This window comes from Nannobrachium achirus, assembly GCF_963921795.1.
Source record: "Nannobrachium achirus genome assembly, chromosome: 4".
Taxonomy (NCBI): domain Eukaryota; kingdom Metazoa; phylum Chordata; class Actinopteri; order Myctophiformes; family Myctophidae; genus Nannobrachium; species Nannobrachium achirus.
Window position 1 is genome coordinate 54,976,454 of NC_137813.1, and position 113,182 is coordinate 55,089,635.

Genomic DNA, 113,182 nt, shown 5'->3' on the forward strand with positions numbered 1-113,182 from the left:
CGCAGCGTGGCACTCTGTGCCGCGCTGTGAGCTTGTATATCTGCTATTTTTCACTGGTTAAAGCATTCAATAATTCTAGGCGTATTAATGCGCTAAATAACATTCTCAACATGTTGTGGTCAAGAAAAAAACAAAGTTTAATCCAGCCTGTCCCCTCCCCTCCCCTCCCTCTGGCCTCCTCCTCCCAGCTCCATGGTGATTAGAGACCTGACTCTACGCAGCGCTGCCAGCTTCGGTTCCTTCCACCTGATCCGCCTGCTGTATGACGAGTACATGTACTACCTGATAGAGCACAGGGTGGCCCAGGCCAAGGGGGAAACCCCTATCGCCGTCATGGGAGAGGTACACACACACATAAGCCATGTTTCCATAAACGTATTCGAATTAGGGAAGCGAATTATCAGAAATGTGCTTTAAAAAGAAATTGCGATTCTTGGGAGATCCTGCCTGGGTCCGTCTAACCGACGTGCTGTAAACACTTCCCGCGGGCTTGCACACAGTGCACACGCATCCCGACCCAGAGCCGGTCGCGACGCACCGCCGCGGAGAAAGTGCAGCCGGCGGGAGCACAGAGCAAGCGTCCCCGAGCCGAGGCGGCCGCCCCGCCGCCCGGTTGAGTCCTCCGGGCACGCGCAACACGGTGTGATGACGAAGGGTAACAACCGTTTTTTTTTTTTGGGCTAACGCTATACAATGGACGTTAATTAAGCGGCGGGGGAAAGTGTTATAGGAGGACGACATGGACCAGAACGTCATATTTTATTCGCATTTATTGTCTGACCCGTTTCCATTCGCAAATGCACATTTAGTTTATTCGATAAAGCCTCAAAATCCACCTCCTCCAAGCGGATAATTGTTTTTGCGGATAATGAAAGTTTATTTGCATTTTGAAGTGTTTCCATAAAAAGATTTTGCGAATAAGCCGTTAATGCGCAAAAAGTGGCTTTATGGAAACGCCACTATAGTGTTGATATTGATTTAGTTTATGTCATAGTCTTTTGAATAACATTTTATTTAGTTCTAGTCATATTTTAGTCATCTGACATGTTTTAGTTTTAGTCTAGTTTTAGTTGACAAAATATCATATGATTTTAGTCGACTAAATCCACAGTTGATTTGATCGACTAAATGTATTTCGGCAGGCCTTGATGGCGTCGTAATGGCAGATTTTAGCTTTTGTTGCATGCTGAAAATAGCCGATCTACAGGTTTATAGCGTGGGCGCTTTTTGTCATTGCCATTAACTAAAATATAATCTTTACATTTGCTTCTATTATGTTTGGTTTATATTAGGACACATTTACACGACTGTAAAGACCAAACGGAAGTGGGGAGGAGGCGTCACATCCACTTTATCCTCTGATCATTTTCAGAGCTTTTGTTGCTCTAGAATAGACTGTATGACAGAAGTTTTGGGTGGCAACTAGTCTGGCTCGTGAGACTACGGTAACTTAAGCCCCACATACTTTGTCGCGTGATGAATCGTTGGTAGATCTGCCATCTTTATATATATAAAAAATGATCTGATGATTTTGGTTTTATATTTTTGCCTGTAAGCCAGGTTGAAATTGGCTAACATATTTCCCTCTCTTGTCTAGTTTGCCAGTTTAGGCCGGAGCTTAAACCCACTTGATCCTGACAAAGGTAACTTGATTATTTTTTACTGTGCCATGGTTATTACTTACCCAAACTTTTCAGGTCGAGACCCAAAAAATACATTTGCCTGGGACCCAAACTAGTGAAAATAGCAGATCTACAAACGCACAACATGTCGCTTCTCGCTGCGTTGTGCGCTTGTAGGCTTTTCACTACGGTACTTCTGAAACATTTGTTTTCTAATTTATGGAATTTCTTAGATTATCCTTTTATTTTGTCATGAACGCTTTGAAAAAAATCATTGAATCTTGGTTTTAATTCATGAAGAATTATTCTTTTTTGGGAATGTTTATTGAAAATGTTTTGAAATCATAATAATTAAAAACAAATTGTAGGAAACAACAACAAAAATAAAGGGACCCATTAAAAAATGTGTCCGCTACCCAAATAGGTCCCGACCCAGTGTTTCGGGAAACAGTGCTGTATACTGTATCGTCGCTATCGGGCGGAAACCTTGCATTTTTTCATGTTGCATGTTTTCTTTTCCAACACACAAGGATGTGTTTTATTGACTGACTGCCACCTGTGCTCTCTCTCGCCTGGGCTTTCCAGAAGAGGAAGAGGAGGAAGAGGACGAGAGCGACGACGAGGGCCAGGAGTTGTCGCTGCCCTCGGACGGGGGGGCGGGGCTGGGGGAGGAGTCTCTGGAGCCGCCCGCCAAGCTGGCCCGAACCGACCAGAGAGTGCTGTTCACCAGCAGCCCGGCGGAGGACTGAACACAACACTCGTTAACCCCATTCAGAACGGGTACACATTATCGTGTATCATTATTTTATGCTTTAACCATTGAAACATAGCAGATATACAAGCTCACAGCGCGGCACTGAGTGCCGCGCTGCGAGCTTGTAGATCTGCTATTTTTGAAAAATCGTGAAAATTTGAATTTTGACACGATTCTGTAAGTGTCTTTTGAATCTTTCTAATGTTTCTATGTCAGCAATCTGGCCAGCCATCGTCAAAGAAAAGGTCCTTTTCACTTAACTGGAGCTCAGTTAAGCCCCGTTTTCACTGAGTCAAACTTCTGGAAGTTTTTTCCAAAATGACGGCAATTTTGAAATTCACGCCATGTGAAAACGGCCACTTATTTTGTCTTCCGTGAGTTTTGGTGTCCCAAACGTGACGGGAAAATACCTAGTAATTTTTGCCTAAAGTCCCGGCAGAATAGAAATATCCCCACAGTGAAAACGGCATACCGTGATTTTTACTTTTTTCGGACAAGCAGGTGCACGCAAGGAGCCAATATTAACAGTTAAAGCATTGTAATTGGGATTGAAAGCTTCAGAATCCATATTGCATTCGAATGTTATGTAAGCCAGCCAAACACAGAAGACAGACTCGAGAAATGCAAGCTTAATGCTAGATCAATGCATGGTTCAAAATTATTCTATAGCCTATTTGTAATTAAGCTGTGTGGGTTTTGATACAAGTCCGCTCTGGAGACAGGAGCGCGATGCGCTCGTAATGTGATAAAAGCTGGAATCTTTACTAACTTTTTTTACGGTGCTATAGCCTATTTTTTGTCTGAGTGAGACACAATGCGCTCATTTGGCCTATGCTGTGATGAAAGTTGGAAGCTACCAACTCAAAGAGCGTAACTTGTTAAATCCATTGGTGAGAGAGAAAAGGAGAGACGAACAGACGTGACTCGCTGCTGCTTTAGCAAGCGATCAAGCGTCCAGACGCAGACGGTGTGGTAAGCACTGGTTGCCATGTTTGCTAATTATAAGCGACTATGGTCTTGATTTCCGTAAAGTTGCTTGTATGTATTGATCGTTTCTGGCTGCTTTTTATTTGTTGTGATCTTTTAGATCGGTAATTGTCAAGTAGCTGATGTGGCGATGCTTATAGTTTTAAATTGCTTTTGTGGCCTAGATAATATCACTTTTTGGGGCTTATTTTCGTACACCTGGTTGCTTATTTCTCTCGCAAAGTCTGGCAACACGGATTTTCATTCCGTGACGGTTTAGTAGTGAAAACGATGTATTTTATGGCGATGCCAGCATTTTTGCTCATGTGAAAACACCCAAAAAACAAAACTCCCGGCAAGTTGAAAATGATTATGCTAATTATTTTGCAGGAAAAATTCCGGAACTGTTGTGAAAACATGCCTTTAGTCTGTTCTTGAGAGACTACTATGTCAGTGGTTCTCAAACCTTTTCATGTGAAGAAAAAAATATATATATTTGGCCACGGACCCCCATCTCAAAATATTTAGTTCCAGGGACCACCCAGAAGCAAAATTTGAGTTACAAACGTTCGCTTTGAAAATACATATATTCAAAGATTTGCACACATTTTCACGACTTTTTCAAAAATAGCAGACCTACAAGCTCGCAGCGCGGCACTCGGTGCCGCGCTGTGAGCTTGTATATCTGCTATTTTTCACTGGTTAAAGCATTCAATAATTCTAGGCCTAAGTGGGTTTTAATATATGTGGTTACAAATGTATAGATAAAATATAAATATAAATATATTATATATATACAGTATATATTATACATATATATACATACACACACTTATGTACAAAAATACACTAATTTATACACTTGATACTACATGTTAGATCTTGCATATTGTCTGTGACGCGTTACTAAGTAAAAAACGACAGGGTCGTCATGTCAACGCATATTGCCACCAAAACACGAACCGTTTCAGCGGCATCACCTCAGAGCCTGGACAGCCTTCACCTGTCCACCATACTGGCTGTGTAAGCACAGATTACTGACCTGGCACAAATATAGGGTTGGGATTCCTGGAACCGGATCCGATTCTGGAACCGGTTCTGTCACACAGAAGCAGGTTATGCTAGACCACAATAGCCACAATACATGTGGTTCTCACACTTTTTTTTAATTTCAATGACCACTGTAACTTTTAAGAGTGTACAAATTGAACTGAAAAATTGAAAAATTGGTCCATTTGCGCGCTCTCAGAGTTACAATTTTGGGATGATGTAATTTCCCGTTGCATTCTGGGATTTGCAGTCCTGATATCACTCACGGATGCGGGGGAGCGCCCGCTGTCATAAACCAATGAACCATACAAAAGAGTAATTGACGAGATTTCTCGTCGTTGAGTTATGGGATCGGAATGGTTAAAATGAAGATCCCAACCCTAGGCACAAACAGACCAGGCACTAGAACACTGAGAGAGATGAACACAAGTAAGTCAGATGTGTGTGTGTAGAAAAAAAAAGAAAAAAAAAAGATTGTGGTCGTGTGTGTTGTCTTTACATGTCTCACTACATCTCTGATGGCGAGATTGCATTTGGTCACAGTGGTCGCTAAAAACTTGTCACTGCCTTGCCGGAGTGGTCCTAAGAACTGGGCTCTTTGTTTGTGAAGTAGAAGACTTTTAAAAGTACATGGCTGCTGAACAGTGTGTGGTTCTGTCTGGCCCATTTTAGCTGACAGTTAATTTGTCAATCAGAGTCTGTGGGTCATTTTTGTAGAGGAAAGTGGGTGACTGGCGTCGGGCTGTTGGGATAAAGTGGTGTGTGCGTGGTACACACAGCCCCCATATAGCCTGATTTTTATACCTACTTGCGTGCCAGTGTGGCATGCCAAGAAATAGCAGATCTACACCCCGCCCACCACTGTACCCATGTGACACTTTGGGAGCTTGTAGATCAGCTATATTCATCATGGTCGACACTAGCACACAACTATATGAATCATGCTTATGCTGTGTTGTTGTCCGTGTGCTTGCGTGTGCACCGAGGTCTCACCGCTGTGCTGTTAAATCTAGGGTCCAAATGAACATGTTTTTTTTTTTTCATGATGATAATGTGTGTGCGCGCGTGTGTCACAATTTAAGTGCACGCGTCCGGTTGTGCGATTTATCACCGCACAACCGGTGCCAAGTGTTGACTGTTTTTTTTTTTGTTTTTTTTTTCAATCATTGAATTTGGGAGAAGTGTGTAGATTTCTCGTTTGATTTTATTTGCCTATAAAGAATAGCTGTCGTGGTCTTGGGGTGCCTGATACAGCTACTAAACACACTGATTACCCCCCTCCACCCAGTGGATGTGGAGTAAATATTCCCATTTATTGCTACAAAGAATTATACGAAAAACTAAAAAGAAAAAAAAACATCCTTTTACTTTTATAACACCCAGTTTTGTGAGAGAGAGTGAGAGATATAGATAGAGAGAGAGTGAGTGTATGTATGAGAGAGAGGTGGATCATATTTTTATGTTTTTAAAGTGCTTTGTTCCTTTCTATTCGATTGGTTTCATCTGTGGCCTCATCATTTTACTTTTTACATACATACTTGTCCTTTATTTAAAAAGATTTTATTTCCCATTTCTTATGCCAATCTTGGCAGATGTTTAACCTGGGAGTGGGAGGACCCCTGTGCTTGGAGCTCATCCCTCTTTGTTGTTTCATTTCACGTGGGGGACTGTGCTGTGCCTGACTGAGATATAGATTAGCTGTAATACATGCATACATTAAATATTTATACACTATTTTGAATTTTCTCATGTGTCACTAAGTGAATCTTTCTGTGCAGTTTATGGTGATGTGTCGTCACACATTGTATGCATTCTGTGTGCGTTTTATAGACCTGTGCACTACGGTTAGCCCCTTCAATCCTCCGGCGAATGGTTCACATATACAGGCTTCTTTGCACAGATTGGCTAAGAACTCCCAACAGAGACATCTGAAATGCAGCGGTTCAACGGTTAATCGAACAAATCAATCTAGTCGATAATAATAAGTGATCCATAATCAATTTGACTATACATTATCGATTTAGGGGGGGAATATACATTTTAATTATTTCATTCGAAAATAGTCGATCTACAAGCTCACATTGCGGTGCGAGACAACGTGGTGTGAGCTTGTAGATCTGTCATTTTCGAAAGATTTCTTCGATAATCGAGTTGCAGCCCCACTGAAATGTTCTGTCTTGTCTGCCCAGAGATGTCATTTCCTGCCGTGTTTCGTAATAGTCAGGTGCAGGTTGCGTAGGCCCCATGGGGGAAGTCCCCCTGAGTTCAGGTGCCATTGTTTGTGCGGTTCAAAGGGCTCGGGTAGACGAATCTGATGACTCTTTTGTGCACAGTCCTCCCTCCGCGCCTTCCGGCGTCGTCATCATGCCCTTCGGTGTGTTTTCATCTCCCCTCATCGATCTCGTTTTGCTTCTACCATCCAAAAGAACATTGTCCATCACCATGGGTTGTTGTAAAGCAGTGTTTCTCAAACTTTCACATTTCAAGGTCTCCCCTTAACTCTGACGGTGTACAAATGGAACCAAATGGACCCGGGAGGGTCCATTTGGTTCCATTTGTACACTGTCAGAGTTACATACTTGTATGGGTCAATTTAGACCCCCATAAAGGAACCCACAGAGTCCCTGGAATCCACTTTGAGAACCACTGTTGTAAAGTACAATATCAATATCACATCTATGGTTTTAGATTTGTAACCACTTGAGACCTATTTTATGCCGTATGTCGTACGGCGGCGTCGTTCAAAAAATAGCTGATCTACAAGCACACAGTGCCTCGCGGTGCGACGTGTCGTGAGCTTGTTGTAGATCTGCCATTTCTGCTGCTTTTGAAAATGTTGACTATAATGATGACATGCACAAAAACAGAGATGCCAGGTTTAAAGTGGTTGAAGTCTGTGACTTGGAAATCTTAAAAAAAGAAAATGTTAATAGCTACAATGCACGTGTCCTGAACATGCATTGTTTGCTTCGAACCAGCATGTTACCCTCGTAAAGCCTACTTTATACTTTTGCAGGTCGGTGTCGCTCGCCAGAACGAGTGAAAGACGTGCAGTGCTTTCGGCGAGCGACACCATCATCCTGTGAAGTATTAATTAGGTTTCAAGGGAATCTGACCAACGCTACCACAGCAGCGAACAATTACTGTTATCACTCACGTCTTTTAACAATCTACACAGCATATAGAATGACCATTCTTTATCCAATACAAGAAAAACAAACAAAAAACTAAAAAATATATATGTTTTGTCAATTTTATAGTGCTTGGTTTCTTATGTATAAAAGCAAAAATAAATAGGGAAAAGAAATGTTCTGTGGCAGTGTTTTATGAATTTGGTCAGCTACAAGTATGACTGTGCCTTTGGAGGTGGTAGAATGCAATTCAGATGTTTTTAATTTTAAAGATAGGGAAGAAAAGATTAAAATAATTTTTAAAATTGTCCCCCCATGTGTCTCAAGTTTCTTCTCTCTCTAGATGTCCCAGCACTGCAGGCATGCATCTTGTCAACAAAACGTGCACAAAACCACATTTGCACGTGTCTCATAATTATGTGGCTGTGGCTGGCAGTGAGGCTGGCTCAGCTATAGCCTATAGGCCTACTGTCGGTATGTCGAAGGCAGCACATGCATCCTGTCGTGGTCAGTGACTAACAGGCATTGATCGTATAGGGCTTGGTTAACTGGAAATTCTGTTAAAATATTACCACTGACTCATTGATTTTACATGTGTGCAACAACACACACGTACAAAACAATAAAGCTTATTGGTAACTTTGCATTTCATGTATAAATCGAAATGTAACCAACTTAGGATAATGTTTGATTTTACAAAAATACCTTTGCTTCCAAACATGTACTGGAGGCTGGAGCCAACAATAAGCTTTGTCCACCCATAGACTGTATGTTTATGTGATTGATTGATTGATTGATTGATTGATTGATGTACAGGTAATACTTTATTAGAAGTTTGCATAGGAAAAGGTACAGGACAGTATAGTATAAACAACACAAGCTCAATGGCTTGTTTAAATTGGGGTCCCTTTGTACTCAATACATACAACTTTAAATGACAGACAAATAAAACACAGTACTACAGTATGGACAGGTCAGGAGTAGGTAAGGATAGGCTTCTTTTTTTTTTTTTACCAGTTTCAAGTTGCAGGCAGCCACCTGTAAGTGACTTTTCAGAGTGGTTTTAGGGTTGGGTAGGGATTTACACTATTGAGGCCATCGGTAGGGCATTCCACATTTGTGCGGCATAGCAGGAGATGGGATTTAACCCTTTGTTTGAGCCAAATCTGGGTTGGACGTGATTTGTGGAGCAACATACGTGTGCACTTGTCTGCCAGTATGTTGTTTTCTTTACGACCATTTCTGGGTGCTTGGGGATGTGGTTTTGTGTAACTCTCTCTCCGCGACCTTTTACTTTGACCCAATTCTCTGATCGCAGGTAGAATGGCATGATTGTTCTGAAATGGGTTGCATTATGGGTACTTTAACTTTTGTTACTTTAAGTATATTTTTATGCCAATACGTTTTTTACTTTTGACTCAAGCTTTTGAATGCAGGACTTTTACTTAGGTATTTTCTACACTGTGGTATTGCTACTTTTACTCCAGTCCATAGTCTGAGCACACCTCTGCCATTATGACTCATGTGCTTACTGCTTTCATTCCATCATGAAGTCATAAAAGATTACATTGATTTTAGACTATTTCCCCCCCCACCATGTGCTGTAGAAAGATAAGATGCGTTATTAAACCTTTATTGATCTCAGAGGCAACTTCAGGGTAAACATGGAACGATTTAATGTCACTTAAATGTTGACTTATTTCAGGGGATATTGTTAATCTAATTAGAGCGAAAAGGTAGGCTATTCTTATGTCCAGTATTAAGTAGCATTACCATTGTTTTACACACAAAAGTAAGGCAAACCTTTTGCAAATAGCCTTTAAAAAGGTACAAAATTGAATGCACATCACATCATCACTACTCAGATGTAGGACCTACTATAGCTCCCATCTCCCAGACTGTACAACAGTCCCCATATACACTGTACAAACGTATGCTAGCACACAAACACCTAAATTAAACTACCCAGACTGTGATGTGCCAAAATGCTGTTAAGAGCCCACTCATGTCTGTGAAAACAAGTCAAACAAATAATTGATATTCATAACTGAAAAGGCAACATATCTGGTGCCAGCTTTACATGTTATAATCTGCACAGTCCACAGTAGCTATTATTTCCCCCAGTAGATGTGAATGTACCTGATGTTTGAAACCAGGCCCAGCCATAGCCTGCTTTGGAAGGCTTATCAGAGTTTAATAGTGACACCTATTGGTAAAGTGGTGAAACTGTGCCAAGTCCTGTTCATGGCACAGTCATTGTAGTGAAAAGGAAGAAAGAACAAGTAAACAGAAACGCAAACACACATTTGAAATTGATGTTTGCCCTTTTAATTCAGAGTATTGCTGCTGGTGGTCAATTATTCACAATTATCTAACTGTGCCGGCCAAAGGCAGGCAAAGCTGCCATTCAAAATACAACAATCCTACCTGATACATTACAGAGTCTATTGCTGAATACAATCTCCAAACTAACACATGGGAAGACTCCAATTTGACTATGGTGATCCACATTATAAGATGTCATGGCACAATTTCTGTTTACTCGCTCTGGATCTCAGAGGTGTGGATTTCAAACATTAAAATGAAAGAAAGAAATGTGTTGATGCTAAATCAATAGTTTCCATTTCAGCATGCTAAATTTCCAGGAAGACTAAAGTTTCCACTAGGAATCCCAAACCGATGATGAACTGTGCCACAAACATGGCACAGTTCATCTGAAGATTTTATCTACACGAGCACAGTGGGTTTAACTGTTAATCCATTCAATCTGTAAAAGCATCTGTGTCATTTTAGATTTTTGCTATATACTGTATATATATGGGGCTTTTAAGCCGTGACATCATTTTGTAGGCAGAGGAGAATCTGCCCCCAGAGCATTTTCTGTCCCTCGCTATTTCAAAAAACAACGACTAAAAAATAACGACTAAAGTATAATTCTAACACTTTCCTTTCAACAATAAAGAGAAGAAAAATGTGTAAATAGTAAAAATAGTAAAAAGATTCACGGAAACTGCGGGCAGAAATTCTCCTCTGCCTACAAAATGATGTCATACTTAACAGCATCATACACACACACAAGTGTGCATGTCACAAACCCCTTGAACCCTTCCCTTTCCTGAGGGGAACATTAACCAAAAATGTGTTTAAGTGGTTAAATGTCATTAAAACAAATAATAATAAATAAATACAGTTATGGTCAACAAAGCTATCTATGAAAAGAAATGTATCTGCAACACAATTTTATACAATATACAGTGGGGGTCCCTGCTTCATCTCTTTCTCAACTAAGGGGTCCTTCCTTGGCCTGCCTGAAAATCATTGAGATCCCTCATTTATTTCTGAGTGTGCAGTATAATCACAATCTTCACAGATCTATGCAACACTAGGATTAGAAATTGTGTTCTTTTCAAACTGTTATCTGTTTTAAGTCATAGACATAGAAAAGTAGACGTCTGCTTCGGCTCGGACGCATATACATCGGGGGACCGAGGGAATCTGCATCGCTTCCGCGTGCCTCGCTTCCGCGTGTGTCACAGAAACGGTAGTTGGTAGGCCAATGAGAGGCAGGTGGGGGCGGGTCTTTACGTACGCAGCCTCTAAGAACAGCTGAGCCGCGCAACATCAGGAACTGGATGGAAACGTGCCAATAAAGCTCTGTTGTACTGAACTGATACGTCCCGGGAAAAGACGCGCTGGGATTGGCCAGTAGTCACTTTGACTGGCAGCCGTTCCCCCTGTTTGTCCGGAGGTCCGGCCTCCAGCTGTTACACGTCGCTCCAATGAACTGCAGCGGCGGATGAGGTATCTTAGCTTTGTACGTATATCTATGTTTTAAGTTACTAGTCGAGTTAACATTAGCATTTCCGAGGCTACTAGGTCCATCGTGGCAACCACACAGGAAAAGAGAAGTTAGAAATGCTGAAAAGCTGCAGTAACGGTTATGACTGCATTAGCCTCGGAAACCCAGGCTTATTTTGGCGATCGGAAAGAAAAATAAGCCTGGCCGATCGCGTTAAAATCACTGTTGGAGGAAGTGTACAATTTCCCTAACCAATCAGAATGCAGAGGGGCGTCGCACCGAATTCGTTGACGTCATGACGCAGCAGCGTTCTCTGCGTTGAGAAGAGGAGCAGAGGGGGGTGGGGGGAGGAGAACACATGCTATTGTCCGGAGACTCCCGGAGAGATTCTCCGGGTCCGCCCATTACATCTGCCAACAGAAACGGTCCGCGTTAGATCAGAGCATGACTGCATGCCAGTCCTCCCAGCAGCGATGCCCCACCACCAATGTCTTTGTTCGGACCACATTTTTGTCCAGGTGATGGATGAAGCCAGGGGAGGCATATAGTCTCACCCCTAGTCACTCCACGTAATGACAAAGAACCCTAAACCTTAAACAAGACAAACAACAAAAAAAATAGACAAAACCCCAATGTCCTGGTATAGTCGGGGATCCACATGCCCAAAAGCTCAAGGAATAGGGTTGAACCTGTGATGTTCTGCCGCACTTTTTATTTCTGTTTTATCTATTAGTTTGGTCATTAAGGTACACAGAATCAGAGGCCTGCTCTGCCGGAAACATCGCGAAAAAAGGTTATGGCCATTTGTATATTCACTGTCCCATTGACTCCACTAGAATATAAAGAAAATGAAAAAAAGTTGATTTAAGTAGCATGTGAGGGGTCAAACTAGGGGTTCTTCATCATTCTGAATCCATTGCAAGCATTTGTTTTGCATGAAAAACATTCCTTGGGCAAAATATTGGCCCCCCAAAACTGTGGAAAGTGATGAGTCATCACTTTTTTTCCACTTTTCACAGTTTTGGGTGGCCAAAATTTTGCCCAAGCAAGGTTTTTCATGCAAAACAAATGCTTGCAATGGATTCAGAATGATGAAGAACCCCTAGTTTGACCCCTCAGATGCTACTTAAAGCAGACTTTTTTTTCTTTTTTCAATATTTCTAGTGGAGTCAATGAGACAGTATATACAAATGGCCATAACTTTTTTTCGCGATGTTTCCGGCAGAGCAGGCCTCTCATTCTGTGGACCTTAATGACCAAACTAATAGATAAAACAGAAATAAAAAGTGCGGCAGAACATCACAGGTCCTCTCCCATTTTGAGGGACTGGATCCCCGGCTAGTAGTTAAATTGTTTTCTCCAGGAGGATTGGAGAAGAGGAACTCTTACTTTTGTCATCTCAACATCCTTTTAAAATCGCTTGACAACAAGGCAGGCATGCTGACAGCACAGGCCGCGTGGCTCCAGAGCGAGCTGCTATAGGTGAGCAAGTGCCCGCGGCGAGCAGCTGACGGCCGCGCGCGATGACGAGCGCGCCGCCTGCACTGGCAAGCTGTTGGGCGGACAGAATTGTTCATCAAACAAAGCAGAGAAAAAGAGTACTCCCCGTCTCCCGTCTCAGCCAATCACGTCTTCTTCTCCAGCCATCCTGGGGAAACGATGTTGCGTTCCGCTAGTGGCGTGTTCGAGGTTCAAGCACGAGGGAATCCCTTCTTCCTGGTTCCCTTTGGAATCCATTCACGGTAGCTTCTCACTGGGTCTGAAAAGCAAGATGGTACAGTTAGAACTTTCTCTTTTCAATTATTATAGGGCGACACTGTCGCTTCAAAGGACGGCTTCACACATTTTCATCTATATATAACAGGTCCTCACTATAATGCTTATTATAATATAATATTTGCGACCTAAGGTCGCATTTACCATGAGAAATTTTGTAGCTTGTCTGACTGTCCGTACGTCCGTACAGGAAGTGATGTCACGTGATGTCAGTGAGTCAGTGATGTGGTACAGAATGACTCATATATGGGCATAATAATGATGTCACGTGACATCACTTCCTGTACTGACAGTCAGACAAGCTACGAGATTTCTCAGGGTATAAAAGTCCATATATGGTCATTCCCAGAAAAAGAAAAAAACCTTTTATGCCCATACATGGAGATTTCTGATGTCATAAATCCCAGGCCGAAAATTAGAATGTTAGGGTACCCCCTTATGTCCATATATCGAGATCCACAGGCATCAAACCAAGGCCCTAACTCACCAAGGCCCTGCTTGGCATTACTAATTAACGTACGTTTTATGCCCATATATGGAGATTCCTATATTGTCAATATTAAGGACATTATTAAGGATATTATGTTATCAATATTAAGGACATATATGGGAATGCTCATATTTGGTAATGTCCATATATGGGCATGTTTTGACATAACATAACTATCATGAAGGGGTCTCCATATATGAGTAACTGGTCCCATATACATCACTGGCCAGATGGCCAAGAATTGGTGCAACCTCGCCCTTTAGGGCGAGGTCACATGTCACCCTGAGGTGTCTTACTAGTACATATAACATGTGTCTATTCACTCCGTCTCAGAGGAGGGCTGTGGACAGAAACCCACCTACCAGTGACATCATCGATGGGGAATCCAAGCTAATAGAAACCACTGGCTTTCGATTCCTGGAAAGCTATAATGGAAGCCATTGTTCTTGCTTAAAAATAAATAAATAAATACAAATCTGCCTAACAATGATGTGACTGGTAGGCGGGTTTCTGAAGTGTCCACAGCCTTCCTATGAGACACAGGCCGAGTAGAATATCATGAACACCAATTATATGAAGATAGGTTGAAAATGGGTGTAGTCTACCCTAGGTGGGTTTGGCAAAAGGGCCCTTTCTGTGTGGAGTTTGCATGTTCTCCCTGTGTCTCCTCACAAAAAACATGCAGTAATCCTGGTCTCTATACTGCCTCCCCCTGGCCAGTCGGGGCGCCTGATGGAGGGGAAAGGAACTGGTTGGAATAACGTGTTCCTTCCACACGCTACGGCCAAATGAGGAAACTCCTCCGTCAGGTGAAAATAAGCGACTTGGACTCCTCATGCATAGAAGGAAGCATGAGGTCAGGTCATGAGGTTGTCTCCCCAGGTTGGCAGAGGGAGGTTTACATTAGATAATTGACACCGGGTGAAAAATGAGTTACAAAGTCGTGGGATAAAAATGTAAAAAAAAAAGAAAGAAAGAAAGAAAGAAAATGGGTTTAGTCGTCCTTTAAGACCGACAGCAAACGGGAACATTTTCACAGCACTTTGTCCAAAACAGCACATAAAACATACAGCATTCAAAATAAATGAAATAATCAACATTATTGCTGGAGATCACAATACAGGAAGAAAAAGCACATGTTAAAGCCAGCCTAGCATTAAGAAGACCAGCTCCAGTAAAACGCAGCAGCCACAGCCAGTACCAACCTGTCCTTGCTGGGTAGCGGCTGGCTGTCCAGGGGCCTGTGCTGTGGGTCCATAGTAGGCAGCCTGCTGCTTGTAGTACTCTGCCCAGGCTGCGCTGTAGTCTGATGAGGCTGCAGCTCCTCCACCGCCTGCTGCTCCGGCCCCGGGGCCTCCAGCTGCTGGCGTGGGGGCCGGGGCCCCTGCCTGAGCTGGAGGAGAGAGCAGTGGCGTCAGTTCAGCAAAAGCTAGGGTATGGCAAAGATGGGAGTCCTCATGGAAAATGGGCATTACATTTTGGATAACACGGTTCTATTGTGAAAATAGCAGATCTACATGCTCACAACGCCTTGTGAGCATGTAGATCGGCTATTCTCACAATGTCTGAAGAAAACCGAGTTTTGTCAGTTTTTTACACAGGTTTCTACGGTTTCTTGGGCTGGATATGGCAGCCTGGAATGGTTTTTCAAGTGCAGCTAAACTTAGCATGTTAGTAAACGTGCCACAATTAACAATAATGCATTGCACCTGTGCAGCTGACCTGGGAATATACCATTTTGTCAAGATGGGGAGAATACAAGTGTAGAGAATAGAATTATAATATCTTGTTAAAGTGACCATTTTGTTAAATTTTGCATTTGTAGTCATTTTACTGTAATTTAACAACATAATAACCAGCGCAGATAGACAAAGAGACATTCATGGATTTATATTTAAAAGTAACTTTTATTTTCCCCCCTGGACCCAGGGTATGGCAGCTGCATACCCCTGCCATACCCAATTGACACCCCTGAGAGAGAGAGACACACACACACAGAGGCTTAGTGGCCTGCACGTCTCCACTACACTACAGCACATGCGCGCAGGAGATAGGGGGGGTCGGGGGGGATTGACACCCCCACTTTTTTTGGGTGGGGGGGATATCCCCCCCAGTCAGGGGCGAAAATGGGAAATTTTGTCCCCTCCATTCACTTCCAGAAGACCCCCCTGTCCCCCCCAGTCAGGGACATAGTGGTCTAAATTCTGAAATCATGCACTAAACACGATCGAAGCGATTTACAGATGCTATTATAATGAGAACACCCCTCTGTTTTCCTGCAAAATGGTTTGGTCTGTGTTGCCAAGTTCTTAGAAACAAGCAGCCAGCTATATGAAAACCACAATATTCCAGGGTGGTTTTCATATAGCTGGCTGCTTGTTTCTCTCGCAAAATCTGGCAACAACAAGAAACGATAGTTAAGGAAGCACAGGAGACCGCTGCTACAGCTGAAACTCGATAGAACACAATATTTATAACTTTGGTTCTGCCATTTCAAATAGTTAATAAGGAATGCCGCCACCCTGGACAAGGAAAGGATTACTTTGTTGTTTTTGTTGCCACCCTGGCCCTGGACAAGGAAGCTAAAGGATTACTTTGTTGTTATTTGGGCTGTGTGTGAGAGGACTGGAGGAGGAGGAGGAGGAGGAGGAATTCTCAAGCCGGTAATGAATGACATTTATACCGTATTGTGTTCTGGACTGGTGGCCTGTTCTAACCTGTGCTGTGCCAACTGCTTGTGGACTGTATCATTGTATTGTGTGTTCAGTGTTCTGACGGCTGAGCGGCTGTCATGCTTCTGAGTTCTGAGTACTGTATTTTATTGTGGCCACTGGCCAGTGTTTTGAGTGATGAACGGTCGCTGTGCCAAATTGCTGCTATAGTCGGTGTTCTTGAGGTAAAAAGTTAACCATAGAAACATGAAAGAAACGTTGGTTATGACGAGAGGACTGTTTAATGTCAGTGTTTGTGTTGAAGTGTGTTTTAAGCTTTGGTTGTGTTGGTTATTGCAGTACTAGTGATAACTTGATAAGTAAATAAATAATACATCATAATTAATGCGACGCGATAGTGACAAGCAGTTAAAAAAAGGTTAAAAGGGTTAAAAAAAAGTGCTGCAGCTGTTGGCCTGTTACTCCTTCAATAAAAAGATCTAATATAGACTTAATGAATTCATGTGTATTTCATTTTAAAAATGCCTTGAAATCTGCGTAAAACAACTGTGTAATTCAGCTCAAGTGGAGGGGATATGTCCCCCCCTCCTCGGGGCAAAAGTGGGGGGGATATCACCAAAAGTGGGGGGGATACCCCAAATTTTTTCGCGCGCGCTATGCGCGCGCACATACCTCCCAGATATGTCCCCTTCACTTTTAAAATGCCTCCTGCGCCCCTGCTACAGCAGCTCTTCACAATCCCTGGTACGATATAAATCGTCCAATCTTGAATATTTAAAAATGCTAAACTATTGCCACTAACTGGTCTCCGTTGAGTATCGTGGCAGCTTATACAGTTGAGAGTAAAACGTATTGAGTTCTTGCCCTGATGAAGACCTCCCGGTCGAAACATGTTGGTTTTATAGAATAACATTTGTTTTAAACTCCACATTTTTTAGTGCTCGGATCTCCTCTTCATTTTTAACAGAATAACAGTATTTAGAGATATATTGATATAGGTGTGCTCCGGTAGCTGACAGGATATTGCGGTGATCACGTAATTGTAATGGGACTGACTGTCCCCGATTCAATAAAAAAAAAATATATATATATATATATTGGCGTCATCACCGTGTGGCGGTGATGCTATGGCGGGGCCATAGCATCGCCCATCAGCACAAACCTATTCCCAGGGGTAAAGCAACGGAAAAAAAGAAGAAAGGCAGTCTCACCCATCTTCTTGTAGTACTCCTCCCAAGCCTTGGTGTAATCCTGCTGCCCCCCCGGGGTCTGGGCGGGTTGGGTGTGGTCACCAGGGACGGGTGCACCCCCGGCCGGGTTTGCAGGGTGCTGGGCGGGCATGGCCCCCGACGGCTGTTGGTAACTCTGGCCGTAGTATGCTGCCCAGGCCGCGTTGGGGTCAGCAGCCGCCGCCTTGCCTAGAAAAGATGCAGGGTGGAGGGGGTGAGGCCCTCATAGGTGAGCTTCTGCTAGTTTCCTGGAGGCCGGGCTTGGAGACCGGAGGGAAACAGAGGCAGGGTTAGTAATGGCCGCTCAATCCCGTCACTCACAACAGTCCCATCAACACTCCACCAGTTTCATATTTAGACAGAATTACCATCATACCTTATCTGTAATGACTGGAAGGAATACACATTTATACCCTAAATACCTTAGGACGAGGTACAGTACTATGCAGTGATGAGGAGAGGTACCACAGTGTGAATACAACCAAGAACAACTACATAAAGCAGTGATGGCAGAATGTTCAGCTTGACAAGCAGCAGGGGCAGGTCAAAGAGGTGACACGGTGACTCACCAGGGTCATGGAGTCCCTGGGACTGCCACTGCTGGTAGCTGTTGTTGCTCCAGCCCTGAGAAGGGTACTGGTGAGGCCCCGGAGGACCTCCACTGGAGACGAGAGAAGACAACATTTTGATTAGAACCGTATCATCATCATCATGTATATTCAGCTTCACAGTCTGTCCCCAGGATACACAAACTAACATATCAGCGAGGCAGAATGGACAACACTCCAACGAATGCTATCTAGAATAGGTATTGACCGCTCCAGGTTCCTCTGCCCTCGTAATTATTGACTTGTGGATCAGTTCATTGTTGTTATACAACTTGCAGTGCCATATGTCCAGTAGCTACTCACTGTGGGGGTCCAGGGGGTCCTGGGTTGTACGGGTTAGGGTTGAAGGGGCCCATTGGACCAGACGGACCTGGGCCACCCAGGCCTGGACCCACAGGACACAGAGGACCCTGGAAAACACAACACAACACAGCCACATAAAACTTGCGATAAGAGTGTCGTCTAGCTCTAGCCAACAACTCGGGACTCGGGTTAGGGTTTATGGATCGCTGCCCTCCACACTCTCCTATCCAACATCAGTGTCGTTAGCTAAGCTTAGCTCGCGCCACAGTGCATCTTTGTAGGTGGTGCGCATCTTGCCTTTCCTGGGTTTGCCCTGGGTTGGCTCCCATAGAGTCTGTTTGTTTGCCTCTAGTTTTGGGTGCCTGACGCAGTGCCCTGTCAGCCTCATCCTTCTCTCTCCGACTTTGTCTGTCATAAAACGTGCATGTACGTGTATACTTACTGTATACCAACAGATGCCATTGAATCGTACTGTATTTGTGTTACATATTTATGGCACACTTTCATAAACAGTGTAGATAAGAGTCAATTTCTGTGAACACACCAAAGAGATCTGTATGTACTGTATACTGGATTTCGGTGTCTTACTGCTTTGATTTAGTTTTTGTGTGAACATGGAGAGCAATGTACAAGACCAATCCAAATATGTGGATGTACAGTACTCATTATAGCCAACAGCTTGAATACATAACATGAGGTTGTCCTCAAGTTATTTAATTCAAAACCACTCGACTCCCATTAGCACGTCTACCCCACGTGTTCAGTAACCATACACAGGGGGTAGTAGGGCGTACTGTACCTCGATCTTCTCCTCGATCAGCTGCTTGGCGTGGTCTATCTGCTGCGGTGCCCCCCGGATGACGAACATCTTGAAGTTGGGGTCTCCGTTGGGCGGAGGCTGCCGGGAGATCTCCACGAACGCCCCCGTCTGCTGGTTGATGGCCTTGACGTTCTCTCCTCCCCGGCCGATCACCAGGCCGCATTTGTGCGCCGGGATGGAGAAGGTCATCTCCCCGCCACCAGGGGGGCCCCAGCCGCCCCCCTGACCCCTGCCTCTGCCCCTCCCGCCCGGGGGCATCCCTGCTGGACCCGGGGGTCCCTATAGGGAAGGAGATTACATGGATCAAAGCAAAATAAAATATCACGGATGAAATATTGTGTCCTAATGGTGTGCGATTTGAGAAACAAGGTGAAAAGGAGACCCCCACACTGGGGCGGTTTCCCTAAACAATTCGGTATGTCTCTAAGTGCATGTGCGGTGCATGCATACCCCTTGTCCCTCCTCCCTGACCCGAATGCTCTGCAGCAGCTCGTTGATGATCTGGGCGGCATGCTCACAGCAGTCAGGGGGTCCACTGACATGGGCCATCTTATCTGCACCTGTGCCATCATCTGAGAGAGAATAAGAGAGAGAGAGAGAGAGAGGGTGAGTGTTAAAGATTCACGGTCTTGCTAACAGCATGCTAGGTCCTATGAATACAACTAGATACGCCATTTTTGGATGTTATTATCATGTGGAGAATAAGTGAGGGCACAGTTAACTATTTTGGGATAACAGAAACCAGGGACGTGCTGGGCCCCTGATTCAGCCCGGGAAAAAGAGTTGGAGAGGCCCACATTGCGCGCTATAGTGAGAGATAGCGCTGCTGCTACTCAAAGATTGGTGACAAAGTGACAAGCCAGTGGGCCAATTACATGAGTTATATTTCGTCGTTGTCGGGTGGAAACCTTTCACTACTTTTGTGCGACGGCCTTGTATGATGAAGCAGGGCTTTGCTTTGCGAAAAAATGTACAAATTTGAAACTTGGAGATACGAGGTTTCTGCCCGACAGTGACGATTTACTTTGTTGTCCGCCCAGCCCCCAAAATGGAACAAAGGCCGACATTTTATTTAATTCTTTTCCCCTAATAGCCGACCTGGACCAGCCCGGGAATGAACCGGCCGTTCGGGGAGTTGTCCCGCTTTTTCCCAATGGCCAGCAAGTCCCTGACAGAAAACCCACCTGGTTTGAACTGTATCCTAACTCCGGCATCGCTTTGGATTTTCTTGATCATCTCCCCGCTGCGGCCAATCACCACGCCCACAGAGTGTCGAGGCACAGGGATCTGAGAACGGACAGGAGGGGGACACGCGTCTAGTTTGGTCTCGGTTCAGTTCACAGACGTCCAAGCCTTAAAGATGCAGTGCCAGATGCAGTGCCAGTGCCCCCTCTAAAACATGATTATCAGGTATTATGATTGTACTAGGAGGAAGATTTTTTCCAAAAAAGTGTACAGAAAGAGTTAAAATTATGTTTTTATGTGGCCACACCCACCAGTTCATTGGTATGCGTGGTTGTCATGGTGGGTGGTGACCCAGCTGAAGTTAGCCACACCCACGTATGTTGGGTGAATGGTAATTAGGGGAGGGGTTGATTCTGTGATGTAATAAGTATCTGTGTTTTTGGACCGGCACGTTTGACCCCACAAGGTGGCAGCCTACAACTAAAACCCAAATAGAAAGGCAATACATAATTGCTCATAACAACCACACCAGGGGGTCTAATGAAGTACTGTCAACCTCCTAGACACATGAAAACCAGAAAAAGTACAAAACTATGGCACCGCCTCTTTAACTGGAATAGCGCCTCTCTCACACTTACATCCATGCCGCCGCCACCGCCGCCTCCTCCTCCACCCATGCGGGAGCCGTATTCGTTCCTGTCACCATAGTTTCCATGTTCCCTCTCCCTCAGAATCTCCTGCACCATCTCCTGGGCTTGCTGATCAGACCACACACAGACTTTAAATTATTTAAAATTTAGGCCTCGAATTATTGAATGCTTTAACCAGTGAAAAATAGCAGATATACAAGCTCACAGCGCGGCACCGAGTGCCGCGCTGCGAGCTTGTAGATCTGCTATTTTTGAAAAGGTCATGAAAATGTGTGCAAATCTTTGAATATTTTGTATTTTCAAAGCGAACGTTTGTAACTCATATTTTGCTTCTGGGTGGTCCCTGGAACTAAATGTTTTGAGATGCGGGTCCGTGGCCAAATAAATATAATTTTGGGGGTCCTTCACATCACATGAAAAGGTTTGAGAACCACTGACATAGTAGTCTCTCAAGAAAGAACAGACTAACTGAGCTCCATTTAAGTGAAAAGGACCTTTTCTTTGACGATGGCTAGCCAGATTGCTGACATAGAAACATAGGCTTTTCAAAAAATCTTAGGATTCTACAAGCTCGCAGCGCGGCACTCGGTGCCGCGCTGTGAGCTTGTACATCTGCTATTTTTCAATAGTTAAAGCATAAAATAATGATACAATAATGTGTACCCGTTCTAAATGGGTTAAAGGACAACTTTGTTTTTTTTACAACAAGGGTTCATATTTTAGATAGTCATTAGAGAAAAGAAAAGAGGAATGTTAAAATGTTTTCATTTACTAGCCTTTTAGTGATTTTAATGATTTTGATTTGCATGCATGCCCCGAGGTTGGCTTCATAATCAGATGCCCCAGGTTGGGGCTGCTGATTATGAAGCCCATTCCCAAGATGTACCGCAATCTTTCTTGGGCAGATGTGACTTATGGGGGCTAGTGTAAATAGTAATAAAGAAATTGTCGGCTTATTGTGTCTAAAAATACATATTTAGCCACTTGTACGCATGCCCCCACCCACTGAAATCAAAATACTAAAAACGCTAAAACAATAGAAAGCAGTAAATGAAAACATTTTAACACTCATATTCGCTTTTCTCTAATTACAATCTAAAATATGAACCCTTGTTGTAAAAAAACTAAAGTTGTCCTTTAAAAGTGAGGTGGATGCATGGATTAAAGTAAAATAAATGGCCATGTCCCATTATGTGATTTGTGAAACAGTGTGAAAGGAACCCCCCCAAACTAGCACCGTTTCCTACACAATTAACACAACATGCCAAATTATGATGTTTTAGTCATATTGTTCCTGCTCCTACATATTGCCAGCCAGGTGAAGAAATCCAACTGAAGGTTGTAACGTTTACTTTTATGAAATATCCGAGACTAATAGGGTTTATGGAAAATGCTTCTAAACAATAAATATATTGCCACAGTAGTTTGACCACTTCAAATGCTCTAATCCTTGTTTTTTTAATGACAGAAAATAGCCTATCTACAAGCGGCGTCGCATTGAGAGCTTATAGACTGGCTATTTTCGCTGCGCAATCCACATAGAAGACATGCTGACTTCTATGGAATCCAAATGACAGAAATAAGTCGTGGCGACTGAGAACTTTAATCCATGTGGATGTTAATTTTGACCTTTAGATTGGCCTCTCATCACTGTACCTGGACTTTATATGGGTCTCCGATGATACGCAGGGGCTTGTCCATGTTGGGCCCCTGAGACGCGTCTTGGATCAAGATCATCTTCACACCGGCGCGCTCCTGCAGCATCATAGCAACCATGCATAGTGTTCAGCACCACTTCTAAATCACTGATGGTGTTCTAGTAGCAACTGGACTTGCATTGTTGTACCTGTACCTCAAGCTTGAATACTTGTATTTCCTATTAACCACTTTCCTCCTGGTGTCCCTATTTTGGGCAAGTAATTGACAAAAATGCTTAATACATGTTTCAAAAATTCAAAAATAGAAAATCTACAATCTCACAACGTGTTGCATTGTGATGCGTTGTGAGCTTCTAGATTGTCTATTCGTAAGACAAAGTATACAGGGCTAACTGGTTAACATTCACAGGGGCACTTTAAGTACATGTACACAACTACACATGTGTGAGTGCACACACACACACACACACACACACACACACACACACACACACACACACACACACACACACACACACACACACACACACACACACACACACACACACACACACACTCTCTACCTGTAGCTGTTTGATGGTCTCGCCTCCCTTGCCAATGACGAGACCGGCCTTGCCTGCGGGAATCATGATCTCCTGAATCGTTCCGTTCTGCCCGTTGGTCGACTCTTGGAAAGAAGAGGCCCCCCGCGACACTATCTCGTCCAATAGCATCTTGGCTTTCCTGGTCACAGAGGAGCAAAGAGACACGTTCGTCATGTTGGAGTGGGACAATGAATTCCACAGCCACACTTATATATAATCTGATGGATAATATTTAAATCGATATTCAATAGGTTCACCATTCTATGGATTTTTTATTGAATTTCAAGAATATGTCCGTAACATTTCTGGGAATTTACCGGAACATTTACAACACTTCCTTTCCCCAAATTACAGGACGAGTTTTGTATACAGTGATCTAAAGTATTTATTGGACTCATGCCATGCCCAGGTTGGTAGCTATGCAACCGTAGGGTTCTAACAAAGTTCAACATTGCTTTAAAAAGTCTCTTTTTAACTCGATCAGCCCATTTGTAATCATACTCACAGTATGCAGTCATGAGACCCTGTGAGAGTAACATTCCTCTCGGGAAGACCTCCGCTGTCTGGAGACATAACACAACACACAGGTGAATATCTAGCTACATTTAATACTCAACTGAGAAAGACCTTAAAGTAAGGAAGGCACTCGCGTGGAGGGCCCTGAACGGCATGAACAGTGTATGGAACTCTAACCTCCCCCGCCAAATCAAACTTAGCTTCTTCTTTGCAACGGTGGAGTCTGTTCTCCTCTATGGCAGTGAATGCTGGACCCTGAAGCCAACCCTGCAGAAGTCTCTAGACGGGTGCTACACTAGAATGTTGCGTGCAGTACTCAACATCAACAGGAGTGCACATGTTACCAACAGGAGCCTGTATGAGGGAATACCAAAGGTAAGCGAGAAAATTGCCACCAGAAGAATGAGACTAGCAGGACACTGCCAAAGACACCAGGAGCTTCCAGCCAGCAAATTGGTACTGTGGGAGCCAACACATGGGCACCGGTCGCGAGGACGTCCCACAAAAACATACGTGGACGTACTCAAGGAAGACGTAGGGACACAGAACACCAATGAGCTGGCCAGATGTATGGAGAACCGAGATGACTGGAAACAACGATGGAGGGCTCGTCTGAGGACGACCTAGATAGATTTAATATCAGATAAAGTGCCACATTATGTTTACCACATTTTTAATTATTAGAGCCTAACTGAGCTAACTGAGTTAATGGAATGATAACAACGCTCTCATCATTAACACAAAAAAGAGATTGTTTTTGGTGCACCACTAGATACACACAGATCTCCCATTACTATTCATGGTGAACAGATCAACCAGGTAGGTTCGTATACATACCTAGGAGTAGCAATAGACAATCTTTTGTCATGGAAAAGATCAGATTGAATCTGTGTGTAAGAAAACAAAGCAAAGAATCTACTTCCTGCGCCGTTTAAGATCTTTTGGTGCTAGTAGACAGATTCTTCTTATGTTTTTCACTTCTGTTATTATGAGCGTTCTTCAGTACTGTAGTACCACCTGGTATGGATGCTTGTCTGCAGCCCTAAAGTCACAACTGCTGCAACAACTGAACATTTGTTCAAAGATAGTTGGACAACCACTTCAGAGGCTATATACGACTATGTATAATAACAGCATTCTAAGGTTGGCAAGAAATATTACCTCTAACAGTAGCCATGTGTTGCATAGAGAATATAGGTTGCTGCCTTCAGGAAGGAGATACAGTGTTCCAGAATACAATAAGGTCAGACTAAAAAGGTCCTTTGTCCATCAGTCGACTTTAAGGCTTAATCAGGAGCTTAGCCATAGGTAGGCTAGGCGGTGGACATTGCTCTTGTCTGTATTATCCTTATATACTGTATGTAACCCTGTTTTTTTCCCTTGTGTCAAATGTTTGTATATATGTTTTCTCAGACATGGCTGACAATAAAGTACTATATCTATATCATATTAACCATTACCTGGATAAATAGATTTAAGGACACACACAGTACCTGAGGATATCTGAACCTTGCAGCCCGAGTCCTGTTGTATTTTATTGATCTGTTCCCCTCCACGGCCGATGACTGGAGGAAAATTAAGAAAAGAGGGATTAACATCAGCAAGTTAAACATTAGGCATTTAGCAGACATTCCTATAGTAATCCAGAGCGATTTACAATAAGCAAGGACAGCACAAGGTAATACAAGCAATAGTAATCTAGGATCGTAGGTAAACCATAACCAAAAAGTCTATAATCTGTACATTGAAACTATACACACTATATACAGTACGGATGCCAGAATGACCTGGCAACAGTCTACATAGTGTAACATGCTATCTAATTATATTTTAGCCTTTGCATAAGCCTGCAAGGTCGTCAAGGCTAGAAAAAGTGCTATTGTAAGTGCTACGGGCTAAGGTGTCTGAAGTCTGAAGAGGTGAGACTTCAGATTACGGCGAAGATTAGGAGTGAGTCTGCAGTTCTAATTGCAATGCGGAGTTCATTCCACAGTTTGGGAGAAGACGTTTTAGCGAAGGTTCTAGTAGCTTCCCTGTGTTAGCTGAACAGAGGTAGGAGTAGGAGAGCTACAGTATACACTCACCGAGTCCCACCATACTGTCTGGAACACTGTAGTCCTCTGTGTTGGAGGTGGGCCTGGCACTGTGAAAACGAGAGAAAGAAAATGAAATATGGGTCGCAGTGACAGATCATATCATCCAGACAGTAGTAAAACATGTTCGTCATTTGCAATTCTATATAATCATGCATGCCAACTTTTATTTGTTAGCAAATCATGTTCTATTAATGTTTTGTGTTATACATAGGTAGAGGCCTCACATAAGCCCTTTGGGCCTCTTGCCTCTTCCTGGCACTTTTCCTTTTTACATTTTGTATACCGGTACTTTGTTTGTTTTTACAGTTTATGCTAAATAAATAAATCAAATCAAAGTAAAACATGTCAAACGATCTAATGGTAAACCTCCTATACGGGTGACTTTTCAATTCAAGTGTCATTTCCACTGTTGATTGAAAAGCATTTAAGCCTCACCTCTGCTGCGCAAGAGCAGCAAGTTGGGCTCCAATGGCTGGGATTGGACAGAAAGACATGCAAGGTGAGAAAGACAATAGAGACAACTAGAGGAGAAGAAAGAGAGAGTTCAGATTATCGATGGAGTGAGAGATGAGAATGTGACATAGTTAGTGTAGGAGAGATGTACATGGTAGGATGAAGGGGACAAAAAAGTGTTGACAAACATACAGTACATGCTGGTCTTGCGCTCAATAATTACTGTGTGAGTTTAGTTATAAACAAACCAAGAAGTAAAAGAATAGCTTAAAAGCAGTGGTGGAACACTTACACAGTGCTGTGGCTGAATCCATGTCATTCTGTGTGGCCATCTTCTTGCTATCTGGTTGATCTGTAACAAGAGCAAAGAAAACATATTGTTGTTGCTGTAGCAGAGGTGTGTGAACACTGCATAAATAAAACTCCCCATATAGCTTTGTTTTTAAATGTGTGTGTGTGTGTGTGTGTGTGTGTGTGTGTGTGTGTGTGTGTGTGTGTGTGTGTGTGTGTGTGTGTGTGTGTGTGTGTGTGTGTGTGTGTGTGCGTGCGCGCGCGTGCTCTCACTCAAAAGCAAGGTATCATTAAATTCAACTTGAAGTGCTACCTGGATCCTCCAGTTGTCGCTTCTGTGCAGGAAATGGAAAGGCATCCGATGCGTTGCTGTTGTTCATGGGAGGACCCGCATCGCCCCCAATCTTCGCTGCTATCTGGGGCACAACGTGATCAGGTGCATGTAAGGTGCATGACAGCCAGGTACAGTACCAAACGACTAACTTAACCACATGAACCCTAGTGTCCGGGCATTACAAAATAGAAAAGCAGTGGGCGAAAATAGCTGACCCCCCCCCCCCCCGCATCAAATCTGTGCTTCTGGGGGTCCCTGGAACAAAAACGTTTGCAATAGGGGTCCATCCGTGGAACAAAATATTTTGAGATGGGGGTCCACGGCCAAAAACACATTTTGGGGGTCCTTAACCACTGATAGGCACATTCTACAAATGTCTTCTAAATCATAACAATTTTCTGAAAAAAACTTATGTTGCCATCAGTGTTTCTCAAACTTTGTCATGTGAAGGACCCCCAGAATGATATGTATTTGGCTACGGACCCCCATCACAAAATATTTTGTTCGAGGGACCCCCAGAAGCAAATATTTGATTTTAGTCTATTCTGCATCTAGCTTAAGGCCACAGACCCTTTGGGAAACGAGTTTGGGGGCGACTTTGAAAGAGGGCTTATCTGGCTACCCTCTAGTCATCATGTTATAACCAAAATCCCGTAGCCTAATCCTGAGGCCTCTTTTGTGAATTGTGCGCAAGTTCAACATTGAACTTGGATGTGGCATCACAGGCAACTACTGTAGGCCTACATGAGTGACACTTACTTTCACTGCGCTTCATGACACTATGCTATGACAGCATGAAAACAACTCCACTTCATGTGAGCTGGTGGTGTTACGACAGAAGTAGGAGTTGATATTTTGTCAATTATAATAAAATAAAAACTATACCCTATTATGTTGATATTTTTGTCATTTATGTATTTACAGTTAATAAATACATTTTTACATTCCTCAACGGGCTGACTTGGCGACATATTCCGACACGTGGCGTTATGTTGTTATAACACATCTTTTCTTGGCCTGTGTAAGCTAACCCGGTTAGCTGGGGGGTGACTTTCCCCTTCCCCTTCTCCCTCCCTCCCTCCCACCTCACCTGCCGGGCCCGCTGGACCGCGTCCGCGAAGGCGTCTTTCTTGATGCCCCCTCCGGCTGCTGCCTGTCCGCCGGGAGGAGCTCCACCAGCACCGGCCCCGGGCGGCGGCGGTGCCGCGCTGAAATCGGACATGATGTTGTTGACAAAAACAGAAGAGAGAGTCGGTGGGTGGGAAAGGGGGAGAGTAAGATTAGACCGGTGGGTCAGAGCTGCTCTAGCGGGAGCAGTGATTCAAGATGCGGGGAGGGAAGGGGAGGAGGGCCGAGGATCCTGGCTGGCCGGTGGAAGGACGGGACGGCGACCGGGAAGGATCAACATTCCCACGACGATTACCGAATCCTCAGTGGCCCCTAAACCCCATGTTTCCCAAACAGGACCCATTTGTGGGTCGCGGACACATTTTTAGGGGTCGCCTAAGTTTTTTGTCTGGCTCCAGCCCATAGACCCGCCCACTCTCATCAAAAACCATTCCCCAAAAACCATTCCCCAAAAAGATGAGATTCTAAGGGACGTATCGTTAATAGTGGGAGGGGCCCACTAGGAGAATTTTAGGGGAGGGTGATGCTATTTTAATTTTAGTGTCAGGGAGGGTCATGCGATTTTGAATTAAAAATAGTCCTGGTTTTTATAGGTTATATGTATTTTACTACAGCGTTCCAATAATACTATTATTTAATTAAGGAACGCTGTAGTAAAATACAATAGTCAATGATACCCCCCTCTGTGTGTTTGTTTGTTTGTTCCTCTCTCTGTGTCGCTCTTGTCTCGCACGCTCGCTTTCTCTCGGTGAAGTGTGTGCCTGTCTGCAGGGACGTGCAGAGAAATTTTAGAGAGGCAGGGGCTGATATTTCTAAAAGGGCCTTTTGGTGGACAATTCTCTTGAATGCAGCCTTCAGTTATGGTATGGAAAGGGCCCGGGGACATTTGCATTTTTTACCATAGTAAAAAAATGCATTCATGGGCACTTTTTACAGACTGATCTGGCAGGGGCTCAAGCCCCCTTTGATGTCAATGTGTGTACGTGCCTACCTGCCTGTCTGTCTGTCTGTCTGTCTGTCTGACTGCATCAGCGCAGCTGAAAAAAGACGAATTGAGATTCTGTGGGCTAAATCAATGAATGCATTTCTGAGAATACCAGAAAACAATAATAATTTGACATTATGTAAGTTGTGGATGAGTATGGATATATAAATTGGATAATATAATTAATGCGGTTGGATAATGGGCAGATAATTAATTTGCTCTCTAACATTTTAATCTTTCTTGGTGTTCAAAAAGCAATTAAATTGATCATTTTCTTCATTAAGGAGTACAGTATGTGGATTATCAAAGCTCATACTATCATAGTGGTATACATAGCCTAATGAAGGTGGGGAAATAGACAATATAGCATATTCGTCAATCGCAGTTATTTTGTATGATGATTAATCGTCTCCAGAAATTCCTAAGCCCTATTATAAGTTAAAGTTTTAGAATTTACTGTGGTAAATGTCATGTTTTTAGGGGAGGGTCAATCATTTTTTGTTTAAAGCCTGGGGAGGGTCATTGATTTTCCCCCAAACTGAGAGGGAGGGTCATGGCATTTTATATCAGGGCTTATATATTTGCTCCTCTAACTACCTTCAATAAAAAACGAGTGCTCCCTAAACGAATAAAAAGAAAATGCAATGAGTTTTCTTAATAATTTCATTAATAAATATAAGAAAACAAATGTTTAAGAAGTAGGCCTAGGCCTAAAAATATATAGGCCTAGCCTACAAATATATTTCTCTTTCATTACATTATGGTTGTAGCCATTACGGTTGTAGGCCTACAGTAAAGTTAATCAAAACTGGTCAAAGATCATGATGGTTATTGGTTTCACAAATATGTAATTATGTAATCGCAGCAACAGTCACTTAATTCAAATATCTTAATGGCTCAGCTGCATGACCAGTACACAAATGGATAGCCAGAAGAAGTAATTTCCCCATCCATCAGTTTCACAGAGACACCATAAAACAATAAAAGTAATTAAATAGGCTCAAAGTTTACCTAAGATTCAAGTACAAGTTTTATTATAGGCCTACATGAGCATTTGAAATATTGTTGCGCCAGATTGTCCTGCTAACAATGTCCAACATACTACGAACTATAGGCTAAGACCTGTGTATGCAAATGAAAAGGTATAATAGTAATTAACAAGTAATAATACAGGAATCCAGTGTAAGTGAAAATTCACACCTAATGAGCGGTGAGAGTTCATTAAGCGGGAAGGCGTATTACGATCTTTGAGCGCTTGATGCCAAGATGTAGGCCAGATGTGGGCCACGCTTTAGAGCAAGGACAAAGCCAAATGATGGAGCCTTGCTCCTTCCAGGAGCACCGCTCAAAAACAAATACATGTGGTGAAGAGACAGAATTTAGAATGTCACCTTCCCTACAAGGATGGAGGATATAAAGAATATGTGCAGTGTTTTTGGCATGATCATACAGCCTTGATTTACACTTCTCTCCTCAGCATTTGTGACATGACATGTATTGAAATGTTGAAAAAGCACTTTGTCTATAGAAACTGTCCACACTCAAGGACAAGGTGAATTATCTTTGTACCGTAGCAGCAGTCGTCTCTGATTAAGTGACACATTTCAGCTATACTCAGGCCTTCATCAGTAGCTTTGCACAGCAATGTTTTACAGTCTCCATTTAATTCCCAATTTAGTGTGCTCAACATGAATTCCTGCGTTGACATTCTACCCTGCTTATGGAACCTCTGGCTGCCATCCTTTTACTTTTTTCCAGGATCTCCTCGTCCACCAGAGACATCCGTTCAAAGCTCTCCACAAAACTGGCAGAAGCACCGATGCTGCCGATGCCAGAGGTCATGTCAGAGCTCGCTCCGGCCCTCTGGGTCAACCATTCTTTCACCTTGTCACAAGCAGCTCCGTCAACCCCAGAAAAGCTCTCAACTTCAGAAGGAGCACCTCCACTCACTGGAAACAGAAAAGCACGTAAATGTGTGTAATTGACAGGAATGAGACACAGTAAAAAGGCTTTAACTGAAGACTAAATTATAATTTATCACATGACAGTAGTTTCAAACACTGTATAATTTTTGAGCGGTGGTCACACCGTCTCCATAGCGTGGCCGTGTGTGTATCCGTGCGTGTGTGTGTGTGTGTCTGTCTGTGTGTCTGTAGCCTCTGGTGTATGTAGCCTGAGTACCCTGGGTGACCAGAGAGGTGCTGTTGAGTATAGCCTGGCCTGTGCATCAACTGCAACACACACACACACACACACACACACACACACACACACACACACACGCACCCCCCCCCCCCCCCCCCCCCCCCCACACCGCTCAGTTCACACGAGTGTGATTTTTTGAAAGCTTGTGACGCAGTATAAACTAGAAGCAGTGCTCTTCCGAGCACAGGTCTCCACCAGGCCAGGCGTCCTGGTGGTGCTACTGTATAATAGGCCAATGTAAAAAGGGTGGCATGTGTTCTTCACCTTAGATCTTTCATGGCAATCCTGCAAACTTTGGAAGCCAATATTAGCCAATCAGGATGGAATATGAAATAGCAGACGGATCGGACTTGATCACATGACTATAGAGATACTGTGTACCGATTTGCGTGATTTTTGGATAAAATCTCAAGGAGTAATATCCAAAAATGTGTTTTACATAAGTCGGCCCAAAGGTGGCGCTATAAAATGCTGATGTGAAAAATGCAGGGCAAAGGTTTATCCTTAGCCTCTAGGGAGTGCGCTTACAAAGTTTGAAACTGATCGGTGGAGTTATAGGTAAAACCACAAATCGGCCTGTTATAGCGCCACCATGAGGCTGATTTCAAAATTTTTAACTGGCATTTCTTCTTCGACCTAGTGGGAACGTGTGTGCGCGATTTCATGATGATTGCACTTTGCGTTTGGGATTTGAGGCATTTTGTTCCAAACGGCTCAATCCTACAAACTTTGGAAGCCAATCTTAGCCAATCAGGATGGAATATGCAAAATCGGACAGATCCGTGTCGATCACATGACTGTCGAGATACTGCCTACCGATTTGTAGGATTTTTGGACAAAATCTGTAAGAGTAGTGCACCGAAATGTGTTTTGCGAACATCGGCCACTAGGTGGCGCTAGAAAAGGCCCATTTGAAAAATTTAGGGCAGAGATTCTAGATTGGCATCCAGGGAGTGTGTGTGCTCACTTTGGCAGCGTCCGGGCCAACGGCGACTGAGATTAGGTGCTCACAAACTGCGAGGACGCACGGACGGACGGACGGACGGACGGACGGACGGACGGACGGACGGACGCACGGACGGACGGAGGGGAAAACATACTCTCCCCCATGCCTTCGGCTGGTGGAGACAATTAGGCAGCGTTGCTTTGTCATGACTGATGGAATAACATGGGGTCTCACTGCTTGGGATGAAGGCAGGATCTATGCTGGCGGTCTTCCTCGCAGGTGGCTGTGGTGGTTCTCCTGACTCAGCTGCCAAAGCCTTAAGCATCCGGCCTATGAGCTGCTCTTCCCTGTTGATCCACTCCTCCTCTGCCACCGTCGAAGTAGACTTTGGTGCTAACCAAGAGAGCACTGGCTTCTGATGCTGTCTCTGTTTCTCCTCCAAAAAGGGGTGACCCTTGTTCCGCGTAATTACATTATTTATTTCCTGAAACAGCCCTGTGACTGAAACGTTATAGTGGTCAAGAACATGATATCTGTTCCCACACTTTTCTAAAAGCCACTGGAGAGCCTCACCTTCACTCTCGATATGTTCCTCAATGGATCTGTTCCCGAGCCAGTCACCCCAGGTAAACAGCACCATAGAGTGTCTCCACACTCTCTCCTTCAATGGCATCAAGTGCTGCACCAAAGCTTCCCTGTCTTTCTTTGTAAAAGGTTTGGAAGTGGGAACAACCAGCAGAAAAGCATGAGGACCTGGTGCACACATGGACACACTGCGCCCAAGTTCTATTTCATCCATTGTTGGGTTTGTTGACCAGCCTGGACATTCAACAATTGTGAGATCTAACCCTGCAACTTTTTTTAAATGTTTTTCAGGCACTATAGTTCTTCTCTGATGATTGAATTCCTAAAATAGAAATGTAGGGATATCATTAAAGCAAAATTTGAGACAATCTGCAACTCAACATAATTGAGGTACATTGAAGTGATCTTGAGTATTTGGAGTATCTGAGTCACCTTCTTCATTGACATCATCTGAAAATACTCTCCACCAAGCATTTTGTTTCCTGCTATGCTTTTCCCAGAGTCTCCTCTCCCAACCAGAACGACTCTCATCCGAGTGAGAAAATGCTCCTCCCCTGCAGAAGAACATTAGATACAAATTAAAATTGTGATCTTGAACATTGGCTTTTATGTGAAGATCATCAGTCATTTAGATAATTGTGTTGCTCACCTCTGAACAACTCCTGTAGAACTCTTTTTTGTCTGTCGACCTTCAGCTTATGATTTTTTGCTCTTCTTTCTTGAACATGCTTCTTGGCTTCTATCAGAGCTGCATGGTCAAGGTCAATCACATAATGAGAACCACCATTTTCTACCCACATTTCTTCTACCTTCTCCAGTAGTTCTACTACCTGCGTTTCATCAGTGCGTTTTGTGTTGTCCAGAACGTGATATCTGTTCCCACACTTCTCAACAAGCCACCGGAGGCCCTCTTCACTCTCTATGCGCTCTTCCACGGTTTTCACTCCCAACATGTCAGCTCGGGTGAACAGTACCACGGTGTAATCCCAGACTTCCTCCTTGAACAAACCCATGTGCTCCACAACCGCTCTTTGACAGGGTGCGTTAAAAGCAGAGGCAAGGCCAACCACTAAGAGTACGGCATTGGGTCCAGGTGGACATAGATGCATGCTGTACTCAATCTCCTGTTTATCCAATGCACAGGTGTCTTCTAGGCTGTGATTGTAGAACCAGCCAGGTGAGTCCACCACTGTGAGGTGCCTCCCTGCTGCTGTCCCATGCTTGGTCTCACAGTGCACTGTTGTCCTACCATGAGCAACAGGAAACACATCTTTCCCCAAAATCGTGTTTCCTGCTGAGCTCTTGCCAGACCACTGTGCACCAACCATCACCAGGTTTAAATGTGCTGGGGTTTTCTTGCCATCTATGGGAATGACAAAAAACAAACAATTTGTATTTCCTTTGGAGATGAAGTTTGTGGACATTGCTTTTACAGGGAAGATGTGTCACTCCCCAAATGAGTTACAATACTATTTTCTTTTTTATGTGAAAAAGTCATGACTCACCTTCAATCAGTGCCCTGGGTCTTCTTTTTTCTCTTGTGGCTTCGGAAAGCCTCATTATAGCTCTTTCAATCACTGTCTGTATCTGCTTCCCTAGAATCTCCGCAGTAGCTAGGGTAACATCATAACAGCCTCCGTTTTCTTTAACCATTGCCTCTGTTTTCTCAAGCAGCAGTTGGACTTGAGTGCCATCCCGTCTGTCGCTGATGTCAAGAACATGCGATCGATTTCCACACCGCTGGAGAAGCCACTTGATGCCTGGCCATTTTTTGATAAAGTCCTGCAGTTTTTTGGGTGTACATGTGGCATCTGAACTAAACAGCACAATTGTGTGTTGGAGTAATCTTTCATTAAAAAGTTGCAGGTGTTCCTCCAAAGATTGTTTGAATATTTCAAGAAACCTTGGTCCAATGGGAATGGCCAGAAAAAAGGCATGAGGGGCTGGTGGACACAGAAATACACTGCGCTGGATTTCTAACTGATCCAGCACTGGAGTATTTTCTCTTGGGTAGTGCCACGACCAGCCTGGAGTATCGACCACAGTGAGCAGTCTGTTGCACTTCCTCTTGTCTCATCACACTCTGGGTGGTTCTTTTGTTGGTGTCGAACACATCTTTACCCAGTATGGTGTTCCCAGTTGCACTGCTGTTACTGGGCTTGCCATATGATTCTCTCCCACCAATCAATACAATCCTCAGTTCGGACAACTGGTGACTTTTCCCTGTCACAAAAACACAATTTACAGTCACAGTCACACCGTCTTGGGTGAAGCATTTTCTTTCTAATTGATGTCTCATGCACAAGTTCTAAAAAATTAAAAACTAGGCAAATAAAACATGCCTACTCTGGAAAAAAGGTCTATATCATTCATATTCTGGGGGGAATATTCACCAAAAATAGCAAATCTACAAGAGTTGTGAACTTGATAGAATTTACTCTTGTGTACTTATATTTATATAAGATAAACATTTTCAATATATAGCACATTAATCCATATTTTTGAGCGGTGGTAAACCGCTCCATAGAGTGGCTGTGCGTGTGTCTGTGTGCGTGTGTCTGTAGCCACTTTTCCTCAGCGTTTTGCCATAGCAATGTGTTTCCTTAGCGTTTTGCCATAGCAATATGTGTGTGTGTGTGTGTGTGTGTGTGTGTGTGTGTGTGTGTGTGTGTGTGTGTGTGTGTGTGTGTGTGTGTGTGTGTGTGTGTGTGTGTGTGTGTGTGTGTGTGTGTGTGTAGCCATATTACATCACCAATTACATCCTAGACATATCTGTAGCCACTTTTCCTCAGCGTTTTGCCATAGCAATGTGTTTTCCTCAGCGTTTTGCCATAGCAATATGTGTGTGTGTGTATAGCCATATTACATCACCAATTACATCCTAGACCTATATCCTAGTCTTTTTCCTCAGCGTTTTGCCATACAGTAGCAATGTGTGTGTAGCCTGTATTACATCACCAATTACCAATTGAAGACGTTATGCAAGCACGACCACCGCTCACTTCACATTGGGTGTGATTTTTAATTCTATGCTCACCTCACCACAACACCTCATCATAGTCCAGGCGTTTCGGGCAGTATATTGATGTAATCGTGCACTTTATGAAAGAAGCATGAAATTTGGCACACAGTTAGAACATGCCATATGGAACATTTTTGGCTATAGGGGCATCGCAGATTTGTCTTGGGAAACTTGTGGGAGACAATTAAAGTTGGGCTCTCATAGACTTTACTATAGAGTAAAATAATACAAAAAATACATATGCTTTAAGTAGCATGTAAGGGGTCAAACTAGGTGTTTTTTGGGATTCTGAATCCAATGCAAACATTTATTTTGCAGGAAAAACATTCCTTGGGCTAAACACCATAAACCCCATAAAACTATGGTTTAGTGATGAGTCATCACTTTTCAAAGTTTTGTGGCGGCCGTTTCTCGGAAAGGAATGTTTTTCGTGCAAAACAAATGCTTGCATTGGATTCAGAATCCCGAATAACACCTAGTTTGACCCCTCACATGCTACTTAAGCATATTTATTTTTTTTATTATTTGACTCTATAGTCAAGTCTAAGAGAGCAACTTTGATTGGCTCCCACAAGTTTCCCAAGACAAATCTGTGATGCCCCTATAGCCAAAAATGTTCCATATGGCATGTTCTAACTGTGTGCCAAATTTCACGTTTCTTTCATAAAGTGCACGATGTTTGCCTGAAACGCTCGGACTATCAGTCAAGCGTGGGGTGGCTCAGAGTAGATGACAGAGTACAGCATCTTGCAATGGGCCTGGTGTACAAGATACACTACACCACTAAGATACCCTTGAATTTCCCCTCTGGGATCAATAAAGTACCTACCTACACAACCAAAATGTAGAACGCCTTACCGAAGGCCTTAAAGTGTGCAAATCCCTTACTTCCTTTAAAACTGCCCTGAAAAACCACTTACAGGCGGCAGCCGCTCGTAACTGGTAAAAATAAACCTAGCCTAGTCTTACCCTCCCCCTGACCCTTCTTTTGTAAATATCTATATATTTTTGCACCTTTTTTTCTTCTTTTCTTTCTGACGATATCTACTGCATAGTACTGTGTTGTCATTCAATGTTATATGAGATACATTAAGGTTTCCTGTGTAAATAAGCTGAAAAGCTTACTAAGATCTCCTATTAGTTGAACTTAATTGTACCAGTGAACTGTACTGTCATGAAACTGTACCTTTTCCTATATGCAAACATAGTCTTCAATCAATCAATCAATCAATTCTTAGAAGAACTTACCAGAGTTGGAAATAAAGTCCGTGCTAGCCATTTTTACTCTTGGTCACACTCACTTCTGACAACTTGGGAGGCCGTTTACTGTCTGAGACATAAATTGTGCAGTAGATACTGTATATGAAAATGTAGTCCTGGTGGACACACCTCAAAACAAACTTCCCTGTACTATGGACTCGGTTACACAATACAATACAATACAATACAATACAATACAAAAAAGGTGTGCGGTTAGTGTTAGTCAATGGTTATCTATAACAGACTTCTGCATTGCTGCAAAGTGAAGAGCGAAAAAACTTTTCCTTGAAGATGGCTAGCCAGATTGGTCAACGCTTCACGTTTCAAGGCGTGAAGCGATTTTCCATTGTGGGACAATAAAGATATCTACCTTGTAGATCTGCTATTTTCAAAATTCTTATGTTATTTGACAATTTGGCCAATGTTTGTCCAGTTTTTATATCGTTTTATAGTTTACTTTTGATGCAGTAATGGTATTTTTTTAATTTCATTTATTTTCCTTCTTTTTTTGTATTAGGTTTTAAACGTCCTTAAATTGTCACTTCACTGTAATCTGGGAACCCCACAAAATCACCCACAGGTTGAGAAGCTATGCATTGAAGGGTGTGTATCACTCGTTTCAACATTGACCTGAATAAACATCTATCAGGAGAGCACAAGGGGAGGTATTAATGAGTTAGCCATTTTTACTCTTGGTCACCTCAGCTGTTTTTGACATATTGGAAGTTTGTTTTTTGTTCTGTATGCTTATCTTGGGAACTTCCCTTTATGAACTTCCCGTTGAGAATTTCCCTAAACAACAAGTCCATAGTAGGCTACATAACAGTTTGTCTTATTGTGACTGGTGTTTGTCCTCCAGGTAAGTGTCTCAAACTCAGAAGTGTATTTTTTCACTCAAATCAAACATTTAAGCATTAAGACTATAAGACCAGATCAGTTCTTCTTTATTGCAAGTCACCATCATACTATGTAGTATAAAGCAGTGGTTCTCAACCTTTTCAGGCCGCGATCCCCAAACTAATCATATTATAACTGGCGACCCCCCACCCTGACAAGCACTAAGAGTTGAGGCATTGGCTATTGGTGCGCTGGTACAGAGGCTGCACCGCGACTCAGCGTGTCACGTATGCCTTGATGTGTTACAAATGTTTGTATATATGTTTTGAATACATGACTGCTGTGTCGTAAGACAAATTTCAGTGTGAACTGACAATAAAGTACTATATCATATCATATCATTACATTTTTATGACACGGTTATATTATGAAAATAGCAGCTCTACATCATGCTCACAACGCCTCACAACGTGAGGCGTTGTGAGCATGTAGATCGGCTATTTTCACAATTTCTGCCTCTGATTTGACACTTTAGAAATGTGCAGATACCCTCTAGTCTACACTTAAACGTTATGTTGGTTTATTTACTATTAAGTGTTAAAACAATGTTGCACATTAAGTAAATCATCCTGGGACCCCACAAAATAATAATTTATAGCAAGCCTATAAATAAGGCTTGCTTTACTTCCTAGCTTCCCAGAAAGCACATCCATCTTATTTTATTATCATATACCATTACCATTCTATTACCGTTACCTTTTGAGGTAAGTAAATGACATCAGTGCATGCAGATTTAGTGACCTTCCCAGTTCATTGAATGAATGAATGAATGAATGAATGAATGAATGAATGAATGATGTCTTAAAATATGAACCCTAGTGTCCCTTTTCTGTGTGTGTGCGTGCGTGCGTGTGTGTTACCATTCAAGGTAAGTAAGTTACATCACTCATGTGAACTGTTGTTGAACTGTGCATTTAGTGAACTTCCCTCTTCATGACATTGTGAACTTCCCAGTTGTAAATTTCCCAGTTTCGCTGGTTATTAAGCAATCGAAAAAAGTCCATATATAGTACATGTCAGTTTGTCTTCTTTATTACTTGCATAAGGTGTGTCCGACCTCCAGAATCTATTGAAGTTATGTCTCAGTAAACAGGCTGCAAATATTTCAACAACAGGTGAAATACAGTAGAAGGGGCCAAGAGTAAAAATGGATAGCACAGTTTTTGTCTCCAACTCTGGTAAGTTCTTCTTACAATTATAATATTTGATTAATGTGCTATACACTGTAGGCCTACATTGTGTTCATTTAACCCAGAGAGTGCACAATATTCAAGACGTAGGCTATATATATTTATTTTACATCTTATAGCCAATCTGTTAGAGTACAAAATGATAATAATATAATAATAATCTTTATTTATAGAGAATGTTTCAGACATTAATGCATTTCAAGGTGCTTTACATTCAGGTTAAAAGAACAAGAAAAAAAACACTTTAAGACATTGTAAGAAGTTAAAAAAGAAGAACAAGAGAAGAAAAAAGTAGTTGAAAATTAGATCAGTTAAAGGCAAGGTTATAAAAGTGGGGTTTTAGCTGCCTCTTGAAGTCATCAACTGAGGTTATCAGTCTAATATGTAAGGGGAGTAGGTTCCTGATCCTTGGTCCATAGCTACCAAAGGCGGCTTCACAGGGGCGTCAATTGGGTATGGCAGGGGTATGCAGCTACCATACCCTGGGTCCAGGGGGGATAATACAAGTTACTTTAAAATAAAATAAATCCATGAATGTCTCATTGTCTTTCTGCTGGTTATGTTCTTAAATTACATTAAAATAACTACAAATGCAAAATTTAACAAGGTATTATAATTATATTCTCCACACTTGTATTCTCCCCATCTTGACAGAATGGTATATTCCCAGGTTCCGCAGGCCAGCTGCACAGGTGCAATTCATTATTGCCATATCCAGCCCAAGAAACCATAGACATTTTGGGGAAAAAAATTAGAATGTACTTCTTAAAACAAATATATCATGCCTGTTGCTAAGGTATGGCAACATGACTGGTGTCTTGCACGCGCGCCTTCGCGCGCGTGCAAGACACCAGTCATGTTGCCATACCTTACCTTTTTCTGAACTGACGCCACTGCAGCTTCACCATATTTCTTGCCATTTATTGATGGCCCCGTCAGCAGTCGGAGTCGGAATGGATGATGGATGCAGTGTAACATCTTGGAATTTGGCAGTGCACTGCAGCAAGGTTAACTTTGTACAACACACTGCATTGACTGTTTTACTGTTAAAACACTTAATAAAACATCTATACTTGGTCAACTAATAGAGTAAGGTGGGGTAAAAGGCCCCCCTTAAGGATAATGACTATTTTATGACCAATTAAAATACATTTTGATATTAATTCAGTATGTACATGTTAACAATGCTTTACCCAATACACCTATATGGGCACCATGTTGAAAAATTAGATACATTTGATTTTATAGTACAAAAAGAAAAACATGTAAAAAGGGCCTATTGCCCCACTACTGGGGTAATAGGCCCCCCTCTATGGGGTAATAGGCCCCCTTCTATGTCCTGGAGCAGAATAAGTGCTACAATCATGAAAATTGCCATGAGCATTTTCCATGGGTCACTTGACAAGATAATTGTCAGAGGAATTTGAATTTTCAAGATGGTGGCCATTTTTCAAGATGGCTGACACCTTAGTGGAGCAGTTATGTGATATAATAGTTTATTTGGTGATATAAGTATGAACATTGGCATGAGCAGTCTCTGTGGGTCACTTGACAATTAGCCACCCACAGCTACTTGAAATTTCAAGATGGCGGACATTTTTCAAGATGGCCGACACCTTGTGGAGCAGTTAAGTGATATTAAGTGATAATGGTTTATTTGGTGCTCCACTAAGGTGGTGGCCATCTTGAAAAATGGCTGCCATATTGAAATTTCAAGTAACTGTGGGTGGCTAATTGCCAAGTAAGTCTGGGTTTCCGAGGCTAATTGCCAAGTGACCCACAGAGACTACTCATGCCAATTTTCAGGCTTGTATCACCAAAATACCCAGGGGGCAAAGGAAGGTGTGCTGCATTTGCCCTGACATAAAAAGTTGTCCACCAGAAATATTATCTATGACCCAGTAGGATCACAACCTATATGGACAACCCGGTCAATTTGTACAACAAAGTCCAATATGGCCACCTCAATATTAGCCCCTATTAGTTTTAATGGGGGGTGAATAGGGCAAAATTTGAAACTGAGGGATATTTCCACGAAACTTCACAGGTTGATCAATGGTATACATATGAACATTTCTTTGTATTGCAAGTTTCCTATTCCCCCACCCTACCCTACCTGGCAGTGGGTCCGGATTTTTACTTGGTCCATTCTTTTCTCCATCTACACTAAATCTCTTCTCAGAAAATAGTATATCTACAAGTTTACAACTATTTATGAGCTTGTAGATCTGCTATTTTTGGCGAATAGTCCACCCAGAATAAGGATGCTTCAAGTGGTTAAAGCTAATTAAGGTGTATCTTTCTTATTTTATTAATTGTGTCATCTGAAAGGCTCTTGAAATAGTGCCGATAAATAATTCTACCCATAAGTTGGGATGATTTTATAACGTTTTTATTTTTGATCAATCTATATGATAGAGAATAAAATACCTGTATGTGCTGTTCTTCCTGCATGTCTGCCAAAAATGTAGATCCTGTGGTCTAGAAGGGTCGGGGGATTAAAGTATAATTTGATTTTCAGTAGGAATTGAATCATTTTTCTTTCAATTGCCTGATTTACTTTAATCGCCCAACCTAGAAGGACCTCTACTGGCTGACGTGGTAATGCTACAGGTCACAATGTATAGCAAGGAGGCAGGCTCTATTTGCTTAGTTGTCAAATCTTCAGAACGTGTGCAGGAGACCTGGGTTCAAAGCCGTGGTAGGGCATGAAAGTTCCTGTATGCAGCCTATATGATAATAATCAAAATATAATATTAAAAATGTCTGATGTTAGATCAGAAATTGTTCCTTGACATTAAAAGACTGCTCTTAAGAATCAAGCAGAAAAAAATGCTTCACCTAAGACAGTGTGATCGTTGTGTTTTTTTGTAACAGGGCAAAGTCACCAGTTGCCCGAGCTGAGGATGGTATTGATCGGTGGAAGAGAATTGACTGGTATGTCAAGTAACAGGAGTGCAACTGGGAACACCATACTGGGTAAAGATGTGTTCGACACCAACAAAAGAACCACCCAGAGTGTGATGAGACAGGAGGAAGTGCATAACAGACTGCTCACTGTGGTCGATACTCCAGGCTGGTGGTGGCACTACCCAAGAGAAAATACTCCAATGCTGGATCAGTTAGAAATCCAGCACAGTGTATTTCTGTGTCCACCAGCCCCTCATGCCTTTCTTCTGGTCATTCACATTGGGGCAACATTCCTTCAAATCGTCCAACAATCTTTGGAGGAACACCTACAACTTTTTAATGAAAGATTCCTTGATCACACAATTGTGCTGTTTAGTGCAAATTTCCCATGTAGTCCCCAAACACTGCAGGACTTTATCGGAAAGTGGCCGGCATTGAAGTGGCTTCTCCAGCGTTGTGGAAACCGATCGCATGTTCTTGACATCAGCAACAGACGGGATGGCACTCAAGTCCAAGTGCTGCTTGAGAAAATAGAGGCAATGGTTGCAGAGAATGGATGTTGTTATGATGTTGACCCAGCTGCTGGTGAAATTATAGGAAAACAGATCCAGGCAACGGCTGAAAGAGCTACAAGGAGGCTTTCTGAAGTCACAAGTGAAAGAACAAGACTCAGAGCACTAATTGAAGGTGAGTCATGACTTTTTCATATAAAATGTGTAGTGGTTTTAACCCTCTCTTTTCAGTATTGTAACTCCTTTGGGTATTGACACGGTCACGGCTATCCGGTAAAAGCAATGACAACAGTCAGATTCAATCTACAATGCAATGCAATTAAACAATCCTATTTTTTGTTTTTCTTGTCATCCCCAATAGGTGGCAAGAAAACCCCAGCACATTTAAACCTGGTGATGATTGGCTCACAGTGGTCTGGCAAGAGCTCAGCAGGAAACACGATTTTGGGGAAAGATGTGTTTCCTGTTGCTCATGGTAGGACAACAGTGCACTGTGAGACCAAGCATGGGACAGCAGCGGGGAGGCACCTCACAGTGGTGGACTCACCTGGCTGGTTCTACAATCACAGCCTAGAAGACACCTGTGCATTGGATAAACAGGAGATTGAGTACAGCATGCATCAATGTCCACCTGGACCCAATGCCGTGCTCTTAGTGGTTGGCCTTGCATCTGCTTTTAACGCACCCTGTCAAAGAGCGGTCGTGGAGCACATGGGTTTGTTCAAGGAGGAAGTCTGGGATTACACCGTTGTACTGTTCACCCGAGCTGACATGTTGGGAGTGAAAACCGTGGAAGAGCGCATAGAGAGTGAAGAGGGCCTCCGGTGGCTTGTCGAGAAGTGTGGGAACAGATATCACGTTCTGGACAACACAAAACACACTGATGAAACGCAGGTAGTAGAACTACTGGAGAAGGTAGAAGAGATGGTGGTAGGAAATGGTGGTTCTCAGTATGCGATTGACCTTGGCCGTGCTGCACTGATAGAAGCCAGGAAATATGCTCAAGAAAGAAGAGCAAAAAGGAATAGGCTGAAGGTACAGAGACAAAGAAGAGTTCTAAGAGAGTTGTTCAGAGGTGAGCAAATCAATTATCAACATTTCTGATTATACTCACATCAAAGCCATGATCAACATTTTAATTTGTACCCCTTTGCCTTCTGCAGGGGAGGAACATTCACTCACTAACATGAGAGTTGTTCTTGTTGGGAGAGGAGACTCTGGGAAAAGCCTAGCAGGAAACAAAATGCTTCTTGGAGAGTACTTTCAGACGAGATTAATGAAGAAGGTGACTGACTGACATACCACATAATTTATTTTGTTAGTTCATTTGTTCTCAAATTTGGCATAATTGTTTTAATGATGATTCTGATATTTCTATTTTAGGAATTCAAACACCAGAGAAGAACCATGCTGCCTGAAAAACATCAAAAAAAAGTTGCAGGGTTAGATCTCACAATTGTTGAATGTCCAGGCTGGTCAACAAACACAAATATGGATGAAAAAGAACTTGTGCGCAGTGTGTCCATGTGTGCACCAGGTCCTCATGCTTTTCTCCTGGTTGTTCCCACTTCCAAACCTTTTACAAAGAAAGACAGGGAAGCTTTGGTGCAGCACTTGATGCCATTGAAGGAGAGAGTGTGGAGACACTCTATGGTGCTGTTTACCTGGGAGGACTGGCTCGGGGACAGATCCATTGAGGAGCATATTGAGAGTGAAGGTGAGGCTCTCCAATGGCTTGTAGAAAAGTGTGGGAACAGATATGAAGTTCTTAACTACCGTGGTTGGAACAAAGGACTGTTTCGGGAAATAAATGATTTAATGACACGCAACAAGGGTCACCACTTTTTGGAGGAGAAACAGAGACAGCATCAGAAACCAGTGCTCTCTTGGTTAGCACGAAAGTCTTCTACGACGGTGGCAGAGGAGGAGTGGAGCAACAGGGAAGAGCAGCTCATAGGCCGGATGCTGAAGGCTTTGGCAGCAGAGCCAGGAGAACCACCACAGCCACCTGCGAGGAAGACCGCCAGCATAGATCCTGCCTTCATCCCAAGCAGTGAGACCCATATTACTGAGCGGTGCTAACCGCTCTACATCTTGTTTGTGTGTTTGTATGCCTGTCCAGATCTCTCCAATATGGAGAGAAATCGCAAAGGATACAGATTAAACAAGTGAAATTGGAAGTTTCACTCAAAGAAATGAGCAGAAAAATATCAACTGAAACAGTATAAATTTTAAACTGATAAATGTATTTTCAGTTCATATAAAAGGTGTATAATGAGTACTATCAGATTCAGAATACTGTTTATATAAAAGGTCTAGGCTATAATGTATACTATCAGATTCAGAATATAGTGCTTTAACCTTTTAACAAAAAACCTTTTTGTTTTAACCCAAAAATATCACTTACTCTATACCTTTAAAGCCTTTTACAGTGTTTCATTCCTCTATTCATTGTGTCTCCAGTGAGTGGAGATGCTCCTTCTGAAGTGGAGAGCTTTTCTGGGATCGACGGAGCTGCTTGTGACAAGGTGAAAGAATGGTTGACCCAGAGGGCCGGAGGGAGCTCTCACATGACCTCTGGCATCGGCAGCATCGGTGCTTCTGCCAGCTTTGTAGAGAGATTTGAACTGATGTCTCTGGTGGACGAGGAAGTGCCAGAAACAAAGGTAGCAGCCAGAGTTTCCTCACGCAGAGTAGAACGTGAACGCAGGCATTCCTGTTGAGCACACTAAAGTGGGAATGAAATGAAGATTAACTTAATTGGCACAGTGCAGTGTGCATTTTCAACATTTCACTATGTCTGTCATAAATGTAGAAGAGAGAAGTGTAAATTAAGGCTGATTATGTAAAAAACAACATCACTGAATATTATCACAATTATTAATCACACTTATTACAACTGTATTACTTAGGCTTGCTACCTGGTACTAATAGTAGTCTTTAGCACTGTATTATAATTAGCTTTTCACCTATTATAGTTTGCAGTATATATGTTGGACATTGTTAGCACAGTCTGGCAGAGTTTCAATGCACATTCATGTACAGTATGTGACAAATAAAGTCTTTGAATCTTTTAAACTTTTAGCCTCTGTAATGACTTCTGTTGTTTTATGGTGTCTAGATCAGTGAACCTGATGGATAAGGGGATGATTTCATTGGCTTGTACAATGTTATACTTGTGTACTGGTGAGGAGTGGAAGGTACAACAGCTGACCCAATGACCCATTATTAAGATGAATGTATTGCCACGAATATTGCTGCAATTGCATAATTGTGAAACCTGAAATCAATTGACCTGGTCAGATGGTAACCAATCTGTTCGGCCCTCCCGGCCGTTCGCCCCAATTTCTTCCGCCGACCTCACGCTCACCGCGCTGACCGCTTGGTGGGGCGTTTTTTGTATACTTGAAGGCTATTTGTTTTAGTATGGATAAGATGAGAAATAAGTTTAGGGTTAAACAGTTTAGAGTTACCATTTACCAGCCAGGCGAGCCAGCCACTACAGAATGGGACCTAAACTCAGTAGGCCTATAAAATAGCTAATTATGACATGAAGAGTGGTGCAAAGTAACTAAAGCCCCTTTTCGACTGCAGCTTTAGCACCACACCACACCACACTACACCACACCGCACCACATCAAAATATCTTCATTTTCCATTACACAAAAGTACCCCTATCGGTAAGAAACAAATTGACCCTTTTAACTGTGATAATAATACAATATAAATTCGTATTACAGCTATCCTAAATTATAATACACTGTAATGGATTATAACTGTGATTATAATACACTATAAAGTTGTAATGTATTATTATGATAATTATAATACACTATAATAGATTATAATAGTGGTTATAACACAATAGAATCTATTATCATGTATTACAACTAAATCCTGGTGGTCTAAATGAAAAGTCAGTGAATGATCAGTCATTATGAAGTGTTTGGCCCTGTTTGCACATAAGCACAATTTTGAGTTTATTTTTTATTTATTTTTTTACTTTACTTGATCATGTCGGATCCAAATGTTGTACTTTTGCTCCACTACAATTATTTGAAAACGTAGGTTTCAGAGAATATGTACCGTTACGCCGGATAGATGCTCGAGGTGAACGGCCGGGTGGGCAAACAGACTGGTATCCTGTCGGATGACTGAGACAAATAAAACATATACATATTTACTGAACTCACTGTGGTTTATTAGTTTTGGATATTTTAGCCTCAAGTAACAAATACACGGACAATTAACCCAAATAAATGTACCTTTATTTATACTAGAACATAACTTCATAATAATAATTAATAATTACATACCATAAACCTTTTAAGTAAGCAAAGCAGTGTGTGTGTGTGTGTGTGTGTGTGTGTGTGTGTGTGTGTGTGTGTGTGTGTGTGTGTGTGTGCGTGTGCGTGTGCGTGTGCGTGCTCAACAGCACCACTTGAAGGTAGGTCCCCAAGGAGTGTACTCAGCCCCCTCCTGATTTCCCCTCTTCAGTGTATACCAAGTCACTTCACTTCAAACAAATTCAATCATTTCCCATGGCCTTATGACATGCCCATAAAAGTAACACTAGTGTTCATGTGGTTCCAACTTGTGAGTCAAATACCTGATGCACACACAAATGCACATTCAACAATCTATTCATAAATGTAACACCATTGGCACAATGTCATAGTTATTGATGCTGCTACACCGAGGTGCCCATTCTTCCTTAATGCCCACTCTTCTTAATTGTTTCCCTAACCCAGTGGTTCTCAAAGTGGGGTCCGGAGACCCCCAGGGGTCCGTGAGTGTGTTCCAGGGGGTCCCCAGCGTAATTTGTTAATACAGCATCACCATTGCCAATTAGAAAATAGGCAATCTACGTTTTGAGCTTATACCACTGCTGTTTTCAAAAGAATCTTGAAAGAATTTGAAAACGATTGAATATTTTTTAGACATTTTAAAAGCACAGTCCTAAACACAGGCAAACATATTTTCAGATGGGGGTCCAGTGCCAAATACATTTAAATTGAAATTATAATATTTGAGAACCACTGCCCTAAACTCTGTGATAAAGCGTCCAAGCCGTCCATGTCCGCTTTGTCCGCTTTTTTACGGTCTATTGGTTCACTGTGATGTCAGGGGAACCACACTAACAGAATCCCTTTTATGCATATATGGAGATCCCTGATGTCATCAATATTAAGCCCATATCTACAGGACTTCATATGGGAATGCCCATGGATAAATGGACAAATACCACATTAACAGAATTCATACAGTATATGGCCGAGACGGAAAGCCAAGACAGCCTATATCTATGTGGCTGGTTCAGACAGGGATCTCCATGTATGGGCATAAATTGTTGTATGATGTCAGATGTCATAGGACTTTCACATAACGAATAACTGAGTATAAGCATGTTTGGGGTCTCACAGCATATCTCCATATACAGTACATGGATCATCATCTCCATAAATGGGTACCAGGGGTCTCAGTATATGGCCATATGGGTAACTGGTCTGATATAGACTACATTCCTGGCCAGATGGCCAAGACATGCCATGACTTGTAGATCTAACACCCCCCCCCCCCCCCCCCTTAGGGCGAGGTTGCTTGTCTACCTTAGGCGTCTTACTAGTACATTTCTTCCAGCACCAAGCCAGATAAATGTCCCAAAACCTGTATAAAATAACTAGAACCATACTATGGCGTTCTGATATTTTCTCTACAACATAAAACGGGATAACATTACTGTACTCTCTATATGAAAATATTTAATGATGTGATTGCTCAGAATGCTCACTGCTATGGATACAATTTAAATTCAATTCCAAGTGGCGAGCTAGAAGACTTGTCTTGACCCGGTCCTTAGTAATGAGGAGACATTTGGTAAGGATTAGCAGCACTTTATTATATACAATACTTACATTAGGGCTGTACAAGTAATGAAAACTACGATTTACAGTTTCACAATTGTCACACTAGACCTACTAGCGGTAGTTAATTCAAACAACATTAATTAATGGGTTAGCTGTTGCACTTTCCCCTCGTCTACTCACCAGTACACACATGACCAGAACATTATATAAGCCAATGAAGTCATCTCCATCCATTAGGCTCACAGAGACACCTTAAAAGAAAAAAAAACTCTACATAGACTTTATTTGTCACATACATATGTACTGTATGAGCAATGAAATGATAAGGAAGACTGTGCCAGACTGTGCCAACGATGTCCAATACTGTATAAATTACCGTACTACATAATAAATAGTAGGTAATAATTGATGCAAATAAAAAGTGATAGTACAGGTACAGGTGTAAAGTGCTACTGGTGGTTGGCTAATATAATAGTAAGTAATGAAGTGTAAAATAAATAAGACTGTGAGAAGAAAATGTGACTGTGTCTCCAGTGATATTGTTTCTGGCATGAGCAGCCTTAATTTAGACTTCTCTCTTCAACATGTATGCACACTGCACTTTAGTGTGCTCAACAGGAATTCCTTCGTTCACGTTCTACTCTGCATGAGGAAACTCTGGCTGCTACCTTTTTACTTGTTTCTGGCACTTCCACTTCCACCAGAGACATCCGTTCAAAGCTCTCTACAAAACTGGCAGAAGCACCGATGCTGCCGATGCCAGAGGTCATGTCAGAGCTCCCTCCGGCCCTCTGGGTCAACCATTCTTTCACCTTGTCACAAGCAGCTCCGTCGATCCCAGAAAAGCTCCCAACTTCAGAAGGAGTTCCTCCACTCACTGGAGACAGAAAAGCACATGAAATCCAGAGGAATTAGGCACTGTAAGAAGGCTTAAATGTAATAATTTATACTTTATAAATTGTGACACAACAGTGTAAATCTCCCTGAATAATATGAATCATCACACTGCAGTGTGAAGTGAGAGGTGCCTTTTATGAGTTCATTTCATTAAACGTCACATACGGACAAACAAATCCAGATGTAGAAGCTCAAAAACAGACAAAGACAGGTTGCTTTGTCATGACTAATGGAGTAACATGGAACTCACTGCTTGGGGTGAAGGCACCATCTATGCTGGCGGTCTTCCTCACAGGTAGCTGTGGTGGTTCTCGAACTGACTCTGCTGCCAAAGCCTTCAGCACCCGGCTTATGAGCTGCTCCTCCCTTTCGTTCCAGTCGTCCTCGGTTACCGTTGTGGTAGACTTCTGTGCTGGCACTGGTTGCTGAAGCTTTCTCTGTTTCTCCTCCGTGAAGTGGTGACCCTTGTTCCGTGTCACTAGGTCGTTCATTTCTTGAAACAGTCCTCTGACTGGAGGGCCTTCAGCATACTTATAGCAGTGAAGAACATGGTATCTGTTGCCACACTTTTCTACAAGCCACTGGAGAGCCTCACCTTCACACATGATATGCTCCTCAATGGATCTGTCCCCGAGCCAGTCAGCCCAGGTAAACAGCACCATAGAGTGTTTCCAGACTCTCTCCTTCAATGGCATCAAGTGCTGCACCATATCTTCCTTGTCTTTCTTTGTAAACGGTTTGGAAGTGGGAACAACCAGTAGAAAAGCATGGGGACCTGGTGCACACATGGAGACACTGTGTAACACTTCTATTTCATCCTTAGTTTTGTTTGTTGACCAGCCTGGACATTCAACAATTGTGAGCTCTAACCCCGATCTAACCGCATAACTTTGATGTTTTTCAGGCAACATGGTTCTTCTCTGGTGCTTGAATTCCTAAAATAGAAATGTATTAGAAACAATTATGCAAAAAGAGAAGCTTCAGCTACATAATGTATTTTGGTTGAGAACTCATTGAAGTGTATATTGAGTCACCTTCTTCATTAAACACATCTGAAAGTATTCTCCAAGAAGTATTGTGTTTCCTGCCATGCTTTTCCCAGAGTCTCCTTTCCCAACGAGGACAACTCTCATCTTAGTGAGTGAATGTTCCTCCCCTGCAGAAGGAAAAGGAGATACAAATTAAGATGTTGATTGTGAACATTGGCTTCGATGTGAATGCTCATCATGCAGCAATTAAAGTAATTGATTTGCTCACCCCTGAACAACTCCTTTAGAACTCTTTTTTGTCTGCGGACCTTTAGCAGATAATTATTTGCTCTTCTTTCTTGAACATGCTTCTTGGCTCTATCTATCAGTGCATCATGGCCATGGTCAATCGTATAATGAGAAGCGCCATTTTCTACCCACATCTCTTCTACCTTCTCCAGTAGTTCTACCACCTGCATTTCATCAGCACGTTTTGTGTTGTCCAGAACATGATATCTGTTTCCACATTTCTCGACAAGCCACTGTAGGCCCTCTTCACTCTCTATGCGCTCTTCCACGGTTTTCACTCCCAACATGTCAGCTCGGGTGAACAGTACAACGGTGTAATCCCAGACTTCCTCCTTGAACAAACCCATGTGCTCCACGACCGCTCTTTGACAGGGTGCGTTAAAAGCAGATGCAAGGCCAACCACTAAGAGCACGGCATTGGGTCCAGGTGGACATAGGTGCATGCTGTACTCAATCTCCTGTTTATCCAATGCACAGGTGTCTTCTAGGCTGTGATTGTAGAACCAGCCAGGTGAGTCCACCACTGTGAGGTGCCTCCCTGCTGCTGTCCCATGCTTGGTCTCACAGTGCACTGTTGTCCTACCATGAGCAACAGGAAACACATCTTTCCCCAAAATCGTGTTTCCTGCTGAGCTCTTGCCAGACCACTGTGAGCCAATCATCACCAGGTTTAAATGTGCTGGGACTTTCTTGCCACCTGTTGGAGATGAATAAAATAAAATAAATTAGGATTGATTTAGTAGCATTTGTAGATTGAGTCTGTTGTTATTGCTTTTACAGTGTCAATCCCCAAAGGAGTTACAATACTGAAAAGAAAATGAAACCACACAATTCTTTTATATGAAAAAGTTACAACTCACTTTCAATCTGTGCTCTGAGTCTTGTTCTTTCACTTGTGACTTCAGAAAGCCTCCTTGTAGCTCTTTCAGCCGTTGCCTGTATCTGCTTTCCTACAATTTCCCCAGCAGCTGGATCAACATCATAACAACATCCATTCTCTGCAACCATTGCCTCTATTTTCTCAATCAGCACTTGGACTTGAGTGCCATCCCGTCTGTTGCTGATGTCAAGAACATGTGATCGATTTCCACACCGTTGGAGAAGCCACTTCATTGCCGGCCACATTTCGATAACGTCCTGCAGTGTTTGGGGACTACATGGGAATTTTGCACTAAACAGCACAATTGTGTGCTCAAGGAATCTTTCATTAAAAAGTTGTACGTGTTCCTCCAAAGATTTTTGGAAGATTTTTAGAAATGTTGCTCCAATGCGAATGACCAGAAGAAAGACATGAGGGGCTGGTGGACACAGAAATACACTGCGCTTGATTTCTAACTGATCCAGCATTGGAGTATTTTCTCTTGGGTAGTGCCACCACCAGCCTGGAGTATCGACCACAGTGAGCAGTCTGTTATGCACTTCCTCTTGTCTCATCACACTCTGGGTGGTTCTTTTGTTGGTGTCGAACACATCTTTACCCAGTATGGTGTTCCCAGTTGCACTCCTGTTACTTGACATACCAGTCAATTCTCTCCCACCGACCATTACAATCCTCAGCTCGGGCAACTGGTGACCTTGCCCTGTTACAAAAACACAATTTACACATATAATCACACTGTGAAGCATCAATTTCTGATCTAACATCAGACATTTTTCATACAATATTTTGATTATTTTCATATAGGCTGCATATAGCCTGGCTTGGTCAGACTACTAATGCAGCTAACTAACTGCAGTATACATCCAAACCTTGTTTTAACATGGGTGGATTGTCTGGCTATAGCATACAGGAACATATAACATGGATTTGAACCCAGGTCTCCTTCACAAGTTCTGAACTAAAACACCTGCTTGCTATGAATTTTGACAACAAGGCATGACCACATGTCAACCAGTAGAGGTCCTACCAGACCACAGGATCTACATTTCTCAATAGAAGAGCAGGAAGATTAAATTACATACTGTGTCACAACCACACTTGAAAATTAATTCTCTCCTTGTCCCTTTTATGCCCATGGAGATCCCTGATGCCATCAATATTAAACCCATATCTGGGAATGCCCACAGCCTATATGGACATATTGTCATTGTGTCAGTCTCGTGATAACCATTGTGGTTGCCGCAAGGCGAATCTCCTTTATATGCCCATTTATGGAGATGTTATGCCCATATATATGGAGGTCGCTTCTCGCCCTTAGGGCGTCTTACTACTAGTCAAAATACAAATGTATTCATGAAAAAAGTAGTATACAGTAGCTTTTAAAATCATCAAAACGTATAATTATTTATCTGCACTATTTCAAAAGCCTTAATTTCAGATGACAAAAGTAATGAAATAGTAAGAAGCTATACCTTCAAATGATTACTCACGCTTTAAAGACATGAACCCTATAGCATCCCTATTCTTTATGAATTATTTGCCAAGGATATAGCAGATCTACAAGCTCACAAAGTTATTAACTTGTAGATATACATTTTGAGAAGAGATTTGGTGTGTTGTGTTGTGTTGTGCAGTCTGTTGTACAAAGTTAACCTTGCTTCACTACCAAGATGTTATAGGCCTACTAAAAACCCTCAATGCTAATTTATCACTGACAGAGGCTACAGGATAAGATGATTCTTGTACACTCTCTGAGATAAATTAATTTACAGGTATATAGCACATTAATCAAATATCATAATTGTAAGAACTTACCAGAGTTGGAAATCAAATCTGTGCTATCCATTTTTACTCTCGGCCCCTTTGACCTTTGTTGAAATATTTGCAGTCTGTTTATTGAGATATAACTATCTCATAAAAATTAAGTTCTTTCGGACACACACCTTACACAAGTAGCCTAATAAGAAGATACACTGACATCTATGACTTGTTTAGATTGCTTTACAACCAGCGGAAATCAACTGGGAAGTTCAGTAGATCATGAAGTGGTAACAGGAAGTTTACTAATTGGGTGCAGAAATGTCACAGTGATATCATCTACTTACCTTTGTGTGTGTGTGTGTGAGTGTGTACACACACACACGCACACACGCACACACACACACACACACGCACAAGCGCACACGCGCACACACGCATGCACACACACACACACACACACACACACACACACACACACACACACACACACACACACAGACACAGACACACACACACACACACACACACACACACACACACACACACACACACACACACACACACACACACACACACACACACACATGCTTTTGCCTATACAACATATCCAGAAAAGGGACACTATAGGGTTCATATTTTTAAGACACCATTCATACATTCATTCAATGAACTGGGAAAGTGACTAAATCCACTTACGTACCATGAGTGGTATGGTGGATGGTAATAAAAGGAGGTGGAGGTGCTTTCAGGTAGGGCAGATGTAAGAAATATGGAATTAAAGCCTCATTTCTATTCTACATAGTATGATGGTCACTTGCAATGAAGAACTGATTTACAAGATAGGAATTCATCACGCAACACCATTGTCCCACTTGCACTCTGAAATGATGAGTCTGAAAAATACCATCCACCGCTCATGGTAAGTAAGTAACATCAGTGGATTTAGTCACTTTCCCAGTTCATTGAATAGAATAAAAACAAAAACAGACTTTGATCTTGGTCATAATGCTTGACTGAGGAAGTTTGGCTCCAGTGAAAAATCCATCGATCAGGAGAGCACACAGGAAGGTAAATGAGTTGGAGATAAAATTTGTGCTAGCCATTTTTACTCTTGGTAACTTCTATGTCACCTGATGAAATACTGGTTACTGAGACATACTGTACCTTGTGTACTTGTTCTGTATTCTATCTTGTGAACTTCCCCTTATGAACTTCCCAATTGTGAATTTCCCTAAACAAGTACATATTACATTTCAGTTTGTCTTGATGTTTGTGTCCGCCAGTATTTTCATATAATTTAAATCAACTGCAAAATGTATGTTTTATGTATTTATGTATCTTAATCTGAGACACGTAGCTAAAGATAATCTACACTTAAACCCTACACTTTATTGACCAAGCTGCCAGGCCCATAGCCCCGTAAACCGCCCACTTCCGGAAGTTGGTTGTTTACAAGGCTAGGTCTGCCAGGGATCTGTAATTGGCACCCTCCATCTCCCCCTCTATAACAAATTAATCTAAACAAGCTCACAACGTGTCACGCTGTGAGCTTATATGCTTTTTTGTGGCTGAATATTTGCCAATATGCCTTTTTGACATGCCCATAAAAGGATCACTAGTGTTCATGTGGTTCAAACTTGTGAATCAAATCTGATGTCTCAAACATACACACAGACATGCATTTGAGTGCACGGGTTATCAATATTGTAAATGCACATTCAACAATCTATTGATAAATGTAACGCCATTGACAAAATATTGTAGTTACAGTGTATGTGCATATATTAATGCAGTGGAGGCAAACAAGTATATATACTCTTATGTACCTACTACCTGCAGTGCCACAATACATAACAAATACAGTTGCTCCAACCTCTGTGGTAATGAAGTCCTTTGAGCACACTGTGCCGTCCCACGTTAAGATTATCTCCTCAACTCCCTGCAGTTCATGGGGAAAAAAAGAAAAGGAAAAGAAAAATAGTTTGACTATCCAAATCATTCTAATAATATATACCTTGGTGTTATCTTGAAAAGCAATTAAGCTACAATTTCTGGATTAAATGGTTGTTGTTGTCTTTGTTAAATGTGTGTTAAATGTACAACTCATCAGTTCATGTGATAAAAGGTTTGTATTAGCACATGTTTTTTTTACCCAAAACGATAAACTAATTTGAAACAACCTATGGAGTTCTGAGATTTTCTCTACTTTATCTTAATGTGTTAAACTTCTTACTTGTAGGTTACTCTATGAAGAGCAAGAGCTGGATGCTCACTGGCATGTGTCAAATTAAATGTAGACCGATACATACATTTTGGTTTAATTGGCCCTGCTCCACAATTTGAATTGTGACTTGAGCCTAACATATCCATAGTTAATATACCACAGAGTTCAGTAATATATATTTCTGTTTTTCATTTGTCAACTGACCTGGCCCATTAGTAATGAGGAGACATTTGGTGGGGATCGGCATGACTTTATTGTAAAGAATATTTACATTGGGGCTGTACAATTAATCAAAACGGTTTGAAAAACATGATTTCAAGTTTCACTATGCAATTGTGACAATATCAGTGGCAATCATTTTATTAATAATTTTATCAACTGTTCCACTCCTTTCTCTCCTCATTACACAAGGATTAATATCTAGAACATTGTACAAGCCCCCCCCCCCCCCCCCCCCCCCCATACATCAGGCTCACAGAGACACCACCATAAAACAACAGAAGCCATTACATACAGTAGGCTAAAAGTCATATTAAAAATATGTTATTTGTCACATACTGTACATGTAGGCGCATGCATTGAAACTCTGCCAGACTGTGGTAACAATGTCCAACATGTGAGGGGGGTTCTGTTGTATCTCTGGAAAGCATATTCCCACATTCTTTCTACTCTGCTCCATTATTCTCAATTATGCTCGCCTACACGCAATATGTATCGTCACTTAATGTCTTCCCCCACCATGTCAACATATGCGTATGTATATTTGTTGCCTTTTTAAACTTTAGGTATAAGTCTAAATAGACAAATTAGCTGGTACCCTCTATGGTCGCTACTTTACCTTAGGGAGTATTACTTGTACACCTAAGATAAAGTGGGCCACACTTGGGGACAGCTGGACACATGCAATCCAGAGGAATCTAGGCACTGTAAGAAGGCTTAAATTTAAGCTTATAATTTATACATTGTGACACAACAGTGTAAATCTCCCTGAATAATACGAATCATCACACCCAGTGTGAAGTGAGCGGGGCCTTTTATGAGTTAATTTCATTAATCGTCGCATACGGACATACACACAAATCCAGATGTAGGAGCGGTTAGCAATGCTCAAAAACAGACAAAGACAGGTTGCTTCGTCATGACTAATGATAAAAAATGTCTAGAAAGAATTTATCTCCAACTCTGGTAAGAATTACAAAATATTTGATTGTTGTGCTATATATTGAAAGGTACGTGAACTGTTTGACAGAAAAATGTGGCCCATAATGCTTTCTGCTATGACCTGGTGCCTGCTACTTAGGTGTCATATCACTAAAGCTTCAGACCTCCCAAAACAAACTGATACAAGATCATACGACCTTAAGCCCATGACCCACCTAATTCCAACACACTTAGTTTGGGATGGCTGCTGGGTAGAGGACAAAGTTAAGAAAATATCAATGGGATCGGTTGAGATAGTCAAAGGGGCAGTGCCCTCCATACCCTCATACTGTACCTGTCTACTGTACGTCTCCAAAGTGATTGACACACACAACCACAACACTAGAGGGGGGCAGCCAACGATGATCTGGTACCACCCAAATGTAGCACAAACACAAAAATGGGAACATTATCATTCTACTACTCTGCCACCAAAATGTGCAATGCCCTGACACCATCCAGGCATTAAAGCAGTGGTTCTCAACATTTTCAGGTGGTGACACCCAAAAATAATCATATTTGAACTATAGGGACCCCCCACCCTGAAAAGCATGTGCAATGTAGCTAAGAGTTGAGGGATTACATTTAGTTTGAATCGATCGGTTGCACATATAATGCATAAGTGCAGCGTGTCGTTTTAGACCATTTATTTTCACAGTGTTTGCCTCTTTCTTTTGTTATTTGACAATTTGGCCAATATTTGACCAGTTTTTATGTATTGTTTGTTGATTACTTTTGATGCAGTAGTGGTCTTTTTTTAGTTAATTTATTTTCACATCGTTAAAAGTCCTTAAATTGTCACTTCACTGTCATCTGGGGACCCAGGGACCCTGGGTCTCAAGTCTCAACCCGCAGGTTGAGAACCACTGCATTGAAGAGTGTGTATCAGGGTCTCTTTCAAAATTGGCCTGAATAAACATATATCAGGAGAGCACAAGGGGAGGTATTAATGAGATGAAACCATTTTTACTCTTGGTCACTTCTACAGTATGTCAACTCAGCCGTTTTTTGTTCCTTATGTTTATCTTGTGATGAACTTCCCTTTATGAACTTCTCAGTGCATGGGGAATTTCCCTATACAAGTCCATAGTAGGAATTCCAGTGTGTCCGCCAGGTATAAGTGTCTCAGACTCAGATGTGTATTTGCAAAGGTGTGGCGAAATAGAAGGGGCCAAGAGTAAAATGGATAGCACAGATTTGGTCTCCAACTCTGGTGAGTTCTTGTTAAAATATTTGATTAGTGTGCTATATACACTGTACATTGTGTTAATTTAACTCAGAGAATGTAAAGATTCAAGACTTAATGTATATATATATATATATATATATATGTGTGTGTGTGTGTGTGTGTGTGTGTGTGTGTGTGTGTGTGTGTGTGTGTGTGTGTGTGTGTGACGGAGAGAGTCGCAGCCCCAGCCTGGAAGCCTCAAAAGTCTAGTATCCCATGTCTCTTTGGTCTAGTGGTAAAGGTATTGGACTTTCGCATGGGAGACCCGGGTTCGAAACAGGGTGGGGAGGTCCGGATCACCTCCGTTACATTGGTGCCATGACCCGGATTCGGGCTTCCCCGTAGGAGGAGGTCAAAGGGGGTTGAGTGTGACGGAGAGAGTCGCAGCCCCAGCCTGGAAGCCTCAAAAGTCTAGTATCTCCCCCGGATCAAAGAGATGTCTAGTGGTTAAGATATTGGCGTGGGAGACCCGGGTTCGAAACAGGGTGGGGAGGTCCGGATCACCTCTGTTACATATATATATATAGGCCTATATATTTTTCTTTACATCTTATAGCCTACAATTAGGCTTAGCCTACAATCATTCTGTACTATGTTAGAGTATGGATGATGGATGTAGAATAACATCTTGGCTGGAACTTTTGTACACACAGCACTTGGTTAACTAATACGTTGAGTGGGTCCTGATTTTTACTTGGTCCATTCTTTTCTCCCTCCCTCCCTCTACATCTCTTCGCAGAAAACATATACAAGTTAACAAATATTTGTGACTTGTATATTCTTTGGTGAATAATCCACACAAAATAAGGATGCTATAAGGTTCAAAGTGGTTTAAATTAATCTTTTGTAGTATCTTTCTTATTATTTTATTACATTTGTCATCTGAAAGGCTCTTGAAATAGTTAAGATAAATACTTAGTTCTAACCATAAGTTTCGATGATTTTAAAAGCTACTGTATTTTTATATCTGTTTTATTTTGACCAATCTATATGATAGAGAATATAAAATATACTGTAGGCCTATCTATGTGCTGCTGTTCCTGCATGTCTGCATGTAAATCCTGTGGTCTACAAGGACCTCTACTGGTTGACATGTGGTAATGCCTTAAGGTCAAAATGCTTAGTTGTCAAATCTTCCGAACTTGTACGGGAGACCTGGGTTCAAAACTGTGGTAGGGCATGACAGTTCCTATATGCAGCTTATATGAAAATAATCAAAATATATGAAAAATGCCTGATGTTAGACCATGAAACTGTTCCTTGACACTAAAAGACTCTTAGAAGGCTCTCAAAAATGTTTCACCCAAGACATTGTGATTGTTGTGTTTTTTTGTAACAGGGCAAATTCACCAGTTGCCCGAGCTGAGGATTGTATTGATCGGTGGGAGAGAATTGACTGGTATGTCAAGTAACAGGAGTGCAACTGGGAACACCATACTGGGTAAAGATGTGTTCGACACCAACAAAAGAACCACCCAGAGTGTGATGAGACAAGAGGAAGTGCATAACAGACTGCTCACTGTGGTCGATACTCCAGGCTGGTGGTGGCACTACCCAAGAGAAAATACTCCAATGCTGGATCAGTTAGAAATCCAGCGCAGTGTATTTCTGTGTCCACCAGCCCCTCATGTCTTCCTTCTGGTCATTCACATTGGAGCAACGTTTCTAAAAATCTTCCAAAAATCTTTGGAGGAACACTTAGAACTTTTTAATGAAAGATTCCTTGAGCACACAATTGTGCTGTTCAGTGCAGATCTCCCATGTAGTCCCCAAACACTGCAGGACATTACCGAAAGGTGGCCGGCAATGAAGTGGCTTCTCCAGCGGTGTGGAAATCGATCACATGTTCTTGACATCAGCAACAGACGGGATGGCACTCAAGTCCAACGGCTGCTTGAGAAAATAGAGGCAATGGTTGCAGAGAATGGATGTTGTTATGATGTTGACCCAGCTGCTGGGGAAATTGTAGGAAAGCAGATACAGGCAACTGCTGAAAGAGCTACAAGGAGGCTTTCTGAAGTTATAAGAGAAAGAACAAGACTCAGAGCACTGATTGAAGATGAGTTCATTCTAAAAACATGGGGTGGTTTCGTTCTTTTCAGTATTGTAACTCCTTTAGGGATTGACACAGCTTTCCTGTAAAAGCAATGACAACAGACTCAATCTACAAATGCAATTACATTTACCGGTACCCTTTTTTTCATCATTAATAGGTGGCAAGAAAGCCCCAGCACATTTAAACCTGGTGATGATTGGCTCACAGTGGTCTGGCAAGAGCTCAGCAGGAAACACGATTTTGGGGAAAGATGTGTTTCCTGTTGCTCATGGTAGGACAACAGTGCACTGTGAGACCAAGCATGGGACAGCAGCGGGGAGGCACCTCACAGTGGTGGACTCACCTGGCTGGTTCTACAATCACAGCCTAGAAGACACCTGTGCATTGGATAAACAGGAGATTGAGTACAGCATGCATCTATGTCCACCTGGACCCAATGCAGTGCTCTTAGTGGTTGGCCTTGTATCTGCTTTTAACGCACCCTGTCAAAGAGCGGTCGTGGAGCACATGGGTTTGTTCAAGGAGGAAGTCTGGGATTACACCGTTGTACTGTTCACCCGAGCTGACATGTTGGGAGTGAAAACCGTGGAAGAGCGCATAGAGAGTGAAGAGGGCCTCCGGTGGCTTGTCGAGAAGTGTGGGAACAGATATCACGTTCTGGACAACACAAAACGCACTGATGAAAGGCAGGTCATAGAACTACTGGAGAAAGTTGAAGAGCTGGTGGTAGGAAATGGTGGTTCTCAGTATGCGATTGACCTTGGCCGTGCTGCACTGATAGAAGCCAAGAAGCATGCTCAAGACAGAAGAGCAAAAAGGAATAGGCTGAAGGTACAGAGACAAAGAAGAGTTCTAAGAGAGTTGTTCAGAGGTGAGCAAATCAATTATCAACATTTCTGATTATACTCACATCAAAGCCATAATCAACATTTAAATTTGTACCCCTTTTCCTTCTGCAGGGGAGGAACATTCACTCACTAACATTTTGACAACAAGAGTTGTTCTTGTTGGGAGAGGAGACTCTGGGAAAAGCATAGCAGGAAACAAAATGCTTCTTGGAGAGTACTTTCAGACGAGTTTAATGAAGAAGGTGACTGACTGACATACCACATAATTTAATTAGTTCGTTTTTTTGTTCTCAAATTTGGCACAATTGTTTTAATGATGATTCTGATATTTCTATTTTAGGAATTCAAACACCAGAGAAGAACCATGCTGCCTGAAAAACATCAAAAAAAAGTTGCAGGGTTAGATCTCACAATTGTTGAATGTCCAGGCTGGTCAACAAACACAAATATGGATGAAAAAGAACTTGTGCGCAGTGTGTCCATGTGTGCACCAGGTCCTCATGCTTTTCTCCTGGTTGTTCCCACTTCCAAACCTTTTACAAAGAAAGACAGGGAAGCTTTGGTGCAGCACTTGATGCCATTGAAGGAAGGAGTGTGGAGACACTCTATGGTGCTATTTACCTGGGAGGACTGGCTCGGGGACAGATCCATTGAGGAGCACATTGAGAGTGAAGGGGAGGCTCTCCAATGGCTTGTAGAAAAGTGTGGGAACAGATATGAAGTTCTTAACTACCGTGGTTGGAACATAGAGCTGTTTCAGGAAATACATGATTTAATGACACGCAACAAGGGTCACCACTTTTTGGAGGAGAAACAGAGGCAGCATCAGAAACCAGTGCTCTCTTCGACGGTGGCAGAGGAGGAGTGGAGCAACAGGGAAGAGCAGCTCATAGGCCGGATGCTGAAGGCTTTGGCAGCAGAGCCAGGAGAACCACCACAGCCACCTGCAAGAAAAACCGCCAGCATAGATCATGCCTTCATCCCAAGCAGTGAGACAAATAATACTGAGCGGTGCTAACTGCTCCTACATCTTGTTTTGTGTGTATGTATGCCTGTCCGTCCGTATGTCCGTCCCACAGAGCTTGGCATTGGCTAAATTAACTCATAAAAGGCACCGCTCACATCACACTGCGTGTAATTTTCCATCTGTCATGATGATGCAACACTGCTTTGTTTGTTTTTGTTGTGTCAAATCTGTGTTAAGCCTATACTCCACCGCAAGCTTATATTTATTTTGTTAAAATAAGTATTACATAGCTCTGTTTATATTCTGATAGATCTCATTGATATAGACCAGGGCTACTCAACTTAAGATGGCACAGGGGCCACTCAGCAAAATACAAAAAGTCCAAGGGCCGCAAGCTAAAAATGACGGTCCTATTTTGGACATTTAGACAATAATTTTGTAACACACTACATGAGTAGTCTAAAAACACACAGAAAACAGCCACATTTCCATCTGTAAGGCCAAACCTCATTGAACAAAAATATTGTCATGGAATGATTAATGATGAAACGATGATGTTTCTTTTGGAATTGGAACAGACAAATAAGACACTAGTGGTTTTGGAGAAAAAGTGAAAAATGACATCAGGAATGATTTGTCCACACTGAAAGTAAACTAAATATATTTTTATTGGTATGACCATGACGGGCCGCATAGACATGCCGCAGGGACCGCATGCGGCCCCCGGGCCGCAGGTTGAATAGCGCTGAGACTCTATATCTGTTTGTTCAGTAACAGGAGTCTCCCTGTCTCTCCAGCTTTTTAGTAAATAGAAATTGCATTGTCAGGTCAGGATACCAATTCTATCCAATCTGGAGAGAAATCGCAAAGGATACAGATTAAACAAGTGAAATTGGAAGTTTCACTCAAAGAAATGAGCAGACAAAATCTAAACTGAAACAGTATAAATTTTAAACTGATAAATGTATTTTCAGTTTATATAAAAGGTGTATAATGTGTACTATCAGATTCAGAATATAGTGCTTTAACCTTTTAACAAAAAACCTTTTTGTTTTAACCCAAAAATATTAAAGCCTTTTTACAGTGTTTCATTCCTCTATTCATTGTGTTTCCAGTGAGTGGAGATGCTCCTTCTGAAGTGGAGAGCTTTTCTGCGATCGACGGAGCTGCTCGTGACAAGGTGAAAGAATGGTTGACCCAGAGGGCAGGAGGGAGCTCTGACATGACCTCTGGCATCGGCAGCATCGGTGCTTCTGCCAGCTTTGTAGAGAGATTTGAACTGATGTCTCTGGTGGACGAGGAAGTGCCAGAAACAAAGGTAGCAGCCAGAGTTTCCTCACGCAGAGTAGAACGTGAACGCAGGCATTCCTGTTGAGCACACTAAAGTGGGAATGAAATGGAGATTAAATACATAAGTGTTACAGTGCAGTGTGCATTTTCAACATTTCACTATGTCTGTCATAAATGTTGAAGAGAGAAGTGTAAATTAAAGTTTATTATGTCAAAAACAACATCACTGAATATTATCACAATTTATTAATCACACTTATTACAACTGTATTACTTGGGCTTACAACTAATAGTAGTCTTTAAATCTGTATTATAATTTTTATTTTTATTTTGCATTACCTACTATTATATTTTGCAGTAGGCTATATATGTTGGGCAGAGTTTCAATGCGCATTCATGTACAGTATGTGACAAATAAAGTCTTTGAATCTTTTAAACTTTTGGCCTGTGTAATGACTTCTGAAATGACAGGGGGCTAGATACAGCAGTGGCTAGCGACTCTGGTGGGACTCGAACCCACAACCTTTGAATATCTCTTTCGACATGCCTAGAAGTCCAATTTTGTTGTTTTATGGTGTCGAGATCAGTGAACCTGATGGATAGGGGGATGATTTCATCGGCTTGTACAATGTTCTGGTTATACTTGTGTACTGAGGGTGGAAGGTGCAACAGCTGACCCATGATGAATGTATTGCCACGAATATTGCTGCAATTGCATAATTGTGAAACTTGAAATCAATTGACCTGTTCGCCCTCCCGGCCTTTCGTCCGAATTTTTACCGCCGACCTCACGCTCACCATGCTGACCGCTCAGTGGGGCGTTTTTTGTATACTTGTAGTATAGGCTATTTCCTTTACTGAGGATAAGATGAGAAATAAGTTTAGACAGTTTAGAGCGAGTTACCAGCCAAGCGAGCCAGCCACTGCAGAATGGAACCTAAACTCATTATAAAATAGCTAATATGACATTAAGAGTGGTGTAAAGTAACTAAGTACATTTACTCAAGTACTGTAGGCCTACTGTAAGTATTTTTTGAGGTATGTTTTATTTAATTTTTTACTTTACTTGAGTATTTCCAATTTTGAATACTTTTGCTTCTACTCCACTAAATGTCGGATCCAAATATTGTACTTTTGCTCCACTACAATTATTTGAAAACGTAGGTTTCAGAGAATGCGTGCCATTAGTACCGGATAGACACTCGAGGCGAACGTCCGGGAGGGCGAACAGACTGGTATCCGGTCGGATGACTGAGACAAATAACACAAATATATATTTACTGAACTCACTGTGGTTTATTAGTTATGGATATTTTAGGCTCAAGTAACAAATACACAGACAATTAACCAAAACAAATTTACTTTTATTTATACTAGAACATTAATTCATGAATAATTATATACCATAAACCTTTTAAGTAAGCAATAGCAGTGTGTGTGTGTGTGTGTGTGTGTGTGTGTGTGTGTGTGTGTGTGTGTGTGTGTGTGTGTGTGTGCTCAACAGCACCGAAGGTAGTTCCCCCAGGAATCAGTACTCAGCCCCCTCCTGATTTCCCCTCTATACCAAGTTACTTCTCACAGCATGCTCACAGTCACATCATTTGCCATTGTGAGCTTAGATCATTGTAGTTATAATAGGCCTACTGATGCTGCTACAATGTCTGAGAAGGCAAAACATAAATAAATAAATAAATAAATAATAATACTGTCCTGTACCACAAGACGTAACAATAAAGATCACCTTGTTTAATCACATAAAATGAGTAAGATGTGCGCGTGCACCGGTAAAATATTTTTCAGCACACGTGTTGAAATTTACCATGTACCTCCCCTGACCTTTCGTAAATAGGCCTACAATTTATTTTGCTGTTTTACGACTGTTTTTCTGATATCTTCTGCATAGTGCTGTGTTCTATGTCATTCAATGTTATGAGTTTTTAAAAAAGGATCTCAATTTAAACAAGCCATAGGCTTTTTTGGGTTTATCCTTAGTTGACCTTGTACCAGTGAACTCTACTGTCAATCATGAAACTGTACCTTTTTCTATGCAAACCACTAATAAAGTCTTCTATCAATCAATCAATCAAACCAACCCTTCAACATTGTTTAAAATGATTGGATATACATTTCTTCTCTATCCACTTCGTGCCTTGTTGTGGCACATAAGACCTTAATTGTTTTTTTACACCGAGGTGCCCATTCTTCTTCTTCTTGTATCTGTTACGGTGCCCTAACCCAGTGGTTCTCAAAGTGGGGTCCGGAGACCCCCAGGGGTCCCTGAGTGTGTTCCAGGGGTCCCCAGCGTAATTTTTTAATACAGCATCACCATTGCCAATTAGAAAATAGGCAATCTACATTTTGAGCTTGTACATCTGCCATTTTCAAAAGAATCTTGAAAGAATTTGAAAATGATTGAATATTTTTTAAACATTTTAAAAGCAGTCCTAAACACAGGCAAAACATATTTTCAGATGGGGGTCCACGGTCAAATACACTTAAATTGGGGGGTCCTTGAAATTATGAGAACCACTGCCCTAAACTCTGTGGTAATGAAGACCTTTGAGCACATTTTGCTGTCCATCAAGACCGTCTCAACCCCTTGTTTTTTTTCTCCATGTAAAACGTCGATGTCCGCTTTTTTTTAACGGCCTATGGGTTTGCCGCTCTGACATCACACTCTGACATCACTGTGGATGAGCGCAAAGCACCAGCGAGCTGGCCAGATGTATGGAGAACCGGGATGACTGAAAGCGACGATGGAAGGCTCGTCTGAGGACGACCTAGAGAGAGAGAGAGAAAGAGAGAGAGGCCAGATGGCAAAGACATGGCGTGACCCCCCCTTTAGGGGGCGAGGTTCCTTGTCTAACTTAGGTGTCTTACTAGTACATTCCTTCCATCAACAAAACCAAGCCAGATAAATGTCCCAAAACCTGTATAAAATAACTAGAACCATACTATGGAGTTCTGATATTTTCTCTACAACATAAAACGAGATAACATTACTGTACTCTACTCTCTATGTGAAAATATGTAAAGATGTGATTGCTCACTGTCATGGATACAATTTAAATTAATTTCCAAGTGGCGAGCTAGAAGACTTGTCTTGACCTGATCCTTAGTAATGAGGAGACATTTGGTGGGGATTAGCAGCACTTTATTATAGACAATACTTACATTAGGGCTGTACAAGTAATGAAAACTATTCGAAAACCATGATTTACAGTTTCACAATTGTCACACTACTAGTGGTAGTTAATTCAAACAACATTAATTTATAGGTTAGCTTTTGCACTTTCCCCTCGTCTCCTCACCATTACACAAATGATCAGAACATTGTATAAGCCAATGAAGTCATCCATCAGGCTCACAGAGACACCTTAAAACAACAAGAATCTCTACATAGGCTCAAAATTTACCTGGGATACAAATACTTTATTTGTCACATATACATACTGTATGTACTGAATGAGCATTGATATGTGATGCGGAAAACTGTGCCAGACTGTGCTAACATACTGTATATAAATGACTACATAATATAATAGTAGGTAATAATTGATGCAAATAAAAAGTTATAGTACAGGTCTAAGTTGCTACTGGTAGTTGGCTTAATACAATAGTAATTAAGTGTAAAATAAATAAGAAAAAATAAAATGTGTCAGTGATAGTATCCAGTGATATTGTTTCTGGCATAATCAGCCTTAATTTAGACTTCTCTCTTCAAAATGTATGCACACTGAACTGTACCACTTGTGTCTTCTTCCCACTTTAGTGTGCTCAACAGGAATGCCTGCGTCCACACTCTACTCTGCGTGAGGAAACTTTGTCTGCTACCTTTTTACTTGTTTCTGGCACTTCCTCGTCCACCAGAGACATCCGTTCAAATCTCTCTACAAAGCTGGCAGAAGCACCGATGCTGCCGATGCCAGAGGTCATGTCAGAGCTCCCTCCGGCCCTCTCGGTCAACCATTCTTTCACCTTGTCACAAGCAGCTCCGTCGATCCTAGAAAAGCTTTCAACTTCAGAAGGAGTTCCTCCACTCACTGGAAAAAGAAAAACATGCGATCCAGAGGAATTAGGTACTGTACGAAGGCTTACATTTAAGCTTCTAATTTATACATTGTGACAAAAAAGTGTAAATCTCCCAGAATAATACGAATCATCACACCCAGTGTGAAGTGAGAGGTGCCTTTTATGAGTTAATTTTATTAAACGTCACAAACGGACATAAACACAAATCCAGATGTAGGAGCGCTTAGCAATGCTCGAAAACAGACAAAGACAGGCTGCTTCGTCATGACTAATGGAGTAACATGGAACTCACTGCTTGGGATGAAGGCACCATCTAGGCTGGCAATCTTCCTCACAGGTGTCTGTGGTGGTTCTCGAACTGCCTCTGCTGCCAAAGCCTTCAGCACCCGACTTATGAGCTGCTCCTCCCTTTCGTTCCAGTCGTCCTCGGTTACCGTTGTGATAGACGTCTGTGTTGGCACTGGTTGCTGATGCTTTCTCTGTTTCTCCTCCGTAAAGTGGTGACCCTTGTTCCGTGTCACTAGGTCGTTCATTTCTTGAAACAGTCCTCTGATTGGAGGGCCTTCAGCATACTTATGGCAGTCAAGAACATGATATCTGTTGCCACACTTTTCTACAAGCCACTGGAGACCCTCACCTTCACACATGATATGCTCCTCAATGGATCTGTCCCCGAGCCAGTCCCCCCAGGTAAACAGCACCATAGAGTGTTTCCAGACTCTCTCCTTCAATGGCATCAAGTGCTGCACCATATCTTCCTTGTCTTTCTTTGTAAACGGTTTGGAAGTGGGAACAACCAGTAGAAAAGCATGGGGACCTGGTGCACACATGGAGACACTGTGTAACACTTCTATTTCATCCTTAGTTTTGTTTGTTGACCAGCCTGGACATTCAACAATTGTGAGCTCTAACCCCGCTCTAACCGCATAACTTTGATGTTTTTCAGGCAACATGGTTCTTCTCTGGTGCTTGAATTCCTAAAATAGAAATGTATTAGAAACAATTATGCAAAAAGAGAAGCTTCAGCTACATAATGTATTTTGGTTGAGAACTCTTTGAAGTGTACAGTATATTGAGTCACCTTCTTCATTAAACACATCTGAAAGTATTCTCCAAGAAGTATTGTGTTTCCTGCCATGCTTTTCCCAGAGTCTCCTTTCCCAACGAGGACAACTCTCATGTTAGTGAGTGAATGTTCCTCCCCTGCAGAAGGAAAATGAGATACAAATTAAGATGTTGATTATGAACATTGGCTTTGATGTGAATATGCTCATCATACAGCAATTATAGTAATGGATTTGTTCACCTCTGAACAACTCCTTTAGAACTCTTTTTTGTCTGCGGACCTTGAGCAGATAATTATTTGCTCTTCTTTCTTGAACATGCTTCTTGGCTTCTATCAGTGCATCATGGCCATGGTCAATCATATAATGAGAAGCGCCATTTTCAACCCTCATCTCTTCTACCTTCTCCAGTAGTTCTACCACCTGCATTTCATCAGCACGTTTTGTGTTGTCCAGAACGTGATATCTGTTTCCACACTTCTCGACAAGCCACCGGAGGCCCTCTTCACTCTCTATGCGCTCTTCCACGGTTTTCACTCCCAACATGCAACCTCGGGTGAACAGTACAACGGTGTAATCCCAGACTTCCTCCTTGAACAAACCCATGTGCTCCACGACCGCTCTTTGACAGGGTGCGTTAAAAGCAGAGGCAAGGCCAACCACTAAGAGTACGGCATTGGGTCCAGGTGGACATAGATGCATGCTGTACTCAATCTCCTGTTTATCCAATGCACAGGTGTCTTCTAGGCTGTGATTGTAGAACCAGCCAGGTGAGTCCACCACTGTGAGGTGCCTCCCTGCTGCTGTCCCATGCTTGGTCTCACAGTGCACTGTTGTCCTACCATGAGCAACAGGAAACACATCTTTCCCCAAAATCGTGTTTCCTGCTGAGCTCTTGCCAGACCACTGTGCACCAACCATCACCAGGTTTAAATGTGCTGGGGTTTTCTTGCCACCTATTAATGATGAAATAAAATAAAATAAATTAGGATTGATTTAATATTATTTGTAGATTGAGTCTGTTGTTATTGCTTTTACAGTGTCAATCTCCAAAGGAGTTACAATACTGAAAAGAGAATGAAACCACACAATTCTTTTATATGAAAAGGTTACAACTCACTTTCAATCTGTGCTCTGAGTCTTGTTCTCTTTCTTGTGACTTCAGAAAGCCTCCTTGTAGCTCTTTCAGCAGTTGCCTGGATCTGCTTTCCTATAATTTCACCAGCAGCTGGGTCAACATCATAACAACATCCATTCTCTGCAACCATTGCCTCTATTTTCTCAAGCAGCAGTTGGACTTGAGTGCCATCCCGTCTGTTGCTGATGTCAAGTACATGCGATCGATTTCCACACCGCTGGAGAAGCCACTTCAGTGCCGGCCATCTTTCGATAACGTCCTGCAGTGTTTGGGGACTACATGGGAATTTTGCACTAAACAGCACAATTGTGTGCTCAAGGAATCTTTCATTAAAAAGTTGTAGGTGTTCCTCCAAAGATTTTTGGAAGACTTTTAGAAACATTGCTCTAATGCTTATGACCAGAAGAAAGACATGAGGTGCTGGTGGACACAGAAATACACTGCGCTGGATTTCTAACTGATCCAGCATTGGAGTATTTTCTCTTGGGTAGTGCCACCACCAGCCTGGAGTATCGACCACAGTGAGCAGTCTGTTATGCACTTCCTCTTGTCTCATCACACTCTGGGTGGTTCTTTTGTTGGTGTCGAACACATCTTTACCCAGTATGGTGTTCCCAGTTGCACTCCTGTTACTTGACATACCAGTCAATTCTCTCCCACCGACCAATACAATCCTCAGCTCGGACATCTGGTGATTTTTCCCTGTCACAGAAAACACAATTTACACTTATAGTCACACTGTCTTAGGCAATGGATTTTAGTGTATTTTAGTGTCACAAGGAACAGTTTATGATCTAACATCAGACAGCTCACTTTTTTATTTTACATAATATATTTTCATATAGGTCACACTCTGTAACTTTCATGCACTAGTGACTATACCATCAATTTGAACCCAGGTTTCCTTCACAAGTCCTGAAGATTTGACAACTAAGCAAATAGAGCCTGCCTGCTTGCTATGAATTATGACCTTTAGGCATTACCACATGTCAACCAGTAAAGGTCCTATAGTCAGGGAATTTTAATAAAACCCTGGGAATAAATTCCTTACCAAACAATTTCTTCACCAATGTGTTCGGTGTCTAGTAACATATCAAACAAAGATTGAAATTCAACATCCCTAGCAAAATATTTGACAGCTAGGGTAATTCTGGGTCTCATTCACTTACTATACACTGTACTATAAGGGGAAAAGATCACTCCCAAAAATATGCTTTAAGTAGCATGTTAGGGGTCTAACTAGGTGTTTATTCCCAGATTTGACAGATATTTTGCTAGTTTTCCCTGACTACTACTAGACCACATGATCTACATTTCTCAATAGAAGAGCAGTACGATTGGGTTACATACAACTACTGTTGTGATAGATATTTTATATATTCTATCATATAGATTGGTCAAAATAAAATGTATTTCATTAAAAAAAGTGAATACAGTAGGTTTTCAAATCATCAAAACTCCTGGTTAGAATTATATATCTGCACTATTTCAAGAGCCTTTCAGATGACAAAATGTACAACATCAAAATAATGATACCTTCAAGTGATTAGCCTGGCTTTAATCTTGAACCATATAGCATCCCTATAGAGCATCGCAGCGGAAGTGGATTCCTGGGGTCACTTAATATTCCCCATTCATTTTCGCCATAGACTTTTACAAAAACATTTATAACAATTATGTTAAGCCTCAAACCAAGCCATCCAGGATGGAGGTGAATCATGACCATATAACCTTTTTTTCTATGAAAAGAACATTTTGAAAATCGCTAAACAAAGGGTAGTTATTAAATGTAGTATATCAAATAATGTAATATTAAAATATGTTTTCACATAGGATCAAAGGTTGTATGATCATGATTCACCTCCATCCTGGATGGCTTGGTTCGAGGCTTAACATAATTGTTATAAATATTTTTGTAAAAGTCTATGGCGAAAATGAATGGGGAATATTAAGTGACCCCAGGCATCCACTTCCGCTGCGATGCTCTATTCTAGTCACATTATTTGCCAAAAATAGCATAATTATCTACAAGCTCACACGAGTTGTTGACGATTTTCGGTGAAGAGATTTGGTGTAGAGGGAGAAAAGAATAGACTAAGTATAGAGCTTGGCCCAGTCAACTATAGTATTCGTTGACCAAGTCCTACCTATAGATGGTTTTAAGTTGTTAAACAGTTAATGCAGTCAGTTTATTGTACTGTACAAAGTTAATGGCTGCACTGCCAACTTCCAAGATGTTACTATTACTACAGTGTTCATGTATCTCTACTAGTACAGAGTAGCCTACAGAGTACATAATGTACTCTTGTGTTCTCTTGTGTAAAGTAGTGAAGACCGTAACAGGGGGGCTGGGGGGCTCAACTGAAAGCGGTATGGTAAAATACATTTCGGACAGGAGGTCCCCGACCACAGAAAAAACGGTTAGAGCCTTAACCCTCACGATGTACACTTTCTATGTCACAGACAAGACTGTTAAGGTCCTCAAAAGATTCTTACGAGACGACCTGTCCTACTCTGTCCAGAGAAACGTACTGATGCTCACCACTAAAAACTAAAAGTGTGAGCTTTTATCAGTAATGTAACAGCCGTGTGGAATTCATATACTCACAGATGGGTATTGCTTCTTCTCCTAAAGAAGACCAAGTCAATTTATCCTTATAGCACTATAAAATTCAGAAAATGAGGCTTTTTGGAAGTTTAAAAGCTTCCTTTTATTTGCTCAGCGGTATTACACATGTGTATTTATACATGTGTATTTATACATGTGTATCTAAAATAATTCCAAATTTAGATTTAAAAGCAGGAGGTTCCAATAGATTTAGCCTTAGTTACAGGCCAGTCTAAATTTGATAGTTCCAAAAATGTATAATATTTAACACCAAATAGGCTTAATCTCAAAATAATAAAATTTTAATGTAAGTAAATTTTACCTTTCTCCATGTGGAACCAACTGCTTGAGATCTGAGCAAGGTGCAAGAGAAGAATCCCCCAAAAAGAGCGCAAAGGACCCCGGCAGGGCCTAATTCCTCCGTGTCCTCCAAAAATCCCCCAAAAAGCCTAAAAGATGCTCTTGTGTGAGCCCTTATATACGATGGTTCGGTCTCGGGGAAGTTCCCCAGACATGAGTATGTGTGTAAGTGTGTAAGTGTGCACACAGTTTTTATGCACCACATATCTGGAACAAACTCCCAAACAACTGCAGGTCTAAATCACAGATTACCATTTTTAGTGTATCCTGGTGTCATTTTATACTTGTTTTTCCTTTGCTTGGTGTTCTGTGTAAAGAACATCAAATAGCCTTGTTGTTGAAATAAAATGACTTTGACCTACATAGTAACAGTTGCCCATTGTGTTAGAGCAAAATGAGTCATGAGAAATGTGTGATCATTACCTCTCAAATTACTGCTAAACTGGTCATTCTGCACATCCCAGAATACACGCCTGTGTATGAGGAGTAACTGAACAACTGAAGGCCTTTGGTTGAAAAGTACGCACGCACGCACGCACGCACGCACGCACGCACGCACGCACGCACGCACGCACGCACGCACACACACACACACACACACACACTCACACACACACACACACACACACACACACACACACACTGGGAAGGTCACTAAATCTACTGATGTAATTTACTTTATACCTTGAATGGTCATTCAAAAGAAGGTGGAGGTGCTTTTGGAATTCATCACGTAGTGAAAGCAACACCTTTGCCCCACTTGCATTCTGACATTGTGAGACAGACAAATATAGTTATTCACGTTGACAGAATAACAAACAAACAAACAAACAAAAAAAAAAGAGTTTGGTCTTGGTCTTAATGCTTGAATGTACAAGTATGATGTGGCTGAAGTGAAAAATACACATCTGAGACCCCCCCCCCTTCCATACCAAATCACTTCATCAAAAATAGGCTATCTACAAGCTCACAACATGTCACGTTGTGAGCTTATAGATCTGCTATTTTTGCAGAATGTTTGCCTATATGCCCCTAGAACATCTCCATATAAATGTCTCAAACATACACACACAAATACAATGGAGTTCAAACCCAGATTTGGCTCAAACAAACGGTCAAATTAATTCTTCTGCTATACCACTAAAATGTGGAACTCCCTACCGAAGGCCTTGAAGGAGTGTAAATCCCTATACCTTCCTTTAAAACCGCTCTAAAAACCACATACAGGCGGCTGCAACTCGAAATTGAATAAACCTAGCCAAACCTCACCCTACCCCTGACCCTTCTATTGTAAATACCTTTTATTTTATTTTTTATTATAAAATGTGTAAAGATATGTGATTGCGCACAATTCAATTTCAATTCAAAGGGCTGTATTGGCATGAGAAAGCCTTTTTTACATTGCCAAAGCAGACACACTGCTATTGCTTACTTTAAAAAGTAAAGTTTATGGAAGTAATTAATTATTCATGAAGTTATTAATACTAGCCCTTACCCGTTCAAAGATATGAGCTCCGAAATGATGTGCAGTGTGTGGGTTATGGGATGTGCACTGTGCACACAGTATATGAGGGATGGAAAGTAACTTTAACTGGTGCTTGCATGCTAATATGTAGGAGCATCAATGTAAGAAATACCCGTTCCATTTAACAGCTACAGAGATACTGTGTACCGATCTGCATGATTTTAGGACAACATCTGTAACAGGGCCAGACAGACAGACAGACAGACAGACAGACACTCACTCACTCACTCACTCAGACATTCGCAAAATTATAGTATAGATGTTCTATAGTAGTAGTAGCATACCTGACAAGTAGACACCCCGTCCAGCAGGGGTCGTACTTTCTTCTCCCCCGCCTGTGTTAAAGCCTTTGTTTGGGTCGGGGGAGGAAATGACGCCGACGTTTGTCTCTCTCCTGATTGGTCAAACGGCTGGAGTCAAAGGTTAGGTATATTTGGCGCTCTCGGCGCTGGCGCGGTTTTTCCAAAGAATAAGGATACAGTCCGATATAACATGGATGTTATGGCCGTTCCCGGGGTAATTAGGACTATATGACCGCAGCGCTTTGGACGGTAACTTCATTTTATAAGTGTTGTTTACGTGTCGGAGGTGTTTTTTTTGTGTAAGCCTGTGTGTTGTTGTGTTCTTGTACCCCATGCGAGGACACGGCTTGTTGTCAGGAGCAAAGTTGACCACAAGTCTGCTGCATTGAGAGGGCTTCATGTAAGGTTAGCAAACAGTGCTACTGTAGCTCCACGTACGTTTCATATTGTACATTATATTAATTTAACCTGGCTGGCAGCCACATAACGTGATACAAATACTCAGCATTGCACTGTAAACCTGTAGCTGTTTGACACAACACGTTCTGTGCAGCTTGCAGAACTCGCAGCTTGTCAAAGTTGTCATTATGTTTTGTACCGTTTGTTCTCGGTGACACGGGCTGTCATTTCCCACTGCAGCTAAACGCTAACTGTGCTACACTATTAACATTTACCCCAGTGGACTATTTCATGTCAAGGTCGAGGACCCCCAAATGACACTTACTAGCCAACGGACCCCCCATTTGAAAAATATATGCCAGGGACCCCCACAAGAGAAGATTTGTAAGGCTCTATTAGTGATTCTGAATCAAGGACCCACATTTTGACATGCATTAGGCTACGGACCCCCATAATGACATTTCTATCTTTGAGACCCCAATTTATATTGTAAACCCAAAGTTAATTTAACTCTTGAGAGTGTACAAATGGACCCGTTAGTGTACAGTACACTCTCTGAGTTACATACCCATAAGAGTCAATTTGGTTCATAACATAATTTAGCTAGGGACCCCCTTGGAACTCCCTCAAGGACCTCTGGGGGTCCCCGGAACCCCCATCTCAAAGTGAATGCATGTAGTGTTTCTGAAATATCAGAATTTACTAGTTTGGAGCTCTCCCATTATTGTCCTTGAATTATTGATTTGTACAATGTGTGGCTCTTGTGTCAAATTTGAAGTCACCCGATATTTGGACACATGGTTTTGCTAGGGTCAATAAACACACCCTTTTGCTTTCTACACCCAGCACTCTTAATTTCAATGTATGCCATTGTTTATTGTTATTGTGATGTATTGTTTTTTATCTTTGTATTGTGGATTCCTCTGTCAGGCACTTGTGAATCTGTTCATAAATATATTATTATTAATAGGATTTTGTTATGTGTGCTTATGTTAGCCAGAACAATCATTCTTATTGTGTTAAATAATTGACTATTTCTTCACTAGGTCTGTTAAAAGTATGGCAGGTGTTGTGGCGATGGCATCTGGGATCGAGGACTTTGATTCTCAGGTATATTTATAAGTTACTTTAATTGTGTGCATTGTGCAATGCAGTGCACCTGCCCCCCTTTTGGCTGCAAGGTATAATTATAAATCTGACCTCAGAAATCCAGGAAAGATGCCATTCTAAATTGAATATGGCAGTCTGTGGTTCTTCTCTTCTCTACAATGTCTATGGATATTGATTAATTTCTTTGTTTTTGCACACATATCAGGTTATACTTTTTTTTACACTTGACACACAACCCACTTTTTACTTATTACTACTTAGTACCCTTGTATTATAACCTGTATTACCTTACTTAGTTTAGTTATAAATTTATTATACCTCGATATGTTGGACATAGTTAGTATTGCCTGGAAGACCGTCGTGCTAATAAGGCTGAGCCTGATTGGCAGGGCTGTTGTGGGCTGGTTCATGGCTGTACTAACTGTGGGGGCTACATTTGCAATTTAGACAGCTGCTAGGTTAATTGTTTTGTTTCCCTGGTATCCACCTGATAGTTTCTTTGAGGCGCTACATAGGGCTGTCACAATTATTACATAATCGTCTAATCGTGTTTATTTGACATAATCGTGATTATTTTTCATAATCGTCATAATCGTTTCCATGTTGAAAAATGTTCATATATTTTTAAGAAAGTCAAAAATAGTGGAAATAGCAGATCTACAAGCTGGATGCGACGCGTTGTGAGCTTGTAGATCGGCTATTTCCACTATCAATGTTCTTTTTTAAGTATAAAGTTGTCAAATATGTCAGTAATTTAATTGTATATTTAAGGTTATGTGTCATATCTGCCATGTGCAACTTCAAAGCCTACAAGCCAAACAGAAATGTAATTGTCAACGACAAAAACACAATTAAATCGTTAATCGCACTTATTTGAGAGAAAATTAATCGTCATGTAAAATGTCATAATCGTGACAGCCCTAGCGCTACACTGTTCTCTGCACTGGAGTTGTGATTATTTACCTTGCTGTTCATTGACTAGAGTTCATTCTTATGCTGTTTATTCCAATCTCTAACAGTCTCACTTGTAAATTGCTCTGGATTGTATCAGATAATAGTGTCTGCTTATCGGCTAGAATGTTTTATTGTAATTGTAAATATTTGACATTCTTTTCTGCCATCTCCACAGCCTTGTAAGAAATCACGCAAAGATGGCGGCAGTCCTGTTGTCAAGACGATCACAAACTATTTCTCACCCATCCCCAAGCCTGTGGAGAAGCCTTTCTCTCCGCCCCGCTCCAACAACATCAGGGACTACTTCAGCCGAAAGACTCCGTCGTCCACGGAGAAGACCACTACGCCAGAGCAGTCCAAGGAGAACTGTCAAAGGCCTCAGTCTACGGAAAAAGCTGCCACTCAACCGACTCAAGCGGACCGAGTCAAAAAGCCTGGCAAGGCCGCCCAGAAACAAGGAAGGAGGCGTAGCAAGGCTGCCAGGAGACTTCAGGAGTCTGAGGCTGTTGGCTGCAACGAGGAGAACAACTGTCTGGTTATAGAGGAGTCTGAGGAGGCCAGAGATGGCCCAGACCTGGCAGGACAGTCTGTCAGCACCTGTGGCATCCTGGGTAGCGACACGGCAGCTCTGCTGGCCCAGCTCAGTGCTGAAGCTTCTGCTGAGGGACATACCAGCTCGCGGGGAAAGAATGCAGGCGTCGAGAAGGTAAAAAAAGAACGACATGAACATTCTCAAAGTAAGGACCATGTGAAACTCCAGTCAAAGTTGAACTGTAATGGCATATCACCTGTTGCACCTTCAAAAGACAAGTTAAAAACGTCCAAGCGAGCTGTGACAAAACGCAGCAGAAAGCATCAACAGGAGGATCCGCCACCAGAGGCGGAGGTCACAGAGACAGAGCGGTCTTTGTGTAATGTCAGCATGGAGGTCAATATGGGCGATGCCTCTCAGCTAAATGGCAGCACAGTCACCATCTCCTTTGAGGATTTCCTGCAGAGCCAGGGGGGCGACGGGGAAGAGGAAGAGGCCAATGGCGAAGAGGAGAGTAGCATTTCAGCGGAGGAGATGGAGATAAAGCAGTTGGGTGTTTGTAAAGCTGATGGACAGGAGGGCTCTGGGGCGCCGTCATCTCTTCAGCAGGTCTCGCCCCGTACCCTCACTATTCAGGCCGAAGTCCACGCTGTCTCGCCCAAACGCGAGCCAGTCAAGCCTGCAGGAAAGATGGCCTCTATGTTCAGCAGGAGAAAAGGGTCTATAAGCCCAACTCGGACCGAGTCATCTCCTCGGATTGAGAGCAACGATGAGCCCCCCGCTGCAGCACTACCAGTCAAACGAAAATCCAACGTGGTTATCCAAGAGGAAGACCTGGAGCTTGCAGAGCTCAGTCAGCTTGCAGACAGTCAGTCCACCACAGCCAAATGTAGTCAGGCTGAGAGGAAGCAATTCATGTCCGCCTTTAAGCAGCCCAGCGTAGAAGGGGCCAAGGCCAAGCCCGGGAAGGGCCAAAGCAAGCAGAAGCAGCCTGCGGAGGAGACCACCGAGGCTGTTGAAAAGGAGGATGGTGAGGATGTCATAAGTGTGCCCTCGGTTGAGCAGCCCCCTGTTGCTGGTCCGGAGAAGAAGGGAGCTAAAAACAAAGTGTTGAGAAAGGGGAAGAGGAGGCGCCAAAAAGACGAAGAGACAGACCCTGCCTCTTCTGTTGCGTCTGCAGCTGAACCTATTGCCCTGAACGAGCAGGCTGGGGATAAAGCAACAGAGCCAGCCAGCCCTTCCACTCCCTCCAGCAAAGCTGTGAGGAGAGGGAGACCCAGAAGAGAGGCGTCCCTCAAAGAGGCACCTCAGGCTCAGACCGAGACACGCACCCCGTCCCCTGCCCAGAAGACCAGGAGCAAGGGGAGAACAAAGGATGCTGCATCATCCCAAGACAGCCCTCTCCAGAAGTCTACTCCAAAAACACCCAGGTCCAGGTTCAAGGCTGTGATGGTCTGCCCGGCTGATGATCAATGCAGTCCTATCAGGTGAGAATGTCATGATTTAGAGCAGCAGTCCTCAACCTACACTACAGTATAACTGTATATCAGGGCCCACTTGAAAATCAATGATCAGTCAATTGATTATGTTCCGGTTTGGATCAATGGAACTAACATTGTATACTGTAAGTGCATATTTATCAGCATCAAAATGAAAACAGGCTTTTTGTTATAATAATGTTGTATTATCATCTTGTTTTGCCAATTTTTGGGGGGCCCACTTGCAATATGCCCTCACGGGCCATGGCCCCAGGTTGTGAAACACAGTTTTAAAGCCATTCATATAATTGAACTAGACCAGGTCAACCTGGTTGTGCCAGACCCCCTGTCTGTCATCATCATTTATGACATCATGCCTTTTGTAGGCATGTCATCATCATGTCATCATCATATATACCCTTTATATAGAAAACCCGGACAGACCGACATTTGCTTATGTAGGCCTACCCATTTCATGGGTCTGGCAAAAATATGTCCAGTGTTCGGGTGTCAATGTTCCAATAACCCTCTGTTTACCTTTCCTTAGAATGAAATTCACCAGAGTCCTTCGAAATAAATCTATGTCAGAGGGTGGAAGTGACTTTGAAATAATCAGTCCATTAGCTACCAAGGTAAGGATTTCTTTAATACTGCAGGTGACTTCTTTGATTCAGTGCTAATGTCGTCTTTCTCAATACATACTGTACACGCGTACATACGTACATATAATAAACGTCTCTCTCTTCCAGACATCGGAAGCCTCTAAGAGGAGAAAACGGGCCAAGAAGTTGGTGGAGAAGGCCAAAGTGAGGCAACAGGGTAAAGAATCTACTGCCAAGGATACCAGCACCTTACGTCGGTCCTCGCGTGCCCAGGTGTCCACCAAGAAGCTCTACTACGATGACGAGGTACAAGACGACACACTCAGTATAATCCACACTTAAACTTATATTTCACTTAAAAAAAAACATTTGGGGTCATTTTAGCATCTGCTCAGGCTTTTGTGAACACCCCAGACAGTTTTTAAGTTGCTCTATTTTTAAAGTTCTTTTGGAATTGAAGGGAGTGCCTTTCAATAAGAAAGACAAAGAACAAGTACATTTGCATCAGTCTGCATGCTGCTTACATGTTTTCCAAACCTTTAACTTACTGCTAACGAGACGGCTTGTTTGGTCAGAATTCAATCATTTGCATGGAGGAGGACTCTACCCCTAAGATGACACCGGAGAAGAGTAAATCCCAGAAAAGGATGCGGAGCCTGAATGACGTGTTGGGGAAACCCGCACCTGTCAGCAAGGACGCCAAGCCCGCCACAGGTAGGACTTTCAGTCCAGCTCTTTTTTTAGTATTTAACATTTCTAGGAAGTAGGGATGCAAGTTTCCGATTAATTGATTCGCCTTATTGATCGTCGATTCATTGATAAACGCCAGCGGTGATCTTCCTGAGAACCTGAATTTACTATTACTTGTACAAACTGCATCGTAGCACCAGAGATAGACTATGTTGAAACATTTTGTCCTGATAATAGTGGTTTTAGTGAAACAAACAACAATTGAAACTTAAGAAATGTATGAATAGTAAGCTCAGCGGAATGTTCTATTACTACTTAAACCCCATGGGGTGAACTTTTGCCCCCAGTTTCCGTGAATCTTTTTACTATTTTTACTATTTACTAATTTTTCTTCTCTTTGTTGTTGAAAGGAAAGTGGTAGAATTATACTTTAGCCGTTATTTTTTTCTCGGATCTGTTGAAATAGCGAGGGACAGATATTGATAATAAATCTATTTGGAGGTCTGACTACAAAATGATGTCACGGCTTAAAAGCCCCATTGAGTTGTTGAAGCCCTCGGGGTTCTATAAGTTTTCTGTTTTAGCTTTACATTAAATATCTTGCAGAAAATGGTAGATTTACAAGCTCACAACACATTCTAAATTGGCTATCTTCTACAATACAGATGCTGGGGTTAATTGTTTCATTGATTAATTTAGTCGATGTATTGTTTATAGCCCTACTAGTGGGAAGGTTTTGCTAACCAGCGTTGCATTCTGTCCATTAGGCTCAAAAGTGGCTCCGCTGTTCGAAGGGAAGAAGGCTCCGAAGCTGTCTGCTGTGGTGTCTATCAGTAGCCAGGAGGGCTCTGACAACTCACAGGACAACGAGCAGTTCAAAGCGCGCAGGGAGTTCCTGAAGAGCGGCCTGCCAGAGTCTTTCAAGAAGCAGATGGCCAAGACCACCGCCGACAAGGAGGCTTACTCCCTGTCCTGCTCCTACTTCCAGCCAGTTGTGCACGTACTGCAACCTCCAGAAGGTAGGCCATTCAACACCACTTCAACCGAGCATCCCTATTTTGGGCATGTCGTATGAAAGTATAAATTAGGGCGAAGTAGAAATGATGTGGATAGATAATGTCATAATGAGTCTGAAAATGGGGCCGGTAGCTGAATGGATGATATGTCAACCATGTTTGTTGACATATCAACATGGTTGCAACAGCTGCAACATCGGCAGTTTGATTCCGACTGAAGACCTGTGTAGAATCTATTGTAGTTTGTCCTCCCTCCTCTCTGCCTTCAATTAGCTGTCAAAATCAATGACTGCCAGTGCCATAAATAAATGATGTAAAAGAAAAAACAAGTCAGTTTTCTAATTATAAGGTACTGTTAAAATGATTCTGTTGGATGATCATGATTGGTGTTCTGCTTCGATAGACTGCTCTCTGTGGAATCTTCTGTGGCCTGAGTCTTCTCTCCTACGCCATCTGAAGGAGCTTTGGTGTCTTCTACTTACCCATCCACTCCCATCTCTGCCACCCCTCTCGTCCTGCTGGAAGACAGAACCAACCTCTAGAGCGGTTTGTGAAAGGGTAGGAGCAAATGCCTTGGGTCTTTAAATCATCTTGATTAGCTGAAGAGACTAAAGACTTTGATTCTAAAAATGCCTTCTAAATCTTCTAAACAGTTATCTGAAAAAGTTATGTTGCTATTAAGCTTGGCGCTGTTTTTTCCTCTTTTCTTTTTTTTGACGACGGGTTCCCAGATTGCCGTGTGACAGCCATGTAGCTGCAGTATGGGGCTTTTAAGCCGTCACGTGACATCATTTTGTAGTCAGACCTCCAAGCAGATTTATTGTCAATATCTGTCCCTCGCTATTTCAACAGATCCGAGACAAAAATAACGACTAAAGTATAATTCTACCACTTTCCTTTCAACAACAAAGAGAAGAAAAATTAGTAAATAGTAAGAATAGTAAAAAGATTCACGGGCGCTGGGGCCTTTTGGCCCCAAAAGTTCTCCTCTGTATACAAAATGATGTCAGACTTAACAGCCCCATAGGTGCACAGCCGTGCACACACATAGGTGCCGCTTAAGACCGCAGTTAGGGTTGCCACTCATAGAAATCGGAAATCGGTCCCTGGAACAAAAGAAAAAAACATTTTGTTCCAGGGACCCCCAGAGGCAAAGATCTTTTATATATTATATATAACATTTTAATGGATTAAATCATCTTGATTAACTGAAGTACTAGTCTTTAACTTTTATCTGGCTTTTTAGCAGGGTTCTTCTGGCTGGAGAGCAGAGTTCTCAGAGTCTGTCCGTCAGCTCCTGATGGAGGAAGTTAGAGCATCCAACCCTCCGTTCCCTGTTCAGAGGTTCTTCACTCACTTCCTGAAGAGGCACAGCGACCATCTGCAGCACTGCACAGCTTCAGGTCAGAATGGCGAGGAGAGACGTCGGACCAGCTTCAGTTGTAGTCATTTAGCTTCACTTTGTTCCCACTTGGAATCCCAGTACAGTTTAGAACTTTGTAGTTTTCAATTTAGCAGTGTTTTGCCTAGATCCATTCAGAGAGCAGACAGCCAACAAAATGGCTAATTTATAGTAAAATAAGGAAAAGCATTATGCTCACAATATATTGGAAACTGTGTATAATACTTGTTTTTTATACTTTGGTTGTGCATCGTGTCTTGCACCGAAAATAGCCCATCTTTGTCACAACACGTGTGTGAGCTTGCACTGTGATCTGTAATGACTACTTTGTATTATGTTGGATCTTTATTGCAGAACCTGGCTACAGATTGAGGGTTTCCATGGAATACGGCTACACACTATTATTATAGCTACTGTTATTGTTGTTATTATAGTCTTATTGTTGTTGTGTTGTTTGGTCTCCCTCCCCCTCCATCGCTCTCTCTCTCTTTCCCTCTCTCTCTCTCTTCCTCTTCGACACGATCAAGGCAGATGGCCTCCCACCCTAGGGCCTGGTTCTGCTCAAGGTTTCTTTCCGTTAAAGGGGAACCTTTTCTTGACACTGTCGCCAAATGCTTGCTCAAGGGGGAATGCATTGGGTCTCTTAAAGTGTCTTCAGCCAACATGTGATAACAATGGTCCTATAATAACATTGAATTGAATTGCTTTAGCTAGTACTGTGGTCTGAACCCATGCCGATCTTTGTGTGGTGCAGAACCAGCAGTGGTCAGTGTCGCCCCAGCACCAGCCCAGCCAAAAGGAGGGAAGCGGAAGAGGCTCAACGAAGGAGAAACGACGGGCAAAGAGGCTAAGAAGCGGAGATCCAGCCGAGCGGAGGTGGAGGAGGAGCAGGCCTCGACGCCTGAACCAGAGCCTAGCAAGAGGAGGGGTCGTATGAGCCGCGTCCAGAGGCTCCAGATGGAGGAGAAGGAGGAGGAAGAAGAAGAGAAGTCATCCTCTCCCCTCTCCTCCCTGGATGATGCTGTGATTGTGCTCGATTCCCCACCAGCTGTGGGAGGGAGCCCAGGGAAAGAAGGTGAGCCAGAAACCTCCCAATCAGCAAACTAAAGGTGTTGTCATCTACCATAAAAGTTAACAACTGACCTGAGGCTGATTCTGAAAATGTATTCTAAATCCTAACAGTTTTCTGAAAGAATTATCTAGCTATATCAGTGGTGCTCAAACCTTTTCATGTCATGTATTTGGCCGTGGACCCTCAAATCTCTAAATATTTTGTTTCAGGGCCCTCAAAAGCAACAATTTGAGTTACATTTTTTAGATTTGCACAAACTATTCACGATTTTTCAAAAATAACAGATCTACAAGCTCGTTGTGTGGCACAAAGTTATATACAGATCACAAGAGTAAAAACTTGCTTTGCAGTAGCAGCAGTACACAAATGTTGCCAGAAGAGGGCGATGTGACTCCAGTCACTCCACACATTACTGTTGGCTCCTTTCTACCCAATGTGCCTGTGCCTCTTTGAGATTTTCAGTTAGGATTGAGATGACTGTTTCTGTGTGATAACCCTGGGTTGTTCATTTAGCGGGCATGAAGGACGACGTTCTTTGGACTGAGAAGTATCATCCGCAGCACTCCAGTGACATCATAGGAAACATCGCCTCAGTTAGGAGGCTTCACAGGTGAGTGAATGCCTGCTCTGATATCACAAAGTTAATTGTATAGGACCCAACTTTTTTACTTTAGTCTTAGGGGTGGGAAATATCGTGATAAATATCGTTGGGGCGAAACTGTGTCTCCACGATATGCCTTTTCAGAGATATCGTGTATATATCGTGATACAATGAGGGAGCCTTATAAAAGTCCTGTTGAATTATTAGTACAGAGATTCATTGTAGAATTCAATTTAAACCTGCATTTTGGTCTAAATCAGTAGTTCTCAAACTTTAAAATGTCATGGTCTCCCCTTAACTCTGACAGTATACAAATAGTCTGCTGTCATTCCTAAGATGTGGGCCAACAAAACGTAAAACTTTTAGAAGTTCCAGCCAACTAACGTGTCCCGTTTTAACAGTTGGTTAAAGGAATGGAAACTCCGTGCCGACCGAGAAGAAAGAAAGAAACAGAAGGACAAGAAACAAGAGGAGGGCAGCAATGGTAAGATTACTCGTTAACCTGGTTTCCTCACATAAAAAACAACTTTAATACAATAATTGATTGATCTATGGAGTGGTGTAAAAACTGTGAAAATAGCCGATCTACAAGCTCTCAGTTTGTTGTGAAGTGATGCGTTGTGAGCTTGTAGATTGGTTATTTCCCCAGTGGACCCACATCAGGGGACCACAGGCACACCGTTATTCCAATCCTCACCAAACATGGCAGAGGTTTTGTTCAGGGATCTTCCATGAGAATAGTCACACCAGAAAACCACAGTGTTGCAGCAGTGTCTAACATTTCAAATGTGACCATTGCTCTTATCAGCGAAATATAGCACTGCATGCATGCTAGTATTGGTGATCTCTTGTGTTGCCGCTATCCATGCCAAACTTAGCACACACACTCCTTGGCTGCCAAACCACAACCTCCACCCCTCATTTCTCACATGGCCCTCTTCTAGCACCACCATGAGGCCGATTCTTGCAAAACACATTTTTGGACACTGCTCCTACAGATTTTGCCCTAAAATCACGCTAAGCGGCACACAGTATGTCTCGAGTCATGTCATCAACATGGATCTGTCCCATTTCCCATATTCCCTCCTGATTGGCTACCATTGCCTGGGTCGTCTCACTGGTATAACTATACGGCTGTGCCTTTTGCAAAGTATTCAGTCAATCAATGCTTAGCGCTTCCTTTGTGTCCAGATTCGGACTGGGACGGCGGTGAGGAGGGAGAGGACATGATGACGTGCAACACGCTGCTCATCACTGGACCCACTGGAGTCGGCAAGACTGCTGCCGTGTACGCCTGCGCCCAGGAGCTGGGCTTCAAGGTACAGTACATCTAATTACCGTGTTCATTAATCTGTTTATTTATTCCAGTGGTTCTTAAACGTTTTAATTTCAAAGACCTTCAGTTTTGTGTTGCATTAGGCTACAGACTTCCATAACTATGAGAGTACAAATTTGGTTCCATTTGTTTACTCTTGGAGTTACAGACCTTTCATGGTCCTTTGCATTTGCTGCTAAGGACCCCCCGCACTCTCGCATCGCATAAGTTAAATACGAAAAGGATAGAAAATAAACAACGGGTGGGGCAAAATGGAGGGGGAATAATCAGATGAAGGTGAAATGTTACACGCTCCCATCATGGGTTCTGAAATCAAAGAGGCCGCTTTATTGGCGTGAGTAGCTGATAGCGGTGTGTTAAATAATCTCTGTCTCTGCTCAGGTGTTTGAGGTGAACGCCTCGTCCCAGCGGAGCGGGCGTCTGATCCTGTCCCAGCTGAAGGAAGCCACTCAGTCCCACCAGGTGGACATCCAGGGAGCCAGCGCCTGCAAGCCCACCTACTTCAACAGCTACGCTGCCAGCAGCAGCAGTGCCGGCTCCGCCAGGCTCGGCTCCTCTCCCAGTGTGTTGCTGTTTTATTATTACTATTATTATTGTTCATATTTCTATTATTGTTATTACCCACACTTTTTGTCTGAGTACCACTCAATTTGTATTTGGCCACTGACCCCCATTTCAAAATATTCTTAGATTTTAGTAAAAAATCAAACCTCGGTTCGAAGTGAAGCGGTGAACCGCTCTGTGTTCTAGAGCTATGAACTCTGTGATCTATACATTCATCCAATTCTGAATGAATGAATGGTTTTATCTGGAGGGCCGAATTGTCATGTGAGGCTTGACCAATCCTCAAATTATGGTCTCATTGGACATTTTTTATCATCCAATCATCAGACCGGGACGGACGTTACACACACATTCTGGATGTACGGGACAGATAAAACCTGTTCATTCTGGACTGGAATGACCATATATGGACATGAACGGGACACACATGGGACACACACGGGACACACATGTACAGGACAGATAAAACCTGTTCATTCTGGACTGGAATGACCATATATGGACATGAACGGGACACACAAAGCCACTCCTTGGAAGCGGCTTTCACCGCTTCAAAAATGTGTGCCTCAAAATATACAGTATATATTCGAAGTTTAGCCAAAGTATAAAATGACACGGATGCTTTCCCGGATTTAATGGGTTATAGGCAATCTTTCTTCACTGACTCTTATGGCAGACTCTTACTGTATGTTAATTTTGCCCAAATGGTTGAATCTGTATCAGTTGGCTATGATCAGATCATAACAGATGATGATCCTTAAAGGATAATAATAATAATAATATCTCAGATTTATATAGCACTTTTCTAAGTACCCAAAGACGCTTTACATGGGGGTGCAAGAGAATAGTTTTCTCTAAACTAAAAAACAACTTTATTAGTGAAAAAACACATGAAGACTACAATGATAAAACCATTTAAAAACAAAGATAAAAGGACAGCGGAAAGAGTTAGCTGGGGTAGGCAATGTGAAAGAGGGTGCGTTTTGAGGGTGGTTTTGAAGGTTTGGAGGGTGGGGGCATCTCTGATTGTTTTGGGGAGTGTATTCCAGAGGGTTGGGGCAGCAAAAGCATGCTCTGTCACCCCAAGTACGGTATGTGGTCTTGGGAGGGATAGAGAAATAATAATATGATCTAACATAATCTTTCTGTTACTGTCTTCCCAGGGAAGGTGAACTCTCCTCGCAGGGTGGTCTCCTCTCCCAGGAAAGCCCCCCAGTCCCCCAGAGGTGCCAGGAGAGGGAATCTGGCCCCCACCACCTTGGCAAACTTCTTCAAAGTTGGACAGCCAGTCACCAAGGAGCCTGCTAACACAGAAAAGAAAACAGGTACAATTTAGTCCAAAAACTGTACCAAAGTCAACAGTTTATTTTAACTGTTGAATTAAGAGACTAGGAAGCGCTGCGTGGGTCCATAATTATCAGAAACCGAAACTGGTGCTCTTTGGAGAGGGTTCAATTGTAGGTCAAAACACTTAAGTTCCTTCCCTTTTTAGTAGGCTGACCTCCAAGTGAGAGAATCGGGTAAACTTCAGAAGAATCCAAAGCACTCCGTTCAGTTGTGTTAAAAAGTAAACAGGTTTGGTGTAGAGGAGAAAAAGAGCAGATTAAGTGAGTGAGAAGTCAATTTATCAAGTATTGACGGTTCAAGTGGTTAAATATCTGAAAACACAAATTGACATGAATCCAAAATACACTGGTGATCGTTGCTGTCAAACCATGAAACCATGAATCTATGAAAAGGTTGCGGGAGTCCCTGCTTCATCTCTCTCTCAACTAGGGGTCCTTGGCCTGAAAACATTGAAGACCCCTGTCATAGACAATGTCAACGTTCTGTTAATGTTGACATTTATAGAATAGAAATGTTGTACACTAGTTACTGTAGTTAGGTAGCACTCTAACAGCTGTTTCACTGATAGTTTCCTGTTCCCTGGAGCAACGGTTACAAACGGGAAGTTCACTAAGGTCGTTGTCGCTTACTGCCTGGATTGGTCTGTAAAGGCCGCCCTAGTGTAGCGGTTAGAGCAGTGGTTCCCTAACTATTTAGCTCAAGACCCAAAAGACACATTTTACATTTGCCAGCGACTCAAACTATTGAAAACGTTTGACCTACAAACACACAATGCGTCGCTTCGTGTCACCCTTTGAGCACTATTTCCACTACTACTTTCTTTCTAATCTATGGAATGTCTTTGTTTTTATTATTTATTCACAAAATACCATAAAAAGTGAAATAATAATTAAGAACAAAATATAGGAAACAAAAAAAAAACTAAACATCTGAGCAAAGTCTCCAGAGGAGACTGTCCTGGACTGGACGGGAGTCTCCAGATGTTGTTTAAAGGTAAACGTATTTTCTATTTCCTCACACAGTCCCTCCCAAGAAACCATTAAAAGAGAAGGAGATGGCCGGTAAGTCTAAAGAGCCTGCTGTCAAACCCTCCTCGACCACTGCTAAACCCACTGCTAAACCCACTGCTAAGCTCACACCCACCGAAGAGCAAAGCAAGAAGACCGCCACCTCTCTGATCCTGTTTGAGGAAGTGGACGTCATCTTCGACGACGACTCTGGCTTCCTGGCGGCCATCAAGACCTTTATGACCACCACCAAGAGGCCGGTCATCCTCACCACCAGCGGTCAGTTTCAGCCCACGCAGTCTCGGCAGCGTCTGGATACAATGGATGACCGTGTAGTTATTGGCTCTTGACTTAACGCCAGATGTTTTTGTCGCCTTAGATCCGAACTTCAGCACCATGTTTGACGGCTTCCTCGAAGAGATCCATTTCAAAGCGCCCTCAGTGGTGAGTGAAACTTCATGAACTCGTGAATCACATCTTCACTTTCCCCCACATCCATAATATGTATGAATGCCATGGTGAACAACTCAAGCTCAATACGCCGGTGTCACGGTGAAAAAAGCCAATGAACAAGCTCACAGCGCATTACGATGCTGTATCTACGGTACTACGTACTGTATATCAATGCAGTTGTGAAAGGGCCGCCCTATTAGAGCAGTGGTCCAAACGTTTTAGCTCAAGACCCAAAAGAGAAATTTGACATTTTGCCCTGGCACCCAAACTAGTGAAAACAGCAGACCTACAAGCTCATACAAACGCGTTGCCTTGCGCCGCGTTATGAGCTTGCAGATCTGCTATTTTCACATCTTCTTAAACACGTTTCTAATTCATGAAAGTACTTAACAAAATACAAAAAATAAAGAGGTATTCATTCACTTGCGACCTATGAAAATTGGTCAGCGACCCACAAATGGGTCCTGACCCACTGTTTGGGAAACAGTGGGTTAGAGCACATGCCTTTCGTGCGGATGGCTGTGGATTCGGCGGTGGGTTCGTCAAATCAATTCACATCTGAGCAAAGTCTCCAGAGGAGGAGGACTGTCAAAAACAAAAACAAAAAACAACAACAGATGATTATGATGTTGATGCGCCCAAAATACAGAACGGCAGGTTGAAAGTGGGTTAATTTGTGTGACAATAGTGCTGCAACTGACCAACTCTCTCACCGTGGTCCAGGTGAATGTGAGCAGCTACCTGCAGCTGCTGTGTCTGGCTGAGGGCACGCGGACAGATCCCCAGGACCTGCGCGATCTGCTCACACTCAACGGCTGCGACATCAGACAGAGCCTGCTGCAGCTGCAGTTCTGGACACGCAGCGCCGGGGGGCGCCACATAGCCAGGCCACCAGCCCGCACAGAAGACTCCGGTAAGGAGACCAGGCTCGCTTAAGGGACCTTTGTATTGTTCACAGCTTGAAGGGAATTCTAATGAAGGGAGAAAAAATAGAATAGACCACGTCATGTAGAGCGGTATTTCTGGGTAGAACGTCTGGATATTTACACAATATAAAAGAAAGTCTCCAGAACATTGGCTATGTCTAGTTTGTCAATGTCAACTTGTGGATATTTAGAACAAAATAATAAACTGTATTATTGAGCGTTGCTCCTGGAAAAGCTCCAACCACAGATATAAAAAGCTAGATGCCTCGTCCGCCTCTGCAGTTCATTGGAGCGACCCGTTAAACTTGATAGGTAGGAATGGGGAAGTGTCGAGAGCAGGCTGCCACTCAAACAAAAAACTACTGGCAAATCGCAGCGCATGTTTTGCGGGACTTCAATTCACCCGACGTCCCCTTCTGTGACACACACGGAAGCGTCCACGCCTGCAGCCATACAGTCTTGGAAAAGTTGCTTATCAACCAAGACGGACGTCCCAGAGCCGAAGGAGGCGTCTACCTTTTTATGTCTATTGCTCCAACGTCTGGCTTTGTACGGGCTCTAAAGCGTGGCCTACTTCTGGCCTACATCTATGTACAAAGCGCTCAAAGTTTGTTGTCCGGGCTCTGGAGTGTGATGTGATTTTTAATATTCAATAACAAGATAGATAGATAGATAGATAGATAGATAGATAGATACCTTTATTATCCCAAGGGGGAAATTCAGTTGTCCAGTTGTAGCACAGCAGTATACAGTTATTTACAAAGTTACAGAGAAGTAGGAAAATATAGATAAGAGTAAAAAACAAGAGCAGTACAGTACCAAAAAAGAGAAGGTGCATCAATAGAGGGGGCGAATTAAATATAAGTATATATACATAAAGTGTCTTACAAAAAAGAGACAAAAGCAGTCAATGCTAGTTAGTGCAACAAGTATCTCACTGTCATTGTTAAACAAGACAAATACTCAGAAACTACCAACACAACCTAATAGTGCAATGTCGAAAAACAGTGCGAAAGAAACAGCTCAGAGCAGAAGAAACTAGGCAGCGTGTCACCGCGAGACGCACATGAGCACTCTCCCTGGAAGGTCCTTAGAGGTCAAAGTCAATAAATCTCTTGTTCTTCCAGATATAAGGTTAATGAGTAATGCTGCTCCTAAGCGACACTGCTGCCGGAAATAACTTATTGGTTGTGATGATGTCATGATGCTTTGGTCTATACAATTATAACATACAGGATATTCTATTAGTCTCACTTTGCTCGCCCTCAAAACCAGACATGAATGCAGCCGTGAAGCCTGAGGATGCTGGAGTGGAAGCAGCCACGTCGACGCTGCCTCCCTGTGAGAGCGGCTGCACAGAGAGCATGCTCGGCCTGCTGAACATCGAACCTGACAGAGACATACAGCAGCTGCTCAAGGTGAGCTCTTTATTAGCCATGCGCTCGGCGGTACAAACAAAGATGGGGATATTGTATGGCTTGTGACGATCGGGTCCAAAATATTTAGTTCAGTCACCATGGGGATAAAGAATGGTTTCATCACTCTTCCAGTCACTGCTTCCGGCCTCCTAAGACATAATTCACGCATATGGGGAAGTAAACCAGAGAGAGCAGGTCTTGCCATTTATGTAAATTTTCTGATAGTACCGTGTAGACTAGAGACACGGGGAATTGAGCAAGGGCATAGAAGGAAATACATACGCCGGTCTTCAGCCATAATCAAACATGGAACGTTGCAATTACGATGGTGACACACACTATCCGGCAGCTCCAGTGACTCTGAACCCCAGTAGTTATTATGCAAGAACATAAATGTTGTAAGCCTCCTAGTGTTCTTTATTTCTTTGTATTAAGTGACTCTACAAACAAATGTCTACTCTTCTCTAATTTAACCGTGATGTTTTACATCCACAGAGTCAGTGTCCAGACGAGGCGTCTCTGTTCTGTGAACTGCTAATGGACAGTAAACGGAGGACGGTAGATCTCCTCCGCTCCAACATGGAGACCCTCCTGCCCCTACCCCTGTCACAGCTCATCCCCCGCTCCCATGGACCACAGCAGTCGGTCCCTACCACTCAAGACCAGCTTATGGTCTCTACCCCTCAGGACCAGGCTAGTGTCGAGCCACAAGAGTTGGAACCACTGCCCCGCGCCGGGCTACTGCAGGCGTCGGAGTCCTCCGACGGTTTGGACGATGCGAGTCCGGTCAAAGTGTCCAACAGGATGAAGAAGCACTGTCTGCAAAAACGAGACCGGCTGGACTCTGACTCCGACTCCGAGGATGGCTTCCTCTCTTTGTGCCGCAAACCGCAGGGCGTTCCTCGGACGGAACAGTCGTCCGAAGAGCCGCCCGTTCCAGATGTGAGCGACGCGCAGCCGGCTCCGGTGAAGAGGGTGGCTGTGAAGAGGGTGCCGCTAACCCCTGATCAGAGGAGGAAGGGCGTCCCGGTCTCCTGCTGTCTGGGCTCCATAGCCGAATTCCTAGACGACATGTCCTACCTCGACTCCTCCCTGTCCCGCCACACGTTGGAGGGCATCGAGGCTCACAGAAGGATGCTCGGCCTCCCGGCCTGTGCTGAAGTGAAGGCCGGGATGACGGATGAGCCCAGGGCGGAGGTGGACAGCTGGGTGGAGGGGGAGCGGTCGCTGGAGATCCAGGCGGCTGTGGAAGCCCTGAGCTTCCGCAGGTGCCAAAGCGGGGTGGCGGAGGCGTGGAGGGAAGCCCAGGAGCTGGGTGGGGAGCTTGGGAAGGAGGCTGCGGCAGAGCTCACACTGCCCGTGGCGCCACACAGAGAGGGCTTCAGCCTCACTCAGGACAGCCCTTGTCAACCCAAGTGAGTCTTTTATTTACCGTACTAAAAAGTGTGGATTTCTTTGCTTGTAGGTCAGCTATTTTCTGCGAAGATATTTTATGTAGAGGGACAAAAGGTGGGGGACTCGCGTCAACTAAGTATATAAGGTTAAAGTGGATAAGCCATAAAGTGAAGGTGGGGGGAACTCTTTTTTTCCAACTAAGAAATGTAACTTGCCTGGCCAAAATAAAACCCATTATATCTTTCTGGGCTATACGGAATGAAGGTCCTGTGGTGCAACCCAAAATATTCCAATACTAACAGAAGGTTCAATTGGTATTTTTAGGACCACCGAAACAACATTGAAGATCGATTGCCAAAACCCCATTTGGCAATCGGTCCAAATCATTATAAAAAACAAAAACATTATATTTATATTGTCATCGTGTTTGAGGTTAGCTAATCTCTCGAGACAGCCTCAGAGAACGCAAAGGAAGAGAGACAGACCGATAGGTGTCGCACTTTCTTCTTTGACGATGGGTTCCCAGATTGGAGGTTAGCTGATGCTTGGTTACACCGATCACATATGGGATTAATATCAGTTAGAAATGAGTAACAATGGGTCCTTTTAGATTTTTGCGTTGGCTATTCAAAAACATCAGATATACAAGCTCACAGCGCATCACTTCATGCCGCTGCAAGCTTGTACACATTCTTTTATAACATTCTTGAAAAAGTTTCAGAACTACTGGTTTAGAAGGCATTTGTAGAATCGGCCCCAGCTCTTAATGGATTAGTTAACCAGTTGAACAACAACAACATGTTGGCCAGTTCTAACCAAGAGCGGTTTGCTGTTCTGTGTTCCAGCAAGCTCCAGAAGAGGAGGGAGCTGATGGAATGCCTGCTCTCCAGAGGAGCGTTCGGTACTCTGGGCAACAGGCCTGCCGCCGCGGTGGAGTACCTGCCCATCCTACGCACCATATGCAAGTCACAACAACAGAAAGAACAGGACAAAGTCAAACGGAGGTGAGCATTCACCAAATATTCGAATATCAAAGTCACTATTCGCCGTTGTTCACCGAAGTCTATACCAGAGATTCTCAAACTTTTTTAGGCCATGACCCCCAAAATAAACATATTTGAACTGGGGACCCCCACCCTGACAAGCACTTGGAATTGTAGGTATTACATTTAATGTGACTCGGTTCCGCAGATAAATATTGTGAAAAAAAATTCACAATGTTCGCCTCTTGCTTACTTAATATTTGACAGTTTGGCTAGTATTCGAATACTTTGAGGTCGAATAATTGGAATACTAAAAATCACTATTCGTGAATGCCCTAAACGGAGGTGAGCAGCACACAGCAACCACTTCTTGTGGTAGAGGTAACGTGTTGCGTTGCTGTGCGTGCAGGATGTGGCCACATCGTCTTTGTTAGTGGGCGCTGGCTGAATCATAAGAGGATGTGTGTTATTGGCACGTATGAATAATACTGTACGCTTGCAAAATTATGTTAAAGTGCAACAGTGATTTTGCACGGCATGACACTGGTCCACCATGCAAGCGTTTTCTCCTATTGAGTTATAATGGAAAGCCCCTTTGAACTTTGTGCAATATACCTAATGTCAACCAATAGTGATCCTACTTGGCCACCGTTTGTATTAATCACATTTTCTCAGTAAAAGAGCAAGTAGACAAACTACAACCACTGAAGTAGGCACACACACACACACACACGCACGCACGCACGCACGCGCGCACACACACACACGTTATTGATTGCAGCTTTAAAGGATAGAGGCAGGCAGTCTGTTTTAAATGACACAGAATTCATCTGATGAACATTTTCTGCTCCTCCAGGTTCCTGCACTACCTGGATGGCATCCACCTGGGCCTTCCCAAGAGCACAGTCCAGCTCCTGGCTGAGGACTTCCCCTGAAGCGGACAGACTTCAGCATTGTCTTTATAGTCGTACAGAAAACCTTCAAGTGAGACTTGGCCTTTCTGTGTCCTCTGTTTGAGGCTCTGCTCCTCCTACAGTATAAACAATCATCTTGAACTGGCATAAAGAAAACATTTTACAGCCCTTGAGAGAAGTTTCCTCGTGTGTGTGTGTGTGTGTGTGTGTGGGTGTGGGTGGAGTATAATGGATGAAAGATCCGACAGTAGCGTGAATCTGCATTGTTTATGTGTTGTGAACCGGACCTCCTTAGCATCAGATTAGTTGGATCCATGCATTTCTGGGGCCTTTACACCGGTAAAGAACCGGTTCTGGTTCTTTCTCCCGCATATGGGATGAACCAGAGGTGTGCTTTTCCACCAAGAACCGGAGTTGGTTCCGAACCGTAAAAGTTTGTTCCGAAAGGGAACCACAAAATCCTTGATTCCTCTTGTTCAATCATGGTTCAATCTGGTGGAAACGCAAGTTGAACCTGCACTGGTTCTGGAACCAAGGATTCTGTGGTTTCCGTTCGGAACCAACTTTTACGGTTCGGAACCAACTCCGGTTCTCGGTGGAAAGGCTCACCTCTGGTTCAAACCATAGGCAGGAGAAAGAACCAGAACCGGTTCTTTGCCGGTGGAAAAGGCCCCTCTGTGTTGCCACAAGTCTAGTCTCGCATGGCCAACTCTGCCTGAGGAGTGAGGAGTGGGCGGAGAGGAGTGGGCGGAAGCTTTAAAAGGTCTGGCTATGTAAGACTGCGAGACTAGCTCACCAAGAGTTTTGTCCAAACTATTGTTACGTATACTACGTTTCTAAAAACCCCTCCATTGCTGAGGATAGGCCGATTTCCTGAGCGACACCCTGCAAAGGGCGCCACCCGCCATTTCTGCGGTCTAAACATTTACTTAAGTACTGTACTTAAGTACACTTTTGATTATTTGTACTTTACTTGAGTGTTTCCCATTTTCAATCATTTTACTTCTGCTCCACCGCTGGCTGCTGGTTACACCGCAGAAATGTCGGCAGCGCTCTGTACAGGGGAGCGCTCAGGAAATCGGTCTATAGTACAAAATAAAACCTATGAAAGTGGCAACATTTTCAAAAATACAGAAAATGGAGATCTGATTTTTCTGCTATTCGCCGTGTGATGAAGTTCAGTATATACAGTAGGCCTGTGGTCAATAGGCAAAGAAACAACCAAGGTTTCACTCAATGTTTGGCTTTTATTCAGTTTCCTAAGATGACAGCTCTTTTTGATATGATCTTTCTGATGTTTTGATAGATTGCTGTAATTATTACTGCTTCAAATAAGTTTGTAATATAAAATGGTATACGTGTGTGTATTGTAAAATAATTTTAAGTGCAGTGGGATTTATAGCTAAATTTTTCTATGTGCTTTGCCGTGTGCAAAGCATTTTTTATAAATAGTAATTGCCTTTTTTTTGAGAGAGAGAAAATGGGTATCTTTAATATCACTTGTAAACCTGTAAAATACACTTTGATTTTAATTATGTACACAGTCTGTTAAATACACCTTTCAGAGTGTCCTGAAGGATCACTGTTCAAAGAAAACACAAGTTAATAAAAAGCACCAATAATAATTTCCTGTTCCACAATGTACACTTGGTTAGTTTTGTTCATAAAACACTGCCACCTTAACTACAGCGGGTTTTAGGTTTTTCTTTCCTTCTTTTTCAACCCCCTAAATAAAGGTTTGTCACAAAAACGTTTTCATCATACGTTTTGTGTGTTTTTGAGAAGTGTCTCGAGAAGTGTCTCGATATAACCATGGTCAGTACAAATTAAATCCAGTGTCAATTTAGCTACATGTAACTGAGAAATGTAACACAGGATTTAGTCCATGGGCCATACGAGTTGTCGGTATCAAAAAGGTGGCAAAGGTTACCATGCATTTTATAAAAGCTCTATATCTGTAGATTATATTTTGGTATAACCCTTTCTTAGACACAGCTAAATTGGTGTTATCAGCCGCTAGATTTGTTGTCCCATTAACTTTACATTACAGGGAAAAAAAGGAAAAAATGAATCTGCTTTAAGTAGCATATGAGGGGTCAAACTAGGGGGTTTTCATGATGCTGAATCCATTGCAAGCATCTGTTTTGCACAAAAAACATTCCTTGGGCTAAAAACTGTCCCACAAGACTATGGTTTAGTGATGAAAAGTGATGAGTCATCACTTTTCACACTTTTGTGGGGGGCGTTTTAGCCCCACGGATGTTTTTCGTGCAAAACAGATGCTTGCAATGGATTCAGCATCATGAAAACCCCCTTGTTGGACCCCTCTTAGGGTGCCCTCACACCAAAATACCTAGAGTGGAATCCGCCAATGCATTTCAATGAGAATGGAGCGTTTTTTGCCAGTAGAGGATTTCTGCAAAAAACGCTCCATTCTCATTGAAATTGCATTGGCGGATTCCACTCTAGGTATTTTGGTGTGAGGGCACCCTTATGCTACTTTTTTTTTTGTGCTTTTTTCCCCCCTGTAATGTAAAGTTAATGGGACACCAACTCTAGCGGCTGATAACACCAATTTAGCTGTGTCTAGGAAAGGGTTATCATACCAAAATATAATCTACAGATATAGAGCTTTTCAAAAATGCATGGTAACCTTTGCCACCTTTTTGATACCGACAACTCCTATGGCCCATGGACTAATTGTGTTGATCATCATATTTAATAATAGACTAAAATGCTCTATATTACAATAAAATAAAAAATATACATTACAATATGTGCTTTGTAACAGAAATGTAACTAAGGATTTGTTGATTAAAATATTTAATTTTAAGACAAATAATGTAAATTACAATATAATAAACTAAAAATAATACATTACTATTTGTTTTGTTTTTGAGAGGCGTAGCAGCCTAATGAGGTGTATTGATTATGATTATATTTAACAATAGACTAAAATACTGTATTTTACAATATAATCTATATGAACTTAAAATAATAGACTAATGAGTTTTATTTTTGTTTTTTGAGAGGAGAGGCAGCCTAATGAGGCCATATTGATTATATTTAATTAGGATAAACTAATGTACAGTATATATATATATATATGTATAATCTACTCCATATGCTTTTTTAGGAGGAGTAGCACTATGGCAGGCTACAGAGAAGTATATATTGATTATATTTAATTATAGATAGACTAATGTACAACATATTACAGTGTAATAAAGTATAATGTTTATGATGTTCATAAAAAAAGTTATATATCATGATTTTTTTTTTTTTTTTTTTTTAAGGAGTAGCAGAGATCTACTCAGGCGTTGTTGGATGGGATGGATAAGGCACGCATGGTGTGTGTTGTTCAGCAGCTCCACGCCTCCAGTCTAGTCCAGTACAGTGGAGGACGCGGTAGTCACGGCAGTGGGAGGTCACAACAGTGACAGATGTGTGCGTGTGTGAGTGTGTGTCGATCTGATCTGACACAAGTTCCACTTTTGATAATATTGCGATTCGCGACGACAAGGGTGTCACCGATTTTTATTTTACACACTTTTAATTTTTGTCTCGACTCTCCGAGTGAAATGTGTGACCAGTGACCACCATGGAGATTTCCGCGAATATTCATCATCATCGATCATCAGAGAAGATGATACATTTATAGCCAGACAAAACAATGGCAAACCGGGAGCGAAACAAAAAGATTCTGCTGGAACTGGTGAAACAGTCGGACAACAGTCGTTGTGCGGATTGTTGCGCGCCTGGTAAGAGTTCACTGGATTTTATTTATCGAGGGATAGCCTATATTTATTTAATATAGCCTACAGTGTTGGGAAAAGTATGTAGCCTACTCACATTACTTAAGTAAGACTATCAATACTGCATTAGAAATCTGTTACAAGTAAAAGTCCAGATTCCAGGGAAAAACAATACCTGTTAAAGTAAAACTAAAAAGGTATTGGTATCAGAATATACTCTAAGTATCAAAAGTAAAAGTACTACTCATTATGTAGCATATATTGGCCTGAAGTGGTTAATTCAAATTCAAAAGTAGGTTTTCAAATAATTGTAGTGATGTAAAGTAGGACAATATTTGCCTCTGAGATGTAATGTAGTAGAAGTAAATGTATTGGAAATTGGAAATACTCAAGTACAAATACCTCAAAATTGTACTAAATGTAGTTAGTTACTTTTCACCATTGATCAAGAGATAGCCTATTTATATTAGGCTGTAACAGCAGTGCCAGAATGCCTGAAACAAGAGTGCAATAACTCATTTGTAGTTGGCTATACTAGGCCTACTGTAGATATTGCATTTACATAGCCTACTTATTTTCTTGGTGGGAAAAGTCATTGTTGCAATTCAAACTTTAGACTGCTTCTTCATTTAGGCCAATGGCTCTCAAATGTTTTGATTGATTGATTGATTGATTAACCCTAACCCTAAATTAAAAACATTTGTTTGTTAAAGTAATCTAAGCATCATCAACAGGGTGGGCATAATAAGCTTCAGCTTCAGCCCACACCTTTTCGGTCAACAGTTACTTATTGCCTCTATGTATGCATTGTTATTGTTGTTTGTATTGACCGAGATAATAAACAAACTAGCTAACTGAATTAATACTTTATTACCAAAAGTACAGTTCAGTACAAGGTCTGCTAAGAGGATTTAAACCCAAGAAAGCACTGTGACTTGTTTCCATTGGGGTCCTTTGTGCTCTATTCATTGAATAATTATAAACAATTCATTGGATTCATTTTCATGTCAAGGAGGATCCCCAAATGCATAAGTATTTGGCCACTTACCCCCCATCAAAACTATGTTGTGCCAAGGACCCCATACAAGAATTGTCTTAAAAAAAAAAGAAGATTTTGATGTTATATTAACTAATTTGGCTGGCGACCTGCTGGAATCCCCTCATTGGCCTCAAGGACCCCTGGCGGTCCCCGCGGACAACAGATTGAGGCTACCCCATGTCATAAGTCATGGAATCAGTTTAATTTCACTGGACACCAATGTGACGCTTTGAGAGCTGCTCAAATGAGTCACTTGAGCAACAGGTCATTTGAAATGACCTGTTGAGGTAAACAAAAGCCTCCACTTCCTGTATAGTTAGTGAATTGCTTTGTTTTGGAATGTCCTCTCTCTCTCGCTTTCCACCTCAGACCCGGACTGGGCCTCCTACAACCTGGGCGTGTTTGTGTGCTTGAACTGCTCTGGCGTCCACCGCAACCTGTCCAACCGGGTCAAATCCATAAGGCTGGACTTCTGGGAGGATGAGCTGGTTGAGGTATGTCTGGACAACAGCAATCATGTTCATGAGACCTGACCTGAGGCCGGGTCTCAGGGGTCATCAACATGTCCGTACACGGAGTCACGGACAATGGTGTCCGTGGAAAGACCTGTCCTTGTCTGTGCCTGTGGCAAATTTTAGATGTTCTTTTTTACACACCATTATTCGTTTGGCTGCTATTAGGCAAGACACTATTGTATTCGGTCTGAGAATTCCTTCCCAGCAAAGTGAACCTGTGTTTTGTAAACCTTCTGAGTAATGATATACGGGTTGGGTGGCTAGTGGCTACACAACAGAAACTAGACCAGGTCAACCTGGTTGTGCCAGACCCCCTGTCTGTCATCATCATTTATGACATCATGCCTTTTGTAGGCATGTCATCATCATGTCATCATCATATATACCCTTTATATAGAAAAGGAACAGACCGACATTTGCTTATGTAGGCCTACCCATTTCATGGGTCTGGCAAAAATAAGCTTTTGGTCAAGCTTCACATGACATCACAATATATAATATAAATGGTAAGACGGAATTCATTTCCCAGTGGATTCCTCGTGACTCGCGTCACGGCAACCACACTTGCAATTTTCCAGAATGGCATCTTTCTAGTAATGTTCTTATTTTGATCATGATACCCAGTTACTGAATGTCAGCCTCCAGGTTTTCTTATGAATATGTATATGACACTTATTTACTACGACACTATGGCATAATAGGAGTCAAACTAGTGGTTCTCAAATGTTTTATTTGCAAGGATGCCCAATTATGAGAATTTTCAAATGGAAAAAAATTATAAAATAAAAATCCACCACAAGCCAGCATGGCGATGAACCCTGACGATTCTACAAAAGTTCTCACACTTTTGAAGATCTTTCAAAAAATGTATACAAAATAGTAGATGTACACGCTTGCAGCACAGCACGAAGTGCTATTTAACTAGACCAGGTCAACCTGGTTGTGCCAGACCCCCTGTCTGTCATCATCATTTATGACATCATGCCTTTTATAGGCATGTCATCATCATGTCATCATCATATATACCCTTTATATAGAAAACCCGGACAGACCGACATTTGCTTATGTAGGCCTACCCATTTCATGGGTCTGGCAAAAATAGCCAATGCTAAAATCCAAAATGACACATGATGGACTCCCGTTTTAAATGGGTATTAACACCTAGTCCAGTGGTTCTTAAAGGTTTTAATTGCGAGGATGCACCGTAATTCTCAGTTACAGACCTGTAAAAGGGTCCATTTGGAACCTTCCTCCTCCCCAAGGAACCCTAAGGGTCCCTGGACCCCACTTTGAGACCCACTGACCTAGTCTAACATCTATGTAGAAAGCATCCTTGTTTGCACTTCTGGGTCCCTTTTCAGACAATGCCGAGAAGTAGACTCAGTTGCAGTCGGATACAGGATACGTGGTCACTAACTTCATCTGGGTAGCCTACCTGAAAGTAAAATTGTCTATTTTGTCCAAAATGTAAAAATGTAAAAAAAAAAAAAAAAAAATGGTCTTAAGTAATGTAAAGTATACATGATGTGATTATCCACGGTACATCATTATCAGACTTCATTTTATCCTTCTACTTATTGTTTATGCCCCACAATTACTGGATATACAGGTTTTGTAGCAATTGTAGAAATATTAGACCTTAATTGTTGAATGTTCAATCATGTTCCAATCATGTATACTTTTTTAACATTTTGGAAAAGAAAAGACAATTTAACACCGAGGTGCCCGCTCTTTCTTGGTGTCCAGCTATCCTGTTACCCACTCAGTCAGAACATAATTGTATATTTGTGTCTTTCTGGGAAATGCAACGTCTGCAGTTCATGAAATCCCATGGCAATGCCATCGCCCGAACTCACTACGAGAAAGCTGTTCCGGCATACTATTATCGGCCCCAGCAAGATGACTGTGCGTAAGTATTATTCCATTTTAATGTCCATCCCTTCACCGATAACCTCCAAAAAGACCAAGTACTCCAGTTAATTGTTGTTGTTTACGTGATCTCTTTAGAACAGTTCATGTTATTTTATGCTCCACATATGTTGGAATCATTGTCAAGGTTTTTGAGAAGTCAAGGGCTACAGACAAGGCAGTGTTAAGGGGAAGGAAACTGAATATAGAGAGAAGTGGAACTAGTAGTACAAACTGAATAAATCATTTAATGCTGAAAAATAGTCAAAATGAAGAACAGATAGTGAGTAATATTAAAGGGCCAGTTCACCTCTGGGGCAACCAGATCTTATTTCATTGTTGTTTGGGACACGATCAACACAATCCTGAGTTATTTTTTGTGTTCAATCTGTGTTTTGAGATATTTTAGTATTTCAGCATGAATGATGATGTATTTTGCATAATATGATGACTCATATGATGCAAAACTGTCCCTTTAAGGGTGGCCCATTCCAACCTCAACTCCTACTCCAGCTTCAACTTTGTAGTCGCATCACAGGTGTAAAAAATAATTTGTAGTTTCCAGGAAAGGGAAGAAGAACAGAGATAAAAAGAACAAGGAAAACAGGTCAAATATTCCTCAAATGAGCAGAGTTGAAACATATACCAGACATATACGAACAGGTTATATATTCCAGATATTCCTGATATGAGCAGAGTAATTGCGACCGTCAGGTCGCATTTACTATCAAAACCTCGACCAGCTGTCTGTCTGTCAGTCTGTCACACGCCACACGTCACACATTTGCCCTGCTCATATCCGATCCATGCCAAATTTTGCACACACACTCCTTGCCTGCCAAACCACAACCTCCACCCATCAATTCACACATGACCCTCTTCTAGTGCCTCCATGAGGCCGATTCTTGCAAAACACATTTTTGGACGCAGCTCCTACAATTTTTGCCCTAAAATCACGCAAATCGGTACACAGTATGTCTACACTCATGTCATCAACGTGGATCTGTCCCATTTAGCGCCATCTTCAGGACGATTTTTTAAAACACTTTTTTGGACACTGCTCCTACACATTTTGTCCTAAAATCACACAAACCGGTACACATGTCTACACTCATGTCATCAACATGGATCTGTCACATTTAGCGCCACCTTCAGGCCGATTTCTTAAAACACATTTTTGGACACTGCTCCTATAGATCTTGCCCTAAAATCCTGCAAATCGGTACACAGTATGTCTACACTCATGTCATCAATATGGATCTGTCCCATATAGCGCCACCATCAGGCCGATTTTTTCAAACACATTTTTGGACACTACTCCTACACATTTTGCCCTAAAATCACGCTGCGACCTGACGGTCGCTTATCTCCCGATTAGGGAGTCTTACTGGTATATAGGCTACTGTATGCATGCATGTATGTACATACATAGGGTGCATAACTAGAAGGAATTACAATAGTTTATGGGTTACAATATATGAGCCAAGTAAACCATCTGTTTTACATACTGTAGCATTTATTGATTATCAAGTGAAGTGTAATTAATGCAGTAAACATTGAATGTGGACTCAGGGACACATAAAGAAGGCTCCCTGGGCTTGAGTCTGAAGCTGCACTTTTTTTCCCGTTGCCTACTACACCATGCTTGCTTTTGTGACTCACAAAAGCGAGTGTGCAGCTGAACTCACAGGACCGCAATGGAAACAAGCTGTAAGCTCTTTTGTGTTACCCTTTTGATTATGGTGGGTCAGATGTGACATAACATATGTTATATCAATAAAGATATCAATCAACTGCTCAGAGAGGAGAGAGAGAGAGAGAGAGAGAGAGAGAGAGAGTAAATCTACAAGATATAAGTGACATAATTGCCTAATTCATTGGTTTCGGATCGTCCACTCTGCCTATACTTCCCAATTTGAGCATGATAAACAAACAAACAATCAAACAACAACCATTGCGTTCTTATAATTCTGTGTCCCGTTTAGCTGTGTGGTTAACCCAGGCATTCATCTGGCCCTATGTTGTTCACTCATTGACTTGGTTATCCTTCCCTTTATCCAAGTGTCCTGAGAGAGCAGTGGATACGAGCTAAATATGAGAGAACAGAGTTCACAGGAGAAACCAAGTACCCTCCACTTGGCTACAGTACAGGTGAAGTGACTTTCTTTTCTTTCTTAAAAACAAAAAAAAAAACTAAAGAAATCTGGGTATTTGCTCATTCATATTCGTAACTATATCTTTAACCACATACAGTAAGTGGAAATATTGTAGCAGTTGTACAAGATCACAACATGTCACATTGCTTCAATGTTGTATTGTGATCGTGAAGATCTGCAATTTCAACACAAAAATGCAATGCCCGAAATAGGGACTCCAGCTTGAGAGTGGTTAATATTTTCAATTAAAAAATAAATAGAAATGCTTTGCATCGACTGGTTGCGCTACACTCCAACTCTCACATTGACGGTGCAGTTCCTCATTCCCCATACACAGGTACAACCAGTTCTCTGTACCCACAAGCACACTAATGGAAGACACCAATGGAAATATTGTGTTTCACACACCTCAGCAAATGACGTAAACGTGCTTGGCCTGTGTGTGTTGAAGGAAATGTGACTGAGAGCGCATGTCTTTGATCGTCTCCAGGCAGAGGTGTCACAGCATATTCTGGGCCCTGGGGACAAGGATTCCCTGTGGGCCCCCCATGAATGTTCTTCATTATTTTGTGTTTTAATTATCGAAAAATAGCAGATATACAAGCTCACAGCGCTCACCCACGCGTTTCGGCTCTTTGAGCCTTCCTCAGGGTTTGAACCTTCCTCATACCCTGAGGAAGGCTCAACGAGCCGTGATCCAGCCAATACTTATTAAAGGCTTTTTAATATTTAGAAGAGTGCCTTGGTTTTCTTTTTTCAGCTAAACTTTAGCTATTGAAAAATAGCAGATATACTGATCTATGCAGATTTTATACTTTAGCTGCTAAAGTATAAAAGAATTAAGGCCCCTCCACCTTGGGCCCTAGTAACTCAGTCCCACTCCCCCCCTCCCCTTGTGACGCCCCTGTCTCCAGGTTTCTATGAAGGCATTCTGTGGAAGAAAGGGAAGGATTGTGGCCAGTTTCTGAAACGGAAGTTTGTTCTGTCAGAGAGAGAATTTACCCTGGTTTACTACAACAAGGATGATGTGAGTCAACCTGTCATCCTAAACACAAACTTAGTGGAGCCACAACCTTCAATTATCTTTTTACATTTTTGAAACCTTTCACCTCTACCAGTGGTTTTCAACCTTTTTCATATCAAGGTCCATTTTCTTATTCGACATTTGATCCACGGCATTTGATGAGATGTAGCCTCTCAGACCCCGTTGGTACCATACGAGAGATAACAGGAGATCATTGATCAAAATAACAACTATTCTACATTCTTGAATTGTGTAAGACGTCTTGTAAAGCTGATGTTTAACAAACAATAATTTTACTCATTTCGCTGATATAGTGTAACTGATATATTTTTAAATAAGTGATGTTCTGATAGCAGTCATTACTATAGAGTGATAGTTCAGTAACAGGGGTCTCCCCGTCTCTTAATCTGGAGAGATAACTCACATAAGATACAGAATAAACCTGGGAAATTGAAAGTGATGAAACTAAATAAGGGCATACAAAATTGGAATTGAAATACCTTTATTAGTTTTAATACATTTGAATCTAATAAACGAACTTGGTGTTGGTTAAATTTCCTACTCCCGACCTGAAATTGTACTTTCTGTTTATTAAAGAGCTGAAGAGACTGTTGCTGAACAAACACTCAATAGTAATAGAGATATAGAGATTTTAACTTTTTTTTCATGTCAGCAAGTCTGCTAGAAAACCTCCACCGCACCACCAGCCTATACACAAAACAATACATTTTGACATTTCCTTTTACATAGGTTAGCAGTCATTTTCCAACGGCATACATTTCACATGTCATTAATAGAGGGCCATAGCCATCCGGAGCTGAGCTCCGCCTCTTTAAATCAATGTGATTATTCACAAAAGCAGAGATATTAATAATTGAAATCCACACATTCTTTATGACGCAGGAGTCCAAACGTCCTAAGGCTGTGATCCCCATCAAGGACCTGAATGCCACCTTTAAACCTGACAAGATTGGCCACGCCCACGGCCTGCAGCTCACCTACCAGGACGAGGACCACACCAGGAGCATCTATGTTTACCATGAGATCGCTGAGGTGGGGCTGCGCTGTCCTCTTGGTGCTGATAATTACAGCTTTCAGCTGTTGTGAGGCATACCATTATGCAGTTTTATTTAACTTTACTTACTCGGCTATTTTCGAATGGACAAAATGTCTTGGCTGAAGTGGTTAATGTATGTTTTGTAAAATCAACCAAAATCTATACAAAGTAACTAGTAACTAAAGTTTTCAAATAACTGTAGTGGAGTAAAAACTAAAAAGTGCAATATTTGCCTATAGGCCATTTTAGTATTGAAAATTGAAAATTACTCTAGCAAAGTAACAATTCCTAAAATGTGTACTCAAGTAGAGTACTTGAGTACATAGTTACTCTCCACCACTGGATAATTACAGCTTTCACTGTTGTGTGGCATACTAGTCTAGTAGCCAGAAAGTGAACCCGGACATTTTGAGTACCCTAAAGTTTTATGTTAGAAATGTTGAGTATAGGTCCCCAGCAGTTAAAAACTGCCGGATGCTAACTTGCATATGTTGGGCAATTTTCATAATTAGCATAATTAGATTAAATTAGCATAATAACCTATAATAATGAAAAATATGTCAAAAACTGATTGGCCGATTTGAACAATATTGGAGTGGTTTTGGGGGTTATTGAGGATGCTGAATCAATTTCTGACATTTTCTAAATTCAAAATGGCCGTTTTAAACCGGAAATGGCCATATGATTTTGATGATTTTGATACTTTTTTGTTGATTTTCCAAATGATGAAGTGACTATTTTTGATAGGCTATTGTGGCAGTCATTGTTCTAATAATTTGTTTGGATTGTCTATATTTTGCTTTTGAAATGCAGATAATCTATAAGCATATAAATAACCACATTTATAATTTAATTCATAATCAAAATCAACAAAAAAGTATCAAAATAATCCCAATTTAAGTTGGTATATGGCCATTTCCGGTTTAAAACGGCCGTTTTGAATTTAGAAAATGTCAGAAATCAATTCAGCATCCTCAATAACCCCCAAAACCACTCCAATATTGTTCAAATCGTCCAATCAGTTTTTTACATATTTTCCATTATTATAGGTGATTATGCTAATTTAATCTAATTATGCTAATTATGAAAATTGCCCAACATATGCAAGTTAGCATCCGCCAGTTTCTAACTGCTGGGGACCCATACTCAACATTTCTAACATAAAACTTTAGGGTACTCAAAATGTCCGGGTTCACAATGGGGCTCTATGGGCTGGCTACTAGACTATACCATTATGTATGATTTATTCTTGGTTGCGTGCTGGTGTCACACACAACGTAACCAATCTACAAGCTCATGGTGCGTCACTGTGTGAGCTTGTAGATCGTCCACTTTCGGTGAGCAACACTATGTGCAACCAAGTACAAATCTCGCATCATTTTTTCTTCTGTCCCAGGAGATAGTCACTTGGTATAATGCAATTCGTGCTGCTCGCTATGCCTACCTGAAGACAGCGTACCCAACTGGAAGTGATGAAGAGGTGAGAATTCTATTATTATAGCGGTCAAGAGGTGCGCGCACATCCAAACATTTCGATGGGTGCTCGATCAAATAAGATAAACTGTGAACAAAAGGAGAAAGTCTGCACAGCGTCTTGAATGCTCCCAAAAGAATGTGTGACCTTAGAGCGGTCAAAGAAACATAACTCTTTGGCCTCTGTGGCCTTCGTCAGGTATACTGACTTCTATTCTATACTTCTAGAAGAATTTTATACTTACAGTATGTGAGTTATGTCTTATGTCTTAGGTCATTGTTCACAGGCTGTGCTCCATACAGTATGCACAATAGAGTACCGACATCCTGACGTCACTCGTTCATCCCCCGTAGAATAAAGTGCACTTTTAACCAAACCGATTCGGCCACGAATCGGTGGCGGAAGGCGGCGGAAAGCATCTGTTGCCGACAGGGAGCTCATCGGCAGGTTTTTGGCATAGGGTCGGGAATGCTATCGACCGGTATCAACGGAAAACTGGAAGACTGGACTTGCTCAGTTTTGTTGAGTTGCCCCCGGCCGTCGGTAGTTAGTTTGCTACTGCTGCAAAACCAAGCCAAAATAAGCCAGATACATTTTCCCGTCGCACATTTTTACTAAATAGCATATTCACAATCTCAACTATCAATTCCTATACTAATCAACTCCAAAGCAACGCATGATGTGTGTTGTATTGGTAAGAGCAGAAAAAAACACAGCACATAGTAAAATCTCCGCTTCCCCCGTCCGGTTGCCAGATTCTGTGAGTGAAACAAGTGAGCAGGTCTATGAAAACAAGCCCAAAAGAAAACAACCAGTTTCACCTATTGAGCTCTATTACATTAGCTATTTTCTAAAAGAATGTTGAAAGCAAGGCCAAATAAGCAACTACACTTCAGAAACAAGCCCAAACAAAAGTAACCCACAACTAGCAACATTATAGGAAAACAGGTTCAACATCGCTTATAACGAGCGGACCTGGCAACACAGTGCGAATGCGCACAACTGCGTACAGTAACTACAGTTGGCGTGCAGTCCTTGGAAAAAAGTTTGCTTAGTTTTTTGCAGTTCTTTGCAGTTCTTTGCAGTCTGTGAACAGTTAGAAAGAGTCTCCTGTATAGTATTTTCGGTGTGGAGGCACCTTAACATTGAGTCATCTTAGAATCGTTTCATATAGGAATTGTGGTTCAAAGACAAACCAACTGCCCCGGCTCTATTGTCAGGGAAGTGGCTCAGTATCGTTGTATGATAATCAGTCACTCATATTTAACAGACACCAGTCTGTTTCTGTCAAAGATTTTATTAATTTGGCGGTGGTAACGTTAGCGCTTTCTCGCCGTCAGTTGATGCTTCATAGTTTATTTTTGGAACACAGTTCTTATATGATATGATATTTAACACTTATATGGGAATTCAGAAAGGGGGGGAAAACATTACATTACGTCAGACTTCATTGCTCTATGGCAGCTACGAGAATCAGTAACATTTTGCTGCTTGTATCTGTGTGAGTGAGTGAAACCCCTCTTGAGTGTCGTGATTCTTGATATTTAAAAAGCTGTTTTTGTCTTTTTCTCAGCTAAGACCAAAGATAACAAGGAACTACCTCAAAGAGGGATTCATGGAAAAGACAGGTCCTATGGTGGGTTGATGGATGAACAATCAGTCCTATATCATAATAATCATGGTTCGATTTCTTGGGTGGAATTGTTTGATAATTAATGATATGACTTTTTTTTTAATGTATTTTTTTGGGGCTTTTATGCCTTTATTGTTAGCAGTGTAGATTGACAGGAAATGGGGAGAGAGATGGGGATTGGGGAGTGACATGCGGCAAAGGTCGTCTGGATCGGGAATCGGACCGGCGACGCCGCGGCAACCATGCCTATGTGGCGGTGCCTATGTGGTATGCGCCTTGACCAGTAGGCCACCAGACGCCCCATAATATGACATTTTTACAATTTAATTAACAATGTACGTTAACCACATTAACACTGGTGTCTCTATTTTACAAATCTTTCAAAAAAGAAATCTCAATTTATATATATATATATATATATATATATATATATATTTTAATAGCGAAAATAGCTGACCTACCTACAAGCTCACAACATGTGGTGAGTTTGTAGATCGAAACATCTGAGTTACAGTCCATTCGGACCCCTTGATGGTCCCTGGAGAAACAGTGAGAAACAGTGAACTAGGACACTGACTGGTTGATGAGGACTATATGCTGCCTGAAGCTCATAAGTGCAATGCCTCCCCAGACCCAGTGGTTATGCCTTATTGGAAGTGGTAGAAATTGGTTCATATGGGCGATCCAGGTTCAAATCCCACATAGGACATGAACATGTCGCAGCTTTAACAGTTTTCAGGTTAATAAGGTTCCATGTTGAATTGTGTTTCCAACAGCAGAGGGAGCCATTCAAAAAGAGGTGGTTCATCTTGGATTCCCAAGAGAGGAAGCTGCTGTATTTCAAAGGCCAGCTGGTGAGTAAGAAGCCCTTCTCTGACTGCCCCTAATGGTGGTGTTATACTTTTCACCCTAGTGTCGATCGCCGAACATGACAGATTCACAGTTGTGAGCTTGCAGAAATAGGCTATTCTAGGTACACGACACTGGTGCAAGACTAATTGAGTACCTGAGACGAATAACAGCCTAATGCCTCATTCACACTGTAAGCAGCAAAGCTAATGGTTTGCTTGGTAATTCAATGTAATCTCAATGGAAACCAGCTTTAAGATGCTGGAGATGCTGAGAACAAAGCTTGGAAAGCTTTAAAGCTGGTTTCCATTGAGATTACATTGAATTACCAAGCAAACCATTAGCTTTGCTGCTTACAGTGTGAATGAGGCATAAGTCCGTATTTTAACATTTTGGTTATAGATATTTTTTTGATTAACCAGACTGTAAACCACAAACTAGAAGTTTTTCATCTTTTAAATTCTTAAGGTACTCCCCCCTCATTTTGTTGAATTTGATTGTTTTACTTACCGTAACTCATTAGGAATTATAAGACATAATACTTTAGCGAAAGTGGATAAACAGTATATCTCCAACAGTTTGTGGAACAAGTATAAGTCCGTACAGGCAATATTCAGCTGACAAAGGGAGTAGATAACCTTAAAACAGACAATTAAACAAAATTAGGGGGGGAGTGCATTAACAATTTAACAGCTTAAAAATGACTAGTTTGTGGTTTACAGTCTGGTAAATCCAAAAATTCAAATATGGACTTCGACTGTTATTCGTCTCAGGTACTCAATTATAAATCAGCGCAACAAAGTATAAATCAGGCTTAAAGATGGTATGTAACAACAGGAATTCTACACCTTATTTGTAACCCAGGATGCAGAAGAGCAGGGGGTAGTGTTCGTTGGTACGGAGAACAGCGGTTTCTCCGTGAAGACGTGCGTTCCAAAGAGCGCACGGGGCAACAAGTGGAAGTGTGGCCTTTCGATGGAGACCCCCGATCGCCAGTTCGTCTTCATGTGTGAACAGGAGAGGGAGCAGCGAGAATGGATGGAGGCTCTCAGACAGGTCATCTCCAGGCCCATGTCACCGCAGGACTACGCCAGTAAGCACGAGCATTAATAGAACGGGTACACATCATTGTGTATCATTATTTTATGCTTCAACTATTGAAAAATAGCAGATCTACAAGCTCACAGCGCGTCACCGAGTGCCGCGTTGCGAGCTTGTAGATCAAAATTTGAATTTTGACCCGATTCTATAAGTGTCTTTTGAATCCTTCTAAGGTTTTTTTGAAAAAGCTATGTTTCTATGTCAGCAATCTGGCCAGCCATTGTCAAAGAAAAGGTCCGTTTCACTTAACTGGAGCTCAGTTAGTCTGTTCTTGAGAGACTACTATGTCAGAGGTTCTCAAACTTTTTCATGTGAAGGACCCCCAAAATGATATTTATTTGGCCACGGACCCCCATCTCAAAATATCTAGTTCCAGGGACCCCCCAGAAGCAAAATTTGAGTTACAAACGTTTGCTTTAAAAATACATATATCCAAAGATTTGCACACATTTTCACGACTTTTTCAAAAATAGCAGATCTACAAGCTCGCAGCGCGGCACTCGGTGCCGCACTGTGAGCTTGTATATCTGCTATTTTTCACTGGTTAAAGCATTCAATAATTCTAGGCCTAAAAGGGTTAACCACTTTCAAGCTCCCGTCCGTATTTTGGGCAAGTGATTACAGGTTTAAAAGAAATTTCAAAATGTTCAGACATTTCCTAAATTTCCAAGAAACATTTAAAGGAGTAGTTCACCCCCAACATGACTTTTTTTCTATTGATTACTCATGCCATGGAGACTAGAGTTCAATAATATTTTTTGGTTTTTGTCACATTCCTAAGACAAAAATGTGATAACAATAAATTTTCCCCCATTGATTCCGGATGGTGACCCGTTTCGAAACGGGTCACCATCCGGAATCAATGGGGGAAAATTTACTCGAATCAAGTTTTTTTCTTAGGAATGTGACAAAAACCCAAAAATATTATTGAACTCTAGTCTCCATGGCATGAGTAATCAATAGAAAAAAAGTCATTTTGGGGGTGAACTACTCCTTTAAACTATAAAAAAGAAGATCTATGCACTCACTGAGCTTGTGAACTGGCTAAATTAGCAACTCATCATATGGCAGTGAGTGTATTGGGCTTGAGTAGTTTTACGCACGCACACACACACAGGCTGAGAGACAGACCCAATAAATCACTAATACTTGCTGCTCTTATTCCAGCTGAAGCCAACATCAGAGGGAACAGATGAACCATGCTGTATAAGGGAGTGACAACAAAGAACTATCGCCAGCAAATGTACTGCAATGTTCCAGAACCCAAGTGACTGGCTCGGTCACTATACAGAGTCTCTACTCTACAGTATGTGACAGACAGCAAAGCTGCTTGAAGTTGGACGCAGACTCTCATATCCACTGATCGTGGATCTGTTCCCTCATGTCACATCAGTGAGTTTGTGGCAGCAGGGCTGGGCGAAATGGACAAAATCAAATGACAATATCTTTTGGACCAAATACCTCTATATTTTGACAATAATATCTTATTGTGAGACAATGTTTTATTATTATTTTTTTCTTTCCCAAACATAGTGAAAACAGCAGATTGGATTATTGCGAAATTTGAAATCAGAAGAAAATATTTACCAATATTTAATATATTATTTCCCAGCCCTATTGTAGTGTGTTGTCCATTTCTCACTTGACAGCAATGTTTCTGAACCTGGAGGGAAAAACTAATATCAAACTTAGTTTTGTTAGAAGACAGATACTGACAGTGTAAGAACTATATGGGCACTGTATGCTCTGGTGTGTGGTGGTGGTGGTGGGAATCGTCCGGGTGGCATGGGATTCCATTATTACAATAAAATTAAACAATACTTTGTTTAAGCACATCATCTCAGCGTTATTATCATTTACGTCATGCAAAGTCAGTAATATGCAAGTTTTCCCCTTCATCTTACCAATGGAACATTTCATGGTGGCCTATCCATACAATTTGTTTTCTTTTTTTAGTCAAACTAACATATTTGTTATCTGATTCCACATATCATATCAGCCATATTATCCTATTTCACCTGGCTATATTAAGCCATTTAGGCCTAGAAATATGTAATGCTTTAACCAGTGATAAATAGCAGATATACAAGCTCACAGCGAGCACCGGGTGCCGCGCTGCGAGCTTGTAGATCTGCTATTTTTGGAAAAAGTCGTGAAAATGTGTGCAAATGTATTTTCAAAGCAAATGTTTGTAACTCAAATTTTGCTTCTGGGGGGTCCCTGGAACTAAATATTTTGAGATGGGGGTCCGTGGCCAAATAAATATCATTTTGGGGGTCCTTCACATGAAAAGGTTTGAGAACCACTGACATAGTAGTCTC

At 42.1% G+C, this 113,182-nt stretch overlaps 6 protein-coding genes across 6 annotated transcripts in view; 4 read left to right on the forward strand and 2 right to left on the reverse strand.

Moving 5' to 3' along the window:
* Positions 1-2,371, forward strand: part of rfx1a (regulatory factor X, 1a (influences HLA class II expression)) — a gene marked incomplete at its 3' end in the record, with an annotated part of 26,982 nt that extends 24,611 nt beyond the window's left edge. Inside the window, exons 16-18 of the mRNA XM_080723393.1 lie at positions 189-342; positions 1,598-1,643; positions 2,208-2,371. Of these exons, the coding sequence (XP_080579519.1) occupies positions 189-342; positions 1,598-1,643; positions 2,208-2,371 (364 nt within the window). The remainder of the gene's footprint in view (positions 1-188; positions 343-1,597; positions 1,644-2,207) is intronic.
* Positions 2,372-12,589: 10,218 nt separating this feature from the next.
* Positions 12,590-28,327, reverse strand: LOC308283820 (far upstream element-binding protein 2-like). The gene is made up of 18 exons (XM_080724317.1): positions 28,078-28,327; positions 26,967-27,069; positions 26,655-26,714; positions 26,345-26,381; positions 25,898-25,956; positions 25,307-25,378; positions 23,803-23,860; positions 23,277-23,436; positions 22,712-22,810; positions 21,044-21,163; positions 20,405-20,507; positions 19,671-19,792; positions 19,200-19,499; positions 18,401-18,507; positions 18,059-18,150; positions 17,472-17,678; positions 14,794-14,981; positions 12,590-13,081 (listed from the first exon to the last, which is right to left on the reverse strand). The coding sequence occupies exons 1-18, from the start codon at positions 28,207-28,209 to the stop codon at positions 13,073-13,075; spliced, it is 2,028 nt and encodes a 675-aa protein (XP_080580443.1). The 5' UTR covers positions 28,210-28,327; the 3' UTR covers positions 12,590-13,072.
* A 10,740-nt stretch (positions 28,328-39,067) lies between these two features.
* On the forward strand, positions 39,068-63,207 carry LOC308283007 (uncharacterized protein; the record flags this gene model as incomplete). Its single annotated transcript, XM_080723394.1, has 10 exons — positions 39,068-39,193; positions 42,083-42,802; positions 42,989-43,702; positions 44,165-44,344; positions 44,522-44,680; positions 45,091-45,293; positions 49,874-50,039; positions 60,175-60,888; positions 61,360-61,854; positions 62,948-63,207. The coding sequence occupies exons 1-10, from the start codon at positions 39,163-39,165 to the stop codon at positions 63,205-63,207; spliced, it is 3,642 nt and encodes a 1,213-aa protein (XP_080579520.1). The 5' UTR covers positions 39,068-39,162.
* A 3,692-nt stretch (positions 63,208-66,899) lies between these two features.
* Positions 66,900-72,296, reverse strand: LOC308283008 (GTPase IMAP family member 8-like; the record flags this gene model as incomplete). The annotated part of the gene is made up of 5 exons (XM_080723395.1): positions 66,900-67,165; positions 67,447-67,726; positions 68,606-69,174; positions 69,441-70,058; positions 72,287-72,296. 5 exons carry the CDS (start codon positions 72,294-72,296, stop codon positions 66,900-66,902), a joined length of 1,743 nt encoding a protein of 580 aa, XP_080579521.1.
* Positions 72,297-75,609: 3,313 nt separating this feature from the next.
* atad5a (ATPase family AAA domain containing 5a) lies at positions 75,610-94,418 on the forward strand (the record flags this gene model as incomplete). The annotated part of the gene is made up of 21 exons (XM_080723396.1): positions 75,610-75,660; positions 76,790-78,633; positions 79,172-79,256; positions 79,374-79,532; positions 79,802-79,940; positions 80,684-80,935; positions 81,336-81,490; positions 82,182-82,335; positions 83,089-83,409; positions 83,920-84,016; positions 84,409-84,491; positions 85,199-85,326; positions 85,725-85,905; positions 87,071-87,232; positions 88,277-88,540; positions 88,641-88,705; positions 89,438-89,627; positions 90,916-91,058; positions 91,554-92,473; positions 93,299-93,457; positions 94,293-94,418. 21 exons carry the CDS (start codon positions 75,610-75,612, stop codon positions 94,369-94,371), a joined length of 5,631 nt encoding a protein of 1,876 aa, XP_080579522.1. The 3' UTR covers positions 94,372-94,418.
* A 3,605-nt stretch (positions 94,419-98,023) lies between these two features.
* Positions 98,024-112,331, forward strand: adap2 (ArfGAP with dual PH domains 2; the record flags this gene model as incomplete). Its single annotated transcript, XM_080725059.1, has 11 exons — positions 98,024-98,111; positions 99,514-99,638; positions 101,477-101,568; positions 103,630-103,718; positions 104,638-104,750; positions 105,651-105,800; positions 107,201-107,284; positions 108,852-108,914; positions 109,688-109,765; positions 110,625-110,853; positions 112,029-112,331. The coding sequence occupies 11 exons, from the start codon at positions 98,024-98,026 to the stop codon at positions 112,055-112,057; spliced, it is 1,140 nt and encodes a 379-aa protein (XP_080581185.1). The 3' UTR covers positions 112,058-112,331.
* Between the last annotated feature and the right edge of the window lie 851 nt (positions 112,332-113,182).

Excerpts from the sequence above, each read along its gene's own strand:
- LOC308283820 (XM_080724317.1), bottom strand. The coding sequence starts at position 28,209 with ATGTCCGATTTCAGCGCGGCACCGCCGCCGCCCGGGGCCGGTGCTGGT. Across the intron at positions 19,500-19,670 it reads TCAGGGAGGAGGGACAAGGG|GGACCCCCGGGTCCAGCAGG; the intron begins GTATGCATGCAC and ends CCTTCCCTATAG. Across the intron at positions 17,679-18,058 it reads CCAGGGACTCCATGACCCTG|GCAAGGCGGCGGCTGCTGAC; the intron begins GTGAGTCACCGT and ends CATCTTTTCTAG.